The sequence below is a fragment of the Eubalaena glacialis genome, chromosome 1 (assembly GCF_028564815.1).
Source record: "Eubalaena glacialis isolate mEubGla1 chromosome 1, mEubGla1.1.hap2.+ XY, whole genome shotgun sequence".
NCBI lineage: Eukaryota > Metazoa > Chordata > Mammalia > Artiodactyla > Balaenidae > Eubalaena > Eubalaena glacialis.
In genome coordinates this window covers 221616398-221748924 of record NC_083716.1, presented here as the reverse complement: position 1 = coordinate 221748924, position 132527 = coordinate 221616398, and the positions used below count along the sequence as shown (strand labels likewise).

The following is a 132527-nucleotide window of genomic DNA, read 5'->3' as shown; positions in this document are numbered from 1 at the left end:
CTTATTCTTTGTCCCTACTTTTTGTCTTCCACTATTTTTCTGCTTTTTGTGGTTTTGAGCATTTTATGATTCCATTTTCTCTCCTTTCTTAGTATATCAACTATACTTTTTCTAAAACTTTTTTTTCAGTGGTTGCCCTAGAGTTTGTAATATACATTTACAGCTAATCCAAGACCACTATCAAATAACATTATACCACTTCACAGGTAGTGTGAATACTGTATAGTAACAAAATCATCCTAATTCCTCCCTCTGATCCCTTTATCATTGCTGACATTCATTTCACTTTTTTTATAAGCATGCATAAGAATATATATATAGTCAAGTGATTGTTGCTATTATTATTATTTTTTATTATTATTTATTTATTTTTTTTTGGCTGTGTTGGGTCTTCATTTCTGTGCGAGGGCTTTCTCTAGTTGCGACAAGTGGGGGCCACTCTTCATCACGGTACGCGGGCCTCTCACTATCGCGGCCTCTCTTGCGGTGGAGCACACGCTCCAGATGCGCAGGCTCAGTAGTTGTGACTCACGGGCCCAGTTGCTCCGCGGCATGTGGGATCTTCCCAGACCAGGGCTCGAACCCGTGTCCCCTGCATTGGCAGGCAGACTCTCAACCACTGCGCCACCAGGGAAGCCCTGCTATTATTATTTTAAACAAATTGTTATCTGATAGATCAATTGAGAATTTAAAAAATAAAAGTTTTTATTTTACCTATCCTTATTCCTTCTCCAGTGCTCTTCCTTTCTTTATGTAGATCCAAGTTGCTGCTATGTCATTTTCCTTCTCTCTCTGCACTCCTAGCATACTGATCATAGTTGTTTTTAATTCCCAGCCTGATAATTCGAACATCCCTGCCATATCTGAGTCTAGTTCTGATGCTTGCTCTGTGTCTTCAAACTGTGTTTTTTGTCTTTTAATATGACTTGTGATTTTTTTCTTGGTTGTCAGGCATGATGTACTGGGTAAAAGAAACTGTTGTAAATAGCCTTTAGTAATATGGTGTAAGGTACAGGGGGAGGGAAAGCATTTTACAGTCCTATGATTAGGTCTCAGTCTTTTAGTGAGTCTGTGACTCTGGACTGTGATCTTCACACATGCTTCTCATTCTCCTTTAGCCTCTTAGGTGGGACAGAATGGCTAGACGGGGGCTGGAGTTCAGTATTTCCTTTCTCACAATTGGAAGGCTAGAGCCAGCCTTCCCTCAGGTCAGTTAGGCTCTAATAAAACCCCAGCAGGTTAAGCTCTGGTTAAATAGTTTCTCCTGAGGACAGACCTTGTTATAAAGAACAGAATGTTCTGGTATATTTCAAAATGGTTCCTTTTCCCCCTCCCCTGCCAGAAGCACAGGGGGATTTTTCTCATGATTCACTTGAGAACCTGGTAGAACTACAGGAGGTAATACTCATAAAAAAGGTGGAGGGCTCTCAATGAATGAGTCCCCTTGGAGTTTTTAACTCTCAGAATTATCCATACTGAGCCTCCAGCAATTCATCAACTACAGTTCAGGTTTCCTACCCCAGCACTGGTTCCTGCAGAAGTTTCAGCTTGTGGTCTTCTGCTACAGTAAGCTGTGATTCTCTGCATTGGTCCTTCCAATTTGGGTGACAGTGGTTTGCCCTGTGACCTCACTTCTCTTACAGATCTAAGAAGAGTTGTTGACTTTTCAGTTTTTTTCAGCTTTTTATTTGTTGTTAGGACAGAGTAGTGACTTCTAAGCCCAGAAACTGGAAGTCGTTATTTTTTATTATGGACTTCTAGCCTAATTTGCAGAGATTTCAATCCTGTAAAATATGCTGAGATTTCCTTTATGGCCCAACTTAAAACAAGAATTAAAAGAATCAAATTGTTTCCAAGTAACTTAACTGTATCCCAGAACAAAGTTCAAACACAAATGAATAGAAAATAAGACAGTACACAACAAAGTAAAATTCACAATGTTTGGTACCCCATCAAAGATTAGCTGACTTACAAAGAAGCAGAAAAATACCACCTGTAAGGAGGAGAAAAATCAATCAATCAAACCAACCTACAACTGAGACAGATGTTAGGATTAGCAGACAAGGACATCAAAACAGGTATTATAGCTATATTCCATATGTTCAAAAATAGAGTAGACACATGGAAGATAGTTTTTAAAAGAACTAAATCAATCATCTAGAGATGAAACTACAATGTGTGAGATGAATAATACACTGAAAGGAATTAGTGACAGATTAGACTGCAGAAGAAAAGATTAGTGAACTTGAAGACATAGACTGTGGTAAGTTTAAGATGTATACTATAAACCCTACACAGCCACTAAAAAAACAAAGAATTATAGCTAAAAAACCAATGAAGCAAATAAAGTGGAATAATAAAAAAAGTACTCAATCCAAAAGATGGCAGAAAAGGAGGAAAAGGGAACAAAGAACAGATAGGACAAATAGAAAACAACAGCAAGCAAGGTGATAACCAACCTAACCATATTAAAAATCACATTAAATGTAATTGAATTAATTAAATGACAGAGATTGTCAGCTTGGATTACAAAAGAAAAAGACCCAACTATGTGCCTCCTAAAATAAATACACTTTAAATATAAAGACGTGGGGCTTCCCTGGTGGCGCAGTGGTTGAGAGTCTGTCTGCCGATGCGGGGGACACGGGTTCGAGCCCTGGTCTGGGGGGATCCCACATGCCGTGGAGCAACTGGGCCCGTGAGCCACAATTACTGAGCCTGCGCATCTGGAGCCTGTGCTCCGTGGCGGGAGAGGCCGCGATGGTGAGAGGCCCGCGCACCGTGATGAGGAGTGGCCCCCGCTTGCCGCAGCTGGAGAGGGCCCTCGCACAGAAACGAAGACCCAACACAGCCATAAATGAATAAATAAATATAAAGACATGAATAGGTAAAAGTAAAAGTACAGAAAAAGACATACCATGCTGGTACTAAAAGAAAGCCAGAGTGGCTATAATAATATCAAAGTAGATTTCAGAGAAAAAAACATAACCAAGAATAAAGAAGGTAATTTATAATGATAAAAGGGTCAAGTCAACAAAAGAACATAACAATCCTAAGTGTTTATGCACCTAAAAACAGAGCTCCGAGATTCACAATGCAAAAATTGATAGAACTGTAAGGAGTAATCCACAATTATACTCAGATTTCAATATCCCTTTGCCAATAATTTACAGAACAAGTTAACAGAAATTCATAAGGATATAGAAGATATGAAGAGCACTATCAATAAACTAGACCTAATTGACATTTATAGAACACTCCACTCAACAAAAAGCATACACATTTTTTTCAGTGGGACACGCAGGTTTGCAGCTGAGGCGAACCATCTAGGTAGGAAACAGACTTGAGAGTCATTAGCTTTCAACTTGTAATTAAAGTCTTGGGAGCAGAGGCAAAGAGAGTGTAGAGGGTGAGAAGAGAGGAGGGCCTGTGACCACAGAATGGGTAAAGGAAGAGGAACCAGCAGAATAGCCCGAGGAGCAGCCAAGAAGTAGGAGAAACAGGAGAGTGGATGTTATCAAGACCACATGAAGAGTGTTTCACTCTTCATTCCATTTCAGGGAATGGTCCATAGAGTCAAGTCTACATTTTAGTCATTCAAGAACTCTGAGCACCTGCTACATAGCAGGCACTCTGCTGGGGTCAAAATGGGAAGAGAGAAAGCAGACTCAGACCCTACTCTCCTGGAGTTTACAGTCTAGAGGAAAAGACAATCAAATAAATCTCTCCAATAAATTTGTAATTACAAAGATGGTTTTTTGAGAGCATACATCAGAGGAATGCTATCTTCCCTGTGGAAGAAACATTTGAGCTAGGTCAAGATGGAAGATAAAATACCAAAAGCACAGCAACAAAAGAAAAAATAGATAAATTGGACTTCATCAAAATTAAAAACTTTTGTGCTTCAAAGAACACCAACAAGAAAGTGAAAAGACCACGTGAGCAGAGGAGAAAATGCTGGCAAAACGTATAAAGGATAAAGGACTTCTTTCTAGATATAGAAGAACTCCTAAAACTCAATAATAAAAAGACAAATAATCCAACTGAAAAATGAACAGAGGATATGAATAGACACTTATCCAAAGAAGATACACAAATGGCTAATAAGCATGTGAAAGTAAGTTCAAAATCACTTGCATTAAGGAAATGCAAACCAAAACCATAATGAGATACCACTTCACACCCAAAAGGATGGTTATGATAGTAATTTTTAAAATGGAAAATAACAAGTGTTGGTGAGTGTATTAGTTTCCTAAAGCTGCCATAACAAAGTACCATAAATTGAGTGGCTTAAGTAACAGAAATTTACTGTCCCACAGTTTTTGAGGTGTTAACAGATAAACTGAGGCATATATAAAATGGGTGAAGGAACACGTGCAAAAGTTTTGTATTGGGAAAAGAGCATGGCTCATTGGAGAAATGAAAGATCAGTGTGTGTGACTGGGACGACACTGGAGAGGACTGGGTCTGACCATGCAGGTTGGAGATTTGGGTCTTATCCTAAAAGCAAAGGGGAGCCACTGAAAGATTCTAAGTAGAGGTGGATAGGACTTACATTTGAAAAGCGCATTGGTAGCAAAGGAGAGTCAATTAAGATTAAGACTGAAAAGTTAGATTTAGCAACAAAGAAGTTAGTGACCTTGGACAAAATCAGTCCAGATGAAGAGACAGGATGACTAATTTGGGGAATTGGAAGGGAAGTGGAGTTGGCAAAATTATACTACACTTGGTAAAGCCTCTCCCTATTCCAGTCTCCAGGGAAACAGACCAAAAATATACTTGGCTTGAGAAACAACAAAAGACATGTTTGCATGCATATTCACTCACAGCCGGTTCACCAGCTGATTCTGTTTCTGTTCAAGAATTCCAAACTTACCCTGACATAGAGGGAGGACCCATGGCTGCAGTTCTTCTGATGGTTCTCTCTCACCAGATCCTGGCCTTCTTTCATCGCTGGCAGGGGTGGATGAGGAGGCTGCCACCATCCGAGATTTGGAGACACTTCAGAAACACAACTTTTTCCCTTTTATCTTTACTGGGCCTCTCAGTAAAGATAACTCTGAACTCTAAACTCTGCACAACCCAGAACCCAAAGGCAGGCCAAGTAGACACACTCAAGCCCTACTCACGGGAAGACCCTACTTAAAAATGCCCCAAGATGCCCTAGCTACTTCAGTGCTCCCAGATAGGAAAGTCCCAGTGGAAAGAGGCAGCTGTCTTAACAGATGTGGGTTAAAATATGTTAGTTTTGCTAATTTTATAAAAACATTATCTTGTAAACACGTTGCTAAGATCCCTTCCATGGCCATAGACTGGGCCTGGGTAAGTGGGCGTTCAGAAAGTGAAGTTTGGTTAGTGTCAGAGCAAACCACCTCTGCTGCCACAAAGGCTCCTTAAAAGGCTGAGCCAAAGGGTGGGAACTTTATCCACATTTGGAGGAAGGTGCAGCGGCCCGGGCTGAGCTCTAGGGAGACAAGAAGGGGCTTCGTCACAGTGGCTCACGGAGCGTGGCCGGCCCCGGGTAGCTGCCCAATGAACGAAGCTGTGGCCACTCCCGGACTAATCCCAGGCCGAGGTCTCCGCTGACCTAACGTCCCGCTCCTGCGGCGCTCGATCGATTCCCAGAAGGGACAGCGACCTCCAGCCCACTCTCCCCTCCCGCAGGTTTCAAAAGGAGCGCGCTCCCTCGGGCCCGCCTCCTCACTTCCGGCCTGGAAACCCGTTAGTCCCGCCAGGTCTCGCGATATTGCTTCTTCTCGCCGGCCGAGCCGACTCGGAGAGCCGCCGTCGTAGGTCTGCAGGCGGTGACCCTTTTTGGGTGTCCTTTGGGACGCAGGCTCTTCGCCCGGCCCGTTTCTACCAGCACGAACGGGTCTATAAAGGCCCACCGGCTCACTTAAGTCCACCGGGCCCTAATGGTTCAGATAACGGGCGTCAGGGATTCGCCTTCCACCCCGTGACCATGCCTGACTGTGGCCCTGGTCGAGTTTTGCAAAAATATTAATGACTGCCTGTTCTAGGCGTTCACTAGAATGTGATGTTTACCCTCATTATACAGATGGGGAAACTGAGGCCTAAAAGTGAAGGAACCTGCCGAGGGTCACAGAAAAGGATGCGACCAAAATTCGAACCCAGTCTGACTCCAGCTCTAAAGCCTCGTGGCAGAACAATTTGTGAACAGATCATTCCTCCCCCTAGATTCCTAGAGGAGAGCGTAGCTCAGTGAAAAGTGTCCCAGCTTTGGGTTCACACAGACTCAGGTTCATATGAAAATCTAGACACTTTCTTGCTATGTGACCTTGAGCAACTTGCTTAACCTTTCTGAGACTCTTTCACTGATAGATGCGGGTAATGATACTTCATGGGATTATTGTGAGTGGTCTGTATGTTCAGGGCCTACTCCAAAGTAAGCACTCAATAGGTGGAAGCTACTGCTATTAATAATTTTTTTTATCCCCTTACATGTTGTACAATGTTCAATGTTTAGGAGATACTAAATAAACCATAAGTGAAAGAGTGAATGAATGGAGGGAGAAATGAAATAAGTCTGGCCAGGTACCAGGTGGTCCTTGCCTCCAGCTCACTAATCTCTTACCCCCTTAGCTGATGTGGCTGCACTTCAAAGGGCTTGAAGTGGGAATCGACTGCTTATCTTCCACACAGGTGTGTGTGTGTGTGTGTGTGTGTGTGTGTGTTTTAACTTGTTATTGAAGTAAGATACAGAAAAGCACACAAATCTTAAGTGCACTCAAGTTTTTATAAAATGAACATGCTGGTGTAACCAGCCCCTTGATGAAGAAGCAAAACATTACCAGCTCTCAGAATCCCCCTCATGTTTCCTTCTAGTCACTACTTCCCCTGCAGGGGTAACCACTATTCTGCCTTCCAGCAGAAATTAGTTTTCCCTGTTTTTGCACAGGATGCAACTGGAATCATATAGTGGACCCCTGTGCCCATGACCTCCTGGCATGCCTCTCCCTCTCTGAGGTAGAAAATGATATTCTGCTGCTTCTTCTTCTCAAAAGGGTTCCGATGGTAGAGATATGTGTGCCCCTGGTAACCCCTGTCTTTGCCATTATACCCCAGATCTTTCCTTCACAAGGAAGGCCCTGGGAGAGTGGGAGATGGGGATGCACTGAGCCACAAGATGGTCGTATCCAGCCTCACACCATTCCAAACAACAGTCTTCCCTCTGCTCTGTTCGATGCACCCTTTCCCCCCCTCCACTGAAACCCCTTTCTCACTCAGGGTGATGCGCTCTTGGAGCTTCTGCTGTTCTTCCCTGTGGTATGGGGTCCACCACAGTCCCTGGCCCACTAGACATGTCTGTTCATCCCCAAACCCAAATTGTGGGCATGGTTTCGTTCTCTTCCAAAGGATTCCTGATGTCATATAGGTTAAGGGACCTGGCTTAAGGGTTCCGGGTGTTCTGTCTCAAGGGGGCAGTGTTGCCTAATACCATGAGACAGCCCAGTCCCTAGCCCAGGCAAGAAGCCCCATTACACAGATATTATCATCAAACCCGTGTTACAAATGAGGAGGGTAAGGCTCAAAGAAGTTTAAAGGATTTGTCCAAAACCATATAGTTTGCAAGTGACAAGAATTAGACTTTGGGAGTGCCATTTGCTGGAGGTCTAGAAAGCTGGGTATCTCCTGAAGACCTCTATTCAATGAGACTGAAATGGATGAGTTGCATAGATATTTTACATATTTTCTATCTAGTACTCAGAAGAACTCCAGGAGACATGTGTTTTTATTTCCATATGGCAGATGCAGAAATTGAGATCCAGAGAAATTATTTTGTCCAAGGTCACAGGGATAGTGAGACTAAATTAAGATTCAACCCCTCTCAACCCATAGATTGGCCCCTAAAGCATGGCTCTTTCCTCTGCCCTGAGCCACACGAAGCAGGTTTTTGACAAATGCAGATATGAGTGGTACATGGGTAGGATAGGAGAGTAGGGGAACATTCCAGAGAGAGCAAAACATATACCACAAAGGGGCTGTTTTGATTCTCTATTATTGTGGAACAAACCACCCCCAATTTTAGTGGCTTAAAATAACAATTTATTATTATCTTCACAGTCCTATGGGACACTCAGCTGGGCAGTTCTCACTTGGGATCTCTTATGCAACTGCAGTCAGGTGGAGGTTGGGGCTGGAGTCATCTGAAGGCTCAACTGTGCTGGATATCCAAAGTGGCTTTTTAAAATCACAAGTCTGGCATCTCATCTGAATTAGCTGAAACAGATGGGGACTAGCCAGGAATTTCTCTTGCTACACAGCCTTTGCATGTGCTTGCTTAGATTTCCTCATAGCATGGTTGTCTCAGAGTAGATGGACTTCATACATGGTGACTGGCTTCCCCTAGAGTAAATATTCCAAGAGGCTGAGGCAGAAGCTGCAAGACTTCTTTTTTTTTTTTTTTGGCTGCATTGGGTCTTCGTTGCTGCACGCAGACTTTCTCTAGTTGTGGCGAGCGGGGACTATTCTTCGTTGCAGTGCACGGGCTTCTTATTGCGGTGGCTTCTCTTGTTGCAGAGCATGGGCTCTAGAGTGCACGGCCTTCAGTAGTTGCAGCACGCGGTCTCAGTAGTTGTGGTTCGCGGGCTCTAGACCACAGGCTCAGTAGTTGTGGTGCACGGGCTTAGTTGCTCCGCGGCATGTGGGATCTTCCAGGACCAGGGCTCGAACCCGTGTCCCTTGCACTGGCAGGCGGATTCTTAACCACTGCGCCACCAGGGAAGCCCCGGCAGGTGGATTCTTAGCCACTGCACCACCAGGGAAACCTCTGCAAGACTTCTTATGCCCTGTCTTTGGGAGTCATGCAGTGTCACTTCCACAGCATGCTATCCATGAAGATGAATCACAGGCCAGCCCAGATTCAAGGGCAGGAGACAATACTTAGGAGTGAATATCAGGAAGAGTGGTTCAATAGGAACCATCTTTGGAGATCAGTTGCTACAAGGAGCTGAGGCAGGAAGGATCAGCTCAGGGGACTGCATGTAATCCTGCTTCAGTGGAACATGTTGTGCAAGGGAGAAAAAACTAGAGGTGATGGTTTGTGGCAGATGGTGGAGAGCTTCAATGACGTGCTCAGGAACCCATATGTGGGTACACACTGGGTTCTTAGGCTGCCCAGCATCTGAGCCTCCTTCCTGTGTTGGAGTATCGTCCTTAGTGGATGTCTTAATGAGACATCCCTTGACCCCTGGCAGGAAGGTCACAGAACTATGACCTCAACAGTGTGCCAAATTAATGATCCCACTCAGGACTCTGAATCTTCGGCAAGTGACCCCAGGAAGCAGATGACTGTTTATGATTCGAGGCAGCACCAGTCAGGTCTCAGGGTGGTAGTGGCCTTGTGAGAGACAGCCCAGAGCCCAGAGGAAGCAGCCCCCTAATCAGGCTGCTCCTGAGCAAGACCTGAATAAGGTTCTGGCTGCCTAGCTTCTCTTGATTCCTGCCTATTTCCTGAGCCTGATTCTTGAGGCTTCCTGTCAATTCTGTGAGCTGCCTGATATCATTCCAGTAAATTCCTCTTCTACCTAAGTGAACCAGAGTCCATTTCTACTGTTTGTAATTAAGAGCCCTATTTGGTACAAAGACCCATTGAAAGCTTCAGCCAGAGGAAATGACATGATCAGAGCACTTTAGGGGAGAGAAAAATTTTTAAATCTGATAGAGATGGATTGAGGAGGCCAGTTGGGAGGCCGTTGTGACGTTTGAGGTGTGTGATGAACTATGATATTGACAGTGCCGATGAAGTGAGTGAATGGGCAGGTTTTGGCCACTCATGGAATATGGAAAAGAAAGGAGAGGGAAAAGTCAAAGTTGACAGGAGTTTTGAGCCTTAGTAACTAGGAAAATTATGATGTTACAAAGAGAAGAAGCAAGCCAGGGAGAACTAGCTTGAGGGGGAAATCATTCATTCATTCATTTAACAAACACTGAGTGCCTCCTCTATGCCAGGCACTGTTCTAGGCGTTAAGAAGACAGCAGGGAACAAAACAAAATTTTATTCCTTATATTAACAAATACATACATGAGATCATGAAACTGCCTTGATAAAGCTTTAGTTTGTGGTGCCACAGACACATGGCAAAACATGTTTAGCTGGCAGCCAGAACTTCAGAAAAGATCCTACAAAGGAAGACTGGGCCTAAAGACAGATTGGTAGTCATTCTCAAAGACATTTCATTCATTCATTCACTTACATCTATTGAGTACCTACTATGTACTCAGTACCATTCTTGCCATAGAAAGCGAGTGGAGTGGGGAGAGAGAGAGTCTCAGCTCTCACAGAATTTCCATTATGGAGCATAGAGGCAGACAGTAAACAAATACACAAATACATCAAATATGTGATGTATACTCTGAAGAAAAATAAAGGAAGGTAAAGGTAAGAGAAGGTCTGCTCTTTTAGATAGGATGGTCTGTAAAGGCCCCTCTTGGAGATATTTGAGTCAAGTCCTGAATGCAGGGGGGCAACATCCATGTGGTTTTCTAGGGGAAACATATTTCAGGCAGAGAGAATAATGAGTGCAAAGGCACTGAGGTTGGACAATTTGTTTTGTTCAAAGAACTTCTAGGAGGTCAGTGTGGTTAAAGCAAAATGGATGAGGGCAGAGTAGAAGGGTCCTGTCGTTATAAGTACTTTGGCTCTTGTTCTGAGTGAAATAGGAAGAGTTTGGACAATTTTGAGCAGAGGAGGTGCACTGCATGATTAATACTTCAAAAGGATCACTCTGGCTGCTGTGTATAGAGTATACTGGTAGTTTGTAAGGGCAAAAGCAGGGAGATCAGCTAAGAGATAATTGCGGTCATTCAAGGCAAGAGACCATGGTCTCCTGCACCATGATGGCAATGACGGAGGAGATGACATGTGACCAAACTCTAGATATAAACTGAAGGAGAACCAGCAAGATCTGCTGATGGGTTGGATGTGAGGTGTCAGAGAAATAAAGGAGTCCAGTGCCTCCAGAGTTTTCAACAGGAAGATCATTTGGCATTTACTGAATAGGAAAGATTGAGAATTATATCTAAACCTCAAGAGAGTAAAATTGTTTCCAGCCTTCCTGCCTGCCCGCCTTTCTGAACTAGTTTTTCTGGCTGAAAAGCCATGATGTGGGGCTAACAAAGGGAAGCATCCATGTGGGGGCAGAGTGGACATTGGGCTGTCATAGGTTATCAAGGCCAAGATGCGAGAAGAGGATGTCTGCAAGGGGAGTGGAGGGGGCGGCAGCAGCAGTCAGGAACATGTTATTTACAAAGGGATGATTCCAACAAGAAGGGAGAAGGAAGTTACACAAATAAAAAGGGAGAAAATTAGAATAAATCTTAGAGTGTTGGATGGGAATTGAAGGCATTGTGTGAACACATGGTTTTCTACATACTTTGATAAATGATAGATAGATAGATAATGTGTGTTTAATCATACACAAATTTCCTAGCACTCTCCATAAAAGGCCCGGAAGCAGTGATATCCCAAGAACAATGAGCACACCTGGCACCCAGATCTTGATTTCTAAATACCATTCTCTACTAAAAGAAACAATGTCCCTTGGAGAAATGGCTGATTACAGGACTTGAGCAGAGAAAGTACAAGATGAGTCCGGAACATCTTGTTGTGCCAGAAAGTACGGAAGTACTCAAAGAATTGTGACAGAAGCCAGCCTGGCAGCTGGCCGAGTCTGGGAAATTCTAAGCATCAAAATAAATAATGAAGCAATGAGTGAAACACTCACATCTGTAATATTGCTGCATAAAGCTGTATAGCCTGAATCTAATCATGAGGAAACAACAGATAAACCCAAGTTGAGGGACATTCTACAATGTAATAGGTCTGTAGCCTTCTAAATCATCCTGGTCATAAAAGTAAAGGAAATCTTAGGAACTGTCTCAGACTGAAGGAGACTGGAAAGACATGACAACTAAATGCAATGAATAATTCTGGACTGGATCTTTTCATCATTAGGCCAATTGATGAAAGTTCAGTAAGGTCTGGGAGTTAGACAGTATTAATGTATCAATGTTAATTTCCTGATTGTGAGCATTGTATTAGGTTACGTAGGAGAATATACACTAAAGTATATACATTAAAGTATTAGGGGTGATGAGGCATTGTGTAGGCAATTTATTCTCAAGTTCAGGGAAGGGGAAAGTTCTTTGTACTATTGTTGTAACTTTTCTGTTACACCAAATAAAAAGAAAAAAGACAAGGAAAGAGTGAATGGAATCCCTGAGGCAGTGGAGAATGAGAGGAGGACTAGGCAGTGCAACATCAAACACGTGGACTAAAGGATTGAATATGTCTAAGGGGAGGACATTTAATGAAGTGTAGTCCTGCAAAGAGACCAAAGAGGATCAAGACTGAGAAAAAGGTATTAAAATTATTTTCTATATTGTTAATCATGACAGCATCTTTATACACATGCAGTACAATGGAAAATAAATCAGCGATTCCATTCGCAACAATACTGGATATGCATGTGGATTTGAGGACCCTTCTAACAACTTCTCAGTTCCCTAGGCCCTGAAGTTCAGAGGTTGGAAGCCTGCTTTCCCTACAAAGTTTTATGATTTTAAGAAGAAAATCCCAATGACATAATCATATTAGCTCTTGTCAGGAGGTCTCCCTAATTCCTACTTTTAAAAGGGTTCTTTTTAAAATTTAATGTATTCTAATGATGTAATTCGATTCTCATATTTTGGTCAAAAATATTCTGGATATGGAATTATTATTGTGCCAAAGTATTACATGTTCATTATAGATAAACGAAAAATGTAGATAAAATAGAGACAAATTTTAAACCACCTATAATTCCATCATCCAAAAATGATTTCTGTTAGCGTTTTACTGCCTACTTTATTTAGACTTTAAAAATGCAAATGACATCTATAATTTTTGTTGCGATAAAGGAGGGATCCTTCCCTGTGCTATTTTGTATCTTGCACACACACGCCCCCCCCCATAAAGAGCAAACACTCAGTCTCAGTCCCTAAATATACTTCAAACCACCTCATTTTTAAGGGCACTGCGAGGAATCCCATTGAACAGATGGGCGGCGATTTATGTAATCATGTTCCTATTTGCGGACTTTCACGTTGGGCTCCGAGAGATCGCACCTCAGAACTTGCCCTCGAAGCCTGGACGACTAGAGAAGACGGGAGGTTGGGGGACAGCTAGGTCGCCGGACAAGGTTTTGAGCACGCAAGGACCGAGGAAAGAGAGTCAGAGAGGCCGCGGCCGGCAAAGAGCAAAGGGCCTAAGAAGTCGGATTTGGGAGCGACGTGAGGCAGAGGGTGGGGTGTACCCAACGGCAAGGGGCGCCAAATGGGTGGAACTCCAAATCCTTGGAACTGGAGCGATACCCCAGGCCGGCGGCGGCAGGTGGAGGTCCAGGCCGGAAAGCTGGTGCGCCGCGGCTCCGCACCAACAGAGGGCGCTGGGTCCACAGCAGTTCGAAGTGGGCGGGTCCCAGCTGCCGGCCAGATGTGGAAAGCTGGACCACGGGAAACTTGAGCTCTACCCGAGTCACTGCAGACCCGTAGGCGAGGGGAGAGGGAAGAAGGGATGGCAGGGGGCAAAGGTGGTGGCAGAATACCCCACGTCGCTGCCCCTCAGGCTCCCGGACTGCCTTGCATTGTGGGGTAGAAGTGCGGGAGCCTCCCGCCCAGCGGGGGCGCCGTTTTCCGATTCCCAGAAAAGTGCGATACCGGCTGTCAGCCGCCCTGGGGCTAGCTCAGCACGACAGAGCCGGGTCCACCGGGCCGGACATTGGGCCAGGAGAGACCCACGCGACCGTCTGCGGCGGGAAAGAGACCCGGCCTTGAGGGCTTTGAACTCTAGCGTTCTCACACACACACACACACACACATACACACACACACACACCCTCCCTGCGCTCTTTCTGCCCTGGGTGCAGTGTGCATTCGAGGAGGGAGAAACTGAGGCAGCGCAGGACTGAGCACCGAGTAGACCCTCCTCCCCGTATTGTCTGGAGCGGAGACGTTGGGCTAGAGGGCCGCAGCCCAAAGCTCCAGTGAAGGACCCCTGGCCGGGGACTACCCCAGGGACCCCGACGCCTGGACCTGCTGAGGTCCCCACCCCGGCCGCTTCCTGGACTCCGGAGTAATCAGCTGCTGCGCGCATGCTGTAATTGGTGGTGCAGGCCCTGCCTGGCAGAGGACCCGCGGGCGGCGCAGGGGAGGGCCAGGGGCTTAATTGCAGGGCTTCGGGTCGCAGTCTGGGCTGCAGCTCCGCTTGCGGGGTAGGGGATGGACACTTAGCTCGGCGAACCAGACCTCGGAGGAAGCCAAAAGACCTTCGGGGTCGGTAGTTCGGATCCCTTCCCCAGAAACGGGGTTTAGGGGCTTGAACCCCAGCGAGAGTGAGGGGGGAGGACCGGGACATCTCCGGAGATCTGGGGGTGGCGGGGGCAGATTCCAAACTCCCCATCCCAACCCCAGAAGCCCTGGAGCGTCTTGTCCGAGACTCCTCCCTCGTTCTGACCCTCTCTCCTCCCCTTTCTGCCGCCCCCATCACCCCCCTTCTCGTATCCCCAGGGCGCTCCCACCCTGGGGAAGAATGTGCCCTCCTAGCGCACCCTTGCCATGGTAACGGCACACCCCCACCCCCGCGCACCGCAGCGGCCCGGCCTGGCCCGAAGGGCGGCGAGAAAAGGGGGGTGGGGTGGGCGCCTCCCAGCCCCGTGGACACACCTCAACTGCCCTGGTTGCCACAGCAACGGGAGGCGTTTGGAAGTGCGCAGCCGCGAAGTGGCAAAGGGCTCTCCACGATCCCGCACCCCTCTAATCCACCAGCAGAGGACCGTGGCTCCTGGGAAGGACTGCCACCCCCCAACTTCAAGGACAAAGTCCAGAGAGGGATCACGGGGCGTCTCAGCTTCCACGCAGGGCAAGCCTAGGGAACAAAGGCAGCCGGAGGGCCCCAAAGAGCCTGGAACTTGAAAAGGGATCCCCTGCGCCAGCCCGTCCCCCTCCCCCAGCAGAGCCCGAGGGGGGCGCTGGCAGCAGGAAGCCAGGGAAGGGCCCGGAGGCGCGCAGGCCCCACAGCAGAGCGGTGATTACAGGGACCTGTCCCTCCCGCCCCCGGCTCCCACTCTCATTAAGTCATTTTTTCCCCTGTTGGAAAGTCCCCGTGCCTTGAGCGCAGGAGTTGGGGAGACCGCAGGCAGCTGCCGGCAACCACATGAGAAGGGGGGGTGGGAGAGGAGGAGGGAGGCCGCGACTAGGGCCTGGCCAAGCTCCAACGTGGAAGGACCCCTGCCGGGGGCTAGCTGGGGGCGCATTAATTCGGAGGAAAGCGAGGGAGGGCCGGGATGCCTCTGACCTCGCTTCTCACCCACCTGGCCCTCCTACAGCTGCCGAGGCCTCTACCTTTGCCTCTCCCTTCCTCTTTTTTCCGACCCTGGGACCTTGGGCGACAAAAAAGCAGGATGCCTGGGTTCTGATCCCCACCCCAGTCTGGCTGCCTCTCCCTGACCCTTAACCCACCACTGCCTGCTGATCTATCCACCACCTCATTCTCTCTTACTTCCCTCCCTTCTTCCCTTTGGGACCATCCAGGCTCCATGCTATTTTTTCCTCCTGCAAGGAGTTGGCCCAATGTCCATCAAGGTGAAAGGTGTTGGGGGTGGGGATGGCTTCCTCCCCCTCTGAGTGAAGTCTGGTCCACCCTCTATTCTTATTTCCAAATCTGAACCTTGGTCCTCTCCTAGCTCTTGGCAAGTTCTTCCTCCTATTTACTTCCACCGTCCCACTTTATTTCAGCCCATTTCCCCTATTTCCAACCAGCACATTGATTTCTGCCTCACTCTTAGCCAGAGTGCATAGACCCAGTGCCTCTTGGGCCCCATTTTCCCACCCCTTATCACCTCCATATCTCCCTTTAGGGTCAACCAAATCCCATAGACCCCTTTTCAAATGTGGGGTTCAGCTTTGGTCCAGACTCTAGTCAGCTTCAGGCCCAGAGAAAGGATGGGGGTGGGCAACACCCTATTTATTCCTTCTCCAACTTTTCCTCTCTCCCTTTACAGGTAAAGCTAGCATGTATCAGATCACCATGATTTGACTTGACTGGGATATGTCCCCCACAGCCTGGTGTCTAGTCCCCTGTCCCACTCCACGGCCCACCCCTCCCTCTAGAGGCAGCACGCTCTGCAGTGTTACAGCTCCTACCTCATTATCCCAACCCTCATCCTGTGTCTCTCATCTTCAGTCTCTCCTCCCCCAACTCTGTCCTCCTAAAGCCTGGAAGGCAGAGGAGGCTGAAGCCACAGCTAACGCTGTAGTGGACACTGCTGGGGGCTGGGCAGGGGGTGGGAGTACCCCCCCAGGCCTTCATTGCCCCTCCCTTCCCTCCTACCCTGAATGGGAGGGAGGGAGGAGGCAGCGAACCCAGCCCCCAAAGCTTTCTCCTGGGTGAACAAGAGGAAAGGAATGAGGCAGGTGTGTCTGGCTGCTCCTGCCCACCCCTCCTCCTGGGGGACTCTCACCCGCCTGCCTGTGGTACTGTCTTTAGGGGGATGGGGAGAGAAACCCTGTCCTCTACAGAGGCAGCAGAACTGAGCATGTGAAATGTCCTGCTGCCTTAGTCATGTCTGAGAGCTGCTGGGATGCAGGAGTTGGAGGGAAGGGAGCTGAGGGCAAGCGAGTGGGGGCAAATCTCCCAGGTGGTGGGCCTACAGGGGTGCATCACCATGAGAGCCTCCTTTCCTTCTCACCCTTACCCAGGGGTAGGGAGACATGGGTCAGGGCCAGGGAAGTATGGGGATGCAGGTAGGCTGGCAACTGGGAAAAGGAACAAGACTTCATCCTTGGTTGGTTCATCAAGAAGGGTGCCACTCTGGGGTAAACTGAGGCAGGCAGCAGGACTCTCAACTGTGAGCAGCAGGAGGCCTGGATGAAGTTGATGAAGTGTTCTTTCCCCAAGAACTTGACCCCACCTCCCTCTCCACTGCCTCCTCCTTGAGGGTCTGGTCCAGAAAAACATCAGATCTGAGAGCCAAGCAGAGTGCAATGCTGGACCCAGGCCGCCAGCTTAGCAGCGTTCTTATGGGGGTACGGAAGGGGGGCTGGCTGACCTGCCAAGGGGCATCCTGAGCTGGGGATCTGGGGGCACAAGAGACCCAGGAAGGATATCCCCCCACCCCCAGCCTTACTTACATACCCCGCCTCCCCTGCCTGCACTCCGAGAGACCAGAATCCAGACAGCGAGTCTCCTGGCCCTCCCCTGCCACCCTTCTCCAGGCCGCACCTCCTAGCCCCACCTGCTCCCCGGGGCGCTGGGCTGGCTGGGTTGAGCTGGGTCTTGCCCAGGATTACTCCTCTCAGAGTGCCTCCTGTCTCTGCCGACGGGTGCTACTGGCCGACACTCGTCCTGGCTTGTGGCAGAGGGCTCAGGCACAAGGTGGACAGCTAGAGCTCTGGCATCCAGGGCTCCTGATCCAGCCCCTTGCCAACTTCCCCACTGCCTCCACCTAGCCCAGGCCTCATCTCTGGTTTGGAAGATGGCTGTAGTCTCCTAACTGGCCCCCTGCTGTCAACTTGTCCCCTGCCATTCAGTTCCCCAGACAGCAAGCAGTGTGGGAATCAGACCATGACACTTGCCTGCCTAAGACCCTCTGAAGGTTCCCATTCCTCTTACATAAAATCCCTTACCTTGGCCTGGAAGGATGCATAATGTGACCATTCCCCATCCCCCACCCCCCTCCAGCAGCTCCTCTCCTGTTAATCTGTCCCTTGATTTCTTCACTCCAATCACACTGGCCTCTTTGCTGTTCCTCCTGAGATCTTTCTGTCCTCAGAGCTTTTGCATTCACATGGACTCTGCCTGAAAAGCCCTTACCCTCAATTTGTGCATGGCTCTCCTCCTCGTGCAGTCTCAGCATGAGGTCTTCTGCACCCAGTAGCTTTATCTAGAGGGGTCCCACTCCCCACAAATCACTCTACATCCAGCACTTTGCTTTATTTTCTTCATGGCACATAGCATTGTCTGAAATGACCTTGTTTGTGTATTTTCTTGTTTATTGTCCATCTTCCCCAGCCCGAATGTAAACTCCAAGAGGGCAGGTCCTGTGTCTCTTATTCACATCTGTATCCCCAGCACCTCTCGTCCCCCACAGAGTGCCAGGTCACAAAGAGTGAAAAATAAATATTTGTTAAATGAATGATGAGGGACAGAGGCCAGTGGGGGAGGGTGTCTGAGGCCTCTGCAGAATCACTTCAGCTCAGTGATGTCCATTCCTTCTTTTTAATCCTCCTCCCCCTCCCCATCAGCTTCCATTCATTCCCTCCCTCTCCAGGGGTAGGGGTGAAGAGATAAAAGGAGGCAGGCCCAGAGGATGCCTGGCTGACACTGCCCTAGAGTGTGGGGCAACCGCCAGCCCAACGGAGCTGTCTGAGCTTGGGTCAGAGAGCCGGGAGGCAAACCGGTCCTGGAGGCCACAGAAGTGAGCAGGGGGTCTGAGCGGGCCTGAACCGTCCCGTGATTGCAGTCTTGACGACCTCAGAGCTGGGAAGTTCCTGTAAGATTTTGTGGTCCATCCTCCACTCCCAGGAACCAAGGTGACGCTGCCCGGCCAAGATCGCAAGCCGCAGAGGACCAGGCGCAGGGAGGCGAGCCGTCCGCTCACTTGCAGACGCTGACCCACTCGGTGATGCGGCACTCCTCGCAGACCACGAAGCAGCACCAGTGGAAGCGGCAGTGACAGCGCTCGCTGCGCGTCTGGCGTAGGATGTTGTGGCCGCGGCCACAGCACATGCTGCCGCAGCCGTCCGGGCCCGCGCTGCTCTTGTTGCACAGGCGGCCCACGGTGCCCGCCGAGTCCAGGCGCGGCTCGCGCTCGCAGAAGTCGGGCGACTTCTCGAAGTAGACCAGGTCGGCGGTGCCGGCGCGGCGCCGAGGCCCCGGAATGTCCGGGGCTGGCGAGGGTGGCCCCGCGGGAGCCGGCTCCAGCTGGCCGCCGTTGCGGTTGTGCGGCCGGATGAGCGTGGCGCGGTGGAAGCGGCTACGTAGCAGTGCCCCTACAGCGCGGAACTCCGGCGTCACCTGCCAGCACGTCTTGAGCTGGCAGCTGCCTGACGTGCCGTGGCACTTGCACTTCCGCCGCATGTTCTCCATCACCGCCTGCAGAGGGAGGAACGGGGAGGGGTGACGCCCGCGGCCAGCCCCACTGGCCTCCTCCCGACGCAGACACCGGCCCGCGAGACTCTCAGAGGCTCTGGCAACCAATCCCCATTGAACGGAGGCAAAAGCTGAGGCCCCAAGTGGGTGGGTGGGTGGCACAGCTCCTAAACCAGGCGGTCAGGAGAAGAGTTCTGCCTACTCGTCTGCTGCTCTCGCATCCACCTCCCACCCGGCCAGACCCTGGGGGAATTCCCTCCTTCCTGCTTCCCCTCCTCTCCCCCTGCCTTTCCCAGCAGCTGCAGGGGGGCCCTTGGGGCTGGAGGCTCTTGCTTCCTGAGGGGGGATCCCAGATCCTCAGGGAAATTCCCTCTCCTTCCAACCCTCAGGACCAGGAGCAGGGGTGTGCTGGCCCCACTACATCCCAGCCCCAAAGCCTCTGGCCTCACTCCAGGCAGTGAGCGGAGGCTGTGGGGAGTCTGAAAAAGCCCCTTAACTCCTCTGGGCCCTGCAGCACTTTTCAGGGAGCCTAAGGAGAGGGGCCAGGGGCTGGGGAGACTCCCCCTCCTCCCCCTGCCCCCCTGCCTCCCTCCCATTCTCCCATTCTACTGGCTGGCACTTATTTTGCCCGGTGCTGAGTGCCACCATTCCTCCTAGGAAACAGTGAGCACCAACAGGGGCCAAAGGCCCTACCTGAATACAGAACCAAAGGGAACCCAAAGAGCCAGACCCCCAGGGCAATGAAAGTGGAGAGAGGTTCCCAGGCCTCCAAGGGAGCTAGTTACAGGAATACAACCTACCCAGCCCCTGCCCAGCTCTCAGCCTGCTCTCCTGAGCCTCCTCCCAAAGAGCCCCTTCACATTATCCTCACCAGAGACCCCAGAGGAAATTGGCCACATCCTCCTCCCCCCGCTGCCCCCCCACTCCAAAAAATGATCTGGGTCCCCCAAACCTGGGCAGTAGGGCCATAAGAGAGGGACCCTGTTCCTCCAAGTCTTAAAGGGCTCTGCAGCTTGTATGTGCAGCCTGTGGTGTCAGCATCACGTGGAAAACAGCCCAATGCCTCCCCTGGCCAACAGCTCCAGAACATCTGCTTCCCACAGGCAGCAGCCATTAATTAACCAGTTTAACAAGGAGGAGAGGCACTGTTGGTATGGGCTAGGATAGTATCAAAGCTTGGGAAAAGAGCTGCACGGACAGGACAGGACTGGGTGGGAGCTGGACGTGACCTGAGGGTGGGTATGCCTCAGTTTACATCACCTCTCGGTCATGATGGAAGAGCTGAATCAGCTCCAGTCTTTGTGGAAGAAGAAGGTGAACTGGCCTGGGCTGAGAAGCCAGGAGAAAGGGTAGTGAGATGGAGAAAGTGCCAGCTAGAGTGAGGGGAAGCCAGAAACAAGGCCTGAGCAGGCTGGGCAGGGCCAAGAGAAGGGACAGGGGTGGAATAGCCAGGAAAAGAGGGTGCTGAGCCACCATGAGGGCCAGGGAGGCAACTTAGTGTAGACTACACTATAGAACAGAAGGGCTAAGGGCTCAGGGCTCAACTGCCTGGGGATGAATCCTGCCTCTGCCACTTTCTCACTTGTTGCATCACCTTAGTCAAGCTTCTTAGTCTATCTGTGCCTCACTTTCCATATCTGAACATGAGGCTAATAATAGAACCCTCATGGGTAGGTGTAAGGATGAAATAGGATGTAGTAAAATGCCCCAGACAGTGCCTAACACAGAGTAAGCACTCAATAAATTAAATGCAGGAAATTATTACTTCCCCTTTCTTTCTTTCCTCCCTCCCTCCCTTCTCCCTGCCTTCCTTCCCTCCTCCCTTCCTCTCCTCCTCCTCTTCTTCTTCTTCTTCCTCTCCCTCTCCTTCTTCTTCTTCTTTCTCTCTCTCTCTTAAATAAATGACCTTTGAGGTAGTATGAACATTCGGGGGTGGGGGGAGAAAGGAGGAGGACAACATAACACAGTACCACAGTGGCCCCTAGGGATCTCCCTTTGCAGGAATCCCTCATTCTGCACAGAAAGCCTGGGAGAGGAGGGGGGTCCCAGCACAGGAAAGCACCGAATCATGGAACATTTGTGCTGGGGAGCCTTATGGATGATGCAGTTCAACCTTCTCATTTTACAGGGGGAGAGACAGAGTGGCAAAGCTGGGCCTAGACTCTGAGGTCCTGACTGCAGCCCAGAGCTCTCCCCACTACTCACAGCAGGAAATGGGAGAAGCAGGCTGCTCAGCGGAAGGGGAGCTATTCCAGGGCAGGGGTTGTTTTATCCCCATATTCCCAGGCCTAGTCCAGCACCTGGCACACAGTAGTTATCCAAAACACATCTGATGACTGAATTAGGAGGCGGCAATGAGAAAGTTGCTAAGTTAGGGAGAGTGGTGTGGTCCCCAGAGGAGACATAAGCCTGGGGAAGGGGAGGGGCCCTAGGCAGAGGGGTCTGGAGCAGGCCCAGAGGGATGGGGTTCTCACCTGCCTCCCTACTCGGTTGTTGTGGAGCCTCATGCGCGCATGGATGTCTCTGTGAGGCTCCCGGGAGTCCAGAAAGTCTTTAGAGAAGCGCTCTCCGAAACCCACATCGGGGCTGCAGCCGCCCCACTCCCAGGAGTCCTGCAGGCCTGGGCTGGCAGGAGGCAGGGCAGGGTGCTCGGGAACTCCGTGGCTTAGGCCCTTACCGCGCTGCAGCGCTTCCAGCTGCAGGCGGTGCAACTTCCGACGGAAGGCCTCCTCGTCCCCACGCCGGGACGCGTCACAGCCACATGCCCTCAGCTTGCCCAGGGCGCAGGCGTTGGATACAGCGTGCACCACGCCAGCTGCCGAGATGGCGTAGGCGAAGGCACTCTCTCGGAAACCTGTGCAGAGAGACGCAGGAAACAGCCTTCGAGGAGCCTCCACATCCCATCCCTCTGCCCTCCCTGCCCAACCTTCTCACCATACTGAGAGGAAGCAGAGGCCCAGTGTTGGGGGAAAATCTGGTACAAGGGCATAGATTCAAAGAGGGGCAGAAATCACACCGGAAATTCTGCACATAGTGGAATGGGGGAGGTCTCTCCCACAGCCCTCCATCTTGAACTCCTTTCCCTTGCTTCACCCTTAGCCAAGCTCAGAATTGTGACTACATCTCTCTTGTTGGACAGAAAGTATCTAGTAAACATTAATTTTTTTTTTTAACCATCAGGGACTTAAGCTAGTACCTCTCATGTGATATTTGCAATTTTAAGATAAGCCTGCAGAAAGAAGGCAAATTTTAACCTAAAAAAAAATTACCAGTGATGGAATTCAGGGCCCCAGGAGATGTTAATGGGCAGAAGGGTAAGTAAGAGGAGAAGGTGTCCTCCTAAAGTTCCCGGCCCCAAGATTTCCTGCCTGCAGCCACCCCCTTAGGCCCATCAAAGAACACTATCTGATGGCCAGATGCGAGAGGCAAACAAAAGAGCCAGCAGAATTTCCCCTTTGCCTGTCTGGACATCCCAGAAAGTCTCCTCAGAAAAGGGCATCATCCAGCCACCTGCTTGTGGTCGGTCGAGGTCAGCTGAAGAGGTTGTTTGAAGGATGCTGGAGGTGAGCCCATCGCCTGCTCAGGGTTAAGCATATAGTGGTGTTGAACACTGAGAAGGAACGGTTAGCTAAGGTAGATGCCTTCCTGAGATGCTCAGGGGTGCAAAGACTCCCTGATGAGCCACTCTCAGGAGTCCAGGTCTTGTCTACACTGCTTTCCTCCTTGGCGTTCCCAAGCCTGAGCCATCCTCTGGGCCTGTGGCAGGGGGAGGCCTACTTGCAGAGGAGGGTCGGGCTCTGGGACCTGCAAGCTGCTTCTTCCTTATTCTGCATCTGAGAAAGGACCGGCGAGGGGCAGGTTCTGGTACCGGTCACTGACCAGCCTCTGAACCTGAGAGAGTTCAAGCAGTGGGAGAAACTAAGGGCAATAACAGCTCCCACACTAGGAGGAGAATCCACCTGTGCCATAGACACCTGTGGGGGAAGCCCAGAACCCAGCTGGAGGCTGATGGCTTGGTAGAGGCCAGAGATTCAGGAAAAAAACAAAACAAAAACTGGGTCCTTCTACATCAGTTTCAAAGACTGGGAGGACTTGGAGGCCTCACTGATCCCAGAGAGCCAACCAGGAGAGATGCCCGAGGTCGCAGGGGTTATGGAGCTGGACACAGACCCAGCTCTCCCAGCAGGCCTGGCCACCTTCTGCTGAAGGACGTTTGGCTCTGGGGAAGACAAGCTGCTGAGTAAGAAAACCAGGTAGCCCATTTCCCAGTCCTATGGCCCTGTCTATGCATGGCACCAGGAAGGAGCAAGATGCTGGCCCAGGGGAATGTGCTGGGCCAACCCAAACACCATTTTCCAGGCTCTGTTACATTCAAGGGCAGGCCTAGAGGAATCTGGAGAAAGCCCACAGCCTACAGAGAACACCCCTACCTACCCCAGGCAGCTAAAGACACCATCCCCATGGCCTCTGGCAGCTGTCACAGCCACTGAAGGAGTGACTGGGCAGGGCTTGTGTGGTCACCCTCTGATCCAAGCATTCAGGCCTCAGAGAAGTCCAGCCCATTGGGTCTGCCCCCAGCTCCTATTCAGGGCCCCAGTTTCGGTCCTGGCCCCGACTGTCTGGGGCAGATGCAGGCACTGTGCCATCTGGCCAGCTGGAGAGGGAGAGGGGAGGGGCCTTGGCCAGCTGGGCTGCCCGCGGAGCACTGGGAGTGGGGGGCTCGTTAAGACGCACAATTAGCCGCCCTGCCTTTGATCTGGGACAGGGACTGCCAGCATCTAAGTGGAGTCAGCTGCTGCTACAGGACGAAGCCAACGGCCAGGAAGGGGCTGGGGGAGGAGGTTTGGAGGGCAGGGAAGTGTGGAAGAGAGAGGATTCAGGAGCCAGTGGGAAATAGGAGGGGTTAGAGAAGCTTGAGCCCTGCCCATTCAAGTCAAAGAGGGAGGAGAGGGGAGAGGTCTGGTCTCCATTCCCTCCGTGCAAATAATCTGTGCACAAATAATCTGTGCGTGCTCGTGTGCCTGGGCTGGGGAGAGAGAGAGGGTTGTGTGCATGTGGGAACACTTAGGGGTGACACTGAATGTAGCCACATGTTCGCACAAACACGGGTAGGTGTTTGTGTGTGTGTTGTGTGCGTGTGCGTGCGCATATCAGTTCCATTTCTTGGATTACTCCTCCATTGCACCAGTTCACCTCTGGGCACACGGTAGGAGATCATGGTGGCCTTGTAGCTTGGGAGGCAGTATGCTGCGGGTTGAGGGCAATCTCTAAAGACAGCTGGCCTGCATTTGAGTCCTGGCTCTACAGCTCACATACAAGCTGTGTGACTAATGGCAAGTTACCCAACCTCTCTTAGCTTCATTTGGAAATGAAGATAATGATAGGACCTACTGCATGGGGATTGTTTGAGGATGCTAAAGTACAGATAAAGTGCTTTAGAACAGTGCCAAGCAGACAGCAAGTACTTAATATGTTTTGGCTAATTTATTTGGTGCCACTAGAATAATAGGACCTTAGGTAATCCTGGGATACAATTGCCTGTGCCTCAGTCTCCCCATCTGAGTACCACCACATACCCCAAGCCTGGAGACCTAGGCATAAAACAAAGATTCCCCGAGGATAAATGTAAAAGGGAGATGGGAGATGAAAGAGCCAGGGCCTTGGAGAGCAGAGGATGGGCTCTCAAATTGCTGGGTTCCCCTGGGCTGGGAGCCTGGCTTACTGCAGAGCCACAAGCCCCCTCTTTCCATCCCTTCTGAATGGGCCTGGGCCTTAGAGAGGGCAGTACCCAAACTTCATGAGTGCTCCAGTACCCGCTGTGTGAATCTACTCACTCCCCTCCACCAAACCTCTCCTGGTCCTCTCATCCCCTCTCACTCCAGTGCCCAAGCCCAGCCCAAAGTAGCCCCTTCCTCAAATTTCCCTCTGGTCCCTGCATCCTGAGTAAGAGATAGAGGGGTTCTCTAGTCCTCACAATGAAGAGCCCCCCTGTAGCTGATGTTTGTCCAGCATCTCACCCATCTAGGCACCAACCCTGTGGATCCTCAGAACAGAAAGCTGGGGATACCACTGCTCTCGGTACTTAGGTCATAGCTGCGCCTGGGCTGGGGGTTCTCTCACAGCTTATTTAGGACTCTTTCTAGCCCCCCTAGAGGCCCCTCTCTCTGTCCCCCAACTCCCAGGGTCCAGTACCCTCACATCCCTCTCCTTGGTTGGGTAAAGCCCTATTGTATGTCCTGCTTCCCAAGCACCCACTCTAGGTGCTCAAGAACCCTTCCCTCTCCCTCTTACATCAGAACTCCATCCCTTCAGCCCAGCCCATCTCAGGGAAGGTGTCAGGACAATTAGATGACAGTAACAGCATTCAGATGGAAGACCTGGGGGACCACCTCCTTCTAGCAGTCTCTGAATTTTAAACATGGCAGAGTGCACCTTTAAGAGAACCCCATTGGCAGCTTGGGTCAGAAGGGGGGTGGGCATCCTGATAGTCCACGTGGGGGAAACTGGGGTCACCTGACCCCATGATGGACAATCTATGGCTTGAAAATAAGGGAGACTGGGGGAAGGATCCAGTCCAGGGGCTGGTTACCACCAAGATGGGTCCCATGGGATTCAAATTTAGCTAGTCCTTGAGGTGATGGGCCAAGATGGACCAAAAAAATGATCCCACAAGTATGGAGTGAGGGAGACACGGCAATGGTGGCCCTTGGAGGTGGGAGGTGGAGGGAGCGGAAATTTCTTTCCAGAAGCCCAGAGTCCCCTCCGAGGAACGAGAGGTAGAAATGAGGTGTTGCAATGCTGGGGTTGGGGAGGGGGGCAGAAACCACAGAGGTAGGACGGTGTTCCGAGGCCAAAGGTAGGAGGCCAGCCTCCCTGCGGGAGCCCAGGAGCCACTGTCCGGTCCCCTCCCGGCGCTGGGCGCCGCCCCGCGCCGGCTAGCCGCGGCAAGTCTCCCGCATCCACACCTCACCTCTCCCCACACCCGTCCCCCCAGCTCACCTCCCGCTTATTAAACTGCAGGTGAACCCGGGAGCACCTGGCACCGCGCCAACCCCGCGGGGTTCCACCGCTCCGAACTCGCCCTCAAGCTTCAAAGCCCCCGTGTCCCCCACCAGCCCGAACAGGCCTCACCCGGGCGAAGCAATAGGGACTCCTGGGAGTCTAGAGGGGACAGGAGGACCAGAGGGAAAGAGGGGACACCGAGGCCGGGAAGAGGGATGAAGAGCTAGCCTCGCCTCACCCGAAGTGGCAGGGGTGAGGACCTCAATGCCTGCCCGAGCCCCCAGTGAGCAGAACCTGGAGCAAGCTCGGGGCCCGAGCGCTGGAAAGAGAACCAGACTTCGGGGAGCTAGTGGGCTCGGGCGTGCGGCGGCGGCGAGCGCTGGCCCGGCCCGGCCGGGTCAGGAGAGATGCAGTGGCCTGTCACTTCGTGTCCGCGAGCGAGAGGGCAGCGGGGGCGGCCGGGGCGGGGCGCCGGACCTGAGTTGGGCCGGCCGATCGGCGGGGGTCGCGGGGAGCCTCTCTGGGCAGACGTCTGGAGGGGCTCAGGGACTCAGGGGCTCAGGGGCTCAGGGGCGGGAGCGCCGGCCTGGGGAGGGGGGCGCCCTTTTTGAGAGGCGCGCGGCTGGGGCCGGGAGCCGTCTGCCGCTGCCCGCGGGGATTAGTTCGCGGCTGCATGCCGCCACACGCGTCGGGCTGGGCTCGGCCGGGGAGAAACAGCGCCCTGGGCGCGCGGGGGAGGGAGGAGGGAAAGCGCGCGGGGGCGGGGCGGGGCTGGGCTGGGGGAGGCTGGCGTGGCCCCTGACTTGGGGGCTCCGGGGATGCAAGGAGGGATCCTGGTGGAAAGGAAAAGGCCCCTGACTCTGAGTTCTTTCTGAAGTTCGGGTACATTAGAGTCTGACTCTCCCAGAAGCCTCTGGGCCCCAAGGCCACAGGGTACAGGGGTACCCCTCCTCCTCTACTGTCACCTGAGAATTGCACAAGTCGCAAGGAGCCAGGTCCCCACACTGTCCAACCCAAGCAGCTGAGGGGAGGAGAGAGAGATACTCAGCTAGGCCCATCCAGGAGGCAGGACCCCCATCTTTCCCAAAAGACCTGAGTCAAAGCTTAAGATACCAGGGCAGGAGGTGGGTGTGAGTGGAAATGAGTGACAAAACCTCCTGTCACCTCCAGCCCAAGCCATTCAAGGGATTGTCAGGGTAGACCCTGGGTCACCCAGAAGTCCAGGGAGGGGGACAGATAGTGGGCTGCAGCTTCTTTGAGCTGTGAGGGGAGGAGGAATTGGCAGGGCCGTCAGGCCTGCTGGGCAGGAGGCAGGCACACACCCAGTGCCTCTGATTTAGAGAGGATTTTCAGGGGTGGCAAGGATGACACAGAGGCTGGTGGTGTAACCCCGCCAGGAAGAGCTTCTGCAGAAGTACAGTTTTACCTGCCCAGGCTTCCCTAAACTACACCGTTTGGCAAAAGTCCCTGACCCCTCTTCATGTTGATTCTGGGTACTTTATCACAGGCTTCCATCCTACATGGTGTTTACTAGGTAGAGGGTAAATTGAGGCAGGCAACAGATATGGACATTTCCTGGGCCTGAGATATGCAGTGTCAGTCTCAGGGCAGGATAACCCAGGAGTTCAATTCTCAGGCATGAAACCTGCTGCCCTCATCCCACACAGCCCAGCCTGGAGCCACATCTACCCCATTTGTCTGACCCTCATGGACTTTCCCAGAGCAGAAAGAGGCAAGAGAGCAGCACGGCTGGCAGATGGGCACCTGGGGAGGTTGCCAGCTTGAGGGAGTGGGTTAGGGGATGGCTGGCAGATAAGTTCTGGAGTGGAAGTGCTGAGTGGGATGGGCAGAAGGTCAAGGGTGAAGGGCAGCTACCTCTGCTGAAGATGGGACTCTCATAGGGGATCTTGTTTCGAGTCTCAAGACTAGAGCAGTTCCAGCGCTGGTCCCGGAACTGGTGCTGGCACTCATGGATGGCGATCTGGATGCCCTGGATGGCTGAGGCGGCCACGTCAGGGTGGCGCACACACACCTCCATCTGCCGCTTGCTTAGGCCTGGCAATGTCAGGCACACTGTGTTGGCGTTGAGCACGGGCTCCTGGGGGAGGCGGAGGCCCAGAATATCATTGGGTGAAGACCTGCAGGCATGTGGGGTGGGGGTGGGGGTGGGTGAGTGTTTTTGGGGGCTAGGAGGGCCCCATCTAACTATACACACTCTGTCCCAAAGGCCATTATTCCTCTGTTCCCACCCCTGCTTTTGAAGGTTGAGCCCATCAGTATACCCCTAAACATTCTCCTTTCCTCGACCTTCTCACCAACATCCCCTCCAACACAACCCACCCAGCTGCACACCCACACAGATTACGTGCAAATGCACACACATCCGGTAAGCCTGCGCACACAGTATTTCATAAGTACATCCCCAGGCATAGATGCTCTCATATGCAGTGTTCTCCGGGAGACCACTCCCAAACAGCATGTTTCAGACAGTCACATTCATGCAGGCACACTTCTGCACACAATGAGGTGGACACACAGACGCCGGAACACTTACCCACATGCACACTTCATCAGACATAGTTATACACATACACACAGACACTCACAAGTACACACACATGTTCATCTTAACATACATTGATCCATGAGCCCTCACATTCACACACATGTGCACACACAGACTGCTGTCTACAACACAGCTTGCTGGGCTTACTCGATCACAGATGAACAGACACACACACACACACACACACACACACACACACACACACACACATACTGAGAACCCTTCTAGCTGCAATCTCTCACTGACCCCACCTGGGCTACCCTCATTTGGCCCCCAACCCCTGCCCCCTCTTGGGGGCGATCTGCAAGGTGGAGCAGGGCAGTTTGAGTTTTACTCCTGGGGTGGGGGGTGCATTCCCCCAGCACAGCAGGAACTCCAGGTTGGCACTTGCTTCCCCCTAAACACACACCTCCCCTTCTAGCAGCCATCACTCTCCTGGGCACTGCCCTGTCTCCCTGGACTGCCCTTATTCTGTCACCAGTTCAACCCCCTCCTGTGAGAGTACTCTTTCATTGGTCACCAGCACTTTCCCGCGACACCGTCCCTCCCTCCTTCCAGGGTCCCCTGCCCCAGCAGGAGCTCAGAGGCCTCTGTGGCTGAGGGTCCCAGCTCTCCAGGAGGGCGGGGCATAAGGTGAGGGCTCACCTGGGCAAGGCGGCAGCCAGCAGCAGTAGGAAGAAGAGGAGCGCGCAGAGCGCGGGCCGCGGCTGGGGCCGAGGTCGGAGCCGCAGCCAGGGGCAAGGGTGGGTGCTGCCCATCGCGCGCGGGCCGTGATGGGTCAGGAATGGGGGGCTCACAGCCCGGTGGGACCGGCGAGCCAGGGGCGACGGCGCATGATCCGCGGGGGTCGGGGCGGCTTCGACACACAGCTCCAACTCGGGTCACGGCTCCGGGAGCAGACGGTGCCCGCCTCCCCGCTCCATGGGGCAGCGCCCCCGGGCACCGCCCTCGGGGGGGGGGTGCGGGCGGGCTCACCGGGCACCTCCTGGCACAGGGGTTCGGGGAATTTCCCGAGGGCCCCCTGAAACAACTCCCGGTGCCTCTCGAGGGTAAGGGGGACCCGGAGGTGCTGCGGGCAAGGGACGAGAGGCTGGGGTGCTGGGAAGCCCCCCCAGCGCAGCGCGGTTAGCCTGCGCTTCCGAGGGCGTGCGAGGCGGGAGGGGTGGGGGGGCGGCGCTGTCTGTGCCCGGCCCCACCGCCCAGTGAGTGAGTGACTGTCCCGGCTCGGGGAGCTCCGCCGCCTCCCCTTTCCTCCCCCCCCCCCGCACCCCCGCAGTGTGTCTCAGGGCTCTACCCCACGTGACGTCATGACGACGGGGCGAGGGGGGGCGGGTAGAGGCGTGTACTCGTCCCGAGGCCACTGTGTCCGCTCAGGATTCGGGGCGGGAGCGGCGGTGGGGAGGGTGGTGGGGAGGAGAGGTGTTGGGGTCTGTGCGATCAGGCACAGGGCGGTGCCAGTGAGCCGGCTCGCTGGTTTGTGTGGGAAGGTGCGTGTTACTGCGAGGTGTGTGCGCCTGGCTGAGCCGCAGCTGCTGGGGAGCCATCCCCCCCAATATACACACCTGCAGGGGCTGGGGGGGAGGGGCTGGCCCTCTGCTGGCCTCCCCCACCTCAGGAGGGACTTCCCAGGCTTGGCTGCCGAGGCAGGTGTGGGATCCTGCAAAGGGGTTTGGCAGCCTCTGGATCTTGCTCTTGTTCGCTGTGTGACCTTCAACAGGTGCCTCCTGGACACTGAGCCACCCGCTGCCTCTGTGAAATGAGGTTAATGAGGTCCAACCTCATCTAGTCAGTGAGCCAATGAAGGTAAAATTACTGGGACACCAGTGAATGCTTGTCTGGGAGCAGAGCATCCCGGGGTGGCACACCCTAGGAGGAGGGATTAGAGAGCCTTTTAATCCTAAAAGTGTGTTTTGAGGTCATCTTATTATGTCCCCTTTTATTTCACAAGAAAATACTGAGGCTCAGAGAGGGTCATGACTTACTCAAGTTCTCACAGCAAGTTAGTGGAAGAGCTGGAACCAAACCCAGTTGAGAGCGCAGCAGCAGCGGCCCCAGCATTGTGTACTGCTTGCCTGGGCCCTGCCTACAGATGCTCCAGGTCTTACCTTGGCCCTGCCAGCTGTACTTGGTCCTCTGAGAGCTCCCCAACACCAGCCTCCTGGCTCAGGCCCACTCCTCTCTGGGGTCCCTTTCTGCCCTCACACCCCAGGTGAACACTGGGCTCACCTCAATATGGGATGAGTTACTGGACTCAGGTAAGGGCCTGAGAGCCAGAGGGTTGGGGACAGAGGATCCAGCTTCTGTTTCTGGTTCTAACCTGGGCCCTGATAGTGAAACCTACTCCCACTGTGGCCTTGACATCCTCCTCTGTAAAATGGGCACAAACCTCCCACTCTATACATACACCTCCCTCCCAACCTCACTGCCCCCTCTCTCTGAAGAGAGCCCCTCCTGGTTTAAGGATAGACTACCAGAGCCTCTGGGCTCTGAGACAAAAGGGGCCCATTCCCGGGATTGCCCATCCCTGGGCAGTTGAAGGAGAGGGGTGGGGCCTTCCTTGTCCCCAGACTGTCAGGTGATGGGGGCGGCCTGAGCAACAGCAGGCTGACGGCATACTCCCCCTCCTTTCCCCCATCTCTGCTGGCAGCCACTGCAGCTGTCAGGAATTAAGGGCTTGAGGCTGCTGGGGGTGAGGGTGGGGCAGTGGGGGGAGCAGTCTGGCTGGACAGCAGGAAAACAGCCGGGGGGCAGGAAGCAGTCTGCGTCAGCCAGAGCCTTGTTTGACCCCAGCCACCCCCTCCCCTCCCCACTCTCCCCCACCATGCTGCAGGGACAGGGACGGCTTGGATCTAGAGTTTGGGAAGGGTATGGGGAGGGGCAGGGCAGGACCAGTTTCAACCCGGGAAGGAGGCATGAGCCCAGAGTGGCAGAGGGCACCAGCAGGGACAAGCCAGACTTGGGAATCAAATTCCCATTGGCTGTTGGGGAAACTGAGGCCCAGAAAGGATTAGGAACAGGCCCCATGTGATGGGAATGAGTTCATAATTCAGGTTGCAGACCTCCTTAATCTGCATCTACTGCTCCGCATTTCCCACACGTGATGCATCGTATGTAAATATCCCCTAGGGTAGGCCATTGTGGCAAATTCTGATTCTGGGCCCGTGCAGCTGACTCAGCCTTTCCAGGGGCAAGACCCAGGGGTCTGCATTTCTAACCAATGTCCCAAGTGATTTTCTTGAGGACCACATCTGGGAAATGCTACTGACCTGGCTGAGTGGCTGATTTTTTTTTTCCTCTGGCCTTCATCAGCTGAGGGATGGTCTTTTTGCTCCCCTACCCTCCACTGTTCATGAAATACAGAAGTGTAAGGGAGAGGGAGAAGACCCTTTCTTTGAAAACTCCAGGAAGTATACAATACCCAAGCCTTGCTTGCACTCAGGCATGGTACTGGCCTGATGTCATGAGGGTCCGGAAGTGCCCGTCTGGAGTGCTTCACCTCAGCCCAGGGAGGTGAGGGCATATGTAGGCACATGGCCTTGGCATGTGTGAAGATGAAGCCCAGAAAGAGTGTCTGCAGCAGGATCCCCAGCGCCAGAGGACACATGCCATGGGCAAGCCCCTATCAGCAGCCCCCAGGCCCCACCCTGGCCCTGCCCTGGGCTCTGGCCCCAGCCCCTGCAGCCACCGCCTGAGACCACAATTACAGGGGCCACTGGTGGGGGGGAGCACCAGGGATGAAAGGCAGCGTGGAGAATGGTTCCAGCTGTGGTGGCTATGTAGGAGGTTGTAGGGAAGGGAGGGCTGGGGAGGCGCCAGGGTGAGAACAGGTGGGACCTTCACTGCCCCAGCCGAGCCCAGCCCGGCCTCAGTCCTGATGCTCTGCCAGAGAAGGTTATCTTCGTGAAGAAGAGAGGGAAGGAGCCCCAGACTGATAAGGGAGCTCTTTGTCCTATTGTCCAGGCCTCAGGGACCATGGCCCCTCAGCAAGGTAAGGGCGGCTTCAGTCTCCCAAACTCCTATATGTTAGGTCATTGAAAGGAAGCGGAAATGCTTCCTGAGCCCTCGGCCTCAGGCTGATCCTGGGCCTTCCTCCCGGCCTCCCCACCCATCTGCCTGTGTTCCAACTGTTCCTGATGTGGTCACGCACACATCTGGAGTGCCTCTGTGCTCTTCCCCCATCTCCCCAGTTCCACATTCCCCCACCACTCAGCCAGCGGGGGACCTCGATGGCTCAGACTGTGCCTGGGGCTGAGCAGCTGGGTGAGCAAGGGGGGTTGAGGTGATGGGGCATTTCTGAGTTCTGCTTCCAGCCCCCATCCCAGGCAGCAGTGCAAAAGTGCAGAGCCATCTCTGAGCTTAAAGAGGACCAGGATAATTGTTAAAATGGTGCCTCCTGGGCCATCACTCTCACCTTTCATAGAAGGCAGTTCCCAGACTCTTGCTGGAGTTCCCAGTCTCTACTGGTCACAGAAGATGGACGCTAACACGTGAGTGCCAGTTTAAAGACTGCAAGCACTCTCACAATGTGCTGTCAGGAACCCTCATTTCATTCTGGGGAAACTGAAGCTCAGAGAGGTTAATTGACTTGACCCAGGTCAAGCTAGCAAACTAGGCCTTTTTTCACTGTATCATGCTACTTCCACTGAATTCCTTTTAACCTGCTTGGGGTGGTGTCAGTCTCTGCCACTGCCTCAGTTTCCCTCTCTAGCATCATGGAGGAAGATATCCAGCATCACACACCCCATATCACCACCCCCCCACCCCGCCACGGAACCTGGCAGTAGAGACAGAGGCAGGCATCCCAGCCCTAAATCTGGGTCAGCCCAGAGGTCTCAGACAGTCTGGAACCCTAGCAGCTTGACCTGAGCTCTCCGTGGGTCTCCTTACTTCCTTTCCATCCTACCCTCTCCTGCCCACAACTCTCTGAGTTCCCCCAGATGTCCTGCAGGTCCTATCTGTGAACCCAGTTATTAGGGAAGCTGGGCTCTGTGCGCCCTCTGGTGGCCTCTGAGAGAAGTGCAGCAGACTTTTAAAAAACAGTAAGTATTGTACCCAGCCAGGGAGCGCTGGCAAAGGCAGAGCTTTGAATAAAAACCCTATCCTTACAGTGCTTCATTTTTCCACCATGTGGCCCACAATACTGGTTCCACTCCCCCCCACCTTGGTAAGTTAGCCAAGGTTCAAGAGACTCTGAGTCCAAATTCTCCATGGCACTTCCCTGAAGCCCAGGTATTTGACTAGAGGGAGCCAGGAGGAAGAAGAAAGGAAGGAAGGAAGGAAGGGAGGAAGGGAGGAAGGGAGGAAGGGAGGAAGGGAGGAAGGGAGGAGGGGAGGAGGGGAGGAAGGGAGGAGGGGGAGGAAGGGAGGAGGGGGAGGAAGGGAGGAAGGGGGAGGAAGGGAGGAAGGGGGAGGAAGACAGGAAGGGAAGGAGGAAGGAAGGAAGAAAACCCAGATGCCCATTCCTTCTCACTGAAGCCTTATACCCCTTCTCCATACAGGCTTCACTCTGGAGCCCCAGTGTGATCTTTGAGGGCTGAACCAGGCTAGGTCATACAGGTGGATCCGGGGCCATTGTCAGGGGAGGGAAGATGCACTGGAAGCCATGGCTAGGGTCTGTCACATCCAGGATGAGTTCCCCTTCCCTCTGTTTCATTTGAAGAAATGTGCCCTCCCTGGGCCCTCATTTCCTGTGGTCCTAAGGGGGCTGCCAATCCCAGTCATGGTGGTACATTTTCCTCGACATTGTTATTAGTTCAGGGATAGGCAAGTGACCCAAGCTGACCTGGTCCCAGCTTCCTTAGGACTTCTGTTGGGAAAGCCATTCTTTTTTGGATCAGCAGCACTAAGAATGTAGACATAAGGCTACCATATAAAGGAAGTCTCTCTGCAGCAGGAGAGCATAAGGACAGTGTGAAAAGAGAGACAGAGACAAGCAGAAACAACAGACATGGGGGTGGGGGGTTAGGGAAGGAGATGAGAGAGAGAGGGAAAGAGGGGGAGAGAGAGAGAGAGAGAGAGAGAGAGAAAGAGAGAGTGTTCAGTGACATCAATCATTTGGGCCCCTGGGTTCAGCTGTGCCTAAATTCAGACTTACCCCTGGACTTCCCAGGTATAAGATCCATTAATTAATTCCCTTTGGCCTAAGCTAGTTTGAGTTGGGTATCTTCATTTGCAATCAGGGCCTGCCCGACACCTGCAAAAGCATCAGCTCTCTATCCCCTTTCTCACAGTAACTACCATTTATTAAACACAAATTTGTCATAAATTATTGTCAAATGCTAAGTGCTTTGCATATCTCAAAAAAATCTTTCCCACAATTCTATGAGGATGTGGATAGATTATGATGGTTGTAAATTCTTTGCCACTGTCCCATTGAGAGGTGGAGTCTGTTTCCCCTTCCCTTGACTTTTGGCTGGTTCTGTGACTTGTGTCAACCAAAAAGGAGTGACAGTGATGCTGGGTAACTTCTAAGCCTGGACTTTAAGAAGAGACTTACAGTTTCTGCCTTCAAGTTTGGTACAGTCTATTTTGAAAGCCAGCCTTATATAACAAGTCTGACTACGCTGAGGCCACCATGTCATAAGGAAGCCCAAGCTAGTTACATGGAGAGGAGGCCACTGGAGAAGCTCTGGGGCACTAGACATATATGAGTGAAGCATCTTGGACTGTCCAGCCCAGCCGAACCACCAGCAGAATCAGCCAAGTGAACGACCACAGCCAATAGTTCTCTCTTAAGGAGCAGAGCCATGCAGCTGAGTCCTGACAAATTCCTGACCTAAAAGATCATGAGAAGTAATTACTTTGGGGTTGTTTGTTATGCAGCAAGGGATAACTGAAACAGAATGATATTCCCATTGCATAGGTAAAGAAACCGAGGCTAACATGGCCTATACTGTAAACTTCTAAGCAGCAGCACTAGTTTCCAACCCAGAGTGTCTGAATCTAATGCTCATGCTTTGCCCTGCATACCTTGATGGGAGAGTCATTCCCCACTGCAGTATTTGGACTGTGGGAAAATTGGGGGCTCTGAATCCCAGCCATTTGGCTATACCCTCTCTCATTCTCTCTGGAGTTAGATGGAGGCCTGAGGCCCAGTTCTGGCGAACCCAGAACTCCAAATCCTTCTTCTGTCCCTTTACCCTCACCATCAGCTTTCTGAGAGGAATCAGAAAGAAGGAAATGTGATTGGATGCCAAGAGAAACTTTGGGACAACTTTGCTTCATCTCCCTCTAAGTGTGACTGGAAATGCCATTCTGGGCAGTCTTTTCAGTGTTAATGGGGGTGAAGTTAGTTTTGATGGTAACAAAATCTGATGTTACTAATAACATTTTCATCACATTCTACAGTTTATAAAGTGCTTTAATCCTATGAGTTTGGGTGGCCCTAAAAGTCTACCCTCGAATTCCCCAGGGGCCACAGAAACAGAAAGACAGATAAAGGTGTCCCCCCCACCCCGCCCCAGAATTAGGACAAGGGCTGTGGTGAGAACTGAGTACACCACCGGAGGCTTCTGGTCCTCTTTCCCTAGACCCTCTCTGTCTGCTCCATTAAAAAGGCATCCTAGTTCTCACCCAGCCTGCAGATTCAGCCCTAGATGTGTACTAGAGAGAACAAGAAGAATGCCAAGGGAGAGATTTGGTACTCTTCGTTGCCAGAAGAGCCCAATCCGGTAGGCGGAAGATAGGAAACCAGGGTGATGACCCCTGAGAGGCTAGTTCTATCAAAACCATCTCCCTTTACTCACTCCTTTCAGAGCCTGTCCCCATGGCAGCCCCCCTCCAAACTATGGGTCCAGTCCTATTGATTTAAATATTTTTATTGATACTAAATGCACCCACCCACCCCATGGCCAGCAGTTCTGAGGAGCCCCGCATCCCGAGGCCTAGAAACTGGCTCTTTGGTTTCTATCTGGGGGCCGAGGAGAGAGAAGATCTGTATAGTCTGCCCCAGAAGCCACCGGGAGCGCCCCTTGGAGGCTCCTCCGGTGCCCTGGGCCTTGATGAGCGGGCGTATATCTCAAGCCCCATCGCCTCACAGTTTCCAGAGAGGCCTGGGAGATGGACTTTCCCAGGGGAAAGCTGGCAACGCCCCCTGCTGGCGCCCAGAGGTCCCGCAGGTGCCGAGAGGCTGCTCTGCGCGCAGTATGGGGAGCCGGGCGGCGGGTCAGAGGCAGAGGCTGAGTTCCTTGCGCACGCGGCAGCGGTGGCACTGCACTACGCAGCACCAGTGGAAGCGGCACAGACAGTTCTCCTCGAGCTGCACGCTCTCCTGGCGGTGGCCGCGGCCGCAGCACAGCAGGTCGCAGCCGCTGAGGTCCGGGGCACTGCTGTTGCAGGCGCGGCCGCGCGTGCCCGGCGAACCGGTGCGCCGGTTGGGGGCGCAGAAGTCGGGCGAGTCGGCGGCGTATAGTAGGTCAGCGCGGCCCGGCGGCTTGAGCGTGCGGACAGCGGGCAGCAGAGCCTTGCCGTCGTTGGTGCCCATGACACGCGAGGCGCCGTGGAAGCGCTCGAGCAGCCGCGCGCCCACCTCGCGGAACGGGGGCAACTTCTGCCAGCAGGTGCGCAGCGCGCATGAGCCCGACAGGCCATGGCACTTGCATTCGGTCCGCGTGTGGCTCCGCACGGCCTGCGGGGAGCAGAGGAGCGGGCGGATGGAGACAGATCCGGAAGGCGGGACGCGGCGAGGCCCAGAAGACCGATAGAAAATAAGATGGGGAGGGTGGTGGATGAAAGAAAGAAAAGAGCAGACCAAAACAAACAAACAAACAAAACAGGAGAGCGCAAAGTGGGGAGGAGGAAATCAAGGGCCCCACAGCCCGGAGAGGAGGAGGAAAAATGATGGAAAGTAGGAGAAGTGGGGAGTGGGGGTCAGTATGCAGCGTAGAGGTTCCAGGATCCAAAGCCAGGGAATGGGGGAGAAAGCATAATGGACAGCAGGGGAGAGGTTCTCCCTGGAGGGAGGGGGGTGGGGAAGGTGGCAGCTGTCGCACCCTATTCCTCCTGCCAGGCCAACCCCCTCATTCCTGCTCCTCAGGGCCCCAGGCAGAGCAGGCCGCCTGGGCTCTGTCTCCGCCACCCCTCCCCAACCCTCTCCGACAGGTATGTGGGCCTGTCTGGACATTCCTCTCTGGTCCCCCTCTCACCCCCCTGCCCAATGCCTCAGGCCGGAACCCTAGAAGACATAGGATGTGTGTGTGTGTGGGGGGGTCCCTAGCACAACCTAGAACTGAGGCATAGGGTGCAGGAGGGCCCACTGTGGATGCACTCCTGAGAATTGGAACCCAGGAGTCCTGCCCTTTATTTACTATTTATGTCTGAAGCTGGGGTCGAAGACTCACAACCCCACTAGAGATTTAAGGGGTCAGATGCCCCAGGAAGATCATTTCCAGAAGCTCAGAGTCCAGGGGCCAACCTGATCTACAGACCTGTACATCTCCCTCCCGCTCCCAGGCCCCTTCTCTTTCCCCCCATCGCCTCCTGTAAACATCTGACTCAGACTGCTTCTAGTCCCTGAACAGGAGCACATGGGACCCTCCTCATCATAGAGGGAAGGGGAGAGGCTGCCAGGGCTCTGGACAGGGACTGGTCTGGGATTGCTGGGCAGCCAGTTAAGTGCCCAGATTCAATCACAGCTTTCCGGCCTCTGCCTGACCCCCTTCTACCATCAGGATCTACTTCTCGTTCTTCACTCCTTTCCAAGCCCATTTTCCCTTGGACCTGTTTAGTCCATTTCCAGGCCTTCCCCACTTCTTCCGGCTCCCCTACCTCCAGACCCCATACCTTTACCTCGCCTCTATCCTTTCTTTCATCCCCAGCCTTTGTCTCCCTCCTCTGCCCCTGCCCTGGCAGCCAGCTCCCTACCCACCCCAAGCTTTGCCCCACATGTCCTGTCTCAGAGGAATGTCCTCCCTACCTGAGGTCCCTAAAGGCCCTGGGTCCTCTTCCCTGGGTGTCCCCTCCCTACCCTGCCCACTGGGCCATCAGCCCCAGGCCCTCCCAGGCCCCCCAAGTAACTCCCTCTTCTAGGCTGGCCACTTCCCCTCCCACCTGCCCATCCAGGGCCCCAGCTAATCTTCCCCAGTGGTCCCCACGGCCACGCTGGCTCCCCCGCACACATTAAGGAACTCCTACACTGCATACCCTCACTCACACCCTCACTTCCCCACACCCTTCCACAAACTCAGTCCTCCACACATACCACACTCTCCCACATCCTTTCAAAGCTACCCACACTCACACATTTCCACACACGCATTTCCACACACACACCTTTATACATCCCTGCCCAGACTCACCAGCCGGCCCGCCTCGTTGTTGTGAAGTTGCACCAACGCACGGATGTCTCCGCGTCCCCGCTTGTGCTGCGCGTCCATAAAGAGCCTCGACTTCTCATCCCCGAAGTCCACGTCGTCGCCGCAGCCTCCCCACTCCCAGGCGGCGCTGCCGTCGGGGGAGCCCGCGGGGCCCGGGGGCCCAGGGGTACCTGGCAGGCCGGGAGGCCGGGGCGGGGCCCGGCCGCGGGGCGCCTGGCAGCCACACTGCAGCAGCTCGCCCATGGAGCAGGCCTGCGTGACCGCGTGGCTGGCGCCCGCGGCCGTTATGGCAAACACGAAGGCCGTCTCCCGGATGTCTGCGGGGCAGTCAGACAGCAGGGAGGGGCAGTCAGACAGCAGGACCAAAGCTGGGTCCTGGGGGAATGCGGTGGGCCAGGCAGTGTGATGAGGGGTTGGGAGACAGGATCAGGGCAGGGTGCCCTTTGACCCGTGGGAGAAGTGGGGCTCAGGCAGCCTACCCAAACCTCCACCCTCTCCTCTGATCCCCCAGCGAAGAGAAAGCAGCCCCCTCCTGGTCTCCTCCCCACACTGACCCTGCTGAAGGATGCGCCCAAAGGCCTTGCTGTGGCTGGAGCAGTTCCAGCGGCGGAAGCGGAACTGGAACTGGCATTCTCGAACCCCTAGCCGGGCGCCCCGCGCTAGCTCGGCCACAACTTCCGGCTCGGCCTGGCACAACTCAGCCTGCCGCCCTGCTAGCCGCCGTGCCTTCCTGCAGATGCTGGTAGGGTCCATGACCAAGGGGCTGCCCACGGCCCTGGGAAGCAAAGAACAGCAGATCAGGGGTGTAACTCAAAGAGCTTGCGTGAGGGGGAGGGAGACCAGCCCTGCCCAGCCCACAGCCAGGAGCTGTGACATGCCTCTTCCCCCACCAGCTCCCCGCAACTGAAATTGAGATTATCCTGTCTGGTTCTCTTACTATTCCGTTTGTGTGTCCCCTCTTAACTAGGTTCTAGACGGAAATTGCTATAGAGCAAGGATTCAGTATTATCCTTCTGTGTACATCTTCATTAATAAATCCTTATAGGAGTTTGACTCAAGGTGAAGGCACCTGGCACCAGGTAGGCCAAAGTTAAAATTCAACAGGCCTAGTCCAAAAGGGAGACAAGGAGGAAATTAACTGAAGGAAGATCAAGAAGGCTGTCAAAGAAAAGAAAGTATATATCATAAAGAGATACCAAACAAAAGTAGACAGTGACAGAGAAGGATCTGGTCTTAGTGGACCACAAACAAGCTGGAAATGTGTCAGCTGATCAGCCCTGATGCTAGAAAAGTAGTGGCAATCCCAAAGATATAGAAAGCCACAGGATGTTAGAGTGGCTAGGGAATGGAGCCTCTGAGGAAAGTCATACCTTCTCTCTAGCCCAGATTTCTCTTTCTGTCAAATGGGAAGGTGAAGCTTTGATCTCTAAAGTGGGCCCTCCCACCCTGATATCCCCTGTTTCCCTGAACAGGAGAGCAGGAGGAAGGAACTGGGGACTGAGTCTCTGAAGCATTGTTGTAAAGTAAGTGACACTGACCCTTCTCCTGCTCCAGGGTCTGTGACCTTTTCAGAGCAGGATGGCAGCAAGCCAAGCCCTGTGCATGGGGGTAACATAACTGATTGGGGAAGGGGATGCTGTTTGGCTTGGTGGGTAAAGACCTTCTGAGAAGTTCCACACGCTTTCAGAAATCCCTCCGTTCTCAGCCTTCGTTCCTTCTGAGGAGAGCGCTGCCATTTGGTTGCCATACACCATACCCCTGAAGGTTACACTGGCTAGGTATGGACACCTGGGTGGAACCACTTTAATTGGATTGCTCTTATTTGAGCACTTGGGGGCTGAGGGTAATTTGAAACCACTCAAAAATCCTTTAGCGGAGGGCAGAATAAAATTTTGGGTGGGGAGAAGCGGCACCAAGAGATAGAAAGTGTAGAGGAAAATGCTGGTGGATAGGTGCCAAAGGTCAAGATGGCCTACTTTTCAGCTTAGCCTTCGTGTGCATCCGCCCCACTGTCCCCATTTGCTCTGCAGGTATGTGCTGACCAGGCACGTTCTGGCCCCTGGGCAAGGAGATGTAAAGGGCTTACATAGCAGCAGGAGGAATTTAGGTCTTAAGCTAGAACTTCTCAACACTGAGGAGTGAGAGGTTTGAAGATGTGGTTGCAGGAAGATGTGTAAGCTCAGTCCTTTAAGATCTCCTACCACCCCCTGTGACACACACACCACCGCCCTATCAGGTTATTGTCATCACCCCTACCCAAGGAGTCCAGGAGCCAAGGTTCTCTCCTCAGTGGACAGACTTATAGTCCAGAACCTCCTTCCTCCATGCTTAGGACCTGCCCATCACTGCGTTCCAACTGTAGCCTGGGAAGTTCCAGCCCCAACCCTGTCCTTACCTGTCTGTCTATCTATCTCTCTCTCTCTCTCTATCCTTCCCCCTTCCACCTACTTATCCCACTTCATTACAAAAAGGATTGGGGGGCAGCTTCCAGCATGGTTGTACAAGGTCGGCAGATAAGACTATGGAGCGAGCACCTTGAGAGTTAGGACTGTCATTTTCTTTTGTCTCCCATGGCAGATTTTTAGCTACTTAATTTGTATTCCCCCCCTCCCATTTTTTTTAATGAAAATTTGCATATTGTGAACAATTACTATAATACTACAATGAATACCATTTAATACATATTTTTGAATGAATGAATGAGCCATCTAAGGAGAAGGTCCTCACTTGAGCCCAGGTCCCTGTCCACATGTGGTTTCATGACTCCTAATTAGCTTCCTGAAACATTTTCTTTTTCCCCAGCTGCATTCAGAGGCAGGGAAGCGGGTCTGCCCACAGCTGTCCAGCTCCTCTTCTGCCACCTGCATGTCCAGAACTCCACCTGGGAGTCTGGGGCCCTGCAAACCCATCTTCCCTGCCCCACCCCCATGCTGCTAAGTTCCCCACTCTCCCCTCCCCAATCCTGCCCTCTGCTAACTCCCTGCTTTCCCAAGGCTGACTGGCCTTATCTTCCCAAGGTTACTCTGCCCTATCCCTCTCCTCTCCCTCCTCCTGCACTAGGAAAGTAGGAGACGGTGTGGGTATGCAGGCAAGAAAGGGAAAAACCTCTTGACCTTGTCTTTTTCCCAGGAGCTTGAGATAGGAGAGGAATCAGGAGGAGCATGAGGGGCAGGGCCCTCCAGGAGGTGGGGCTGGCCCTTCACAGCGTTGAGGGGCTGCTCCAGAGTCAGTTTCTGGTCCGGGTCTGGCTCCCCAGGCTGGCTGGCTGCCTGGGAACTAGACTTGTTTACAAGCCAGTCAGGAGGAGGGATGGGCAATAGTAGCAGCTAGAATCCCAAGGGACTAGCTTGTTCCCTGCCCTCCTGTCCTCACTCCCATCTTCAAGTCACAGGAGAGGAAACTCCGAAGGGGACTGGCAGAGGAGCATTGGGCAAAACAACAGGCCTTGCCTTTGTACCCTGGTCTCTGTCAGCTCTGGGTGAGCTGAGCCACTCTGGGCAAATCAGTTCCCTCTCTGGGCTTCAGAAAAATGAGGAGTTGGCAAGAGAGGCTTGAATATCCCCTCTAACTTTAACACCTTTAACAGCATCAAGAAAGAACTCCCCCATCTCCCTTCTTCCTTTACCCTCCTTCCTTCCCTTCTGCTTCCTTAGGGAATGAACTCTGCTGTGGGGGCCCCTGAGTTAGCATTGGTCTGAGATCAGCCCAGAGAGAATGTGCCCGTTTGGGAGCATCTGCGTGTTTGGAGCGGGGGCGGTGGCTGGAGCACAGTGGTGGTAGGAAATATATAATATATAACATGTAGGATCTGAGATCCTAAACAAATAGCCACTCCTGGGCATAGAAAAAACAAGGCTAGCCCTAAAAGAAATCAGTATGTAGACAAGATGGGACAAGCCTGGGTTTGGCCATTCTAGCTGGCATGGCCTGTGCCAAGATCTCCCTCCCAGGGACCTTGGTTGGCAGAATAAATAGCCAAGTGAGGTGGCATCAGGGGCCAGCCAGTTCCTACTGACAACATCTGTAGATCTAAGCCTTGGAGGCCCAGGTTTCTGGCCTAACTTACCTTTCCATCCCTGGATTCAGAGGGCGGAAGAGAATGTCAGAGATACTCTAGTCCAGCTCCACCCGCTTCACCCTTATTGTACAGGTGAGCAAGATGAGAAGAGAGGTGACTGACCCTGGCCACTCAGTGGAGGGATCCCTGCTGCGAGAAATTTAGGTGAATATTTTAAAAACCAAAGGGACTGGAGGAAACGGCCACCTGAGGTCTTCAGATACCTCATGTGGCCTCGCATACCATCCTCCACATAGCCCTTACTCTGAGCAGGGTTGGCTAACTCAGAGCCACCCCCTCGCCACCCCTAAGTCATCAAAATCTCACCCAGCATCTCTCCAAACTCGCCTCAGATCCCACCTGCTCTAAGGAGCCTCCCCTGGGCCCCAGCCCTCACTGACCTCCCCCACTTGCATCACTCCAAGTGTCACTCATTTGGGGGGGTGCTTGTTATGCTGCGAGGGGCATAATTATTTTGTCATGTTTTCTTGTCTTCTCTCTCCAATTAGATATGAACTCATTCGAGACAAAGCCCTCAGGAAGAAGTAAATGTCATTAGCAGAACACACTCAGGGGTTTGAAGATCCATCGGACTTGGGTTTGGATCTGGGCTCTGCCATTTGCTGGTTCTATGATGTTAGCAAGTCCCTAGCAAGGGAAGCTGGCACTTATCATTGGTTGAATGGATGATGAAACTTAACCTTCTGAGCCTCAGTGTCCTCAACTGTCAAATGGAAATAAATAATACCTGCCTACTTCCCAGGTTACATGTGAAAAGAGCCTGTCCAAAGAGTGGACTTCCATAAGTGTTTTGTCTTCCCATTCACACCCTTAATCATCTCCTGGGCCTGTACAGCGCACGGCAATCAGGCAGCATTTGTGAATTCCTGAGAACATGCTTTTCTCCAACTCTCTGCCCTTACTTAGCCTGGATCCCAGTGTCTCCTCCTCCCCTGTCAGCCCAGCCCATGGACCAGGAGCGCCCTCCAGGACCCCTCCCTTCCCCATCAAGCGCTCCTCGGTCGGTGGATTCTTGAGGCCAAGAGGATCACAGATCCTTCTGATGCCTGCTCCTCTGAAGGGTCTCACAGCCAGCCCCCCCCTAGTTCCCCACACTCCTTAGTCTGACCCTCACTCCCAAGAGCCAGCAGAGGGAGCCCTGAGCCCTGGGGCCGTGGGCGGGGGCTGCGCAGGGGTGGGGGAGGTGGGTGGTGGAGAAGGGGCAGAAAAATGTTGCCTGACGGCTGCTGAGGCAGCTGGGCCCGGGCCTGTGCCCGGCCCGCCTGTCCTGTCCTGCTCTGTCTAACTCGGTAATTACTGCTCCCCCTCCCCCTGTCCCTCCCCCCTCCCCGACCACCACATCAAAGCCAGTGATGCCCCAGCTCCATTAACCCCTGCCTCCCCACGGCCCCCCACCACCCCAGCCCAATCTGGTTCTCTCTGCCCCGTCCTGGATGCTGCCCTTCCCACCTCCTCACACTTCTCTCCTCCTCATTGCTCTTGGAAGAGGCAGGGGCTTTCCCTGCCCTGAATGACTTCACGGCAGAAGAGGGCTTCCCATTGGTCAGGGCTGTGGGAGGCAAAGGCATGGACACAGTGACCATCCGCTGGATATCCCAGTGAGCATCCGTCATGTGCCTTCTGCTGTCCCACGCTGAGGTGGGGAGCACTGTGTGAGGGTGGGGATGGGGGAGCAGAAGGGGCCCATGGAAGGCCCTGTACCCCCTTCCTGAGCCCCACAGCACACAAGGGTGCGGTACTCAGCAGGAGGGGGGGCTCCCGGTCCCAACCCTCAGCGACTTGCATTCTGGGGGCCCTTGGGCAAGTCACCTCCTGTCCCTGAGCTTTGGCTAGAGTTCTCACTGTAAGTGAGAAGATTGGACCAGATGATCTCTAAGTCCTTTCTAGATCTAATTTCTGGATTAAACAGAGGGCTCCGAGCTGGAGAAACCAGCCAAAGAGGCCAGGTAGAAAGCGGGTGAAGAACCCTCCCAGCAACCTTTCCCTCCCTGAGCTCCTCCTCAGGCAGTCCAGGGGAAGTACCCAAGATCTCACCCCCCCCCCACCGCCCCCCGCAGGAAGGAAGGCGCAGGCTAGAGGGCGCCCTCTCCAGCCCCCAGGGGCCAGCTTCTGCGTTCCCCAGCGCCTCCTGCTCTGGCTGGCTGGGTGCCCTACTGCCAGCCTGACCGAGGCCTGGCTGCCCGCCCCACCCTCGCCTCATCCCCTCCACAGCTGGATTTCTCCATCAAAGTACACACTCTGGAATCCCCCTCACTGGGCCCTGGTGATCAAGCCTCCCACTGACCTCCCCCCACCAACTCCTGGCTTCTGATGAGAACGGGGCAGGAGGGGGCTGCACCCCGCAGGAAATGTCACAGTGCCAGGACTCTGGTGGGCTCAGGGCATGCTCTGGCCTGGACCGAGCCAGCCTCCTTTTGCCCCTGCCCTTTTCTGCTCACAGCCCCATTGTCTCCCTCCAGGGGAAGCTGCCAAGGCGGGAGGCCTGGAGGGGGGGCTGGATGGCCACCCCACCCCCGCCCCATCCTGAGCCTGTGGGGGCCAGCCACAGGAGTGCCCATGAAGGGTCAGGGGCCCCAGAGGAAGAGGGGATGGGAAAGGGTGGGGGGGGTCACAACTGGAAAACCGGGGTGTCGGGAATAAGCCTGGGTCCTTTCCCTGCTTCCCCGAGGGACCAGAGGTGAGGCTGTCCTAGGCGTCTGTTCCTGTTTCCATAAGGAAGGGAGGCAAGATGAGATGGGGGAAGGGAGTGAGACTGAGTGGTGCTTCTCCTAGTGGAACAAGGGGAGGGTTATTTTCTTTCATAGAAACTATACAACAGAAAGAGGAAAGAGGAAAGGAGAAGAAGGGAGATTGATTTGGCTATTCTGTGAGAGTGAGCTATTTTCTACATCCACTGATTGGAGGTATAAATAAAGATGGGTCAGACGTTGAGAAGAACTTCCCGGGGGAGGATGGAAGGGGGGCAGGGAGCAGGATAGGAGAGGTGGGAGCTGATGACCAGAACGGGATCTGTCAGGGCCAGAGCATAGGCTGGATGGCCTGGAGGCAGTAAGCTGGACAAGATGACCTCAAGAGAGCCTGGCCAGTGTCCTGGAATCTGGGATTCTGCAATTCACAAAGATATGGTTACAGATGGGAGAGAGACAGACAGAGGCCAGAGGCAGAGTTTAGAAAGCATGCATTGCATCGGAGAAGATGGGGGAGGGGGAAAGAAAGTGGAAGGGAAACTTCTCTGGGACCTGGAGCCAGGTCCCTGAGCCTATTCCAGGGCCTGGGCCGCTCTCCTCCAGGACCCTCCTTTCCTAACCGGGACAGTCCAGTCGCTCAGAGTTCCTGGGGTCCTGTCTCCTCTCAGCCTGGCTGCTGCTAGAATGTCAGCGTGGAATTCAGTGGGCTGCTGCGAGGCCAGCTGCTTTCTTGTCCACCTCTAGAGCTCTGGCCTGGCTTCTCCGAGAAGCAGAGAGAAGAGGTCCAGCAAACCAGTCCTAGACATCAGGGAGCAGCCTGGAATCTCCTGGCCTGAAGAAGCTCTTACTTATGGTGAAGCCTCCGGGGTGGGGGCAAGGAATGACAGGAGCCTCTCAGAAGCATCTGAGTGAGGCATTCGCCAGACACCTTATCATCCCAACCCCTCACTCTTCACCCGGCTCGCCCTGCAGCTGTGGCCATGAAGGCCTCTGTGTTCTCCCACACCTGCCTTCCTCATCTCCTCCCCCACTCCCTGCTTTCCAGCTTCAGGGTCAGTCTCCAGGGGACCAAGTCTCTCTCCCTCTGGTGTGGCTCCCACCCAACAGCCCTTCCTAAACAAAGGAACCCCCATGGATACAAACCCTAGAAAGATGAACTCAGCAACACTCCAAAAAACTGACCCCGGCACCTTCAGTCTTCAGGGCCCTAAAGACAAACGCTTGGCCTTCCAGGAGCAAGGAAAAGAGACCCAAGAGGAGATGGTTGTCAGTAAAATGCATAACTGGCATAGTTGCCCAATGCATGGAGTGCAGTGGGAGCACAGAGAAGGCAAGGGAGGGAAGACAGAGAGACAGCTTCATGGAGGAAGTGGTATTTTTAACTGGAAGGATGAGAAAATTGGGACAAATGGGGCAGGGGGAAGGGAAGGCAACAGCCATCAGGGAGAGACTCCTGTCCCCATACCTTGAGGAAGGGCAAAGTTAGGAAAGGTGTGCACGGGGAACAAGAGATAGAGATCCCTTTACAAAATTTTGCTGGGGACCCTGGATTTTACATTTAAATTAATCCCCCTTTTCACCCATGGGGACTCTGGCCAGAACCTGGGGTGTAGAGGAGGAGACTTACATTTAGGAGCACCTCCTAATATCCAGTTATGTTGTAGGTCATCCCACATAATCCTCCTATGGAGCCTGCCAGCTAGGGGGACTGACTCCCTATTCTACAGTTGAGACATCTGGGAGCAGGGAGAAGTGGCTTGCCCAAAGTCACAGGCTTAACAAATGGGGGAGATTAGATCTCAGGTCTGTCTATTTCAAAGCTGCTACTGCATTATTCTAAGTCCGGATCAAAGGACGCATGTTCCCTAGCCAGGACCTAGGTCGTCCTCAATTTGTCCCCTCAGCGACACCCTGAGGGACTTCTCTCCCACATCATGGAAGTGGGATGGTGGCCAGCAGCTCCCTGTGTGGGCATCCAGCTATCTTCCTAGAAGAGAGGGATCTGCCTGCCCCACCCCTTCTTCCAAATCCCGGGGTGGGAGAGGAGTGGAGGGTAGAGAATCCAGCCAGTGACATGGTGATATGCAAATAGACAAGACCTTGCCTTCTTACGATTGGCTGATGCACCAGCGGTATTGTCCAAGTCCCTCCTCTCTAAACACAACTATTCCGGGCGGGTCTTTGCTGCTCCTGAGACTGAGAAGGAAAAAAAAGTCTACGGGATCCGGATCTCTGAGCGGTCCCGGCCGGGCACCCACCTCCCCAGCCTCTGTCCACCTCCCAAGACTCGAAAGTTCCCGCAACCTTAGCTGCCTAGGCGTCTGCTCTAGCTAGGGCCAAGTCGAGAGGCTAGGTCTGGGAAGACGTCCCCAACTCTTGGCTGGCCAGGCCTCCCTCCCTTCCGCCAGGACCCTCCATGGTTCCCAGTACGTCCCGAGCTGCACATTTTTTCACCCGTGACCCCTACATATGGAAGGGCATACGCTTGGGTCCCTTCCTGCCTTTCCTCCTCTTTGGTCGGGGAGGAGGAAGTAGAGAAAGCTAAGGTTCTGACTCGGTTTCCCCTTTACACTCCTTTTCCCGCCCCTACCGCCCACTCTAGAGGAGCCCAGACAGAAGCTGGTGGGTTTGTGGGCAAAGCAGGGCGGGGAAGAGGCAGCTGTTTGAGTCTTCCTGCCTGTGGCTTCCCACCTTGTTCCCCTCTTTTCCCCAAATCCAGCCCTCCTCCCCTAAATCCAAAGCCCTCCTCACAGACTCTTTTATTCGGATCTCAGACTACAGATCTTGCCCGTCTCCCCGATGTCTTTCCTACCCATCTGCCAATTCCTTGGTGACCTGGATTGGGCGCATAACCTGGGGTGGGACACAGGAGAAGGAAATACAATAGAATGTAAGGGGGGAGCGGGGGTGTGTGGGCACATCTAAGTGGCAGTTCAGAAGTGCCCCTGGAGGAGGCTGGCAGGAGCGGCACGCACCTCCCCCTCACGCCTCCAGCTGCCCGGCGGCTGGGCTCTGCGCACAGGTAGAGCCCGGAGGCGGCAGGAGCGCAATTCAGAGCCCCACTATCGGTCCCGAGGTCCCCACCTTCGAGCTCCAGGAGCCCCGCGGGGACAGTCAGACGCAGTACTCACCACCACAGTCCGCCGACGTGCGCCGGACACAGGAGCAGCAGGAGCAGCAGCCTCAGGCGGGAGGGCGCGGGCGGCTGCATCGTGACAGCTCTACCGCGGGCCGGGGCGGCCGGGGGACGAGGCTGCGGGGCCAGCCGGTGCGCGCAGGGGCCCGGGCTTCAGGGCGAGCGCGGCGACGGCGGCGGCGGCCGGGAGGCGATGGCTCCGGCGGCGGCGGGGGCGGCGGCGGCGGCGGCGGCGGCGGCGGCGGCGGGGGGGCCCATCCCGGGCGAGGAGGGCGCGGCGGAGGCGGAGAGCGGACGGGGCAGCCAGCGCCTGTGTCTCCTGCCGAGCTCGCTCGGGAGAAGAAATCAGAGCCGGGGGCGGGGGTGGGAGGGGAGCGGGGCCGGGGCGGGGGCGGGGGGCAGGGGGGCCGTGGGGGTGGCAGTTGCGACAGTCAGGCGGCGGGACTCTCGGGAGGGAGCCGAGCGCCCCGGGGCGGCGGGCGCGGAGCTCAGCGGAGGGCGGGAGCGAGGTCCCGGGGCGGGGCCCGAGCGCGCTCGTGGCTGGGGGACCCGCCCGCCTGGCCCCCTCACCTCGCCTCTCACCGCCTGGGAGCCCCCGGCCGCCGCCCGGAGTCGGGGGCAAGGAGGGGCGGGGAAGTAGGGTGGAGAAGGGTTAGCGGGGGAAGGAAGAGGAGCTGAGGAATGGGGGACGGGCTGGAAGGGAGACGTTTGACAGGTTTGTTGACTGTAAAGAGAGAAAACTTCCCAGGAATGAGGGAGTTTGGGTTGGGGGGCGGTGCGGAGTGGGATGCTGGAGCGGGGGCCAGGAGAGGAAGTTGGCCCCGGGCGCTGGGTGCTCCGGGTAGGGGTGTCGAACTCGACGGCCCGACGGGCACACTCCGGAGGGGTCACCTCTTACCGGACCTGGCCTCCGCGCCGCACGCCCCTCTTTCAGCCTTTCCCTGAGCACGGGAGGAAGCGCTAGGCCTCCACTCTCCTCCCCAGCCCCCGCCTCATCAGGCCCGAGTTCAGGGGAGGAGGTGCGGAGGGGAGAGGAGACAGCAAGAAGAACCTCTTTATGGCCTGCGATCCAGCGCTCGCACGTGTAGGCGAGCGACAGAGTGGAGCTTGCAGACTTCCAAGAGAGTGAAGGGTCAGAACTCGCTGCAGCCGGGCCTCGTGGGTCCGTGGGTCCCTGCCTCAGGCCGCTCCCCAAAACTTGGCTGGGGCCAGAGGGGGTTGGAGGGCCAGCTGCAGGTGAGATGGCGTTTATCTGATTCTCTAATGCCACAAAAATGTCTTTGATGCCCCTGGCCCCCTCCCCACGGGGGGGAGATCAAAGGCCCCGTGGGGAGGAAGGACAGCTCCATTCATCACACCAAGCGGACTGGCAGGGAGCTGTAGTCCCTGCTCCTCCCTCTGGCCCCGTGTGCCCCAGGGGTGCCGAGGGACAGGTGGTGCAGGACATTCCACAGCAAAGGCCAGTCTCCCTACCACCACTATCCAGAGCAGCCATCAAGCTGTAAGGGTGCTCCTGGGTGGAGAGGACAGACAGAGGACCTCAAGCCCGTGTGGCAGAAACTTCAGACACCTAGAGGAAAGCTCCTGGTCTTCTGGAATGGGGGGGGGGAGCACCTGAACTTGGGGAATGAGGCCACTGCCAAAAGCAATAAGAGAAACACCCTGGTGAGCAGAGAGAAGGCAAGATTCCGAGTGTGGGCACAAGTGGATCAAGGTGGGCTGGGGATGCAATAAAAGACCACAGATGCCTATCCCAAGGGAGGAGGCAGATCTGGGAAAGGAAGGATGAGCAAGTGGAGAAGAGAAAGAAAATGGAGAAACATTGGCCTAGGCACATAGGGAAACCCCTGGGTTTGCTGGGATCCCCACCCCAGGGCCCTGGTGTCCAGGTTGAGTCAATCTAATTCCTTGTACTGGGTACTGAGAGTTCTGGTCAGGGTGCTGGAGCGTTCTAGAGAAGGGGGCTAGTGGCTGAGGGAGATAGCCAGGGGGGCATGGCCCAAGTGCAGCCCCTCCCATTTTAGCCTTTAAGAGCATCCAGATGCCACACACAGCCCCTGCACCTCTTAATTTTATACACAGTTGCTGTTGCTGCAGGGCAGTGCCAACTCCAGACCCTGCACACTCAATGACATGTCCAGGTTGGGCACACACTCAGGCCAGATGGTGCTGAACAGGCGGCTGGAGGGCTCTGGGGGTCCCTGGAGGCTGCAGGTGGCCAACGACCAACCCCCTGGGGACCACTGCCTGGGTTCTGAACCCCCTGCCCCCCCCGGTCCCCCGCCCCCACCCTGCTACTGTTATTGCAGATTATGAAATGCTCTCCCTATCCTGCATTCTTCTCCGAGGCAAGAATTTTAATGTATTTGTCTTTGTCATCAGGGGACCAGGGCTCTGGGACCGCCCTGCCTCTGCCTGAGGAGGGATCGCCCCAAATCTAGTCCCTGCTGCCTCCAGACCCCAGCCTCTCTCCATTACCACCCCCTCATGCCCTAGCCCTGCCCCTCCCCTCCCCCTCCTAAGACACGGTCTCTCTGTGGGGTGGATAAAAATGATGTTATTGAAACAACAGAATTGGGAGCAGTGGCAGGGAGCAGGGATCAGCTCAGGAAACTGGGGCACTTGCCAAGAAGACTTCTCCCCCGCAGGCAGCCTTTCTGCCCCCACCCCCCACCTTTCCTACAAACACATGCAGAAGGCCCCACCCCTCCGGCAGTACTCTCTCTGGCCAGACCTTGTAGAATATTTGGCCATCTCTGGACTCCCCAAGCCCTCGCGCTCCCCCCACCAATGCACCCCAGAATCCCATTCCAGAGTCAGCTGGCCCAGTAGTGCCTGCAGAAGCACTGGGGCAGGGGAGGGGTGGGCTGCAGTCTGTGATGGGCAGACCTCCTGAAGCCCCAATTCCCAGGGCCTCTGTTCCAAGGGCAACCTTGCCTCTGCCCACTGCCTTCTGCCTTCTCTGCACCCCATCGAGGGGTTGGCTGGCCTCTGGTCAGAGCTAGAGCAATGACTTCTGCCCTTAAGCCCTCAAACCTTCAGAGAGATGAGTTCAGATGTTCCTCAGGCTTCAGTCCATCACTGTCACTTTAGAAGACCCTCCACGGAGCAGGGCTGGGAAACTAGGAGATGGAGCCAGAGGCACACAAAGACAGATCAAGATGCATGCACACGCATGCACACTCATATACACCCACAGCTGGGCACAGGCTTCCAGATACCCCACAGAAACCACAGGACTCCCTCACCTCTCCTAGACAATGCTGGGTAACTTTCACCCACAGGTATGGATGGACACACAGGTGGGCTGGCTCAGGCTGAGACACATGCTTGCTTCCCTGGAGATCACATGCACACACAAACGCACACACACACACCACCTCTGCAGCATGAATGGGGTGGTGCCACTCTGATCCCTCTCTCTCTGTCCTCTGGGCCCCCTCCACCTCTTCCCCCATCTCTCTGCCTTAGGTCTAGGCCTCGTCGCAAAAGAGAGGTGGAGAAGGAGAGACAGGGGTGTCTGGCTGTGGGGTTGGAGAGGAAGGAGGGGCAGAGGTGGGGACTGTGGAGAGGGAGAGAGGCAGCTGGAGACAGATAACATCAGAATTGCTGCAGGGGAAAGCAGAGCCCTCTGTCTGTCGGATTCTCTCTCTCACTGTCTTTCTGTGTGTCTTTTCACGTCTCTCCCATCTCCATAATTCGGTCTCTATTTGTGTCTGTCTCTAAATCACTTTCTCTGTTTCTTTGTTTCTCAGAATGACTGAAGCTGCAGGAGCCCAGGAATTTGGGCCTGTGACCCTTCCCCTCCCAATCACCTCCCTCTCTCTGTCCCTCCCTACCATCCTCCCTCCCTCCTTCCCCAGCAATGGGACCTAACTCTCATTCCTTCAGGGTGGTGACTGGACTTGAGAATTCCTCAGGGCACTAGGTCTCTGGGTCCCAGGAGAACAGAGAGAGGAAAGGCCAGCCCTCTAGAGAGACAGAGGTAAGAAAAAAGATAGAAAAAAGAGAGAATCACTTTCCTCACCCTTCTGAATCCCAGATGCTCTACTCCAGCTTTTCGCAGCCCACCTGAAATCATGAGAATGTGCCTTTCCAGCCCAGAGTGGGAACTCAAATGCCCGGTTCCCAGCTTTAACCAGTCTTTCCCTGTCTTGCAGGTCAGGTTTCCCTGAGACTCCCTCTGGGTCTTTATCCAAGGGAACCCCCCACCCCAGGACCTGGTTCCCCACAGAGCCCACCAGCCTCGCATCTTCCACGTCTCTCACCCCTATCCACGCACCCAGCCTTCCCATCACCCCATCAGTCAAAGGGAAAAAGAACCCAGGGGAGCTGGAAAGAGGGGAGGGGGAGCAGGGGCTGAGAAGGAGGGGCTGCTGCTCGCCCACCAGGACTGGGCTGGGGGGAAGCCAGGGAACATTTGTTTCCACTTAGCTCAGCCCCAGTGGCCCCCGAGCGGGAGTGGTTGGGCCCAGGAGCCTCTCCAGCCATCCCTGTCCAGGCCTGGCTCCTGCATTGGAAGAACCCTGGCATGGCCTTGGGGGTTCTGGAGACAAGTCCCCGTCCTCTTCTCACTGCATCATTCTTCTCCTGGTCACACCACCTATCCCCACTGTTTCAGCCCTCACCTCTCAGGGAATCAGGCCTCCTCCATCCAGGTCTCCACACCCAGACTCTCTCCTAATCGTGGTGGTGTCTGCTGGGTATCTCTCCCTGGACAGCAGTCAGCAATTTTTTAATCAAACACATACTATGTGCCAGGCACCCAGCTAGACAGCGGAGAGACAACGGTGAGCAAAAGCAAACATAACCCTCACCTTCGTCGAGCTGATGGTCATTAATCATATCACCTCACAGACAAGTGGAAAAATCACAACCTTGACCTGTGCTGCAGAGGAGAAGGGAGCACACAGCGAGAGGCTCAAGCAGGAGGGTTGATCAAGTCAGGGAAGGTGGAGAAGGCCCCTCTGAGGAGGGAACCCTCCAAGTGAGATATAAAAATAAGTTGGGGTTAACTGGGAGATACAGGGAGGGAAGAGCATTTCTAGCAGAGGGAACAGCATTGTGAAAGCCCTGCAGGGATCTGGAGAAGGCAGGAGGGTGGGGGAAGGGGGCTGTTCTCTTTTGAGGGCACATGGAGTGGGATGGCTGGCAAGGTTCTGCCTCCTTTCATGGCAGTTGCTTTCAAGAGTGTTCAACTGTACATTCATTCTATGTTCTTTTCTATGTTATCTTAATAAAATGGTTTTTTAAAAAACAGTAAGAAGCAGTGGAGATTTCACTGGGACAGTGAGTGACATGGTCACTTCTACATTTCGAAAAGATGACTCTGGCCACAGTGTGAAGAGGAGGTAGGAGAGGGGCCACAGTGGAAGGAGGAAGATCAGTTAGGAGACTCTGCAGTGGCTCTAAGTGGCCCGGAAAAGCCTCTGAGGCTTCCACCTGCGTCAATGGCAGAGGCGAGGAAAGAAGCAGACAGCACTGACCACTGTGGAGGAAGTAGGGTCAATGGACTTGAGGAGAGGTTGGAAATGGGGTGAGGAAGAGGGAGGTGGCAAAGATGCCTCTGGGATTTTAACTGGCCCAACAGGATGAATGGTGGTGTGTCCACTCAGTCAAGGAATGCTGGAAGAGGACCAGCATTAGGCGAGGTTCAGTGGGGGAATTTGGGACGTGAATTAAAGATGCTTTCGAAACATTCATAAGGAACTGTCGAGGAGGCAGTTGGATGTATAGGTCTGGAGCTCAGAGGGGAGGCCGGGGCTGAGTCATCCTGGGATAGGGTGTAATTAAGCCGAGAGCAGGCCGAGATCGCCCAGGGGAGAGTGCAGAGTGAGAGCAGCCTTCATGAAGTCATGTTTCATGGCTGGATGAAGGGGAAGAAGCTGCAAAGGAGACTGAGGAGGAACCACAGAGGCAGGAGGGGGAAAGGAGCGTTGTGCTTTCACAGAAGCCAAGGAAAGAGAGCATGGGCAGTGGGCGATCATATCAACCACTTCTGAGAATCAGTCAGATGACAGGAGGATGTGTCCTCAGAACACATGGGGAAAACCACCGAATCATCTAGACCTCAGGCTACTTTTGCCAAAGCACGAGGACGACCCCGCCATTTTCTTGCTGTGACACTTCCACAAGCACACCTCTTACAAAACCAAGTCCATGCTTCTTGACGTGGCATTCAGGCCCCACCACAGTTCAGCTCTTTGGGGGTCTCCGCAGCCTCATCTTCCTGGTGGTCTCCACCAGAGCTCCAGGCTCACAGTGGCTCTTGATCAGGCCCCCAATCCCTGGCCCCCACTCCCGCCCCTCCACACTCTGCTCAGCTGCCTCCTGCCCCAGCTGGCCCAGCTCAGTGCCCATGTCCTCCAAGGTCCCAAATACCTGTAGTTGGAGGCAATCTTTCCAATTCCCAATCACTCAGAGCACTTTGCAGCTATTTTAGAGGAAGTACAGCATTTAGAGTTGATTTTGTCCTCCACTTGCTTGTGAGTTTGGGGGAGGGTGTGATCTATGTCTGGCCTGCAGTGGACACTTCATAACCTTGGATTCTGTTGAACTTCAAGAGGGTGATAGATACTCTGTGGGGTGGGGCAAGGCAGACTCAGCAGGTGGGGTATCATCTCCTCAACAAAACCAGGTCTTCTGAACTCAGGTGGGAAACTGGGGCTCCAGGGGGGACCAGAGGATTTCTTAACATCCCCTCTCCTGGTGCATCCACACAGCCCATCACTAACAGCACGGGCTGTCTCAAGAAGCCTAAGCACAGAGTCACAGCGCCATCTCCTGGCAAGATGGGACACTGTTCCTTAAGAAAAAAATACTTTCTGAAAGGTCTCCATAAGAGAGATGCAAATTAAAAATTAGGATTGACATATGTACACTACCATGTGTAAAATAGATAGCTAATGGGAACCTGCTGTATAGCACAGGGATCTCAGCTCGGTGCTCTGTGATGACCTAGATGGGTGGGATGGGGGGGAGGATTGGGAGGGAGGTCCAAGAGGGAGGTGATATATGTATATATACAGCTGATTCACTTCGTTGTACAGCAGAAACTAACACAACATTGTAAAGCAAATATACTCCAATACAAAAAAAAAGAATTATGAAAAAAATAAAAATTAGAACCAAGAAGAATATCAACCTGTTAAATTAACAACAAAAGTTTAGAAGGTGTAAAACTCAAAACTGGCAGAGGTGTAGAGAAAACCCTTGCATATTGCTGGTGGCACTATAAATTTGACCATGCTTTCCAGAGGGCATGCTGACAAAACTGATCATATACCTTGCATGATTTTACCTCTGGGGTGATACCCAGTGTAAGTTACCTAAGAGGAAAAAAAGAACATACTCTATGCATGCAAATGTAATTATACATTTTTCTATGTCAGTGAAGATCTAGAAGCTTATGCAGTACTTAGCTAGCAATAGGGTATAGTTAAACCAAGTATGATCTGATCATACAATAGAATATTGTGCAGGCATTAAAATGACAAATACGTTCATTGTATTGAAACAAAGAACAGTCTCTATAAAATAATGCCAAGTGACTAAAAGAGCACCCAAAATGTTATTTTCATAATAAATACTATGCAGTAGAAACAGTGGGTGCAGCAGGAAGGATCAGAAGAGGATTTTAAATCTTATAAGTAGTTGATGATATTCAATGGTGAAGAAGCATTTTGAGTTTTTTGCTTAGTTATTTACTCTTTGGCTGAAGCTCATTCTTATTATAGAGTCTTCAGCTATTCAGTGAAAAGAAATCAAATAAGGAGAGAACTGATTAGGAAAACGTCCAGAGCTCATGGGGCTGGGGAATAGCTCTTGGGGATGGTCAGAGTCATAGAAATTCCCCAAGGCTTTTCTCCAAAACTTTTCACTTCCTAGCACAAGCTCTCACATGAGATATGTGTTCAATATATGTCTGTGGAGCTACTAACTAAGGTGATGCAGTGCTAGAAATATCGGCCATCTTCCTCAGCACCATCCTCTCTCAAGAAGCCTCCTTCAATTGCCCCTCAGCCCTTATGTCTTCAGATGATTTGCCTTGGTTCTATGAGGGCCAGATCACGCAGCGAGGCTATCACCGAACCCTGCTGCCTGACCTTCTTGCTGCCTTCAGTGCCTCCTCCAAAAATGACTCTTGGACTGGCCAGAAGGTAGGTCCTGATGAGCTGGACAAGTCTCACATTTGGATTCACAACCAGCCTCGTTTCATCAAAACAGTCGGCATGCCTCCTTTGTCCTGGGTGTGTAAAATGGATATGTCACAGATTGGATTCTCCAGAAACAAATGCTGAGATGGAGTCTGGGGTGCAAAGGGTTTATTTGGGATCAGCCCCTGTGAAAGAGAGGGGATGCAGGCAGCACTGGGCAGAGGCAGAAGTGGAACTGCGATGCAGTCTCCACAAAGCCTCCATCGACACTGGAGCCTTGAGCTCTGGAGGGAGTTTTGCCCACCACAGTGTCCCTCATTGGGTTAAAATGGCTGGGCCACTCCACCCCTACTTCACTCAGTCATCAGACGTGTGGGCAGCCCCTAGAAGGGGAAATTGGGTTCTCTGCAGCTGACCCTCAAGGAGCTGACAGCTGGAGGCTGCTGACCCCACTCCCCATAGATGGGCAGCAAGTTGTTCCAGGAAGGGGAAACACGGTACATCTCTGTGTTAACCATGGGACATGTGGCAGATGAGGAAACTGAGGCCAAGGTCATAGTCATCAAGCGGCAGAGCTATGAGTCCAGCTTGTGCTTCTGCATGCACCCTTACTCCCACCCTGATTGCCTATCACATAGTGACCCAGCACTACACCAGGAGAAGGCTCCAGGCAGAGCCATCCCATCAAGAAGGTCTCCCATGAATAAATGTTACTGGACGAACTGTAAGTGATCAGAAGGGGCCACAGGGTACCCAGTAGTGTCAATGACATTCGCCATGGCATCAGAAAAGCAGGGCCTGGAATGCTTCTCTTACCCGCTCCATCTCCCCGCTCTGCCGCCACCCCCGGGACTTATGGCCCACACCTTCTCTGATCTTCCTATAATCCTACATGCCGGGATGTTGCACTTTGCCCATGCCTCTATTACACATGGCCTACCCTACTGTACTCATATGTCTGCTGTCTGTCGTATGCCTTCCGCCTGCACAGTGAGTCCCTCCATAGCACAGACGCTGCCCTGGTCATTACCTCTTAACTTGGCATCATTTTACTTTTAATTTCAAAAGACAAGCAAGTTTACATCAATTGGTTTTGGAAGTAGAGTGTAATCAAATTCAACTCAACTATTTCCCAGCTGTGAGACCTTGGGCAAATAACTAGGCTGTCTATGCCTTGATCTCTCATGAGGATAATAGATACTCCCACAGAGCTGTAATGAGGATTAACTAACATAGTGAAGACTCAGAGCAAGGTCAGTATCTGAAAGGTACCAGATTCTCATTCCCTAGTAATGGTTGTTTTTTTAAGTGAAGAATTCAGGGTGAGGATCAAGTCTTCTTGCCCTAAATGAAGACAATAAGGACTAAAAGACAATTCCTAGGGAACCAGGTGCATCTATGGGTCATTACCCAGGGGAAGGTGATGCATTCGCTCAGACTTTTAAGTTTAAAATGAGACAATTTAAAGAAGAGTATTAAGTAAATTATAGTCTGAGTGGTGCATGGATATGGCAAAATCTGTGAAGGAAGCTACAAATGATGGTGTTTGGGGAAGCACAGCCCATGCCTAGGGCATTATTAAACCCATCCACGCCCTGATGGGAGAAATGAGGCATCCCAGAAAGGGCAGTAGGGTCACTGCCCTAGAGTACCGCAGCGGAAAAGTCCAGCTCAACATTCAGTCCTTCCAATCCAGAGCTCCCCTGCCTGACAGGGAGCTCCTGAGGATATGTGTGGAAGCTGGACTTTCCCAGCCTGGGCGTTCAGTCTGCCATCTCCTACATCTCCTTCATTCCTTCCAACGATGGTGTGCTGGAAATAGTGCTGGAAGAAGGGTCAGAAGCCCCAAGTTCCGGTCTGAGGAGCTTATTTGCTTTGTGTTCTTGATCAAGTCACTTCCCCACTTGCTGCCTCAGTTTCCCCATATGACTTTGGGTGTGGGAATGAACGAGCTCTAAATTCAGTGCAGGTCGGGCGGTGCTTTAACGATTATGGTGAATCCTCAATGCCAGCAGAGGGCCCCAGATCCTAAGGAGCAGATTAGAGGCAACCTCCAGACCGCCCAGTAAAGGGCGGAGAGAGTCACAGTGGGACAGGAAGAGTGACAGCTGCCAACAGAGATGGGGTAACCAAGGGACTGACTGGAGGGACAGGCTGCTCAGGAGAAAGAGCAGTGTGTGGGTGCAGGGCGAGCGGTGTCCCAGCCTGGCTCTGGGCGGGGCACTTTATCTCTCTGGGCTAATAGCAATTAAGACCAACCGGTTGGTCTGTGTTCAAAAGCAGCATTGCATTCCAGCACTGCTTTCCCTTAGGAGCCTTCATTAATGGGTGGGTATTGACAATTAGTCTCTCTCTGTCTCTCTCTCTCCACCGGTCCCCCCACCCAAATATTTTTAAATACTTGAGGAAAAGAAATGTAGCATCATGGAAAACTATCATGTTCTACAGAAGACTCAAATGCATCATTTTTACCTCATCTAAGTTCAAATTATAAAAATTAAAATTTTAAGATGTTTAAATAAGACAGCTCACTAGTATATCACTGGTAATGGCTTTTTTATAAAAGCTATAAACAATCTAAATGTTAATGGGGAAATAATTACTTATATTACAGCAAATACTACCATAAAATATAAGATCTCTGCATGTACTGATGCAGTCAAGACATACTGCTCTTGAAGAAAATAAGAACTGGGAATTCCCTGGCGGTCCAGTGGTTAAGACTCCATGCTTCCACTGACAGGGCTGCGGGGTGCGGCAGGGAGGACGCGGGTGGGCCCAGTCCTTGGTGGGGCAACTAAGATCCCGTAAGCCAAGTGAGCAGCCAAAAAAAAAAAAAAAAGAAAGAAAGAAAAAGAAAGAACAATAACAGTGCACCGGGTTAAATCCCATAAACAGGGAAATTTCTGGAAGGAAACACAAGAAACTCTTAACAGGCACTACCTTTGGGGCAATGGGAAATGGAGATTTACTTCTCAATTTTATTCCTCTGCACACTGCTTTGGAATTTTCTGACAATGTGTGTATATTATTATTTTTTAAATGTCAACAGGGATTATCTGGTGGGGAGATTATGATTTTGTTTGTTTTTATCTTTATGCTTTACATTTTAAAAAACAAAAATGTTCTGTTCTTTTGAATGGGTGGCACATTATAAGGTTCAGAAAATCAGGGCAATACTACAAAATATGCATGGAAATCTTCCTCCCACCTAGTTCCCATCTACCCCACTTTCTTACCTCCCTATTCCCCAGCCCATCTCCTGTCAAATCCCATGGACAACCACTTTTATTTTTTCATGTATCCTACCAGTGTTTCTTTGTGCAGAATCAAGAAATAAAAATGTATATTCCAGTCCCCTTTCTTATATAAAAGGCAGTTAGCATACGATGTACACCATCTGCATCTTGCTTTTTCCATTTAACAATGTGTCCTGAATATCCTTCTGTATTGCTAAAAATATCTTTCCTATCTTCCTCCTCCCCACTTTTCTAATGTAAGTATTTAGCATTATAAATTTCCCTCTCAGCACTGCTTTAGCCATCTTAGGGATGTAGAAATCAAGGCTCAAAGAATGTAAATGATTTGCTGAAAATTACACTGGAAGTGTGACACTGTTGGCTGGGCAGAGCAGAAATTCTGTTGAGGCCCAGACTCTCCTTAAATGTCCCCTGTGCCTCTAGGTAAACTAGGACTGCTTAGGACAGATGTCCACTGGAGTTTGCATGCTACCAAGGGGCTCTGCAGGAGAAAACTTGACCTTTTCCCTGGTGGTCCAGTGGTTAAGAATCCTCCTTCCAATGCAGGGGACTAAGATCCCACATGCCGCGGGGCAACTAAGCCCGTGCACCACAACTACTGAGCCCGCGCGCTCTGGAGACCGCACACCACAACTAGAGAGAAGCCTGCGCACCGCAGCTACTGAGTCCGCATGCCGCAACGAAAGATCCCACATGCCACAATGAAGATCCTGTGTGCCACAACTAAGAGCCACTGCAGCCAAATAAATAATAAATTAATTTTTTTTTAATTTAAAAAATAAATGAATAAACGTGCAGCTGGTGGGCTGGGACTTCCTGAAGAAGGTAGACTGGGAAGGGGGTCTAGGGGAGAGCAAGCGAGCTAATGCGCCTGGAGGCAAAGTCACTGTGTGTGAAAGAAATCTGGTAGAGGAGGCTGTACTGGGCAGCAGGGCTGGGATGCTGGAGGATGCTGTGAATCCAGGTGGGAAGCGAGGCTGTACTTGACCAGAATTCAGTCCACACTCCATACCCTGAAACCCTGGGAAGGAGACGGCTCTGATACAAGGGAATGAAGGGTATTACTAGGGGCCAGAATTTCGACTATGGGAACCCATTCTGAAATAGCTTATCTGAAGTAGATGGAAAATTTCTGTTGGCCAAAGAGAGAGACAGAAGCCACAGAGGTCTGTGGTCAGAGGAGTAAGGAAATGGCACAGGCAGTGGGGTGGACAGTGGGGGGGGCCTCAGCCAATGGAGAGGGTGGCAAATGCACAGGACAGCAGGGCAGTGGGACTGTAGTCCAGCACGAAAGAGCTGACTGTGTAGGGAACAGACTCCAAGAAGGAGTTCCGGGTGGGGTGGGGTGGGGGTTAATCCCAGGGGAAAATACCAGGTCTTTTGCTAATTAAAGTGCGTCACTTTGAGCTCCAGGATTTTGGCATATCAGCTGCAAAGGCAGCACATTTATTATGATCAGCAGGTGAGAAATGAATACACACAACTCATATTGGTTTATTTTTGTCATTATTTGGTTTAAATCGGTATCACAGCCTGCATGGCAGCCATTATTATTCTCATTAAATACCCAAGGACGCGGAAGCTCAGAGTTTTCCAAACGCACATAACAAGAAGCTATCACCTCATTCCCCCACCCGGTTTCTTTTAAATCCAGGTGCACATAACTGACTTGATGGAGAGGTCTGCACATCCCCCAGAGATGCTGGATTTGCACCTGGATACATAATGGGATGAAGTTTGGGTGGTATCTTTCTTAGAAGGGCATGAGTGCATTTTGTTAGGTATGGACATTTCTGAAGTTGTGTGTAATGTAGCACAGAGGGTGTGTGTGAATATTGGGCAACTACAGGGGAGGGCTGTAGCTGTGGTCGTTCTGCGATACCCATTCCATTGCTCCTTATTTTGTAGCAGCCATGCCACTGGGAGAATTGACCTCAGTCAAGGATGAACCCTGATTCGTCTTAAACGTGCTTTCCTGGTGACAGGGATTGGTTCTGGAATGAGTATGTGGTTCATTTTGGGCTAATGAGATACAAAGAGAAGTTTGCCGAGGGCTTTTGGAAGGTGTTTCCTTCTCTGAAAAGAAAGTACAGGAAAAGATTGTCTCTTTTCCTCTGGATGTTGCTGGTTATCGATAAGGAGTCCAGAACTGCTGCTGCCACCTCAGAACTTGATGCTGGCACTGGAGGAAAGCAGAGCTAAGACAATCAAGGGAAAGTATATCAGAGCCACTGGATCAAAGTGGCTCTGGAAGACCAGCCTGCCCCTCGACACCCTGTTAAGTGAACCAATAAATCTCCATCTTGTTTAAACCAATTCAAATTGAGTTTTCTATTACTTGTGCCTGATACTGATACAGCCTGCCTTGTGAGGAATTTAATCTCAGTGAATTCAGGGTCTCCTCAACTCCCCTGGGGTTGTGTCTAATTTCCTGAGTACTTGTGCAAGGCTGAGGTTGGGGCGTGAGAGTAGGTATTTGGTTCTCAGTCATCATCTGTCCAACCTGGCATCCATTGAGGCATTCATCACACCATCTGGTCCTTAGTTGCTGGGCCATACAGGTTGCTATTGTGCTGTTCCTCATTCTCATCCTCTTTCTCTCTCCACTTCTGTTCCACTCTTGGGCGCACAAAACGTCATGGGACTTTCAAAGGCCTGGTCTCCTGCTGCATTCTCTTGGATGCTAGGATCCAAGGGATGCTGCTCCCTTATCATGCTGGGTTTGGGGAAACACTGTAAAGTGATCTAAGGGCCTATCTCCCCACACACACCACAAAACACTTTTTACTTTGGATTTTACCCAAGAATCAAGGCAGAGGCCACCTCTGCTCTCAGATACCAAACAAACCAGCCAGGGGGAGGAGACAGGGGCAGGCTCCCCCTCCTCAGGGACTCACATCTGCTCACTCTTGCTTCCCATCTAACTCTTCTCTTCCTGCCAAACCAAGAGATCTTCATATCCTCTTGGGGCTAAAGAAGTCTCACGCTATTTCATATTTAGTCTCTGAAATCTTTTGTGCTTTCTATTTGTCCCATCTGTTCTGTTGTTTCTTTCTCTCTCGTTTCTTCCTTCTTTTATTTACTGTGTTTCTATTCTTTTTTTTTAAAAATGTATCCTTTTGTATGCTTTTTTTTTTAAATTTATTAATTAATTTATTTATTTATGGCTGTGTTGGGCCTTCGTTTCTGTGCGAGGGCTTTCTCTAGTTGCGGAAAGTGGGGGCCACTCTTCATCGCGGTGCACGGGCCTCTCACTATCGCGGCCTCTCTTGTTGCCGAGCACAGGCTCCAGACGCGCAGGCTCAGTAATTGTGGCTCACGGGCCTAGTTGCTCCGCGGCATGTGGGATCTTCCCAGACCAGGGCTCGAACCCGTGTCCCCTGCATTGGCAGGCAGATTCTCAACCACTGCGCCACCAGGGAAGCCCCTGTTTCTATTCTTTTAGGGCTTTTTCTAGACATTGCAGCATGCATGATTAAAATATCAAAATCTAAAGTTAATCAAAATTTTTCCTCTTCCCAGATAACACAAGGATTTTCGAATACTTTAAATACTCCATTTTCACCACCCCTGGTTTGTATGTTATGGTTGGCAGTGTTTTAATTCTAACCTCACAGGACATTATAATTCTTAAGGTTGTTTTTTGTTTTTTGCAGTTATGATTCATTTAGATTCATCTACATTTTTACCACTTTCCTTGCTGTTTATTCCTTTTAGTTCTCAGATCTAACTTGTAGAATCACTTTCTTTCTGAAGCATATTCTTTAGAAAATTTCCTTTACTGAGATTAACTCTGTTTTTGCTTGTCATAAAATAAAATTTTTTATCTTCCTTATAAATTTTCTCTGTGTGTAAAATTATAAGTTGGAAGTTACTTTCTTTCAGCACTCTGAAGATGCTCTACTAAGTTCTGGGTTTCCATTATCTACTGAGAAGTCAGCTATTAGACTGTCATTTCTTTGAAAGTGATCTTTTTTTCTGTTACTTTCAATTTTGTTCTCTTTGGTTTTCTGCAATTCACTATGATGTTTCTATGTGTGGGTTTTTTTCATTTATCCTCCTGGGGATTCACAGGCTTTTCAAATCTAGGGATTGTTATTGTTTATCAGTTCCAGGAAATATCAACTAATCTCTTCAGATAGCACTTCTACCCCATTCTCTCTCTACTCTCCTTCTGAGACTCTATTTAAATATGTTTTAGGCTTTTCTACTTAACCTCCACGTCTCTCATTCTCTTTCATACCTATTTTTGCATATTTTTAAACTTTCTGTATTACACTCTGGGTAACTTCTAACCTAACATTCAGTTTTCTCTTCAGCTGTGTTTCATCTGTTGTTAAATTCATTTATTAAGTTTTTCCTTTCACTTCTGTATTTTTCATTCATTTCTAGAAGTTCTATTTGCTTTTTTAAAAAATGTGTTCTGCTGCTTTTTATAGTTTCCCATTTGCTCCATGCCTTTTCAAACTCGTCTCCTATTTTATTAAACATAAGAAGCATTTGTTATAAATAAAGTGTCTGATAATTCCAGTTTCTGAAATTCTTATGGGTTTATTCCTGCTATGTGTATTTTCTGCTGGCTCTTGTTCACAGTTCCTCGTTTCCTTGTGTATCTAATTATTTTCAACTATGTGCTGGATGTTGTTGGAATAATTTGTGGCTTTGGAATAGCTAACATTTTTCCAGGGAACATTTGTTGTTTGCTTCTGCCAGGCCCTGCGGTGATTACTGACCTTACCACCTTAAACCAAGTTCAAACTTTGACACTCTCTGAACCATTCAGATGAGGAAAGCATTGACTGTAAATCTATGTAAGAGTTAGTGTGCTTCTGGATTATATTTACTCCGAGGATGTGGTCCTTTGAGATACCAGTTTTTTATAGATGGGATCGCCTATCGTACTCCCAACTTGTATGGGTCCTTGGCCTCCATAACCCCACATGGCTCTTGCTAGAATTGGCAGATGCCCTAGAGCAAAGCCACTTCTTTTCTCACTAACTTCAGTGTGTGCCTACTTTCCTTTCACTTGGGCCTAGTCTTTACTGTCTTGTCTTTTCAGTGCTTTTAAGAAGATGCTCTTTATATCTTATTCACCATTTTAAATTGTTTTTAGTGGAATATGTTTTCTGAATAACCTAGCCTGCCAAAGCTCTCAAATCTTTTCTTTAAGCCAAAGGTATTACCTTTCCTCCCCAAAGACCTCACTTTTGAAACTCAAAAGCCAGAAGAGCTCTTCTTTACATTGTATCATTTCTTCCTTGAGACCATAAACAAGGAAACTCTAACTTGAATGAGAAAAGGGCTAGAGGGTAGAAAGAAGTACCCCTCAATTTGGATTATTTCAAAATATTATACGACCACATATGTAAACTGCTTAACCTGGTGCCTAGTACATAGTTGGGGTTCAGCAAATAGTTGCTGTTGTCATGATTATTATTTCCATATCCAAACTCACCTTCTTTAGGAGGCCTTCCTTCACTAACTTTGTCCCATTCCAATTCTTCTTTTACTGTATTTTATCAAAGTATCTTTTTATCTCCTGTCCCCCAACACCCTGTTGATTACCCTGATTGCATTTTCAAATGTGCACTTTTTCTTGGGAAGATGCAATGAATGAACATCATGCCCAGAAGCTTTTGCAAGTGTCTTGGTCTTGTTTCTTTGTTAACTCTGGTATGGGAGCTCTTTCAGCTGTAGGTGAAAATTGAGATGACTCAATTCAAACTGCATTAAACAGGAACTTCCCTGGTGGTCCAGTGGTTAAGACTCCACGCTCCCAATGCAGGGGGCCTGGTTTCGACCCTTGGTCAGGGAACTAAGATCCCACATACCGCAACTAAGCCTGTGCACTGCAACTACTGAGCCCGTGTGCTCTAGAGCCCGTGCGCTGCAACTAGAGAAGCCTGTGCACCACAATGAAGATCCAGTGCAGCCTAAATAAACAAATAAATAAATAAAAATTTTTAAAAAGGAACTATAAAAAAACTGCATTAAACAAAAAAGGATTCTATTGGTTAATGTAACAGAAAAAACCCAGTGTAAGGTCTTCAGGTACAGTTTGATCCAGGGGCTCAGTGAATGTCAGGAGGACCTGGTCTTTCTCATCATACTGTGGTTCTTTTGCCCTCTGTTTTATCTTCATTCTCAAGCAGCTCCACTCTGCATGGTAGCAGAATCTCCACACTTAACATCCTCACAGCTCCAAATCCAGTGGAAAAGAGTTCCCATTATCAGCAGCAAAAGTCCCAGGGTTCACCCCTATTGGGCTAATTCGGTCAATACCTCCCTCACTGTGGCCAGGGGAATTTGATGTGCTCATTGGCTAAGTCTGAGTCAGGTGTATACTTCCTGGAATCCATGGTTAAGCTCCTCTGAAAATCAGGTGCTCTGAGATTAGAGGAAATGTGGTTCCCTGAAAGAAAACTTGGGGGTTGCCAAAAGAGGGGTGAAATGGATCCTGGGTAGACAAAAGCATCATCTGTCCACTTCAATCTCCAACAGCTGACAGAAAAAGGCTCGGTAATGGGGCCTGTGTGGCAGACTAAACTGCAGTAACAAGGTGCTGGTTCTGTCCAGGTCCTTAGGACACTGGCATAGATGCTGCTAGGTTTTAGTCACACAGACAGGACAGGAGCTGGAGTCTGGGTGACTGGCATGAAGGCTGCTCTCACAGCCTGCCAACCACTCTGGCACAGGGGACCCCATTTACGATTTATCAGTAATGGTCTCATCCAGGCTACTCTCTTGGCTTCCTCAAGCTGCTTAACTCCTCCTGATATAAAAATAACACTTAAACAGGATCCCGACCCCATGTCCTAGACAAATCAGCTATCCAGAGATGGCAGCCAAATTCCCCCTAGGGTCAGAGGGCAGTGTCCTTATTACACCCAGTTTTGAGAGAGAGCCGAGATGTAGGGTTTCAAGAAATATGATATCATGACCAGAGACAAAACTCTAACACCCAAAGAGTATTTATTTCCCAGCAAAAGCCAGTACCTTCTGCTGATTCACCCTGCTGAAGAGGATGGGAGGGGCTGGGCTGGCCACAAGAGCAGGTGTAGGAGCTCCTTTTTTACAACTGGAAAATCACAATGATTTTAGTGTTGTGCAGCACTGGTGTCTGCCCCAGCTGAGCCCTCCTCCATCCCAACCTTGATGCCACCATGAGATGACTACTGGAGAGTCAGAGCTCCCACCCCACCCTCCAGCCTGCCTGCTTTCAGAACCTTGTAGCTGGAGGGCTAGGGAGACTGGGACCAGGTGGCGAGGTAATAATTATAGTAAACACTTACTGAGCATACATTACATGCCAGGCCTGTGCTTCATTTACTTTAAGCTTAGTGGCTGAGAGTGTGGTGCTAGTGTAGAAACACTGGGTTTGACCCTGGACTTCATCTCACTAGCTTTGAGATTTTGATCAAGTTACTTAATCCCTTCGTGCCTTGATCTTTTGACCTGCAACATCATCATAATGAAAGAATTTACCACATAGGGTTGTGAGGGATTACATGGGATCCTGCACACAATGTGTTTTGCAGTGTCTAGTAGATATTCCGCACTGCATAAATGTGAAGCAGCATTATATACACTTGTAATTTCTAACCCTACCCCGATCCCACGATGTAAATGCATTAGTAAGATGGCATTAGTAGATGCATTAGTCAATGGGTCAGTGGCTTAAACAAGATAGAAGTTTATTTCTCTTTATCACATAACAGTCCAGAGATGGGGAGTGGAGGAGATTCTATTATTTTCAATCTGCCTCTTCCACCATTGGGTCCAAATGGCTGATCCAGCTCCCACCACCATATCATAATTCCAGTCAGTAGGAGAAGGAAAATCTGCCCTTTCCTCCTAAGGGCACGTTTAAAGGTTGCATATAACATTGCTGGGCAGATCCCATTGGCCACGCTTAGTCACGTGGCCATGCTATCTGCAGAGGAAACTGGGAAATATAATCCTGCACTTCGTTAAAATTGTGAGGAATTACTAGCAGAGGAAGAAGAAGGGGAGAATAGGTGTTGTTCTGCCAGAGCCCACCACCTGGCCACCCCTCACAAAGAACACATTTAGCACCCTTCAAAGGGAGGCAAGGCAGAGTTCCATCCGGACACAGCTCCAGCTGAGAGCCCAGGATCTCTGAGGGCCTGGGTGTGGATGGATCCTCAGAGTCTAGAGCCCTGTGAACCAAAAGGCAGGTAATCTGGCCCTCCCCCTCCCTGAGATAACAGTGGAGGAGGAACAGGATAAACTTCAGAACAGGAAAGAATGGCAAACACCTGGCAGTTACCTGATCTTTAACAGTCACTGAATCTAGTTGGACAGGAATTGCAATGCTGCTTCCCCGCAGTGGAGTAAGTTCTGGGGCAGCTCATCCCCAGTTCTGGGAAACTGTCTACTCTCCTTCGTGGCCTCTGGCATTGCCTCCTGGGAAGTTATTTCTCACCCGACATCCCCTGTGGCTGCACTTGAGACCACGCTGTCCTTGCAGATGTTACAACTTTCACAGTCCTCCTTCTGCTGGTGCAGATTTGGGGGGCTAGGGACAACTGGGGGGGTCAAACCAGTCTTTGCTGACCAGGTTTGTAGTTTCTTTGCCAATGTAACACCCTCAAAATCTCCCAAGGCTTCTGATATATTTCTTATTTGTGTAACCACAGCCAACTGTCTCACCATTTTTATGCTTGAATACTCTGGACTTGGTGTTCTTCCTGTTTTCTCTCAAACTGTTGGTGGCTGCCTTGAGGTCGTCCGAAAAAATATGCTTGGCTGTGAAGAGAACGTCCCTATTCTGCCCACTGGGCTGGCTTCCACTGTCTACAGAACTGGGTGTGCTTGAGAAAGTTTTGGGACCACAGGTACAGCCCTTGCTAAGGTTGCCTCTTTCAAACCACCGTTTACAACTCACTGCCTGAGTGCATTTCTCTTGTGGGACTTTACTAGTAGCAGCAAGCAGAAGCCAATACACGCTAGTTTCCGTGAGTTACAGGCTCTGTTAGCATATGATGACATTTCAAGGCATCATAGATGACAGATATGCCATACGTTTTGCTGTATCATAGCAATGGTCACCAGATTACCAGTGTACAATAGTTTTCTTTGCTACCTGCAGTCCAATTTCCAAACCAATGCCACTTGTTTTAGGCTTTTAAAGCAGTGCCACTTCCAGATGCCAACTTTTGCATTAGTTAGGATACATGTTTGATTGCTGTAACAAAGACTCAATTTAAGAATGACTTAAACAAGGAAGTTTATTTCTCTCATGTAACAGTCTATAGACAATCTAAACCTGGTAGGGTGACTCTGAAAACTTTAACAAACATTTTCCATCTTGGCTATGACATACCTCCTCTAGCTCCTGCCATCACATTAGCATTCCAGCCATCAGAAGGGGAAAAGGAAGAGGGGGACTCATGCCTCTTTCTTTTAAGGCATGACCTGGAAGTTGCTCACATTGCTACCACTCACATTAGCCAAATTAAGCCACAAGGCTATATTTAACTGCAAGGGTTGGGAATTTAGGCTGCTATTCCAGCTAAAATTCAAGTGATTCTATTACTAAAGGAAGAAGAGAGAAATGGATACTGGGAAGCAACTGGCGGTCTCTGACACAGACTGTTTTTATCCTCATTTTAGATTCGTGGAAACAGGCGCAGAAAAAACAAGCAATGCTTTCCAAGGTCAAATGGCAGAGCATGAATTTTAATCAGGTCCATCTGACCCCAAAACAGATTTTCCATCACATCCAGCCAACACAGTTTGGTCATCAAGGTGCCCACTGTTCACTAAGAGATAAAAGGTATTTACATGTGAATGTAAATGTGAGTGTCAGCCCAGTGTACAGTGAGATATGCACACAGAACGTGGCTATAAGGAGATCAGTGCAATGAGGGTGATGCAATCAAGGGAGACTTTGTTTAAAGAGGAGCCCCTGTTACTGGTCCTGTAGGTGGAACATATCTGAGGTGGAGGGGAGAATGGGGTATTGCAGGAGAAGGCAGTGATGTGAGCTGGACCTGTTGTGTATCTGGCTTGGCTGTGAAGGTGGTCCAGAGCACAAGGGGGTGGGGCTTTTCGGGTCTGAGGCACCGCATATCTCCAGGGAAGGTCCATGTGATCTTTCCCCCATTTGAAGTGTCCCATTGGCTGTGCCTTTGATATTCCATCATCTGGGACCAGACAGGAACAGGCCACAGGGACCCTGCAGAAGGAGAGCTGCACCTGCCCCCAGTACTACCCAAGACACATGGAAGGCAAGCCCCTTCCCTGCTCTGCTCTCCTCCTCCGTCCCCATAAGCAGTACAGGGGCTTTGAGGGATGATGGGAAATACGGTCACTGAATCAGCGAGAAATCCAATAACCCATTACTGTCTGTCCACTCCACAGCGAGACTGGGATGGAAGAGGCTGGAAGGAGGAGAGGAAGGGAGGGGCAGGGAGGGGAGCTGCAGCAGCTGGGTCAGCATTCCTGATTTGGATGTTGACTCAGGCCCCAGGAATGCCAAGGAAGGGGGTGGGCAGCCACCAGAGCCGGCTGGGTTCCTGTTGGCACCAGGAGATGTAGGGACAGCACACACAGCGGGATGGGGGCACTGGGGCTTCTGCACACCTGGATGTACCTCCACAGGTAGAAATAGGTGTCTCTCACACTGTAGACAAGCGCAAGCCCACCTCACTCCTTCAAGGCGATTCTCACAACTCCCCACCTGCCCTAAACATCCAGTTCCAACTCCTCCACCGAAGAGAGGGATGGGCCTCTGGGACTCAAATGGAGACATCTGGACACACATTGGCCACTCTCCCGGGGTACCACCCACAAACCTCTTATCCCCAGCCTCCCAGCTGCAACTTGCCCTTTCTAACTCTAGCACCACCCACGACCGAAGTTGTAAAAGGAAGAGAGTTAAGCTCAACCCGCCTCTGTTTTCCCTCCTTTGGCGCCTGACAAAGATGAGAGAGGCTCTCAGAGAAGAAACCCGGGACTCTGAGAGTCCACCTCCTCCCACCCCAGTGCCCTCACAGCGGGGTCCTTCTCTCCTGTTCTCGGAAACCCAGGAGGCAGCCCATGACCAGGCATCGAGATTCCACATGCGCCCCACCCCTCCCCGCCGGCCAGCAGGTTGCCGGGCTGGAGCAGCTGAGCGGGTGGACTCCTTCCTTCCCACTGCCCGACACCCAAGCAGAGAGAACCCGATCCGGGAGGGCAGGGTGCCAGGGGCCGGGCCCAGAATAGTGCTGCCCAGATACAGTGCTGCGCACTCGCTCATGGAGCCCGCCGGAGCTGGAGCACGCGCTGCGCAGGGTACCGGGGTACGGGGCGGGGGTGGGGTGGCGGGAGCTGGAGCCGCTGAGGCCGGAGGGCCGAGAGCGCACCACCGCGTGGATGTGTGCGCGTGTGCGTGCGTGTGGGTGTGTTTGGCCAGGATTTTCTCTGTATATGAGCATGAGGGTGTCTGCATGTGTATATTCTTTGTGTGAGTCTATGTGGTTCTGTGTGTGTCTGGGAAGTGTTGAATATGTGGCTTTCTGAGTGCGTATAAGTGTTTGGGTAGGTTGTGTGTGTTTATGTGTGTTTGTGGGGTGGGTGTTTGTGTGTGTGTGTTTGTGGCGTGTGTGTGTGTGGTGGGAAGGGGAGCTCCCTTTGGTTCAGAGTGTAGGGCATTTTCCCCACCCCTTCAGACATTCTTCTCCCACAGACCCCCTCCTGGAGCAGCCTCGTGGGACCTGAGCATCAAGGTAGGTGGGGCTGCCCCTCTTCCTGGGCCCAGCCTCTTCTCCCACTTCCTTTTCTCCCATGTCTCTAGGCCCCCAATCTCCCGCACTCTACTAGTCTGGCTTTTGTCTTCCTCTCTTTTTCCTTCTTTGTTCCTCTTTGTTTCTTCTTCCGCCTTTTACCTCACCTCCTCCTTCCTCTTTCAGAAGAAGAAAGGGGGGATCTAGAGTCTGAAGATTTGGACCCTCCTGACTTTATCACTTACTAGCTGTGTGATTTGTGGCAAATTGCTAACCTCTCTGATCTCAGGTCCCTTGTTAGTGAAATAGGGATGATAATGCCTCCCTTATAAGATTGCTGTGAGGTTTGAATGAGAAACATGTTGGTGGAAAAGCCCTTTGAAGCTTGCAAATATTAAATATTATCATTCATAACATTTTAATTGATTTTATTGTGTTACTCCGCATTAACCAAACAGGCCCCATTCCCCCTTCCAGATATGAGCTTCCTAGAGCAAGGAGATAGCACTTCATGGCCATCACCAGCCATGACCACCAGCTCAGAAAGAAGCCATGGGGAACAGGGGACCAAGGCCTCGAGATGGACAAGGCAGGAGGATGTAGAGGAAGGGGAGCCGCCAGGCCTGGGGGAAGGTGAGGCCAAGGCCAGTTCTGGCGAGAAGGGACTGGGGGCAGTGGGAAGTCCCCGATCCTGGGGCCAGACTCTGCCCTGGATCTCCCCATAACACAGACACATGACATCGTGTGGCCTCAGTCTCCCCACATGGGAGAGAACAACTGCATTGCCGATCCAGGGGCCCATCTTGGCCAACTCAGGACAGAGCCACCATCCTGTGTGACTCACTGAGACTCAGCTCTCTCACCTGCAAAATGGGGGCCTCATCATCCAGGCTTCCCAAGGCTGCTGTGAGGATGAACGGAGACAGCAGATGAGAAAGTGCTTTGGAAGATGGAGTTACTGTCCTCTCCCCCCTAACAGGTCTCCAGTCCAGGCCAGCTGCTGAGTCCACCGGGCTGGAGGCCACATTCCCCAAGGCCACACCCTGGACCCAAGCTGCTCCCTTGGCTGGGGTGGACTCCCCCACAGCAGAGCGGGACATCCTCCCCCCTGACTGTGCAGCCTCAGCCTCCGGCTCCAGCACAGACGATCTGGATCTGGGCATAGAGTTCTCAGCCACAGCAGCCTGGGGCAATGAGCTCGGCCTGGTGGAAGAGAGGCCGGCCCCATGCCCGTCCCCGCAGGCACTGTTACCCAGGCTGGGCTGGGATGATGAGCTGCGGAAGCCAGGGGCTCAGGTCTACATGCACTTCATGCAGGAGCACACCTGCTACGATGCCATGGCAACCAGCTCCAAGCTGGTCATCTTCGACACCATGCTGCAGGTGAGGCTGCAGCTCTGCCCCACCTCCATCCTCACAGCCCCCAGGATGCCCTGCCAGCCCTGCCCCGCTACAGGCCCCTTCCAGAATTCCTTCTTAGCACCATGGAGACCGGCGGAGGAGGGCTTTTTCTCTCTGTGTACACCCCCTAATTGTCATCCCAGCTCTGCAACTCAGTATCTATAGGGTTTGGGGTAGGTCTTTGTGCTTCGCGCATCTCTAAAATGGGGATAGGAAGGCCTGCTTTACCCTACAAGTTTCAGAGGACTCCTGGGCCAACCCAGGATGAGAAGAAGCATTTTGCACACCCTGAATTGTATGGAAAACATTGCAGGGTGGCTTAGGACAAAGAGCGGGGAACTTTGCAAAGAGAAAAATAGGATGAGCTCTGGTCCCCACTCTTCCATTAGGCTAGGCTACAAAACACCTGATCCCTTTCTTCTCGCCGCATATAGGAGAGCAGTGTGTAGTGTAGAGAAGAAGCAGGGTATATGTATGGTCCACAGTTCACTATTTGACTCTAGCAGTATATAGACAAATATATTTAATTTAGTAGTTTTGTATTTATTTTGATATGTATTAGAAAAATACAACCAGCCTGTATAGATAATATTGTTTAGGATGAAGCCAAAATGAGTCAATGTAAAATTTATTTAGAAAAAAATATCTCGTACATATCATATAAATAATTACACCTCTAGTACTTAGATTAGCAAAAACTATCCTGTGTGTATCTGTACACATATGACTTTGGTGTAGAAACACTGTTAGTTTCCTACACCCTTGTGTGCCTGGTAAGGGGTCACCTCAGTGCCTCTGGCCACCAGCAGCCTTATCTCTGTAGCAAATGTGCCGACAAGGGTCATGTCGAGTGGCAGGCAGGCTCGTGTAGTGGAGGGCCTGGGAGAAGGCCCTGTGGAAGGACCCCGGTTGGGACAGGGGGCTCTGAGGGCCAGTGAGCAACTCACCCTCTACCGTTCTCCCCGGCGCTCAGATCAAGAAGGCCTTCTTCGCCCTGGTGGCCAATGGCGTCCGGGCGGCACCTCTGTGGGACAGCAAGAAGCAGAGCTTTGTGGGTGAGAAGGGGCTGGGGAGGCAGAGGTGGCGGGGAAGGGAAAGGGGGGAACTTGTGGGACATTTCTGGGGCTGAGCTCTGACACACCACAGGCCTGAGCTGAGCAGGGGCCTGGCGTGGGGGAAATGTGCCAGCCGGGAGACCCCATCTGTGGGATAGCTGTGACCAGCTGACCCCTCCAGCTCTACTACCCCGTGGTCCCATGTCATAGGTGCTAAGGAGGAAAAGAGAAAAGGAAGAGGAAGAAATGCGGAGAAAAGAAAAAATGGGGAGGAAAGGAGAGAAATTACGGAGGAAGCATAAAAGGGAGAACCCCATTTCTCAGGCATGGGACGAGCTGCCCTACTCTCCTCTTTCCGAAACCCCACTTTTGTCTCAGTCCGAGGACACTGGCCGGGTGGGGGAGGGGGGCTGAGCCCTCAGCCTGCCTTCCACCGCAAGGCCCAGGCTGACCCCCGTTCCCCCCCTCCCACCCCGCAGGGATGCTGACCATCACAGACTTCATCTTGGTGCTGCACCACTATTACAGGTCCCCCCTGGTGAGGAGTGGGCTGGGGTTCTGGCGGCACCCATCTGTGCTGGGGTGGAGGGAGTTCAGGGGGCCCGAGTCTGACTTCAGGAGTTCTGTTGATGTTCTAGGTCCAGATTTATGAGATTGAAGATCATAAGATTGAGACCTGGAGGGGTGAGTGGGCAAAGGGGCAGAGGGTGTGAGGGTGAGGGTAGGGCTAAGGACCTAGGGTAGAGGATGGGTGGTGGGGATTTCCTGGGGGGAGCAGGGAAAAGGTAATAGGGCGCCCAGGGGACCCGAGGGGCTGGGGGCTGCTGAGTGAGGCAGGGTGGCCAGCTCCCTTGCCCTGACTCCAGTTTTTCCTGCAGAGATCTACCTTCAAGGCTGCTTCAAGCCTCTGGTCTCCATCTCTCCCAGTGACAGGTAAGCGTCCCCAGCCACCCACTTGAGGCTGCTTGCCCTGCACAGACCCCTTCCCCAGCTCCTCAGTTCTGAACTCACGGGCTCACAGTCGGCAAACTGCGGACAAGGCAGCCTTGGCACCCTGTCCTCCTTTCCGGGGGCGGGGATGAAGGGCATCTCTCTCCAGGCTGCCCCAGGCTCACTGCTCCCACTTCTGCAGCCTGTTCGAAGCCGTCTATACCCTCATCAAGAACCGGATCCACCGCCTGCCGGTCCTGGACCCAGTCTCAGGCGCTGTGCTCCACATCCTCACACACAAGCGGCTGCTCAAGTTCCTGCACATCTTTGTGAGCCTGGGCACAGCCTCAGCGGGAGACCCGAGGGGCAGAGAAGTCTTCAGCCCTAGGGATTGGGGAGGGAGCAGCTGGGAGCCCTCTGGGGGCTACTCCACCCTTATCCCTACCTGTCCCCAACCCAAGCAGGGAACCCTGCTGCCCGGGCCCTCCTTCCTCTCCCGCACCATCCAAGATGTGGGCATTGGCACGTTCCGAGACTTGGCCATGGTGCTAGAAACGGCACCCATCCTGACCGCACTGGACATCTTTGTGGACAGGCGCGTGTCTGCACTGCCTGTGGTCAACGAAGCTGGTACCTACACCCAAGATGGGGGCTCTGGCTGGGGTGGAACTGTGGGGAGCAGGGGTCTACGTGACATCAGCTCGCGACCCAGGATGGAGTCAGGGCTAGAAGTCTCTGCCTGCTTTGAGCCTTGGATCAGTTACTTAGCCTCTCTGAGCCAGACCTCAATTTCTTGCTCTGAAAAAGGGTTAAAGGAACCATGGCTGTAAACTGCTTCAAAGTTAAAAATCACCATAATGAAGCTGAATATCAAGAAGTGTTTTAATCTATTTTTTGGTTATGAAAAATTTCAAATGTATGAAAATGGTAGAAAAAACTCTATAACAAACCCCACCTATCCACCCAGATTAACTACTGTTAACACATTGCCATTAACCAGTTCTTTTTTTTTTCACTGAAGTAATTTAAAGTAAATTATATTATAGAATCATGTCATTTCACCCTTTAACACTTCATCTGAATCTCTTAAAATAAGTATGTTTCCTATATCACCTAACAAAATTATGAATAATTTATTAATGTTATCTAACATTCAATCCTAATTCCATTTCCCCATTTTCCCCAAGAGTATCTTTTTTTTATAGTTGATTTGTTCAAATCAAGATCCAATTAAGGTCTATGCTTTGAATTTGCTTCTTTTGACCCTTAAGTCTCTTTTAATCTAGAACAGTTCCCTCCCCACTTAATTTTCATGACGTTGATGATGAGAAGCCTGGGTCTATTGTCCTGTAGAACGTCGCACTTCCAGAGTTTTTTCTGTTTTCTGCAGTTGGCCTGTACATTGTTCCTCTCTTCCTGTGTTTTCTGTAAACTGGAAATTAGATCTAAACTCTCGATCAGATTCAGGCTATACATTATTTTTTTTTAATTAATTTATTTTATTTTATTTATTTACTTTTGGCCGTGTTGGGTCTTCGTTGCTGCACGCAGTCTTTCTCTAGTTGTGGCGAGCGGGGGCTACTCTTCGTTGTGGTGCGCAGGCTTCTCATTGTGGTGGCTTCTCTTGTTGCGGAGCATGGGCTCTAGGCGTGCGGGTTTCAGTAGTTGCGGCTCGCGGGCTCTAGAGCGCAGGCTCAGTAGTTGTGGCACACGGGCTTAGTTTCTCCGCGGCATGTGGGATCTTCCCGGACCAGGGCTTGAACCCGTGTCCCCTGCATTGGCAGGCGGATTCTTAACCACTGCGCCACCCGGGAAGTCCCCAGGCTATACATTGAGGCTAGAATATTTCAGAGGTGATGCCATGTACTCATATTTTGTCACATCAGGAGGCATCATGTCAGGTGTCTCTCTCTGCAATACTGTTTGATCTGTGGGTTCAGGGTGGTGGCAGCCTGATGCCTCATTATAAAGCCAGTAGCCTGGGGGTGGGGAGGATGTTGAGGAGTTCACTCCCCAAGCCAGCCCCGGGCCCTTACACAGCATCCTGGTTCTGACCTGAACCTCTCCCCTTTCTCTCACCTTCCTCCCCGGCCCCCCAACCCCCGCAGGACAGGTCGTGGGGCTCTACTCCCGCTTTGATGTGATTGTAAGTGTCTGGGGGGATGGAGGGGAGCTGGGGGTGCCACAGGGAAGCTGAGGTGTGGGGATCGATGTGGGGGGTATCTGTGGACCAGGGGGGCCTTTACAAGTGTATAGAGGGAGATATCTGTGGGGCTGGAGCCTGGTCGAGGGCTGATTAAGAGCGGTTCTCCCTCCTGCCCAGCACCTGGCAGCCCAACAAACATACAACCACCTGGATGTGAGTGTGGGAGAAGCACTGAGGCAGAGGACACTGTGTCTGGAGGAAGTCATTTCCTGCCAGCCCCACGAGACCTTGGGGGAAGTCATTGACCGGATTGTCCGGGAGCAGGTACCCACACCCCTTCGTACATGCTCCCAACATGTAGCGCCCAGTCCTTCTCATGAGCAGCTTCAGCTAGCCCTATCCATCAGGCACCTGCCCTGTCCTCCCAGCTCATGGCCAAGCTCTTGGTGTCCACACTGGCCGGCGACTCGTCCTGTCATTGGGGCCCTCGGGCCAAGGGCCGCAGCCAGCTGACCACCCTAGGGCAGGCAGAGCCACCGCTAACTGGTTTCTAGGAGACACTCTCTTGCCCCCCCAGTTATGTTAAATTGTTTGCCCCTAATTCTCAGTGCCAACCTCGTTGGCTGCCGTAGCCACATGGCACTGCCCCCTCACTGAGCCTCTGTGGACCCACAGGTGCACCGGCTGGTGCTCGTGGATGAGACCCAGCACCTCCTGGGTGTGGTGTCCCTCTCCGACATCCTTCAGGCTCTGGTGCTGAGCCCTGCTGGCATCGACGCCCTCGGGGCCTGAGAACATCAGAGTCTTCACTCTTAGGCCACCTTCCACACCCGGAAGCCAGCGAAGGGAGCCGGGGACTCGGCGTTCACCTCCCCCCACCCCCCATTTGCTGGTTCGGCTCTTGTTCAGGTGGGCTCTGCCCTGGGCCATTGACCTCAGCCCCAGCCCCTCAGACTCCCCGGGCACCCAGATCTCAGATTGGGGCCCCCCTGAGGATGGGAGTGGCCCAGTTCAGAGCTGAGCAGCCTCGTGAAAACTACAAGTGTCAGGACTCACTGCGGGGCCACTGCTTTGTCCCATTCTCAGCTGAGGTGATGGAGGCCCTCATAAGAGGGGTGGACAGGGGCTGGAGTAAAGGCAAGGCAGTGATGTGACTTCAGGGGCTCCCAGGAGATTGACCTGCCCTTTCACAATTCAATTCCCGCCTGCTTGGACTTCCACTGGAAGGAAGCCAGTTACTAAACCTGGGCTGAATGGAATTTCCACACTCGGCAAGAACTAAGGCTGAAAGGAGAGAGCTTCTCTCGAAGTACTCATCGCAGTCAGTTTGACATGATCTCAGACTCTTTCCTGGTAGCACGTTTGCTAGGGGTTTGCAGAGGGTGGAGGTGCAGATTCCACCTGCTTAGCAAGGATGGCAAGACTGAGGTTCCCCTATTGGAAAGGCAACCTCCCCTCCCCATTTAATCTTCCTTTCTCTTTCCCTCACAGGCTTCTCCAGCCCTCCCCGATTGCCCCTGCCCTGCCTGTGCTCCCAGAAGCCCTCAGGAATGCCTGGTCCACCGTGGAATGATGAAATGAAGAACAGCTGAGTCAAGCCTGGAGCTCTCTGAACCAGAGGCACTAGGATTACCCCAGGGCTGACTGATTTGTGCCACCCACACTGCTGTCTCCCTACCTGGCCCCGGTGGGGTGGGGAGCCCTCAGTCCATGGGTTCAGGAAGGGGTTCTGGATTCCTCGGCTTCTGGACTACCTGGCACCCATGCCCCCAGCTCCTGGGAGTCCCAGCTGTGCTTCCCCCATGGAAACTGCCCTAGTGGTTCCTCACAACTTTGCCACTGCCCTCCTGCTCCCCCAGCATTGCATTTCAGGGCTGCCTGTGGGTCCCCACAAAGCAGCAGTTTTGTAGAGCTGCCTGTTGGAGTGGGGTCCCCCCTCCTTTCTCATCCTTAGCTCTCACCAGCAAGCAGTGTTCTCAGTCCCCAGGGAGGGCCTGTGTTTGGATCACTGAGGATGAACCGTCGAGAAAACAAAAAGAAAAAGAACAGCCCATGAACTTAGATTTTATAACTTTCACTCAGAAAATGCTATGGTCATTTGATCTGAACCTGCGGCAAGATCCCTGTCCTTTCTGAATTCAGTGACACCCGAAGGAAAATCTGTAATTGACAAACACTGCAAGTGGTGTTTCTTTTGCTTGTGGAGTGTTATTCCACCGAAATTTTTTTCATCTTTTATTTACAGCAAAACTCGAAAGAAAATGTTAGTTACTTACATAGTGGGTACAACTCAGTCCACAAACTCTAATCTGTAAGAAACGTAACTTAATTTTTCTAACACTAAATGTAATTTCTATTATGAACTCCATTTTACCAGGTTGCAGAAATTAGTCTCAGCCAATTTGGGGTTCCCCTCCCACCTTTTCTTGCGGTTAAGTTCGGTGATGGGGGGAGGCTTTAAGTGGTGTAAGACTTTGTTCCTCAGCCATCATCATCCACCCGTGCCAGCACCTGCTGAAACATCCCCACTACCATGTGGTTGTCACTTGGTTGGTCACCGGTGGGCATGGCCCCTGCTAGGTGCTCCCTCACTCCCTACCACGAAGCCTCTTTGAGCCTGCCTGCTCCTGGGGCACAGGGACATTCTAGCTCCTGGCTCTGCACCCCTCTGGACTTTAGGAAGCTCTGTGGGGCTATCCCAAGCCCATCTGCTGAGACAAGACAGCAAGTGGTCTGGTCTACCCTGTGTTTTGCTGTTTTCCCAGCCTCTACACAGGAAACATGGGGCCCAGGGCTCTTCTACCCTTATCATCTCCAAACCTTTCTAGGGTATTTGTCATACTCCCCTCTCACTTCAGACACAGCTCCCTTGTCAGGGCCCTTTTCTCGGGGCCCCCCCAAATGTCTACAATCTCTTTGCTTCCCCAATACCCAGCAGCCTGTGGAATCTTTACACAGTAGGGAAAGAGGGGGCCTTTTTCTCTAACCCATCATATAGTCTTCCAAATCCATTGTCCGTGTCTTGAGTTCTTGCTACCTACCCTGTTGAGTCAGGCTTTTGAAATTCCAAAGCCAAGACTGGGCTTCTGCTGTGTCACCCCTCCCCTGTGATAATGGACACTGCAGATCTGCTGTCCAAGGGGTAGAGGGTAGGGTAATATTTCTAAAATATGATCTACCCCCTTTACCTCACAGACCAACAGAGTGGGGCCATCTGTGCTTGATGAGTCAGGCAGTAAGTGAAGGCATTTTCTCATAGGCACTCAACTTGTTTCCAGTTGTGCCGTAACCAATAGGTCAGTGCTGGCTCTGCTCTGGCCCTACCTGGGAAGCTCCTGGGTTCAAGTGGGAGGATGGGATGGGGGTGCCCTCAGGGCTGTCTCAAGTGATAGTGTCCTTGGGGAGCCTGGGGTGGGCTGTCTCCACTGGCTCTAAGCAAAGTGTAGCAGGGTGTCTTCGAGGCGGTGCCCCAGGTGGCTCTTTGTGTGAACAGTAGTTCAGCTGTCACAGCACAGGCTGTGGGTGGAAAGGGCAGCCAGAGGAAAGCACTCTTTCCCCTTCTGCTCCCCTTGAAAACAGGTAAGTTTCCACCCTCCTGGACACCCCCCATCCAGAGGACCCAGCAGTTTGCCCCCTCAGGCCCTTCTGTGAGGGACTGTACTACCCTCCTGCCTCAGACGCCCTGCTCTGACCACAGCCCAGCCCTCAGCTCCTGCCCAGCCCTCCCGCAAAGGCTGCTGAAAGAGAGGCCAAGAGTTGCCATGGGAACTGCAACCACTCCCACCCAAGAGCAGAATGAAAGAGTGAAACCCCGCCCTGCTGTCCTGTCTGCTCATGCGCGTGAACCTGTTCTGATCAAGTTCTCCCAGCATCATTTGTCCAACTCCTCCCCTGGCCTCCGAGGCCCCTCCGAGGTTCTGTGGCCTTGGGGCTAGATTCCCATAGCCTCCTTAGCATCACCCGTCTCACCTCTCCCTACCCTCTCAGTAGTTCTCAACGCTGGATGTGCAACAGGATCACCTGGGAAGCTTTATAAAATGCAAATTCCAGGGCCTCCATTCCTAGAAATACTAGTTTCCTGACTTGGGCATGGGACCTGGGCAACTGTATTTATTTTCCGTAGAAACTAGAGATTTACAATTACTAACACTTGATGAGCATGACAGCGTGCTGAGAAATAAGAATGCCTCGTTCTCATGATTAGTAAAATCATTTGTCACATTATTGGGTCTATCTATAATTTGTTATGACTAAGATCTACAAGAAGCACTGGCTAAGAGTAATGGCACAACATAAAAGATATATGATTTATTAGTATTCTCACTACTCTTCTTTCAAACATCCTTAAATGCGGAAGAATTCAGTACAATGTCATGTACAGTCCATTCCATGAAGACAATTGAACAAGTTTTTATTGGATATGCATATTAAAAGTGGAGTCGTACAACCATCAGAATGGGACAAAATATTTGCAAACGAAGCAACTGACAAAGGATTAATCTCCAAAATATACAAGCAGCTCATGCAGCTTAATATCAAAAAAACAAACCACCCAATCCAAAAATGGGCAGAAGACCTAAATAGACATTTCTCCAAAGAAGATATACAGATTGCCAACAAACACATGAAAGGATGCTCAACATCACTAATCATTAGAGAAATGCAAATCAAAACCACAATGAGGTATCACCTCACACCAGTCAGAATGGCCATCATCAAAAAATCTACAAACAATAAATGCTGGAGAGGGTGTGGAGAAAAGGGAACCCTCTTGCACTGTTGGTTGGAATGTAAACTGATACAGCCACTATGGAGAACAGTATGGAGGTTCCTTAAAAAACTAAAAATAGAACTACCATATGACCCAGCAATCCCACTACTGGGCATATACCCTGAGAAAACCATAATTCAAAAAGAGACATGTACCACAATGTTCATTGCAGCACTATTTACAATAGCCAGGACATGGAAGCAACCTAAGTGTCCATCGACAGATGAATGGATAAAGAAGATGTGGCACGTATATACAATGGAATATTAGCCATAAAAAGAAATGAAATTGAGTTATTTGTAGTGAGGTGGATGGACGTAGAGTCTGTCATACAGAGTGAAGTAAGTCAGAAAGAGAAAAACAAATACCGTATGCTAACACATATATATGGAATCAAAAAAAAAAAAAGGTTCTGATGAACCTAGGGGCAGGACAGGAATAAAGATGCAGATGTAGAGAATGGACTTGAGGACACGGGGAGGGGGAAGGGTAAGATGGGATGAAGTGAGAGAGTTGCATTGACATATATACACTACCAAATGTAAAATAGATAGCTGGTGGGAAGCTATCTTCACCACCAGGGAAGATCAGCTTCACCACAGGGGAGATCTTCACCACCAGGGAAGATCTCCCTTCACCACAAGGGAGATCAGCTTGGTGCTTTGTGACCACCTAGAGGGGTGGGATAGGGAGGGTGGGAGGGAGACGCAAGAGGGAGGGGATATGAGGTTATGTATACGTATAGGGGATTCACTTTGTTATACAGCAGAAACTAACACACCATTGTAAAGCAATTATACTCCAATAAAGTTGTAAAAAAAAAAAAGAAAGAAAAACCAAATGATGAAAAACATAAATAAAACTAGTGATTAAGTTTGGGGAAAAAAAGTGGAGTCATAAATAATGACCTGAAAATAAACTGATATTACCAAGCCAAAATACATTCAGGGCTAAAAATTCTATAGAACATGAGCATGTGGATAGCCAGAAAACACTGGATACTCTATTTTTATTCCCAGGGGAGCTGCATAGTGTTTAAGAAGGCAAGCTGTTTTCTCAAAGTTGTACCCAGAAACATGGATCCTAATTTGGCCAACAAATTCAAATTAGCTGGAATTAGGAGTAACAAGATGTACACATTCTTTTCAGTGAAAGATGTAGCTGCTGTACTGAATTAATGTCTACTCTTCTGCGATTATCCTAAATCCTATTCTTCTTTCCTTATACAGTCAGGTGGGTTATTAAGGAGCCTCACTGTGACATCCCTGCACTGTGATTTACGGGGGCAGTCCAGAGTTCCTGAGCCCCTAGACCCTGGAAATGCACCCCATCACTGGCCACTGATGGCCTTTGGGCCAACCCTCAAACAAGGGCTGATGCTTTCACTCTCCAGAGAGAAGGTTGCAAGGGAAAGAGCCCACGTATTACATCACATCCATCCTGCAGCTATCTGTGTGTGTGTTTTCTAAACCTTGGGTTTTTTTAAAAAAATTAAAGCATAGTTGATTTACAATATTGTGTCCTATAGCTATTACATGTATTTGAATGAATCATTGCCAAAGAAAGTAATTTTTTCCATTTACATTAAATGTCTTGTCCAGGCAATGTGATGGAAAATAAACTGACAGAGGCCATTTTCAACTCCCAAGATAAGCAGAAGAACTGCCTGTATACTTATGGCATATTCGTTTTTCTGTAGGTATATTTCAATAAATATCTTAAAATTTTTTTTAAGGAACCTCAGGTATAAAGAGAAAACCTCTTTGACCATGCTGTATTTTGTTTTTCTCTGGTTTTTTTTTAAATCAATTTATTTAATTTATTTTATTTTTGGTTGTGTTGATTCTTCGTTGCTGCGCACGGGCTTTCTCTAGTTGCGGTGAGCGGGAGCTACTCTTCGTTGCGGTGCACGGGCTTCTCATTGCGGTGGCTTCTGTTGCGGAGCACGGGCTCTAGGCGCACAGGCTCTAGGTGCACGGGCTTCAGTAGTTGTGGCTCGCGGGCTCTAGAGCACAGGCTCAGTAGTTGTGGCGCACGGGCTTAGTTGCTCCGCGGCATGTGGGATCCTCCCGAGCCAGGGCTCGAACCTGTGTCCCCTGCATTGGCAGGCGGATTCTTATCCACTGCGCCACCAGGGAAGTCCCTTTTCTCTGTTTTGAGTAGGAGTCTTTGACTCTTTTCTTCCCAGAGCTGTGTCTGTGGGCTTTCCAGTAGCAACCTCTGGGCAAGGTTTCATAGCTGCGTTAATAGCTCTTCGGCTCTTATATCTTTTAGAACACAACTTGCCGCTTGCCACTTTTGGTGGGGAGCCTCTGAGGTTGTGGCTACACCTCATCAAAACGTAAGGGGATATAGCCTGCTCTTTGATTAATCCTCACAAGGACATCATTACTTCACCAGTCCTCTGAGCTCTTGTTTCGGTTCTGCATTGCTGATTTCTGATTAGAGACTGGATTTTAGGCCCTGCAGATGCACAGCAGGGCACTGCTGCTTCACAATTTCCTGTGGCGCCTCTGGAGGTATGGCTTCCATTGGCAGCTATTTCTACAATAATCTTACCGAACTGATCTTCATAGGTTTTTAAAATTGAGATATAACTCACATACCATAAAATTCACTCTTTCAGTGTGTATAATTCAGTGGTATTTAGTATATTCACAAAGTTGTGCAACCATCACCACTAATTCCAGAACACACTTGTCATCCCAAAGAAACTGCATATCCATTGAAAATCACTCCCCATTCTCCCGTCAACCACTAACTTACTTTCTGTCTCTGTGGGTTTGCCTATTCCGGACATTTCATGTCAGTGGAATCATACAAGATGTGGTCTTTTGTGTCTGGTTTCCTTCATGAACATAATGCTTTCAAGGTTCATCCATGATGTAGCATGACTCAGTACTTCATTCATTTTTTATGGCTGAATAATATTCTAGCCTATGGATATACAAGATCTTCACAGATTTTGATGTGAGATTAGCCTATAAATTCATAAACTGAGCTGCAGACCATGGACACTGACACTCTTGGACAGCTCTACAAAACCTCAATCCCAAGCCACATCACACAGACTTCCCGCCACCCAACGTGCCAGCACTGAGGCATTCACATGGCTTGGGCAGCTGACCCTTGGTGGTCTGAGGAGCAGCACGCTGGGAAAGGCAGCAGTCTGCCCTGGTTGACTCTGTGACAGACATCCTAGCACCCTTGGTGCCCAGCCCCCGTCCTCTACATTTATAAAGAGCTCTTACAGTGAACCCCTGCACAGGTGGGTTCGAGAGCCGTGGCCTTATAATCAGGCATCGTGCCCAATTCTCTCCAGGTTTCTCTTCTCAATATGGAAAGCTCTGTATCTTCCCCCTCTCCTTCCCTTCCCTTCCTCCTATTCCAGTCTCATTCAACAAACATGTATGCATTACCTTCATTAACTCTGTGCTAGACACAGAGTTAGACATTGGGATTATGCCCTCCGGGGGGTTCCCAGCTGGCTGGGGAGAGGGCCTACGACACGGTGAACAGGCTGAGTGCTCGGTTCTAGGGGACAGGGGAGAGCACGAGAGGAAGTGCTCGCGCTCACCCAGAGAGGTCAGGGAAGGCTTTGCAGAGGCGGTGACATTTGAGCTGAGTCTTGAGGAAGAGCAAGTTCTGTGAGACGACAGGCCAGATGGTGAAGAGGGTGTTCCAAGGACAGCAGACATTAAGTACAAAGTATTGAGGCCGGGAAGAGCATAACGTGCTCAGGGAAATACAAGGAATGTGGGCTCAGCTGTGGAAGGGTGGAGGGGGGATAGGGGAGTGTGGAGGGCAGGGAGCCAGAACACGAGTCTTCTAAGCCACTTAGGACTTTGCCTCAGGACTGAGGGGAGCCATGGAAGGATTTTAATCAGGGCAATGATTTTTTTAATAGGCTCAAACTCAAATCCCCACAGACAGAAGAAATTCTACTTTAGTTTTCTATGACTCAGCAGAAATTTCCCACTGGGGCTGGGCCTCCTTGAGGCTGGGATTTGTTGACTTTTCAAGCTGGTGTTGTGGTACACTGGATCTCGATGCCAACCCACTTTCCTTCTTGTTGGCTTCCTGTACTGAAGAGGCTGGAAAGTTAAAAACTACAATCCCCAGACTCTCTTGAAGCTAGAGTTCCAGGTGGGACTTAGGCTCCACCTCTCAGTTGTATGTGAGAGATTTGGAAGGTGGTCGTAAGACAGAGACCACCCTCTGCTGCTCCTGTTCTTTCTGTTGTCAGGGGTAGTTGGGAGGAGGGGGCATCTTTTCTTTTTTTCTTTAGTCAGCATAGACCTGGGAGACATGGAGTAGCTCTGGGACCAATAGTTGTAGTGAGAGCTTCCCAACTCTCATCCTCCTGAGTGTGGCCAACACGGGGCTTTCCAGACTGATCAGCCCCCCAGTGGTGTCCCTAGGGTCACTCCTGTAGGCCTGGCCTAGAGCCCTTCCGACCATTTTTATAGCATGTCACTGTCTGTATCTAAGCACTTTCTATTCAAAAGAGGGTGTCCTCTCAGTGCCTGGGGAATGGCTCTGCAGCTTCTACTTGGGCAGGGCCTCAGCCAATGCCAGGTGAAGCTAAGGCTTCTCTGTGAGGTCTGGGAAAGCATACGGCATTCTCAGCTTCCACGAAGGGAGGCAGTTCTGCCTCCCACCAGGTTTCCTAAGTGGGGAGAGGGTGTTCCCCAAACACAGAAAGAGGTTCAGATGCTGGGTTGTCAAAAAGAATCACAAAGGTCTCCAATTATGAATAAAAACCCCTTTATTCTATATTTTCCCCAAGGTTAGCAATGTGCCATGGAGGTGGCTTTTTATGTGAGAGGGAGATGCTCAAAATGATGAAAGTGGCAAAAGCTCAGGGTTCTACAGGAAGTACACTGAGTTTCTCCAACCTCTGGCACCTGGCAGCCCCTTCCTCTCCTTCTTCATGTGCCAGGGAGGGTGGGAAGGGGGCTCAGCTCTGTCTCTGCAGGAAACGCAGGCCCACCTTCTTATTGGGAACGAGCACGATTCGAGCCACACTTGTCACCTCCCCCGTCTCAGGGGCCAGGGCCACCTCGTACTGCTGGATCAGCTGGGAAGTAAAAGGCACATGGGCGATTAGAGTCTGTGACCTCCATCCACCGCCCTCCTCCGCATGCTCCCACCCCGTGCCTCACACCTCCTTCAGCACCCCTGGCCCGCACAGCCCTCCTGTCTCTCCCCACTCACCCTTGTCAGCAGCAGCTGCATCTCCAGCTCTGCAATCCTGCGGCCCAGGCAAGCCCGAACCCCGTAACCAAAGGGCACAGAGCCAAATGGGTGTTGGGCCCTGAGGGCATCAGGCTGGTTCTTCCTCAGCCAACGTTGGGGCTGGAAGCTGTCCGGCTCAGGGAAGACGCAAGGGTCCCGGGACACCACATAGTGGCAGAACACAAACTGGGTCTGCAGACAAAGAATGGGTAGCACATCAGCAGAGGGCTGCAGGGTCCCCCTGGGAACCCTGGCTCTCTAGCCCTACTCACATTCTTGGGGAAGAGGAAGCCACCAACTTCAATTTCCTTGTCCGTGATGACCCGGGAGTTCACGGGGACCACAGGATAGAGGCTGCAGGTAAAAGAAAGTGCAGATCTGCCTCTGGATCCAGGGAGGGGCAGAGTGCCCACCCCCTCGGCCACACCCCTCTGGTCCCCCAGGCCCCTCTTCCCATCTCATCCCTGGCCCTGGCCACAGCCCACCAGCCCCCACTCCCAGTCCTGTCTCTGAGTCCTCGTCCACACACAGACCCTTGCTCCCGGGGACAGCATCCTACCGCAGGGTCTCCTTAAGCACAGCTTTGAGGAGGGGCATGTGGGCAAAGTCCTTGTGCTGGGGCACCTGCCCAGCAGGCACCACGCCCACCACTTCCTCATGCAGGGCCGCCTGGATCTCTGGGTTCTTTGAAAGATGGTACAGGGCCCACGTCAGCGTGTTGGATGTCTGGGAGGTAGAGTAAGAGATGAAGTGAGGAAAGATTTCTAAGAAAGAGGCCAGTTAAGGTGGTGGGAGGGTGTGTGAGTGCATGCGTGCAAAATGTGGGAGAAAAATCAATTTGCCATGAGTGTGGCAGGATTAGACTCAGGGGTTCATGGGGCTCTCCCTCCACGCTCCACGTGACTTCACAGTGGGCTAAGGACCAATATGATGGAGAACCGCACCGTAACAGCAGAGAAGACCGTGACAGAGAAATCCAACGTGACGAAAGGACAGGAAAGACGTCCTACTCAGAAGGTGCTGTGGGCAAGCTCTTCAACTCTGTGCTTAGCTGACAGCACGAGGGAGTGGGTTAGATGCGACATGAAACTTCCCAGCTGTCTGAGAGAGGCTCCAGGGGGCGAGGGAATCCCTCTTACACAAGGACCACGCCCTGCCCACCTCCACCAGGCTGAATGACACCCCTGTTTTCCTTCCAGCTCTACATCCACGTTACGGAAAGAGAAGCGGGTACCTGACGAAGGTCAGGCTCAGGTGGGGTAGGGTGGGGAATCGGCTCAGGATGGGAGCTGGGAGGCCCTAGTCTCCTCGCCTGCCCCTCTCACGCACCGTGTCTACTCCAGCCATGAGCAGCTCGGGCAGGCTGCCCTCGGCGTCACGAGGACTGAGCTGTCCGCTGGTCAGCAGGAAGTGCAGGTAACCAGATATCTGGGCCTTCTCTGGGCCCCCTGTCTGAAGTTGGGCCTCTATCTCCTCTAATTTCTGATCAATCAGCTTCTTCCCTGTGAGGACAATGGAGAACAGGGGAGGATGAGGTCAAAAGTCCTGCTCTCCCAAGGACCAAGAGAGAAGATCCCGGGAGAGGGTCCTGAGGGGGGCTGTTACCGCACAGGCCCTGGGACCCACGCCCCAACTTCTTTCCCTGGACTCCTCACCAAAAGAGAAGATGGTGTTCCAGCCATCCAGATACCGCCTCCAGAAGGGCAGCAGGGACCGAGTCCACTTGGGGAGGAAGGTGGCGTACAGTGAGTTCTGGAACATGAGCCCGACAGATCTGACGAAGGTCTTGGTGTCCTGGGGGATGGAGCGCTCCAGGCAGCCAATACGTTTCTCAAACAGGACGTAGCAAACAGCTGGCGGTGCACAGGGGCCGTCACAGGAGGCAGGGCCACGGCACACAGAGTCCAGGGGGCTTCGAGGAGGAGAGCACAACCTACCCAACTCACGCCCACCCAGCCCCTCTCCCCACAAGGGTACCTTCCAAGGCAAAGAAGTAGAAATGGTGAGCGATGTCGGGCACATGGTCCCCCGAGGCGCTCTCTGACAGCTGCTGGTTCAGTCGAGTCATGAAGTCCTCGATCACCTCATTCAGAGCATCTGTGTAGAGCGCAGCCTCAGCTGGCTTCAGCAACCGCTGGTTCAGAGCCTGGCGGAGCCGGTACCACTGCTGTCCTTCCCTGTAGAGAATGGAGGAGAGACACCAATGTAAGTGTCTGGTGGGGATTGGATTAGATGGTATCTTCCCACCCTGAGACCCCTATGGACTCGAGGAAAATCTCAGACTCCTAGACCTAGAATTAAAGAATCACAAACTTTCAAATAACAGAATCTTCGAATCACAAAACTTCAGAATCTCACTAACAGCATAAAGGAAGTAGTTAAGGTGGGCATCTGGAATCAGTCTGTCTAGGGTCAAATCACAGGTCAGATGATGACTGGCTGAGTGACCTTAGGCAGGTGACTTAACTCCTCTGTGCCTCGGTTTCCCCTTCTGTAAAATGGGAATAATAAGAGTGCCTATCTTAGCAGGATAATTAATGTGCTCAGATCAGTGCCTGGCAAATGGTGAATGCTTAATGAATGTTTACTGTGATTATCTTAGGATGATACAACTCCAGAATCTTCTGTACGTGAAATGAACTACGGAGCTATGGTGGTTCCAGTCCCTCTGTGTGGAGGATGAGGAATAAAAGAGGAGCAAATTAGGGTTCTTGGGGTGCTCAGATTCTGGACCTTTGTGCTCTGCTTAGCTCCGTAGGCCAAGGGGACAGAGAGAGCTACCAGGCTGATCTCCAGGCTCTCTTGCCATAGCCATCCAGTAGGTGGTTTGGTCCTCACCCTGGGTAGGCAGGGATGTTCATGTGGGTGGAAACATACTTCCCATACAGGAGCTTAATATTCAGGGGCTGCTGCCACCCTCAGCTGTCCCCCAAACCTGTTACCTTTCCTAAGCAACCTGGGTATGGGTCAATTTTTTAAAAGCCAGTTGCAGAGTAATAAGTATAATATGGTACAATTTTAAGAGGAAGAGAGGAAATCCTACATATCCACATGCATATTTGCATGTTTCAACACAAAGTAGGGAAGAAGAATACACACCAAACTACTGATCAGAATTACTTAGGAGGATGGGATGGAATTTTTCCAATAAGTACTACTTTTGAATTTTAAAAACCAATAAGGTATTTTAAAAAGAAAAACATTTTAAAAGTCTGAAAGCAAAAATCAGGTTTTTTATTTTGAAGTATAAGTCAACTACACTTCAATAAATTTTTAAAATATATTTTTATTTAAATGAACCTCAAAAAACAAGCTAAATAAATAAATAAATGAACCTCAAACCCCAGGAGTTTTCTTTATTATATTGGGGAAAACCTGCAAAAAGATAAACTAGGGACTTCCCTGGTGGTGCAGTGGTTAAGAATCCACCTGCCAATGCAGGGGACACGGGTTAGATCCCTGGTCTGGGAAGATCCCACATGCCGTGGAGCAACTAAGCCCAAGCGCCACAACTACTGAGCCCGCGAGCCTAGAGCCCGTGCTCCACAACAAGAGAAGCCACCACAATGAGAAGCCTGCGCACCGCAACAAGAGTAGCCCCGCTCGCTGCAACTAGAGAAAGCCCGCGTGCAGCAACAAAGACCCAACACAGCCAAAAATAAATAAAATAAAATAAATTTATGAAAAAAAAAGATAAACTAAAGGTGTTGTTGGAAAGGAAATAAAAACCAGAATAGACCTATTTATTGGAACTTCAGGTTTTAGGTGCTTCTCCAAGAGTAAAACTCTCCCAACAGGAGGAATCAGATTTGCAGGACTTAAGTCGGAAACTTTCTGTGGTTGTTAAAAATATTTCTTGGGGAAACGATGCTCATTCAAAAAATGAGATTTTAAAAATATATATGTTAAAACAAAAAAGCTTATCACAGGTTAGCAAAATAGCTTTTAAAGACATATATGGTATAACATATTTAGGAAACTGGCTTTAGAGTAAACAGTTGTAAATAGATCACAAAGGGGTATATATCATGTTTAGCTCCAGTTCTAAATCTGAACAATCAAGTCCAATGGTGGCCTGACCTGTGAAAAACTGAGACCCAAATGTTTTTTACTATTATTATTGAGGTATAATTGACATATAACATTATATTGGTTTCAGGTGTACAATATAATGATTTGATATCTGTATACATTGCGAGATGATCACCCCAATAAGACTAGTTACCATCTGTCACCATAAAAAATTAACTTCCAGGATTTACTCCCTTGGCAAGATTTGGGTCTCAAATATTGTAGAGCATACCTGAGACACAAATCTTGCCCTCAGGGTCAGACATCAGGTTAAAGAGCTCTTGAAGAACATTCTCTATTCTCTTCCCAGAACCTTGAAAAAAGGGCCCACAAATTAAGCTCTGAAACCACCCACCTGTGAAGGAACCAGGAATAAAGAAGGAAAGACATGCAATGACAGAGTGAATGTATACGCATCAAAGACAGATAAAATGAACCTTCCAACCAGTCCGTTTCCTTTCCAAACATGTCATGGCAGTAGGTCCTTGCATTCCAGAATCAGAGAGGTCTATTCCACTACTCACTAGTTGTGTCACTTCTGGCAAGTGGTGCAAAAACCCTTATAGGCCTCAGTTTCTTCATCTATAAAATGGGGATAATAATACTATCTACTTCATGGGTTTGTTGTGAAGATAAAATGAAATAATAAATGTAAAGAGACTAGCCTGATGCCTGGCATGTTCTAAACACATACTTAGTTATCATCAGTGTTGCTGCTACTACTTCCACCACCAGGATCAACTTTAATCCCTTAAAAAATGACTTTAAAAACATGGATGTCAAGCAACTAGGGAAAATAAAAAGCCATTCATTGTTTTTGGAGCTCTTTTAACATACTATAGTAAAAAGAAGCCTGTAATATATCCAATTGCAAGCTGTGGCACTGGGAATCACCAATGATTCTCAATCATTTACCTTAATTGATAAATGCATATATAATATACTCAGCCCATCTTTCAGTTTGTCACTGCCAAAATAATCTTAACTTTTCTAGGTATAACTTTAAGGCTAAAACCTACATCTATCTCTGTGAGTGGAGAGCATCCATGAAAGTTATAACCAACAACAAGCATATAATACATAACTTGGAAAATATTTTTTAAATTAAATTGAGCCCTCCCAACTAGTATGGTGATGATGTTTTTTTCAACTACAAGTAAATATGTCCCATTACGATTTGAGTTGGTATGTTTTCAACCATAATATAGAATAATGGAGCTTGAAAGGTCTTAGAGATATCTTGGAGATACTCTAATCCAAGCTTCCCATTTTACACATGAGAAACATAAGTCCAAGGAAGGGGAAATTATTCATTTGTTCATAGTCATACGATACATTAGTGGAAAAGCCAATGAATGGTCCATGGGCTTCAGCTCAACCCAACCACCACTTTCTAGACGAGTTTCAGGCTCAGAGGACACAGGGAGATCCTACCCTGCCCATTATCCACTGGCTGCCCAGTGCCACTGTCCTTGGGCCTGGCCCCCTGGGGGCCTGTTCCGGTCCCTCAGGCCCCAGCTCACGTGGTGAAGGGCCCATAGGTCAGGCCCTGCTGGTCCCGGTGCTCCTTCCACAGTTCCATGTCGTTCCGTACCGGGTACTTGCCCTCTTGGCGCATCACTTGCTCCAGGAGTGGGGCACTGGCCAGGTTCACATGGATCTGAGGCCCTAAGCGGTTTATCCATATTGGACCATACTTGGCCTTGTTCAGCACCTGTGGAGTTCAACCAAAGCTGAATAACCATGGCCTAGCTAGGCAGGCACTTCCTGGAGAGGAAGCAGGATAAGGGAGTGTCTTATGGCCACACCAGAGCAATTGAGCTGGGCAAAAGCACACTGTGTAGGAGGTAGGTGCTGGGATGGCCTGTAGTCTCGAAAGGAGAACACTGGAAAAAAAAAAAAAAAGGTTACACTGAAGTTAGAATATTGAGAGCAATGAGTATCTGGTGGAACTGGCGGAACTGAGGTCTTGGAGGAACGAAATTTTGGAAAAATGGGATACCTGGCAAACTGGGGTATGTTGAGGTATAGATATTTGGGGTCCAGGGTTTTAGGGAAACTGAGCCCTTTAGTGAGGTATAGTAGAATGTCTACGACTCCTTCATAGAAGCATTTAAATCTCCTGCAGCTTGCTGTCAAGGAGATGAAGATAAATATCTCATGTAACCAACAAGAAAAAAGAAACACAATTAGAAACTCCAAGAAAAACAGAAGCTGAATGAGAAAGTCAAGATGTAAATATGAAGTAAACTATGTGGTATGAATTTTTTTAATAAAAAATTTTATTAGCTATGTTAAGGAATGCAATTCTCAAATATTTTATCTTAGAATTTCTACAGCACTTGACAGTTGAGACCCATAGCATCTATGAAATTGACATTGCAATGATGTTTTTATAGTTGTTGAAAATAAGGGAGAAAATAATGTATTTTGGGTTTTGGTGGGGGTAAAACTTAAAAAGAATCCAGAAATACTAAGATTAAATTATTGGCTAAGTTATACCTACAAACTGAAAGAAAATGAAACATAGTGGTCTCCCAAGTACTTCATCTTTTTACTGAATAAGTTTTAAGAGGATCAGATCTGTTTCAGTATCGAAATTAGACCAAAGGCTTCTATAAAAGAAACATTAAAATTATGGAGAAGAGATCTATTATTCAAATTATAGAACTCATAGTCCATAAAAACAGCAATTTTACTGGGTCTTACTGTCAGCATTAAATACGGGATTCTCCCAGGACCAGTGCAACCTGTTTGCCCTTCATATATTACCCAATTGCCCAGAATCCACCCTGAACTAATGGCTGATTCTGCCTGTTCCCAGGAAGACAGCCTTGACAAACCCCCAACGTCCATTCAGTCTTGTTTCCCACTTCTACCTCCCAGTAATACCTGCCAGTGTGGTACGATTTTGAATGGTTAATTGTCTGAAAACTACTGTGATGCCTGGAGGAAAATAAGCATATTCAGACATTGCCAGTGGGAGTCTAACATGACACAACCCTACATGGAGGACAATTTGTTAACAATTATTAATAATTACAAAACATTTATAAGCAAAGTGTGGGTCATCTTCATAATGGAATACTATATCACCTTAAAAGAGGATGAAGCAGCTCCTTGTGTGCTAACATGGAAAGATAGATTGTAATATGGAAAGATAGATAGATAGCCAAGATAGATTGCTGAATGGAAAAACGTGGGGAGCTAAATAAGAATACATAGCATTTGCATTTGCTTTCGTAGAGAAACACTGGACTGATACATCAGAAATGAATTAAAGTGGTTACCTACGGGAGAGTGGGGAGGACAGCAGTGAGAGAGACTGTGTGACGTTTTACTGGTATTTTGTTTTGAGTTTTGAACTATGAGAATGTATTCAAACTTTTTAATCTAAAGGGGGAAAAAAGTGTTTTCTGAAGCAATAAGTCACCTGCCATTGATCAAGTAATTCCAGAAAGCAGGAAAGACTTGCTGAACCTCTGAATTCATGTATGTGTATACTCCTTAGATTTATAAGTGGCCCCTGGCTGCACTCATTTTGTTTATTTTTCTTAAGGGTTCCATTAGAAAAGAATACTTATATGTCTATTTTTTTCTACTAAATTCCTTAGGAGAATTAACCTAAAAGTAAGCTTAAGTTGTGTTTCTAGTTTGGTTTAAGATATTAATATAATAATAATAATAATTCTGTGGAGCTTAGCATAAACTAGACACTGTTCCAAGCACTTTGCTTATATTAGCTCATTCAGCCCTCACTACAGCTGCATGAGGTAGGTGTAACATTACCACAGTTTTGCAGATGAGGAAACTGAGGCCCAAAGAGGTTGCCCGAGGTCACTTTGCCAGTAAGTGGCAGAGTCAGGGTTCAAACTCAGACCACCTGGCTGGAGGCCATGCTCACAACTGCTTACTCCACTGATCCCTGAGAAAGCTGACTATGCCTTACTAACTGAAAACAAACTTAGGCTCTTTAAAAATATGTACTGCTTAAGGGACTTCCCTGGCGGTCCAGTGGGTAAGACTCTGCGCTCCCAATGCAGGGGACCCGGGTGTGATCCCTAAGTCAGGGAACTAGATCCCGCATGCATGCTGCAACTAAGAGTTCTCATGCCACAACTAAGAAGTCCGCATGCCGCAACTAAGACCCGATGCAGCCAAAATAAATAAATAATAAAACAAATAAATATTAAAAAAAAAAATGTGCTGCTTAAACCCACCACAACTCTGCTGTAACCCAGGGTTTCTCACGGCACTGCTGACATCTGGGGCTAGATGATTCTTTGCTGTGGCAGACTGTCCTGTGTATTGTAGAATGTTTAGCAGCACCCCTACACTGTACCCCAGCAGCAACCCCACACCAAGCTGTGACAACCAAAAACGTCTCTAGACATTGCCAAAATGTCCTGGGGGTGGAGGCAAAATCACCCCAGCTTGAGAACTTCTGTAATAACCCCAGCCTCTTAAAATGTCTCTTAATTCTTTAATCTTAGAAGACTCCTTTTAAGAAATAATATCTCACTTTGAAGAAATATTTATCTGAAGTTTGGTTTCTTTTCCTTCTGTTAAGCTCAAGTAAAATTACATGCAATGTTTTTCATGCAAACAATGGTTATCTCTGAGTCATGGTTTATAGATAGCTTACTTTCTTCTTTTACTGTGATTTGTTTTTCAAGTTTTCTACCTTGATCTTGGAATCGGAGAAAAAAATCATGTTTTAAAGGACTAGATCAATAACCTTTCCTTGGGCACCAGCTTCTTGCCTGGAATCCAAAGCCTCTGGCACCACTTCCTGGCTGTCAGTTTGGAAGTTTCTGGGACATTTCCCCCCATGCCTAGGCCATGCTTTCTTCCCTCTTCCTTCATACTCCTCTTCTCAGTTTACTCGGTGGAACTTAACAAGGATCTATTTATGTAAGAACTTATTTTAGAAAGACACCAGAACACTTGCTGAGAGATGTGTGCTATGTCTGTGAGCCTACCACTAGGCTGTAACCTGAACCAGTTAGAGAGCCCCAAGGTTTTCAGATAGGTGCTAAGTGCCCCTTTGCAGAACAGAGTTCCCTAGGGATCATCTTCCAAGATGAATGGGAGGGCTAGCCTCTGCCAGGTGAGATTCCAAAGACGGACAGTGTTAAATTCATCCAACATTCATTTATTGAGCTCATATTCTATTCCTCCTATACTGATCTCGGGGCTGGGGATACTGCTGTGACAGACTCTTAGACAGTTTATTTACATCCTAGGGCATAAGCCACACAGTTGAGAACTTGATTACATATGCTTATAAACTATTCCCTAATTATTTTGTACATGTCTTGTCTCTTCAACTAGATTGAAAATCTGTAAGGGCAGGAAACTTGTCGTACTTCTTTATACTTCCCATACTGCTTAACACACTGCTAAACACATTATAGACACTCAATAAATATTTAGCAGTTGCCAGTGAATCAAGTGGAAGAAAAACAAGTTGCAGATAATACAAAGATTATGAGACAGAGACAGAAAAGAAGCAGGGAAGAGGATACATAGGAAACTGGCAACAGTGGCTCCACTGGGGTAGGCATTAATTTTAAAAGGCTGAAGGAAAATCTCAAAAGGAAATTAAGAGAATAGTTCTAATATATAATTACAATAGCATCTTTTATGGACTGAATGTTGCACCTCCCCCAAATTCATGTGTTGAAGCTCTAACGTTCAGTGTGGCTGTATTTAGAGAGGAAGCATCTAAGAAAGTAATTAAGATTAAATAAGAGTGGGGCCCTGCGGAGACTGGTTCAAGATGGCGGAGTAGAAGGGTGCGTGCTCACTCCCTCTTGAGGGAGCACCAGTATCACAACTAACTGCTGAACAGTCATCGACAGGAAGACACTGGAACTCACCAAAAAAGATACCCCACATCCAAAGACAAAGGAGAAGCCACAATGAGGTGGTAGGAGGGGTGCAATCACAATAAAATCAAATCCCATAACTGCTGGGTGGGTGACTCGCAAACTGGAGAACACTTATACCACAGAAGTCCACCCACTGGAGTGAAGGTTCTGAGCCCCACATCAGGCTTCTCAACCTGGGGGTCCGGCAATGGGAGGAGGAATTCCTAGAGAATCAGACTTTGAAGGCTAGCGGGATTTGATTGCAGGACTTTGACAGGACTGGTGGAAACAGAGACTCCACTCTTGGAGGGCACCCACAAAGTAGTGTGCGCATCGGGACCCAGGGGAAGGAGCAGTGACCCCATAGGAAACTGAACCATACCTACCTGCTAGGGTTGGAGGGTCTCCTGCAGAGGCGGGGGCGGCGGGGTGGGTGGCTGTGGCTCACCCTGAGGACAAGGACACTGGCAGCAGAAGTTCTGGGAAGTACTCCTTGGAGTGGGCCCTCCCGGAGTCCACCATTTGCCCCACCAAAGAGCCTGTAGGCTCCAGTGCTGGGTCGCCTCAGGCCAAACAACCAACAGGGAAGGAACCCAGTCCCACCCACCAGCAGACAAGCAGATTAAAGTTTTACTGAGCTCTGCCCACCAGAGCAACACCCAACTCTACCCACCACCAGCCCCTCCCATCAGGAAACTTGCACAAGCCTTTTAGATAGCCTCATCCACCAGAGGGTAAACAGCAGAAGCAAGAAGAACTACAATCCTGCAGCCTGTGGAACAAAAAGCACATTCACAGAGAGACAGACAAGATGAAAAGGCAGAGGGCTATGTACCAGATGAAGGGACAAAATAAAACCCCAGAAAAACAACTAAATGAAGTGGAGATAGGCAACCTTCCAGAAAAAGAATTCAGAATAATGATAGTGAAGATGATACAGGACCTTGGAAAAAGAATGGAGGCAAAGATCAAGAAGATGCAAGAAATGTTTAACAAAGACCTAGAAGAATTAAAGAACAAACAGAGATAAACAACACAATAACTGAAATGAAAAATACACTAGAAGGAATCAATAGCAGAATAACTGAGGCAGAAGAACGGATAAGTGACCTGGAAGACAGAATGGTGGAATTCATTGCTGTGGAACAGAATAAAGAAAAAAGAATGAAAAGAAATGAAGACAGCCTAAGAGACCCCTGGGACAACATTAAATGCAACAACATTTGCATTATAGGGGTCCCAGGAGGAGAAGAGAGAGAGAAAGGACCCAAGAAAATATTTGAAGAGATTATAGTCGAAAACTTCCCTAATATGGGAAAGGAAATAGCCACCCAAGACCAGGAAGCGCAGAGAGTCCCAGGCAGGATAAACCCGAGGAGAAACACGCCGAGACACATAGTAATCAAATTGACAAAAATTAAAGACAAAGAAAAATTATTGAAAGCAACAAGGGAAAAACTACAAATAACATACAAGGGAACTCCCATAAGGTTAACAGCTGATTTCTCAGCACAAACTCTACAAGCCAGAAGGGACTGGCATGATATATTTAAAGTGATGAAAGGGAAGAACCTAAAACCAAGATTACTCTACCCAGCAAGGATCTCATTCAGATTCAACGGAGAAATCAAAAGCTTTACAGACAAGTAAAAGCTAAAGAATTCAGCACCACCAAACCAGCTCTACAACAAATGCTAAAGGAACTTCTCTAAGTGGGAAACACAAGAGAAGAAAAGGACCTACAAAAACAAACCCATAACAATTAAGAAAATGGTAATAGGAACATACATATCGATAATTACCTTAAACTTGAATGAATTAAATGCTCCAACCAAAAGACACAGGCTCACTGAATGGTTACGAAAACAATACTCATATATATGCTGTCTACAAGAGACCCAGGGACCTAGGGACACATACAGACTGAAAGTGAGGGGATGGAAAAAGATATTCCGTGCAAATGGAAATCAAAAGAAAGTTGGAGTAGGAATACTCATATCAGATAAAATAGACTTTAAAATAAAGAATGTTGGAAGGACACTACATAATGATCAAGGGATCAATCCAAGAAGATAAAACAATTATAAATATATATGCACCCAACATAGGAACACCTCAATACATAAGGCAACTGCTAACAGCTATACAAGAGGAAATCAACAGTAACACAATAATAGTGGGGGACTTTAACACCTCACATTCACCAATGGACAGATCATCCATACAGAAAATTAATAAGGGCCACAAGCTTTAAATGACACAATAGACCAGACAGATTTAATTGATATTTATAGGACATTCCATCCAAAAACAGCAGATACCACTTTCTTCTCAAGTGCAAGCAGAATATTCTGCAGGATAGATCACATCTTGGTTCACAAATCAAGCCTCAGTAAATTTAAGAAAACTGAAATCATATCAAGCATCTTTTCTGACCACAACACTATGAGATTAGAAATCAGTTACAGGGGAAAAAACCGTAAAAAACACAAACACATGGAGGCTAAACAATACGTTACTAAATAACCAAGAGATCACTGAAGAAATCAAAGAGGAAATCAAAAAATACCTAGAGACAAATGACAATGAAAACACGACAATCCAAAACCTATGGTATGCAGCAAAAGCAGTTCTAAGAGGGAAGTTTATAGCAATACAAGTCTACCTCAGGAAACAAAAAAAATCTCAAATAAACAATCTAACCTTACATCTAAGGGAACTAGAGAAAGAAGAACAAACAAAATCCAAAGTTAGTAGAAGGAAAGAAATCATAAATATCAGAGCAGAAATAAATGAAAAAGAAATGAAGGAAACAATAGCAAAGATCAATACAACTAAAAGCTGGTTCTTTGAGAAGATAAACAAAATTGATAAAGCACTAGCCAGACTCATTAAGAAAAAAAAGGAGAAGACTCAAATCACCAGAATTAGAAATGAAAAAGGAGAAGTAACAACTGACAGTGCAGAAACACAAAGAATCATGAGATATTACTACAAGCAACTCTATGCAAATAAAATGTACAACCTGGAAGAAATGGACAAATTCTTAGAAAAGCACAACCTTCCAAGACTGAACCAGGAAGAAATAGAAAATATGAACAGATCAATCACAAGTAATGAAATTGAAACTGTGATTAAAAATCTTGCAACAAACAAAAGTCCAGGACCAGATGCCTTCACAAGTGAATTCTATCATTTAGAGAAGAGCTAACACCCATCCTTCTCAAACTCTTCCAAAAAACTGCAGAGGAAGGAACACTCCCAAACTCATTCTATGAGGCCAGCATCACCCTGTTACCAAAACCAGACAAAGATACTACAAAAAAAGAAAATTACAGACTAATATCACCGACGAATATTGATGCAAAAATCCTCAACAAAATACTAGCAAACAGAATCCAAAAACACATTAAAAGGATCATACATCATGATCATGTGGGATTTATCCCAGGGATGCAAGGATTCCTCAATATACGCAAATCAATCAATGTGATACACCATATTAACAAATTGAAGAAGAAAAATCATATGATCATCTCAATAGATGCAGAAAAAGCTTTTGACAAATTCAACACCCATTTATGATAAAAAAAACTCTCCAGAAAGTGGGCATAGAGGGAACCTACCTCAACATAATAAAGGCCATATACAACAAACCCACAGCAAACATCATTCTCAATGGTGAAAAACTGAAAATGTTTTCTCTAAGATCAGGAACAAGACAAGGATGTCCACTCTCACCACTATTATTCAACATAGTTTTAGAACTCCTAGCCATGGCAATCAGAGAAGAAAAAGAAATAAAAGGAATACAAATTGGAAAAGAAGAAGTAAAACTGTCACCGTTTGCAGATGACGATACTATACATAGAGATTCCTAAAGATGCCACCAGAAAACTACTAGAGCTAATCAATGAATTTGGTAAAGTTGCAGGATACAAAATTAATGCACAGAAATCTCTTGCATTCCTATACACTAATGATGAAAAATCTGAAGGAGAAATTAAGGAAACACTCCCATTTACCACTGCAACAAAAAGAATAAAATACCTAGGAATAAACCTACCTAGGGAGACAAAAGACCTGTATGCAGAAAACTATAAGACACTGATGAAAGAAATTAAAGATGATACCAACAGATGGAGAGATATACCATGTTCTTGGATTGGAAGAATCAACATTGTGAAAATGACTATACTACCCAAAGCAATCTACAGATTCAATGCAATCCCTATCAAATTACCAATAGCATTTTTTACAGAAGTAGAACAAAAATCTTAAAATTTATATGGAGACACAAAAGACCCCGAATAGCCAAAGCAGTCTTGAGGGAAAAAAACGGAGCTGGAGGAATCAGACTCCCTGACTTCAGACTATACTACAAAGCTACAGTAATCAACACAATATGGTACTGGCACAAAAACAGAAATATAGATCAATGGAACAGGATAGAAAGTCCAGAGATAAACCCACGTACCTATGGTCAACTAATCTATGACAAAGGAGACAAGGATATACAATGGAGAAAAGACAGTCTCTTCAAAAAGTGGTGCTGGGAAAACTGGACACCTACATGTAAAAGAATGAAATTAGAACACTCCCTAGCACCATACACAAAAATAAACTCAAAATGGATTAGAGGGCTTCCCTGGTGGCGCAGTGGTTAAGAATCCACCTGCCAATGCAGGGGACACGGGTTCGAGCCCTGCTCCAGGAAGATCCCACATGCCGCGGAGCAACTAAGCCCGTGCATCACAACTACTGAGCCTGAGCTCTAGATCCCGCAAGCCACAACTACTGAGCCTACATGCCACAACTACTGAAGCCCACATGCCTAGAGCCTGTGCTCTGCAACAAGAGAAGCCACGACAATGAGAAGCCCGTGCACCACAACGAAGAATAGCCCCCTCTCACCGCAACTAAAGAAAGCTTGTGCACAGCAACAAAGACCCAACACAGCCAAAAATAAATAAATAAATTTATTAAAAAGAAAAAAAAATGGATTAGAGACCTAAATGTAAGACTGGACACTATAAAACTCTTAGAGGAAAACATAGGAAGAACACTCTTTGACGTAAATCACAGCAAGATCTTTTTTGATCCACCTCCTAGAGTAATGGAAATAAAAACAAAAATAACCAAATGGGACCTAATGAAACTTAAAAGCTTTTGCAAAGCAAAGGAAACTACAAACAAGACGAAAAGACAACCCTCAGAATGGGAGAAAATATTTGCAAATGAATCAACGGACAAAGGGTTAATCTCCAAAATATATAAACAGCTCATGCAACTCAATATTAAAAAAACAAACAACCCAATCTAAAAATGGGAAGAAGACCTCAATAGATATTTCTCCAAAGAAGACATACAGATGGCCAAGAAGCAAATGAAAAGCTGCTCAACATCACTAATTGTTAGAGAAATGCAAATCAAAACTACAATGAGGTATCACCTCACACCAGTTAGAATGGCATCATCAGAAAATCTACAAACAACCAATGCTAGAGAGGGTGTGGAGAAAAGGGAAGCATCTTGCACTGTTGATGGGAACGTAAATTGATGCAGCCACTATGGAGAACAGTATGGAGGTTCCTTAAAAACCTAAAAATAGAATTACCATATGACCCAGCAATCCCACTACTGGGCATATATCCAGAGAAAACCATAATTCAAAAAGACACATTGCAGCACTATTTACAATAGCCAGGCCATGGAAGCAACCTAAATGCCCATCGACAGACGAATGGATAAAGAAGATGTGGTACATATATACAACGGAATATTACTCAACCATAAAAAAGGAACGAATTTGGGTTATTTGTAGAGACGTGGATGGATCTAGAGACTGTCATACAGAGTGAAGTAAGTCAGAAAGAGAAAAACAAATGTCGTATATTAACGCATATATGTGGAACCTAGAAAAGTGGTACAGATGAACCAGTTTGCAGGGCAGAAATAGAGACATGGATGTAGAGAACAAACGTATGGACGCCAATGGCAGAAAGTGGTGGTTGGGGGGGGCGGGTGGTGTGATGAATTGGGAGATTGGAATTGACATATATACACTAATATGTATAAAATGGATAACTAATAAGAACCTGCTGTATAAAAAAATAAATAAAATAAAATTCAAAAAAAAAATAGTGGGGCCCTGATCCAATAGGATTAGTATCCTTATAAGAAGAGATATCAGAGAGTTCTCTGTGTGTGTGTGCATGTGTGTACAAGATGAAACACTTGTACACTGAAAACTACAAAACATTGCTGAAAGAAATTAAAGACCTAAATAAATGGAAAGATATCCTATGTTCATGGATTGGGAGACTTAATATTGTTAAGATGGCACTACTCCCCCAAGTGACCTACAGATTCAATGTAATCTCCATCAAAATTCTGATGGCCTTTTCTGCAGAAACCAATCCTCAAATTCATATGGAATTGCAAGAGGTCCTGAATAGCCGAAACAATATTTAAAAAGAAAAACAAAGATGAAAGACTCATACTTCCTGATTTTAAAACTTATTACAAAGTTGCCATAATCAAAACAATGTGGCAGTAGTGTAAGGATACATATATGGACCCATGGACTAGAATTGAGTAATAAACCCAAATATCTATGGTCAATTGATTCTTGACAGAGTGCCAAAATCACTCAATGGGAAAAGAACAGTCTCATCAACAAATGGTGTCAGGACAACTGGATAACCAAGTGCAAAAGAGTGAAGTTGAACCCCTACCTCACTTCCTATACAAAAATTAACTCAAGGGAATTCCCTGGCAGTTCAGAGGTTAGGACTCAGCACTTTCACTGCCTTGGCCCAGGTTCAATCCCTGGTGGGGGAACTAAGATCCTACAAGCCGCCAGAGTGGCCAAACAAACAAACAAAAGAAAAATTAACTCAAAATGGACCAACAATCTAAATATAAGAGCTAAAACTATAAAACTCTTAGAATAAAACATAGGGGTAGGGCTTCCCTGGTGGCGCAGTGGTTAAGAATACGCCTGCCATTGCAGGGGACATGGGTTCAAGATCCCACATGCTGCAGAGCAACTAAGCCCGTGCGCTACAACTACCGAGCCTGTGCTCTAGAGCCTGCGAGCCACAACTACTGAGCCCACATGCCACAACTACTGAAGCCCATGTGCCTAGAGCCTGTGCTCTGCAACAAGAGAAGCCACTGCAATGAGAAGCCCGTGCACCGCAACAAAGAGCAGCCCCCACTCGCAGCAACTAGAGAAAGCCTGCACGCAGCAACAAAGACCCAACACAGCTAAAAATAAATAAATAAAATAAATAAATTTATTAAAAAAATAAAAAATAATTTAAAAAAAACATAGGGGTAAATCTTCATGACCTTGGATTTGGCAATGGGATTCTTAGATTTGAACAGTAATGTGTGAGCAATAAAAGAAAAAAAGAAAAATTGGACTTCATAAAAATTCAAAACTTTTGCACATCAAAGGACATTATCAAGAATGTGACTAGACAATCTACAGAATGAGAGAAAATATTAGCAAATCATACATCTGATGAGGGTTTAATATCCAGAATATATAAAGAACTCTTTAAAAACTCAAGAAGAAGACAATCCAATTTTCAAATGATCAAATGACTTGACATTTCTCCAAAGAAGATATATAAATAGCCAGTATGTGCATGAAAAGACGTTCAACATCATTGGTCACTAAGGAATGAAAATCAAAACTACAATAAGATAGCATTTCACACTCACTAGAATGACTTAAATCCAAAAAACTGAAAATAACAAGTTGTTGGCGAGAAACAACTTGTGTGGAGAAATTGAAACCCTTGTGCATTGCTGATGGGAAAGTAGAAATGGTGCAGCTGCTGTGGAAAACCATTTGTCAAGTTCCCAAAAAGTTAAACACAGAATTACCATATGATCCAGCAATTCCACTCCTAGGTATATACCCAAAAGAAATGAAAACATATGCCACACAGAGACTTGTACAGGAATGTTTAGAGCAGCATTACTCATAGTTGTCAAAAGGTGGAAAGAATCCAAATGGCATCAACTGATGAATGGATAAGCAAATTGTGGTATATGCATACAATGGAATAGTATTCAGCCATAAAAAGAACAAAGTATGATACACGCTAAAACTTGGATGAACCTTGAAAACATACAGTAAGTGAAAGAAGCCAGACACAAAAGGTCATATATTGTATGATTCCATTTATATGATGTATCTGAATAGGCAAATCCATAAAGATGGAAAGCAGATTAATGATTACCAAGGGGTGACAGGAGAGGGGAATGAGGAGTAACTAATGACAGGGTGTTTTTCTGGGGTATTGAAAGTTTTGAAACTAGAGAGAAGTTATAAAACTAGTTTTATAACATTAAGAATACACTAAATGCTGCTGAATTGTGCACTTTAAAATGGCTCACTGAGGGAATTCCCTGGTGGTCCAGTGGTTAGGCCTCCGCGCTTCCACTGTAGGGGGCACAGGTTCGATCCCTGGTCAGGGAACTAAGATCCCGCATGCCACAAGGTGTGGCCAAATAAATTAATTAATTAAATAAAAAGGTTCATTGTATTATAGTTTGTGAATTTCCCCTAAAAAAAGGCCTAGAAGAAGTTTGTGATATTTAAAGCCTCCAGAGCCTCAGCAAGAACCCTGCTGTGGACAAAAGATGGGCCCCCTCAGAAAAGAGAGAACAGAAAGGGAGTGAGGGAGGTTCCCCTGAGCTGGTTCTTCTGTGGTTCCATGCTTCCTCTCTTGCAGATCAAGAAGAGGACCAGACCAACCTTTCCTTCGCCTTGCCAGCTCCTAACCCAGGATTAAAGATCAAGCTTTAAGGGGTGTTTACTCATTTGTTCATTTGCTCTGGGAAGAATAAACTGGCAGAGTCTCTTTTTTTAGAAATGGGAATGCCCTCCATTGCACAAAACTGTTGACCTTGTAACTTTTCTGGAGGACAGTTTGGCAGCCGATACATATCAAAGGCCTGAGCGAAATCATTTACCACAACAATTCCATTTTAAGAGATTTATTTTAAGGAACTAATTCAGGATGCGCATGACATTTAGTGATAGATGTATTTATCAAATCTTTATACATAAAAAAATCTAAAGATATAACAATAAGCTTCAGTATATTCTAGTGTAGCCATACAATGGAACACTATTCAGACATTAAAAATTGTTACTGAAGTGACTATTGATGTAGAAAGATGTTCATATTTATCTTTTAGTAAAAGGCAGGTTATAAAAGAGAGTATATGATATGCTTTCATTTAAAAAAATATATATGTGGATGACACATGGGGGAAGTATGGAAGCCTATTCAACAAGGACAAGCAAGCAGGGATAATGCTTACTTACCCCCAAGAGCATGTGTGTATTTATGTATTCATTTCACAAATGTTTATTAACAGCTATGTGTGCGAGGCACTGTAACATGTACAGAGTGTTGGGATTGTGGAAGATTTGGATTTTCTTCTTTTTGTGTCTTTCTGATTTCTCTACAGTAAGCATGTATTACTTCCACAAATTATTTCAACTAAGTCGAAATGACATTCTCTTAAATGTGTTATGTAATCACAAATAATTAGCACGCAACTCGTATTTATGTGATTTTTTTTTTTTTAGAACAAGGGTCATTTTTATAGGAAGAAAAGTGCCTGTCTCATTGTCATGGGTTTTTATCTCAAGTCAGTCATCCACATCTGGCGGTTTCAGTTGAGGGCTCAGGGACTGCCTGGCAGGAGATTTTGTCCCAGTTCCAGACCCAGCACAAGGGGCTCTGTCACTTTGTTGGGTAATAGCTTGGCGGTGGCACGCTCCCGACCTTGCATGTATCCACAGACACAAAGGCTTGAACCCAACATCAACTGAAAAAAACTGCACAACCTATAAGTTGAGAATTATGCTTTATTCAGCGAACTTTCTGAGGACTTAAGCCCAGGAGGCAGCCTCTCAGTTACCTCTGAGGGACAGCTCCAAAGAGGTGAGGGAGGAGCCAGGATACATAGCAGTCTTTGCAACAAAAACCAGGTAGTCAGAACATCAAAAGCTTACTGTTATTAAAGAGAAGCGGACATCTCAAGTTAATGAATTTAGTGCTTTTCTATGTATGCAAGAGTCTGGGCTCAATGAAATCATTCCTTTGATATGCACCTTAGCTATCTAGGGCCAGTATCCTGTTCTTTTCCATCCTGAATTCCCTCACAGCGCATCATTGGGGGCAGCCCCATTGGCCAATGGCTTGATGACCACAACATCCTGTGTCAACTGATATGGCAGAAGACATTTTTCGTCCACACCAGCCTTCCCTGAGTCTTCAGGGCTGAATGCCCTTTGATCCTCTCGGCACAGGACTGGAGGTCTACACAGAGCTGCCACTGGGCTACCTCCCTCCCTATGTTTCCTATGTCCCCTGATAGGCATAAGTCCCTGTGTCCTGAGACAGTTTCCCATCGCCTCTGGGTTCTGACCCATGTGGCCGTTCTGTCCGCCCTCCTTAGAAAAGAGCTGTGGAATATAAAACCTCTTCACTGCAACCTAGAAGGGGCTCCTCAACAAACCGGTACCTTGCAACTCAGTCATCCGGCCTCTTTTGTTTCAGGTTGTCCTTTCACGAGTGAGGGGAGGCGGAGGGTGGCAGGGGAGGGGCCTCCCACTAGGGGGTTGTGAGGCCAGGTTAGGAGAGAGTAGACTGGCCCTGCAGAGGAGTAGGGGGTCTTCCCACAGTCCTATCTATTCTGTCAATAACCGGCCACGGAAAACTGAAAGTAAGTTCAAAACTGTGCTTTCTGGTGGGGGTGGGGTTGCCTGCCTGTGTTGCCCCTCCCCCCTCCCCACCCCTGGATCCCCTGAGCTTCCAGCTACTGCGGAATTCCTGAAGGGCCTGTGTTAAACCCCTTGGCCTGAGTTTCTGTAAAAAGCAACTAAGGGTTTGGGGCAAGAACTGCAGTGAAGAGAGAACAAAAGGGGGACTTCTCTGGTGGCGGTTAAGAATCCGCCTGCCAATGTGGGGGACATGGGTTCAAGCCCTGGTCCGGAAAGATCCCACATACCGCGGAGCAACTAAGCCCGTGCACCACAACTACTGAGCCTGCGCTCTAGAGCCCATGAGCCACAACTACTGAGTTCACGTGCCACAGCTACTGAAGCCCAGGTGCCTAGAGCCCGTGCTCTGCGACAAGAGAAGCCGCTGCAATGAGAAGCCTCAACAAAGAGTAGCCCCTGCTCCCTGCAACTAGAGAAAGCCCGCATGCAGCAATGAAGACCCAACGTAGCCAAAAATAAATAAATAAATTTATTTTTAAAAAAAGAGAGAGAGAGAACAAAAGGGAAAGTGATTCTTCGAGTGAGAAGCCTGAGGCCATTCCTCCTACTGACTGGCAAAAATGTGAAACCAGTAACGAAATGTTTAATTATGTGGGTTCCCAAAATGTTAGGAAACTTCCTCTGACGTCCAAAGTTTTAAGTGTGTAATGAAGTCTTGATTAGCAAGTTAAAGGTCTCAGCAGGAGTGACTGCTAAGCCCCAACAAGGTTTGGAGTCAGAGGAGTGGTTTCTGGAAACAATGTTGGTGAATTGACAACACAGAATCCCTCTGGCAGTCAAAGAAAAACTTCTGTCTTTTACCAACTAAAAAGCAGTATGTTCCTGATATAAGCATTGCACCTGCAAAAGGACCCACACTCCCGGGGTGTTGCCCCACTGCTCCTGACAGATTGACTACATGGGGTTTTGAACCCCCTCCTCCCCAAAGGTGATAAAGTCACAACATCCTTTTAGAAAAAAGGCAGTGAGAGCCCAGCAGGCCAACTCACAAGGTATGGAATAAGATCCCAGCGGGCAGTGGCAGGACCTGGTTGCCGGTGTGTTTAGTGACAAGGGGACAAGGGTCCTTGACCGTTGTCCCTGAGAGCCCTAATGAGTTGTGTTGGTGTTTACAGTAAAAGGGGAAAGGGCCCCATACAATTTTTAAAAAGTGTTCTGGGGCTTCCCTGGTGGCGCAGTGGTTGAGAATCTGCCTGCCAATGCGGGGGACACGGGTTCGAGCCCTGGTCTGGGAAGATCCCACATGCCACGGAGCAACTAGGCCTGTGAGCCACAACTACTGAGCCTGCGCGTCTGGAGCCTGTGCTCCGCAACAAGAGAGGCTGCGATAGTGAGAGGCCCGTGCACCGCGATGAAGAGTGGCCCCCACTTGCCACAACTAGAGAAAGCCCTCGCACAGAAACGAAGACCCAACACAGCCATAAATAAATTAATTAATTAATTAATTTAAAAAAAAAAAAAAGTGTTCCGTGGTTTCTCCTTTCCCTTCTGTATCATCAGGAAAGTGAAACTGCTTGTCTAGGACAGGTGGGTGTGAACACAGATAAAATACTCCCTAGTCATCAAGGGCAGTCAGTTCCTCAGAGACAGACGGAGGTCCCTTCTTACAAGGAGCAGGAAAGGAGAAACTAGAGATAGATTTGGCTAAAAGTCTAATGAGACTCTAGAAGCTGGTTGCAGTAGCAGATGCAAAAGCCACACCAGTTCTGCTAGTTGAGAAGGAATGGAAATCAATTCATCACCTAATGACTGACTCCAAGCTTCTAGCCACCCTGGCCATGAACACCTTACTGATGACATGAGCGTGGAGGAAAAACAAGTAAAGACTAACCAGGGCTTGTTGCAGTGGGTTTTTATAACCATAATGAAGCCATCATCTCATAAGCACCCATGGATGACAAGAGGGGAAACTATAACTTCCTGTAGGGCCACTGTAACTCAGGCCTGGATTTATAGTGGAAATCACGAGTGCCCAGATGATGAGATAGTCACTCAGGGTTAGGTGGAGCAGTTTGTTTAATGGGTACCATCAATCTTTGAGAGACAGTTCAATCTTCTCTTGCGCCCCAAAGACAGATGCTGGAAAACTATTTAGCTCTAGGCAACTAATTTTCCAGAATGGAAGCCTAGACACAGACCAAGATAAATGCCCTTCAGACTAAGAAGGGGTATTATGGGTTGAATTGGGTCTCATCCACAAATTTATCTGTTGAAGTCCTAACGCCTAGTACCTCAGAATGTGACCTTATTTTAAGATGCGGTCTTTACAGAAGTAATCCAGTTAAAATGAGGTCATTAGCGTGGGCCTGAATCCAGTATGACTGAGGTCCCCAAAAAAAGAGGAAATTCGGACACAGAGGCACATGCATACAAGGAGAATGCCATGTGAACATGACGACAGTCATCTACAAGGCCTGTGTCAGTGACTAACAATCATGCAGACTGGAGCCTGTGGCAAAATTATGTGGCCATTAGGCAATGGCCCTCTACTGGACATGGCGCTTGCCTGACATCACAACCCAGAACACCCCATTTGAGAGCTACTTCCCGGCTTGTTTTTGAGTTCTGGTGGACATTGAGAGACTGACAAAGCAAAGTGTTGCTGTACCTGATGCCCCTCTCATGAGATGGGTCAGAAATGAGAACATCAGGGGAATTCCCTGGCGGTCCAGTGGTTAGGACTCAGCACTTTCATTACCGTGGCCTGGGTTCAATCCCTGGTCGAGGAATTAAGCTGCGCGGTGCGGCGAAAGAAAGAAAAGAAATGAGAACAATGTCCAGGAAAGAAGCAAACCTAGCATTAAGTGGTTAGTCATTCTCCAGATGTGTTGATTCAGATGCAGGGTATACACTAAAACCTTGGGTTTCTTGGGGGCTTCAGTACACTGAGGTTCTTGACAATGCCTAAGCCTGGTTCATGGACGGATCAGCTAAGTTGAAGGCCATGGGGTGTACTGGGCTGCTGCTGCTGCTGTGCAGCCTGAAGAAAAATGTTTAAAACTATGCATGGAAAAGAGAACTCTGCTTATTGGGCAGAGTTGTGAGCTATGGTTCTTGCCATGGAAAAGACCTCCCAAAATATACCCTGTTACATTTCTACCAATTCATGGCAGTTTGGGCTGGTACCTGGCAGCAGGATGCCTGGATGGTCAAGTCTCAGCCTTTTTGGTGATAACATTATGGCAGCAGATCATACAAGATCTACACTCCCTGTTTGTGACCCAGGTGATGTCTGTGGAAAAGGTCTTCTTGGATGAACATCAATGGAATCAGCGAACTGATAAGATCTGTGATGCCCATGTAAGGACCATAGCCACATGAAAAGACCTTTGCATGAGGCATAGTAAGCCATCTACAATTCAAGACTGAGCCCCACAACAAGTGACTGGAGCACACGAAGCCAAGAAAGCCTGGCAGATATGCCCAGACTGCCAGCTACACAGTCCAGGGGTAAAGGAAACTTTGGGGCACACAGCAGAGGGGGCCCTGGCTTATCCTGGCAGATAGACTGTATAGGACTCCTACCACCCTCTTAAGGGTAGCATTAGATATTGACTGCAGTAGACTCCTTTTCAGGGTATGGCACTGCCACCTCCAACCACACAGCAGATGGGGGTGGAGCAGGCACACTATTCAAAGACCCTTAGATGGACTGTACTACATATTTGGATTCCCAAGAGCGTCCAGTCAGACAGTGGCACCACCTTTGTAGTAAAAAGTGTCTAGTAGTGGGCAGCTACTGGGGTATTCACTGGACCTTTCATGCCTCATATCATCCCCAGGCAGCAGGTGCCATTGAAAGAGGGAATGGACGCTTAAAGGAGAAACTGAAAAAGACAACTGGACAACCAAAGCTCAGCTCCCACTGGATCACACACTTCAGAAAGTCAGTTTGGACTACAAATGTGGCAATTCACCAGAAGGGTACCTCCCATTTAAGCAATTTTTCATTAAGAGAGAGGGAAGGTGGAAAGAGGCTCAGATAGGCTGTAAGATACTCACACCACATAATTCCTTCTTCTCATTCTACCATTTTTCTTCCCACACCTACTCCTTGGGAAACCAGGCCACTAGAATCTGCAAGTAGCAGGAAGAGTCAGGGAGTGAACTACTCTAACTTGGTGCTTCTTCTGCCACCAGGTATGCTTGTCGCTCTTGCACAACCATGGATATCGATGCTAATGACCATGATATGAGGTGACAGCTCCTAAGGTGGTCTTGATGTGGCCCATATATCAGGAGGTGGGAGATGATCTAGGATGGTACAAGGTATACAAGAAAGAAACAACTGAGGCAGCTCAGGAGAAACCAGGGATCATGTGAGGGTAAGACACAAGGATGATTGGGACACAGAATGGAGTGACTGCTGGAGAGACTGGTCACACTGGTCACATGGCTATGGAAACAAGAGGAACACCCCTGGCTGGTGGGACATCAGAGATCAACCCTGGGAGGTTGGGGGTGACGGGAGGGACTATTAATCTCTTTCAGTTCTTGTCTACAGACATCTCACAGTTTAACTCAGACTGCTGCCACCACCCTCAACACTGGCCAAAGAGAATCTGAATCTAAAAACTCTCAGAAATGTCCCAAGAACCATTGACCTCAGAAAGGACCAGTCTCCACTAAAGATGACAGAGCAAGATTAAACTTCTGGACACTGATTTGGTCTCTTTAGCCTCATCCTGTCACTGTCGGCCTCTTTTATTTGTTCATTAGTCACGGGTTGTTCTAAACTCTTCACCGTGGGTGGTAATAGACAATCATACTGCCCAAGACTTCCGTGGGCCGGCTGAGGTGTGGTAGACGTGGTGGCTGACACCTTTAGTTGTCCTCCAAATGGGGAGCCTGGATGCAGTCTACACTCCAGATAGGCCTAGTTAAACTGCAGAGAATCATGGTTGTGGTGACTCCCATCTGATGTTGCCTAAGACAAACACAACAGATTTGGTATGAGCTCCTATCAGTAAAATTACAATGTCCATCTGATGGGGTGATCTCTGCCCCTGAGAATTCTTATTTGGATAAGTGAAAGGTCAGGGTTGCAGCTGTGGGGCAAGCTTGCACACATATCCACACACTCAAAGACTTGAGCCATAGCTCAAGAGCTCAAAACTTGTGAGTTTTGGCAGAAGACTTTGTGATCCTCCTGGAACATGAGAGACTGGAGGGCCTGCACTCCTCCTTACAAGGAGCTGCTCTGAGGCCACCTCCCACTCACCTCCCTAGCTCACCTGGGAGGCTGTCAGGAGACAGTTTCTTATCACTTCCCGGGCTCTGCAGAGGGGTGGGCAGAAAGCCAACACAGAAAAGAGCTGCAGAATATAAAACTCCTTAGCTACAGTCTAGAAGGGTCTCCTCAGCAACAGGGTACCCTGCAACTCGCAGTGCAGTCATCTGATTGGAAGAGTTTCAGGGTTGTCCTTCGAGAGTGTGGCACAGCATCACAGGGAGCTGGTGCCTTTGCCTCTCTCATCCTTTCACTATGTGAGCAATAAAATGTCTAAATCTAACAGTGGCTGTTATAGCTTTACTGATTGAATCAGTCAGGCCTCAGCCTTGCCTTGTCTTGTATGTGTGAGCTTGACATCTTCTCATCCGTTAAACAAGGGAATTATACTACTAGTTGATTCCAAAGGTGCTCTGTGGCTAGCCTATATGTTAAGGTAGATAACACAAAGCAGCTCCTGGCAACCATTACCCAAATTCTAGGTATAGTGGCTAGAACACACTAATCCACCTCCAGGGCAAGGTGTGGTATCCTGGGTATGCAGACAGGCTGGGGGGTGAAGGGGATGGAGAGCTGAAATCCTATGCAATATGCTGTGCATATACACAAATTTCTGCTGTAGAGAAGTGCCATAGCTTTCAGATTTTCAAAGGGTTGGGGACCTAAACAAATTTAGGAAACACAGCTGTAGGTTATGATAAAGATTTTTCTCCTTTACCAAATTCTAGTCAGGCTCCTCAGCCCTCTTCTCAATGAAGCCCCAACATTGGCCGTTTTTTTGTTGTTGTTTGTTTTTTTATAGTTTGTACTTAGTTTCAGAACATGTTTTTTTTTTTTTTAACATCTTTATTGGAGTATAATTGCTTTACAATGGTGTGTTAGTTTCTGCTTTATAACAAAGTGAATCAGCTATACATATACATATATCCCCATATCTCCTCCCTCTTGCGTCTCCCTCCCACCCTCCCTATCCCACCCCTCTAGGTGGTCACAAAGCACCGAGCTGATCTCCCTTTGCTATGCGGCTGCTTCCCACTAGCTATCTATTTTACATTTGGTAGTGTATACATGTCCATGCCACTCTCTCACTTCATCCCAGCTTACCCTTCCCTCTCCCCGTGTCCTCAAGTCCATCTCTACGTCTGTGTCTTTATTCCTGTCCTGCCCTTAGGTTCTTCAGAACCATGTTTTTTTTTTTTTTAGATTCCATATATATGTGTTAGCACATGGTATTTGTTTTTCTCTTTCTGACTTACTTCACTCTGTATGACAGACTCTAGGTCCATCCACCTCACTACAAATAACTCAATTTCGTTTCTTTTTATGGCTGAGTAATATTCCATTGTATATATGTGCCACATCTTCTTTATCCATTCATCTGTCGATGGACACTTAGGTTGCTTCCATGTCCTGGTTATTGTAAATAGAGCTGCAATGAACATTGTGGTACATGACTCTTTTTGAATTATGGTTTTCTCAGGGTATATGCCCAGTAGTGGGATTGCTGGGTCATATGGTAGTTCTATTTTTAGTTTTTTAAGGACCCTCCATACTGTTCTCCATAGTGGCTGTATCAATTTACATTCCAACCAACAGTGCAAGAGGGTTCCCTTTTCTCCACACCCTCTCCAGCATTTATGGTTTGTAGATTTTTTGACGGTGGTCACTCTGACTGGTGTGAGGTGATACCTCATGGTAGTTTTGATTTGCATTTCTCTAATGATTAGTGACGTTGAGCATCCTTTCATGTGTTTGTTGGCAATCTGTATATCTTCTTTGGAGAAATGTCTATTTAGGTCTTCTGCCCATTTTTGGATTGGGTGGTTTGTTTTTTGGATATTGAGCTGCAAGAGCTGCTTGTAAATTTTGGGGATTAATCCTTTGTCAGTTGCTTCATTTGCAAATATTGTCTCCCATTCTGAGGGTTGTCTTTTCATCTTGTTTATGGCTTCCTTTGCCGTGCAAAAGCTTTTAAGTTTCATTAGGTCCCATTTGTTTATTTTTGTTTTTATTTCCATTTCTCTAGGAGGTGGGTCAAAAAGGATCTTGCTGTGATTTATGTCATAGAGCATTCTGCCTACATTTTCCTCTAAGAGTTTTATAGTGTCTGGCATTACATTTAGGTGTTTAATCCATTTTGAGTTTATTTTTGTGTATGGTGTTAGGGAGTATTCTAATTTCATTCTTTTACATGTAGGTGTCCAGTTTTCCCAGCACCACTTATTGACGAGGCTGTCTTTTCTCCATTGTATATTCTTGCCTCCTTTATCAAAAATAAGGTGACCATATGTGCATGGGTTTATCTCTGGGCTTTCTATCCTGTTCCATTGATCTGTATTTCTGTTTTTGTGCCAGTACCATATTGTCTTGATTACTGTAGCTTTGTAGTATAGTCTGAAGTCAGGGAGCCTGATTCCTCCAGCTCCGTTTTTCTTTCTCAAGATTGCTTTGGCTATTTGAGGTCTTTTGTGTTTCCATACAAATTGTGAAATTTTTTGTTCTAGTTCTGTGAAAAATGCCATTGATAGTTTGATAGGGATTGCACTGAATCTGTAGATTGCTTTGGGTAGTATAGTCATTTTCACAATGTTGATTCTTCCAATCCAAGAACATGGTATATCTCTCCATCTGTTTGTATCATCTTTAATTTCTTTCATCAGTGTCTTATAGTTTTCTGCATACAGGTCTTTTGTCTCCTTAGGTAGGTTTATTCCTAGGTATTTTATTCTTTTTGTTGCACCAACATTGGCCTTTAAAGACTTGAACACACTAACATAGTTTCTAACAGCTCAAAGTCACATCCCTAGAGTGCCCTTCATCCCTAGGATGAAACCCTCCTTAAAGTGCCTACTTGAGAAAACTCAAGGCTGCCAAGGAATGTCCTGTTTGTTCCAGCCATTGTCTGAAGATAGGGCCCCTGTCTCCCAGTCTCTGTGGAAGGGTGGGAGCCTAACTTTGATAAGATAAGCACCAGTTAGCAAACCCAAATGAGTTTCACATGGACCAACCCTCACCCCAATTCCTGCTTTTTGTCATTTTTCACTTCCCTGACTCTTTTCAAGCCCCTGCCATCCCACACCCGACTCCCTCACTCTCCCTTTAAAACGCCAGTCACCTCTGCACAAATTGGAAAGGAGTTAATCTCTTTCCCCTACTGTCAGTAGTTCCTGAGTAAAATCTGTTTTCACCACTTTAACTAATGCCCAGCTGTGCTTATCTTTGACAGTTGTGTGGACCTTAAGAACTCAAAATATAACACTGAGCCAAAAAGTGGAAACAATGCAAATATCATCAGCAGATGGATGGATGAACAAAGTGGGGTATATCCTTATGATGCAATATTATTCATCCATTAAAAAGGAATAAAGTACTGACACATGCACAACATGGATGAACCTTGAAAGCATCATGCTAAGTAAAAGAAGCCTTTCACAATAGATTACATATTAAATGAGTCCATTTATATGAAATGTCCATAACAGGCAAATCCATAGAGACAGAAAGTAGATTAGTGGTTGCCAGGGACTGATGAGGGAATGGGGAGCAGGGAGTTCCTGCCAAAGAGTATGAGGTTTCTTTCTGGGGTGATTAAAATATTCTAAAATTGATGTGGTGATGGTTGCACAACTCTGTGAATATACTAAAAACCACTTAATTGTTCAATGGGTGAGTTGTATGGTATGTGATTATATCTCAATAAAGTTGTTACAAGAAAAAAAAACATTAAAATCATCTAAAATCTCCCCTCAAAAAAATTGATACTGCATTGCGATGTTCTATTCTCCTACTTAGAGGCCTGTTTGGTTTACTGATACTGGGTTCCTTAAGGAGGCTCTCAGCACAGAAAAACAACACTAAAACAGCAAGTAAATAGTCCTGAGGACAAAAGTGAACTCACAAATACTAAGTACTGTTTTGCCAGTGTCGACAAACCTGGCACGAAAAGCTGGCAGCCATCAGGTAGATAAACAGAAGGAGAGATGTAACTTCAAGCACAGGCCTCTCTTTTGCCTACACTGACCAATGCCAGAAAGAAGGCATCATTCAGGGTCAAAGGTAAAGAGGAATCCAGCTGGCACAGCCATGACTCAGTGCTGTCCAAGCGTCAACAGGAGTTTAGCTCTAACCCCCTCACACAAGTGGAATTCACATTTCCAAGTGACAGAGGGTGCTAAATAACAGCATTCCCAAGTTCTCCTTGCTCTGAACCTTGTCTTGAATGCTCTTCTCTAAGATCAGACCAAGCCAGTGGCACCATTTGAACTCATGATGAGCAGAATTACTTGTATTTTTTATTATGAAGATTTTAATGGGGATAATTAAAGAAAATAACATTATAAACACCCATGTACCCTCCCTCCAGAATTAAGAACTGTTAATATTTGTCATATTTGCTTCAAATCTTTTTAAAAAATGAAAACATTTCATAAAATAGATAGCTAGTGGGAAGCAGCCGCATAGCACACGGAGATCAGCTCAGTGCTTTGTGACCACCTAGAGGGGTGGGATAAGGAGGGTGGGAGGGAGACGCAAGAGGGAGGGGATATGGGGATATATGTATATGTATAGCTGATTCAGTTTGTTATAAAGCAGAAACTAATACATCATTGTAAATCATTTATACTCCAATAAAGATGTTAAAAAAAAATACATCAACAAAAAAAAAAAAAAAAAGAAAGAAAACATTTCAGATTCAAAGTCCTCTTCTTATCTTTCCCTTTGCTTTCCCTCCCCAGAGCAACCACTATCTTGAATTTGAAATATGCTCTTTCTGTCAATATTTATATAATTTTACGACATCACAATGATAGCCCATATTATTTTCATGTGGTTGTTAATTTATAGAAATAGTATTCTACAGTACATATCATTCTATACTCAACTTTGGTTCTGAGTTCTAATTTTTTTATTGAAGTACAGTTGATTTACACTGTTCTGTTAGTTTCTGGTGTACAGCAAAGTGATTCAGTTATATATAATAACTCAGATTCTTTTCTCATATAGGTTATTACAAGATATTGAATATAGTTCCCTGTGCTATACAGTAGGTCCCTGCTGTTTACCTATTTTATATATAATAGTGTATATCTCTTAATCCCAAACTTCTAATTTATCCCTCCCCCTGCCAAGTTCTATATTGAGATATAAAAAGTTTGTGAGTTCATTATGACTATTGCATAGTGTTCCATTGTATGAATATGTCACAATCTATTTATCCTGCTGATGGGCATTTAACATGTTTCTGAATTTTTGGTTTTACAAACAAAGCTGCAAAAAAAATTTTTTTGTGCATGTGTGCAGCCATTACTTCAATATTTATAAAAATGTCTGCTTTTATGCAAGACAGAAGCACTGTCATAAAGGTACAAAGATATGTACCAGATAGGTGGACAGTAAGAATTTTCCTCTGATTTTGTACCAGAGAGAAACAATGGGCTGAAAGTAGAGGCAGATCTAAGGGTAATCCAAGAAAAGGCCTTGCCTGGGACGCCCTCAGAGAGGCTGTTAGGAAAACAGAAGCGGCGCCCCCAACCCGCACCCCTCACACACCCAGAGGCAAACCTCAGTAAGCTGTGCACCTTTGCTTGCAAGCTGGGATGGTCTGGAGTGGAACAATGAGAGTATTCAAGAACAAGGAGAAGATGACCAGCAATGGACGCACAGCTAAAAAGAGGATGCAGATGCAGAAGTGGACATCAAAAGTAAGGACCCAGAGCCAAACAGGGGTACAAGAGGAAAGGCCATCAGAAGATCTCAAAATATTATGCTGGACCAGGAAGCACTAGGTCAGCCATGCTTTATCTCTTGCTCTCCATTCTTTTGTTGTTGTTTTTTAAATTGTAAAAGGCAATATATATGTACACTGTTAAAATGCAAAGGGTACAAAAAGACCCAAAAGATGGTGAACTATGCCTGGGCAGGATGAAGCCAGAGGAAACTCTGGTGGAGGTCCATAGCAGTCTTGCAATATAAAGTAAGTCTTGGGACTTCCCTGGTGGCGCAGTGGTTAAGAATCCACCTGCCAATGCAGGGGACACGGGTTCGAGCTCTGGTCCAGGAAGATCCCACATGCCGCAGAGCAACTAAGCCCATGTGCCACAACTACTGAGCCTGTGCTCTAGAGCCTGCAAGCCACAACTACTGAGACCGCGTGTCACAACTGCTGAAGCCCACGTGGCTAGAGCCCATGCTCTGCAACAAGAGAAGCCACCGCAATAAGAAGCCTGCGCACCGCAACGAAGAGTAGAGCCCGCTCACCACAACTAGAGAAAGCCCGCGTGCAGCAATGAAGACCCAAAGCAGCCAAAAATAAATAAATAAACAAATACATGTATTAAAAAAAAAAAGTAAGTCTTCCTCCTAACTCTCATCTCCAGAGTCCAAGACCCCTACAGAGAGGCAACCATCATTACCAATTTCTTGTGTGTCCTCCCAGGGATATTTTATGCACATACAAATATATATATATATATATGAATATACCCCTCACACTTTTTATCCACAAATGATGGCATATTATATAGTTTTGCACCTTACTTTCTTCCCATCTCTTACCAAGCAATTCATATTAATACACATAGATCTGCCCCTTTTATTTTTAATGGTTGCGTAAAATTCCATTGTATGAATGTACTGTAATTTATTTAATTAGTTCCTTACTGGGATATGTAAGTCATTCTAACATTTCCCAATCAGAAATATTGCTATCTTGAAAAGTGTGTAATATTTCTTTGACCACAAATTTTATCTGTAAGATAAAAATTCTGGCAGTGCATTTGCTAAGTTGGTATGACTCACACTTTATATCTTAATACCTGGTTTCAACTTTCCCATCCCTGAGGCTTTAAAGAGCTACATTATATTCCACCAGAGTCTCAAGGACAATCTGTAAACATCTGCCAGATGAGACTGTAAAACACTCAAGCCAAGTCAAGGTAACTGGAGGATAATCTCTGGAAGACTTGATGGTAACATGAGTACTGGGAAAGAAAATCCAGCTAATCAATGGTATTAGCCAAACTGAAGAAAGAATGTGTTAACAGGATGGGAGTGGCCATTACAAAATCCAGAAGAAGGAGCCAAAGGGCAAAAATAGGCAGCATTTATCTCTGAAGAGAGAGAGATACTTAATCTAATGGACAGGCACCAGAGAAGCACATTCAACCAGGTTTCTCCAAGGCCTAGATGAAATTTTTTTCCATACAATTCTACTGCTTTAGTTCTGGGGTCCCTGCACACCAAGCAGTCCACTAATGTAGTTACTAATTTCTCTCCCTAGGTAGGTGGATTCTAGGAAGAGGTTAGGTGTATTAAAGAGGGCCACATATTTTTTGACATCTCTCCCATTAATAGTTCAGGTCTACATCTTCTCTAGAATTTGGGTGGGCTCTGTAACTGCTTTGATGTGTAGAATACAGCAGGAATGATGCTATGCCAGTTTCCAGAACCAGGCTTTAAGAAACTGGCAACTTCCACTTTCTGTCTCTTGGAATATTCATTCTGGGGGAAACCAGTACCCTGTAAGAAGTCTGACTATGCAGAGACCCACATGCTGTGAGGAAGCCCAGGTTAGTCATGTGGGGAAAGAAATAGCCGTTCTGGCCAAACCAGCCCAGGCATCCAACATGCAATTGAAGAAGCCATCTTGGAAATTCCAGCCCCAGCAGATGTGACATGGAGAAAAGCTAAGGAAGCCAGCCAAAAACCAGACCTGAGGCCCAAACATATGGCCCCACTTGAGCCATCCCAGCCATCTTCAGCCATTCAAACTAAAGCCCCACTCCACTGTGAAGCAGAGATAAGCCATTTTTGATGTGCACTGCCCAAATTCCTGACTCACAAAATCATGAGTATAACAAAATGTTGTTTTAAGCCACTATGTTTTGGGATAGTTTGTTAGGTAGGAATAACTAGAATAGAGGGCTTCTATGTGATGGGGTATAAGATCCCTGGGAAAGCTAACTTTTGTAAATAAATACTCCAATCCACAATTTGTTTCTGTGTGTTTGGCCAATATGGGTCAGTCCCCAATAGTCTACCCATGCTGAATGAACTGACAAAATTTAGTTTCTGAACCTAGAAAGCTAAGACCTGATGGGCCAGCTTGATCAATCTGCCCCCCTCCCTCACTGTCCCTTTTTCACTCTATCTTATGTCAAACAACTCAGATCAGGGAGCTGAGAAGAATCTCACAAAGAAGTTTACCACTAGATGTAGCTACTGCTCAGTACCACTCATAGCCCTTTGACTGGTACATGAAATGCATTCATTCATCAAACATTGTCAAGAACCTCCCCTGTATCCAGAACTGTGCCTGATGCTGGGGGACACAGAGCTGGGAAAGACATAGGCCCTCAGAGGTTCACAGCCCAATCTCTAAGCTATATAAACAGGCAATGGTAAGAAACATGTGCCCTTAAATATGTGACAGACTTAAAGGGAGAAATAGATAACAATATAATAATAGTAGGAGACTTTAATACTCCACTTCATCATCCACACAGAAAATCAATACAGAAATATTGGCCTTAAATGACACATTAAACCAGATGAACTTAACAGACATATACAGAATATTCTACCCAAAAGCAACAGAATACATTCTTTTCAAGCACACATGGAACATTCTCCAGGATACATCAAATGTTAGGCCACAAAACAAAACTTAATAAATTTAAGAAGACTGAAATCCAATCAGGCATCTTTTCCCACACAATTTTACAAAAATAGAAATCAACTGCAAGGACTTCCCTGGTGGTGCAGTGGTTAAGAATCCACCTGCCAATGCAGGGGATACAGGTTTGAGCCCTGGTCTGGGAAGATCCCACATGCCGTGGAGCAACTAAGCCCGTGTGCCACAACTGCTGAGCCTGCACTCTAGAGCCCACGAGCCACAACTACTGAGCCCGCATGCCACAACTACTGAAGCCCGTGAGCCTAGAGCCCGTGCTCTGCAACAAGAGAAGCCACCACAATGAGAAGCCCGCGCACTGCAATGAAGAGTAGCCCCCACTTGTTGCAACCAGAGAAAGCCCATGCACAGCAACAAAGACCCAATGCAGCCAGAAATAGTTTAATTAATTAATTAATTAATTTTAAAAAAGAAATCAACTGCAAGAAGAAATCTGGAAAATTCACAGATATGTGGAGATTAAACAACATGCTACTGAACAACCACTAGGTCAAAGAAGAAATCAAAAGAGAAATTTAAAAAAACTAAAGATGAATGAAAATGGAAAACACAACATAGCAAAACTTAAAGTGAGGGGTGCCTGGGAAAAGGAGGCTGGGGCCTCAAACGTCTGCTTGACGAATTTAAAGCTGATTCCTCAGGACCTGTAGGGATTCCTGAGCAGGGGAGCAATTAATCAAACATGCTTTTAGGGGCACTGACATGGCATTGTGCATGGATAGATTGTCAGGGCAGATCAAGCAGTAAGGGAGATCAAGCAGGAGGGAACACGCAGACACCATCCCTTCCCAGAGTCTCTATGGGGCTGCTCATGCTGCCAGCCGAGCTGCAGACAAGCAAGGAGGCTGACCTGGTGGTGGAGCTGCTGGAGCTACTGGAGCTGCTGGAGCTGGAAAAGATATCCTCTGCGCTGGGCAGAAAAAGCCCGCCAGGTTCAGAAGGTCACGGATCATCTGGCCTTTGATGCTGATGTCCAGTGGAGGGTGAGAATGGAGGCTTCAGGGAAAGGATGCAAAGAATGGCAAAAGCCAAAACTTATGGGAAGCAGCAAAAGTAGTTCCAAGAAGGAAGTTCACAGCAATAAATGCCTACATTAAGAAACAAGAAAGATTAAAAAAAATAAGAAAGAGAGAGAGAGAAAGATCTCGAATAACTTAACTTTACACCTCAAGGAACTAGAAAAAGGAGGACAAATTAACCTCAAAGTTAGTAGAAGGAACCATAAACAAGACAAAAAGACAACCCTCAGAATGGGAGAAAATATTTGCAAATGAAGCAACTGACAAAGACTTAATCTCCAAAACATACAAGCAGCTCATGCAGCTCAATATCAAAAAAAAAGAACCACCCCAATCAAAAAATGGCTGGAAGACCTAAATAGACATTTCTCCAAAGAAGACATACAGATGGGCAACAAACACATGAAAAGATGCTCAACATCACTAATTATTAGAGAAATGCAAATCAAAACTACAATGAGGTATCGCCTCACACTGGTCAGAATGGCCATCATCAAAAAATCTACAAACAACAAATGCTGGAGAGGGTGTGGAGAAAAGGGAACCCTCTTACACTGTTGGTGGGAATGTAAATTCATACAGCCACTATGGAGAACAGTATGGAGGTTCCTTCAAAAACTAAAAATAGAACTACCATATGACCCAGCAATCCTACTACTGGGCATATACCCTGAGAAAACCATAATTCAAAAAGACACATGCACCCCAATGTTCATTGCAGCACTATTTACAATAGCCAGGACATGGAAGCAACCTAAATGCCCATCAACAGAGGAATGGATAAAGAAGATATGGTACATATATACAATGGAATATTACTCAGCCACAAAAAGGAATGAAATTGGGTCATTTGCAGAGACGTGGATGGACCTAGAGTCTGTCATACAGAGTGGAGTAAGTCAGAAAGAGAAAAACAAATATCGTATATTAATGCATATATGTGGACTCTAGAAAAATAGTATAGATAATTTTATTTGCAAAGCAGAAGGAGGGACACAGACGTAGAGAACAAAAGTATGGATACCAAGGGGGAAAGGGCTGGGGGATGAATTGGGAGATTGGGATTGACAAATATACACTATTGATACTATGTATAAAATAGATAACTAATGAGAACATACTGTTTAGCACAGGGAACTCTACTCAGTGCTCTGTGGTGACCTAAATGGGAAGGAAATCCAAAAAAGAGGGGATATATGTATATGTATAGCTGATTCACTTTGCTGTACAGCAGAAACTAACACAGCATTGTAAAACAACTATATTCCAATAAAAATTAATTTTAAAAAGTTAGTAGGAGGAAGGAAATAACAAAGATCTGAGCAGAAATAAATCAGAGACTAAAAAGACAATAGAAAAGATCACTGACACTAAGAGATGGCTTTTTAAAAAGCTAAATAAAATAAACAAACCTTTAGCTAGGCTCACCAAGAAAAAAAGAGGACTCAGATAAATAAAATCAGAAATGAAAGAGGAGACATTACAACTGATACCACAGAAACACAAAGGATCACAATTGTGAACAATTATATGCCAACAAATTGAACAACCTAGAAGAAATGGATAACTTCCTAGAAACATACATTGTACCAAGACTGAAGCATGAAGAAACAGAAAATCTGAACAGATCCATTATTAGTATAAAGACTGAATCAGTCACCAACAAAAAAAAATCAAACCTCCCAACAAACAAAAGTCAAAGACCAGACGGCTTCACTGGTGAATTCTACCAAATATTTTAAAGAAGAATGAATACTAAACTTTCTCAAACTCTTCCAAAAAAAAAAAAAGAAAAAGAAGGGGAGGGGACAATTCCAAACCCATTTTATGAGGCTGGAATTTCGCTAATACTAAAACCAGACAAGGACAGTACAAGAAAAGAAAATACAGGCCAATATCCCTGATGAACATAAATGAAAAAAATCTTCAATAAAATATTAGCAAACCAAATTCAACAATACATAAAAAACCACAAACAAACAAACAAACAAAAAAACCATTCATCATGATCAAGAGGGATTCATTCCAGGGATGAAAGGATGGTTCAACAACTGCAAATCAATCAATGTAATACAACATATTAGCAAAATGAAGGATAAAAATCATAAGATCATATCAAAAGATCCAGAAAAAGCATTTGACAAAATTCCACATCCATTTATGACAAAAACTCTCATAAAACTTGGTATAGGGGCTTCCCTGGTGGTGCAGTGGTTAAGAATCCACCTGCTAATGCAGAGGTCATGGGTTCGAGTCCTGGTCCAGGAAGGTCCCACATGCCGCGGAGCAACTAAGCCCATGTGCCACAACTACTGAGCCTGCGCTCTAGAGCCCATGAGCCACAATTACTGAAGCCCGCGTGCCTAGAGCCCGTGCTCCGCAACAAGAGAAGCCACCACAATGAGAAGCCCGAACACTGCAACAAAGAGTAGCCCCCGCTCACTGCAACTAGAGAAAGCCCGCTTGCAGCAACAAAGACCCAATGCAGCCATAAATAAATAAATATGTTTAAAAAAACCCCAAAAACTGGGTATAGAGAGAATGAACCTTAACATAATAAAGGCCATATATGACAAACCCATAGCTAACATCACAGTCAATGTTGAAAAGCTGAAGGCTTTTCCTGTAAGATCAGGAAAAAGACAAGGATGGCCACTCTTGCCATTTTTATTCAACATAGTATTGGTAGTCCTAGACAGAGCAATTAGGCCAGGAAAAAAAAAAAAAGCATCCAAATCAGAAAAGAAGAGGTAAAACTATCACTATTTGCAGATGACATGATACTATATATCGAAAACCCTAAAGACTCCACCAAAACAACTGTTAGAACTAATAAATGAATTCAGTAAACTTGCAGGATACAAAATCAAAATACAAAAATCAGTTTATTTCTATTCACTAATAACAAACTATCAGAAAGAGAAATTAAGAAAACACTCCCATTTACGACTGTATCAAAAAGAATAAAATGCCCAGGAATAAATTTAACCAAAGAGGTAAAAGACCTGTACGCTGAAAACTATGACATTGAAGAAAGAAATTAAAGAAGACACAAATAAATGGGAAGATACTCCATGCTCATGGATGGGAAGAATTACTATTGTTAAAATGTCCATACTACCCAAAGCAATCTACAGATTCAATGCAATTCCTACTAAAATTCCAATGGCATTTTTCACAGAAATAAATAAACAATCCTAAAATTTGTATGGAACTGCAAATGACCCCGAATAGCCAAAGCAATCTTGAGAAAGGAGAACAAAGATGGAGGCATCATGTTTCCTGATTTCAATCTACATTACAAAGCTATAGTAATCAAAACAGTATGGTATTGGCATAAACACACACATATAGATCAGAATAGAAAGAAATAGAAAGATCAGAAATAAACCCACACATATATGGTAAATTAATTTATGACAAGGGAGCAAAGAATATATAATGGAGAAAGGACAGCCTCTTCAATAAATGGTGTTGGGAAAACTGGATAGCCACATGCAAAAGAATGAAATTGGATTACTATCTTACACCATACACAAAAATTAACTCAAAATGGATTAAAGACTTGAACTTAAGACCTGAAACCATAAAAACCCCAGAAGAAAATATAGGTGGTAAACTCCTTGACATCAGTCTTGATGATGATTTTTTGAATTTGACACCAAAAGCAAAGGTAACAAAAGCAAAAATAAACAAGCAGGACTACATTAAACTAAATAGCTTCTGCACAGCAAAGGAGACCATCAACAAAATGAAAAGACAACCTACTAAATGGGAGTAAATATTTGTAAATCATATATCTGATAAGGGTTAATATCCAAAATACATGAAGAACTCATATAACTCAATAGCAAAACAAACAAAATCCAATTAAAATACGGGCAGAGGATCTGATTTGACATTTTTCCAGAGAAGACATACAGATGGCCAACAGGTAAATGAAAAGGTACTCAACATCACTAGTCACCAGGGAAGTGCAAATCAAAACTACAATGAGATATCACCTTGCACCGATAGAATGGCTAAAAGACAAAAAAATAAGAGTTGGCAAGGATGTAGAGAAAAGGGAACCCTCGTGCAGTGTTGGTGGGAATGTAAACTGGTGCAGCTACAATGGAAAACAGTATGGCGGTTTCTCAAAAAATTAAAAATAGAACTACCATATGATCTCACAGTCCCACTTCTGAGTATTTATCCAAAGAAAATGAAAACACTAAACTCAAAAAGATAAATGGACCCTCATGTTCACTGCAGCAGTATTTACAATAGCCAAGACATGGAAGCATGGAAGCAACCTAAGTGTCCATCAATGGATGAATGTATAAAGAAAATGTGACGCGCACGCACATACACCCAGAAATATTATTCAGCTATAAAAAAGAAGGAAATCCTGCCATTTACAACAACATGGATGGACCCTGAGGAAATTATGCTAAGTGAAATAAGTCAGACAGAGAAAAACAAATACTGAATGATCTCATGTGTATGTGGAATCTAAAAATTAAACAAACCAAAACAAAACTCATACATACGGAGAACCGATTGGTGGCTGCCAGAGGTGGGCATGGAAGGAGGGCAAAATGCATGAAGGTGGTCAAAAAGTACAAACTTCCAGTTATAAAATAAATAAGTGGGCGTTACAAGATTACATCCTGGGATGTAATGCACAGCATGGTGACTATAACAACACTGTATTGTATATTTGGAAGTTACTAAAAGAGTAAATCTTAAAAGTTCTCATCACAAGAAAAAAAAATTTTGTAACTATATATAAAAAAAAGAGGGGCTTCGCTGGTGGCGCAGTGGTTGAGAATCTGCCTGCCAATGCAGGGGACACGGGTTCGAGCCCTGGTCTGGGAAGATCCCACATGCCGCGGAGCGACTAGGCCCGTGAGCCACAATTGCTGAGCCTGCGCGTCTGGAGCCTGTGCTCCGCAACGGGAGAGGCCGCGATAGTGAGAGGCCCGCGCACCGCGATGAAGAGTGGCCCCCACTTGCCGCAACTAGAGAAGGCCCTCGCACAGAAACGAAGAGCCAACACAGCCATAAATAAATAAATAAATATATAAATAAAATTAAAAAAAAAAAAAAGAAAGAAACATGATACATGAAATGACAAATATGTACAGGAAGCATTAGGGAGACACAGGAGGGGTCACCAACCCAGGTAGTCCACAATGAGAGCTACAGAATAGACAGCTGATCTCATCATTCTCAGGGTCAACATCTTTGAAAGATATCACTTTGTTACATAAATTTACATATAAATTTAACGTATGTTCACATTTCACTTTTTCAGCACTCTTGTCATTATTTTAGTTAGAAAAGAGAAAGGAACTGGTATTTACGGACTAGCAAGGCTTTCACATGTCCCAATTCCCACTCCAACCCCTTAAAGTCCTACAATGCTTCCCTAAGCTGATTTTATTAATTTTATGTGTGATACCCAGTTTTTGACAACTGAGGGTGCAGGAGACATTATGGTCAGCTGCCCTTATATCAATTCCTGTCCTCCTCCTTGTGCGGCAGCCGCCTGTTTAGGTGGCAGGGCCCCCAACCCCAGCTTTAGGAGTAAGCCTGCATGAGTCTAAGCTAGAGTACACCTATGGCCACTATGATGGGTTCAGGAATGGGCAATTGACCTAGGCCAGTCAACTAAGTTCTGTGAGACAGCAGAGCCAAGAGAACTGCAGAACAGAACTGTGGCTTTGATGGTCTCATGAATCACTAGAGCAAACTATACCTGAAGGGCACACAACTATTAGACTTTTCCATTATAGGAACCAATAAAGCTGCTTTATAGTTTAAGCCGGTGAGAGTGGCAACCAAATGGATTTGAACTGATACAAAGTGGGTCACTGGAAGCATCCTCTTTCTCAATAGGGGTATTAACTGGCTTTTATAGATGTGCAGCACTCCGCTGTTTACTAACTCACGCCAGCCACATGTAGTGGGAAGGGCTAATATATTTCCCATGGAGCAGCCCAGGTTCATGTGATTCCAGATCTTTGGGATACAAAGGCCGGAGCCAGGAGGCTCTGCAAAATTCTAGTCCGGCCTCTCCTTTAAAAGTCCACACAGGGGGACTTCCCTGGAGGCGAAGTGGTTAAAAATCCGCCTGCCAGTGCAGGAGACACGGGTTCGAGCCCTGGTTCGGGAAGATCCCACGTGCCGCAGAGCAACTAAGCCCATGTCCTACAACTACTGAGCCCATGTGCTACAACTACTGAAGCCCACAGGCTTAGAGCCCGTGCTCCGCAACAAGAGAAGCCACCGCAATGAGAAGCCCGCGCACCGCAACGAAGAGTAGCCCCCGCTCGCCACAACTAGAGAAAGCCCGAGCGCAGCAATGAAGACCCAATGCAGCCAAAAATAAATTAATTAAAAAAAATAAAATAAAAGGCCAAACAGGGACTTCCCTGGTAGTCCAATGGTTAGGACTCCGTGCTCCCAGTGCAGGGGGCCCGGGTTCCACCCCTGGTCAGGGAACTAGATCCCACATGCCACAACTAAAAGAGCCCACATGCCGCGACTAAAAAGATCCCGTACGCCGCAATGAAGATCCCAACGAAGATCCCGTGATCCTGTGTGCTGCAGCTAAGACCCGGCACAGCCAAACAAATAAATAAATAAATGTATTTTTTTTAATGAAAAATAAATAAATGGCCACACACTCCTGGCTTTCTCCTGCTTCCTCCTCCACTTCCTAGGGCAGTCGAGAATTTCTTGGTAGTTACTGCTGCAGAGATAGTCCTGAGCAAAACTTCCCAATAAACTTTCCCTGAAAAATGGTGAGAAATCCTCAGTCCCCACCCTTGGGGCATTCACTGGGCTGCTCACATTTCTAGAGGTTAAGTCAAGCAGGGGAAGCTTTCAGGACTCTGGTTTCTTGGCTTACTTGGTTTCTTGGAGCTGAGCACACAGGTACGCCTGCGTACAGCAACGAAGACCCAACGCAGCCAAAAATAAATTAATTAAAAATAAATAAATTTAAAAAAACATATAACACAGAGGAAGTGACAGAGAAAGAAGATGGTGCTTTACAAGAGCACATTAACAGGTGTCTAACCCAGCCCAGGGAAATCACAGAGACAAAAACAAGTGTTTAAGTAGAAGAGTGAAGACAACAGTTCAGGCAGAGGGAACCTCCTAGACCCTAAGGTGGGGGAAGGACTTTCTAGGCTTAGGGAATTGGAAGAAGTCTAGAATGGGTGGAGTACCCAGTGTGAAAAGAGGAGTCAAGGAGATGAGACTGAATCTCAACCTCTGTCCACTTTAAACCTAGCCTCCCAAATCACCTCTAGCCCAGTGCTCTCCTGCTTCATACCACCCCTTGACCTGTTGATTTCAGTTCATAGCCCCTACAGATTCCCAGTGTATGACCGCAGCCCCACTCGGTCCCGAGCTAAACGTGTCCTTCACTTTTTGTCCAACGTCTCCCCATCCCCAACTTCTCTGTCCTGGTGAGCACCACATCCCCTGGTCGCGAGGCCCCCCGCTCGGTTACCTGGAGCTGGTGCAAGTGCAGAACGTAGCCTTGCACCAACAGCTGGAATAAGAGACGCAGCCGCCCTGGCCCTGAAAGCTCCTCCAGGCTCCGCAGCCTCCGATCGCCGGGCCCCGTTCCGGGAGCCTCGGCTGCCTGGGCCGCAGGGAGGGCGCTGGGGATCGCGGCCTTGGCTCTGGCCCCGTGAGAGCCGAGGCCAGGGAGAGCCACCCGCGTCCCCAGCAGCGCCCACCGCAGCCTTGCGCAGCCCAGCGCACCCATACGATTCATGGCTCGCGCCGCCACGCCTTTGGATCGCGAGCGCAGAGCGCCTGGAACTTGCCCAGAGACAAAACAGTAGGGGCGGGTTCAAGGGTACCGGTAGCCCAGGGCGGGCCGGACGAAGGCTGACCAGGCCCCTTACTGCTCACTTTTCCTCGCGGTCTTCAGTCCCTCCAAATAGGACCTAAGGGACTCGCAGAAGTCACCCTTTCCAACTGTAAGCCTCCTGGCTCGGGGAGGGGCCGGACAACGCCAAGCCAGAAGATGCACGGGGGACTTAGGGGAGACCCACAGAGCGCTGACGATGGCCGCCTCTTCCGCGACTCCCCCACCTCGCACTTCCGCGAACTCTCGAGGAGAACTTGAAGCTCGCTTGGTCTCAATTCCCGGCAGGAGGGCGGCAAAGTTCTCGGCAGCCCGGGAGCCTTCCAAGACGGGGAGGCCGGTTCGCCACCCCAGAGCGCCAGCGTCTCAGCTGTCCTCACTTCCCGGAGGGACCAGGAACCGGCTGTTGAGATTAAACCGGCCGCTGGCTTTTCCTGATAGCCTCCAGGGTTGATCCCGGAGTCTGAGGGCTGAGCGAGGAAAGAGCAAAAAATCCCCCTGAGCAAAAAAGCAAAGAGCAAAAAAACCGACCCTATCTCCAGGGTCATCTGATTCCTGGAGGGAGGAAGCCAAACAAACAAATTAAATATTAGGGTTTTTAAAAAATGCAGTTCTACCCCTCTCCCTCCCCACCACCCACATACTCCCTGGTCTGCTGAGGCAGGATTTCTCAAACTGCAGGTTGAGACCAGATTTAGTGAATGTGACCAAAATTATCTTTTAATAAGATGGAAAAGAACAAAATAGTACAGAAAATATTGCAAGAAGGAAAAGTATTATTTCATGAATTCTTTGTTTCATATATGTATATTCAAAGTACAAGTTTCAAAAAGTTAAAAACATGACTCATACACAAATAAAATAAACACGAGCTCAAAGCTTATTCAACCCATTAGAGGTAGAACCAGCAGGATGATAAAGCTTTTTCTAAGACCATTTGAAGAATTGGTTATTTACAGGCAGCCAGAGGCAGAAAAGGCATGTTAAGTTCAAGGGGCAACAATTAGACTGACAGCTGATGTAGCTAGGTGTGGATTTCTTTTTATTTACCCCCTTAGGGGTCATAGAGTTTCTTGACTCTGTGACTGAATATCTTTTGTTAGTTTTGGAAGTTTTCAGATATTCAAACATTCCTTTTACCCCATTTATTTTTCTTCTCTCCTAGGACTTCAAATTATATATATGTTAGACTTTCTGACTGTATCCTCCCTGTCTCTTACCACTCTTCTGTATTGTTCTATCATTTTGTCTCTTCTAGCTCATTAATTCTCTATTCAGCTGTCTGATGTTAAATCTATCCATTGAATTTTAAATTTCTATTACTGTATT

At 48.6% G+C, this 132527-nt stretch overlaps 4 protein-coding genes across 8 annotated transcripts; 1 reads left to right on the top strand and 3 right to left on the bottom strand.

The window, feature by feature from the left end:
- Window positions 1-17994: 17994 nt before the first annotated feature.
- On the bottom strand, window positions 17995-29756 carry WNT10A (Wnt family member 10A). Its single transcript, XM_061187561.1, has 4 exons — window positions 29364-29756; window positions 28028-28290; window positions 21625-22004; window positions 17995-19153 (listed from the first exon to the last, which is right to left on the bottom strand). The coding sequence occupies exons 1-4, from the start codon at window positions 29474-29476 to the stop codon at window positions 18656-18658; spliced, it is 1254 nt and encodes a 417-aa protein (XP_061043544.1). The 5' UTR covers window positions 29477-29756; the 3' UTR covers window positions 17995-18655.
- Window positions 29757-36558: 6802 nt separating this feature from the next.
- On the bottom strand, window positions 36559-49129 carry WNT6 (Wnt family member 6). Its single transcript, XM_061187562.1, has 4 exons — window positions 48928-49129; window positions 39586-39806; window positions 39014-39348; window positions 36559-37344 (listed from the first exon to the last, which is right to left on the bottom strand). Exons 1-4 carry the CDS (start codon window positions 49005-49007, stop codon window positions 36883-36885), a joined length of 1098 nt encoding a protein of 365 aa, XP_061043545.1. The 5' UTR covers window positions 49008-49129; the 3' UTR covers window positions 36559-36882.
- A 22098-nt stretch (window positions 49130-71227) lies between these two features.
- Window positions 71228-79760, top strand: PRKAG3 (protein kinase AMP-activated non-catalytic subunit gamma 3). Of its 5 annotated transcripts, none has more exons than XM_061187483.1 (14): window positions 71228-71649; window positions 72044-72083; window positions 72558-72713; window positions 73060-73463; window positions 74455-74536; window positions 75016-75074; window positions 75175-75220; window positions 75415-75469; window positions 75669-75795; window positions 75931-76096; window positions 77575-77612; window positions 77790-77936; window positions 78288-78521; window positions 79104-79175. In XM_061187483.1, exons 3-13 carry the CDS (start codon window positions 72560-72562, stop codon window positions 78402-78404), a joined length of 1395 nt encoding a protein of 464 aa, XP_061043466.1. In that variant the 5' UTR covers window positions 71228-71649; window positions 72044-72083; window positions 72558-72559; the 3' UTR covers window positions 78405-78521; window positions 79104-79175. The 5 variants fall into 5 exon arrangements, with proteins under 5 accessions (XP_061043466.1, XP_061043457.1, XP_061043448.1 ...); XM_061187474.1 differs by having other exon boundaries at window positions 75928-76096; XM_061187465.1 differs by having other exon boundaries at window positions 75403-75469.
- Window positions 79761-87133: 7373 nt separating this feature from the next.
- On the bottom strand, window positions 87134-131662 carry LOC133089153 (sterol 26-hydroxylase, mitochondrial). The gene is made up of 9 exons (XM_061187442.1): window positions 130833-131662; window positions 93216-93406; window positions 89599-89798; window positions 89277-89474; window positions 88951-89123; window positions 88181-88347; window positions 87894-87975; window positions 87601-87813; window positions 87134-87463 (listed from the first exon to the last, which is right to left on the bottom strand). The coding sequence occupies exons 1-9, from the start codon at window positions 131100-131102 to the stop codon at window positions 87344-87346; spliced, it is 1614 nt and encodes a 537-aa protein (XP_061043425.1). The 5' UTR covers window positions 131103-131662; the 3' UTR covers window positions 87134-87343.
- Window positions 131663-132527: the final 865 nt, after the last annotated feature.

Coding starts and splice junctions, on each gene's coding strand:
- PRKAG3 (XM_061187455.1), top strand. CDS start 72,560: ATGAGCTTCCTAGAGCAAGGAGATAGCACTTCATGGCCATCACCAGCC. Junction 73,464..74,454: donor TCTTCGACACCATGCTGCAG/GTGAGGCTGCAG, acceptor CCCGGCGCTCAG/ATCAAGAAGGCCTTCTTCGC. Junction 76,097..77,574: donor GCCTGTGGTCAACGAAGCTG/GTACCTACACCC, acceptor CAACCCCCGCAG/GACAGGTCGTGGGGCTCTAC.
- WNT6 (XM_061187562.1), bottom strand. CDS start 49,007: ATGCAGCCGCCCGCGCCCTCCCGCCTGAGGCTGCTGCTCCTGCTGCTC. Junction 39,807..48,927: donor CACGTCGGCGGACTGTGGTG/GTGAGTACTGCG, acceptor TTTGCTTCCCAG/GGCCGTGGGCAGCCCCTTGG. Junction 39,349..39,585: donor TGGGCGCATCCTTCAGCAGG/GTCAGTGTGGGG, acceptor ACTGCCCCGCAG/ACATCCGGGAGACGGCCTTC.
- LOC133089153 (XM_061187442.1), bottom strand. CDS start 131,102: ATGAATCGTATGGGTGCGCTGGGCTGCGCAAGGCTGCGGTGGGCGCTG. Junction 89,124..89,276: donor GAACACCATCTTCTCTTTTG/GTGAGGAGTCCA, acceptor TTGTCCTCACAG/GGAAGAAGCTGATTGATCAG. Junction 87,814..87,893: donor GCTTCCTCTTCCCCAAGAAT/GTGAGTAGGGCT, acceptor CTTTGTCTGCAG/ACCCAGTTTGTGTTCTGCCA.
- WNT10A (XM_061187561.1), bottom strand. CDS start 29,476: ATGGGCAGCACCCACCCTTGCCCCTGGCTGCGGCTCCGACCTCGGCCC. Junction 28,291..29,363: donor CTGGCTGCCGCCTTGCCCAG/GTGAGCCCTCAC, acceptor ACATGCCTGCAG/GTCTTCACCCAATGATATTC. Junction 19,154..21,624: donor ACAACCGAGTAGGGAGGCAG/GTGAGAACCCCA, acceptor CTCCCTCTGCAG/GCGGTGATGGAGAACATGCG.